Source organism: Leptosomus discolor, chromosome 14, assembly GCF_034619465.1.
Source record: "Leptosomus discolor isolate bLepDis1 chromosome 14, bLepDis1.hap2, whole genome shotgun sequence".
Lineage (NCBI taxonomy): Eukaryota > Metazoa > Chordata > Aves > Leptosomiformes > Leptosomidae > Leptosomus > Leptosomus discolor.
The window spans coordinates 18339710-18483888 of NC_141404.1; the positions used below are offsets into that span (position 1 = coordinate 18339710).

Sequence of the window (144179 nt, forward strand, 5' to 3'; positions counted from 1 at the left end):
ATTTTCCCTATACATTTCTGCCCCCAGCAAACCCTCAATATAAAATTATTTTCTGAACTGTTTCCAGCCTGCTCCCGATGTTGCTCTCAGAATGATCTGAAGACAGATAATACAGCTGTCATTTCTCAAGGCTCCCCTGCCATGCTTTGATAAAACCGAAATCGTGGTTTTGATGGTGCCAGATTTTACAAGCCTATTAAACTGTCTCTGCCAAGTGATGGCTTTCCCTTTATAAGCTCTGGGCTGACACAGGTTTGCCATGCTCTCCGCAACGTTTAACATCCCCTCTCCACTCAACTGCCTGCCATTTTAAAATATTTTTTATTATTATTATTTTTAATCTGACTGCCATTGTAGCATCAGATTCAAATGAGGAAACCAGCACAGCCACAAGGAGCAATCACCTTATTTGTCCTCAAGCAGAGTGTCAAGGAGAAATATATGTGTTTAAACAGAAAAACATAAAACTCTGTAAAAAAAAGACACCCTGCCTTCTGGTTCAGATTTCTGTAGTAGTTTTTTTTCTGACAAAAGCTCTCCATTCACCAAAGTCTTTAACACAGTCTATCCTAAACCTGAGAAATTAGAAACTAAGCACATGCCCAAGCACTGCACTGAAATCCCAGCAGCTTTAGTGAGCATCAGACACTGCAGACGGTAGAGACGTAGAACAGGTGGGAAGAACAAGACCTGTTATTCATTCCAGCATTTGTTCATTACTGTCAGACATTTACTTATTCTGATGTGCAAACTGGGTCTCACAGGCAATAACTGACCTTCTCTGGTCCTCACAGATTTTGTTCATGTGGGCTACACAGCACAGGGGGGGCAGACACATTAATTTAACCTTTAATTGAACACTGACTCCTTGTAACATTACCCACTTTCTGAGAGTTTTCAAGGGGTTAGCCAACTCCTGGAGTTCATAGTTTTCACCATTTGCTTTCGAAAATACCCATCGTAAACACAGATGGCTCTTCTGGACAGCAGCACAGCCTGCCCCCAGCAGATGGTTGCTTTGAATCACGTTCAGTAGCTCTTCTCTGCAACTACCTATAAAGCTCATACACCTAAAACAAGCCATCTCGGTGGTACCCTAATGCCTTCATGGTGGGTATCACTCCCAGCTTTCCCTCCACATTCCCTTCTCCACCTGTACCTTGATAGACAGCAAAACCCCAACAGAAAGAGTGAGAGCAGTTCCTGTTTCCCCACTCTGCTGAAACCTAGCCAAGCCTGAAGAAATTTTCTAGCTGGAAAATTTCTAATATTGACAAACATCAATTAAGTTGCAAAGAAAATTGTTGTGAAATGGAGGTGATAGGGGGAACTTCTCCCTTTCCACGAGTGCTGGTATCATGCAGATGATGGACTTGGTAGAAAACAGCAACCCGGTAGGCTGTGCCAATACCCACAAGTCCCATGTAGCCCCAGATCCCAACCAGACCTGCTGTGCTGCCTGCAGAGCTGAGCACGGGGTTTGTTGGATTACTGCTGCAGAATACAACACAAGCCTGTAGATTTGGGAACCCAGAAAGTAATACTGTGTTTACAAGACAGACAACAAGGATTCAGAAAAGAAGGTAATGATCTCTGCAGTGCTGATGCCATTCTTGCATGACTGAAAAGCCAGGTAGCATGACAGTGACCTTAACTTTGTATGTAGACCTGAGAAGTCCCTAGAAGAACTGCATCCAGACCAAAAAATCAACTTTCAGAGAATGGGAAGACACAGAAATGAGTTTAAATGAGAGGTGAAAGAAAACCAGGGCCCCGAGAACAATTCCTGCAGAGATAGACATAAGGAACTTAATGTGTCTGAATAAAATAAAGGGACAACTCAACTGATACTCACAGGTGCTTACACATGGAAGAGCTAGCCAAGAGTACACCTCACCAAAATAGGACCCAATAAGCAGAAACTGAAGTCAAACAAATTCAGTTTTGAAATAAAAGCTTATTTCTCACACCGAGAGTAATTAAGCCATTGGAATAGCTTCCCTGGGGACATGGCAGACTTCCCCACTGGGAAGTGTATCATTGCTGGGTGATATACTTTAATCTGCTTCAGCTATCCCTACTCATCCAAATGTGCCAAATGGACATATTTCAGTGATCCCATCCCACATGGCCTGCCCCAAGGCTAAGGGCCTTTGGGTTACATGTGCCCTGCTATGAAACCTAGCCAGGGCTTGGCTCTCACTCCTCTGGCAGGGTCTATGGGAATCTGGGGACCTCCAGAGCATGCCAGGCTCAGAGATCCTGAGCTCTTATATTCAGAAACAGACCCTGTTTATTTTTTTAAACTGTGGAACTTGCTGAAGAAAAAGGTGTATTCAACCACTCGTGAGTGAAGAACATAACAGTTAGTCATACAGATCGCAGATCCCTTCAGCCACTGCCACCACTCTCTCCTTTTCCCAGGAATTTCTCTCTTGTGAGGTGCACTCTCTGGAAAAGGCTGCAGTACCATAGATGCTGGGCCAAACTATCTTTTGCTCATAAAAGAGTCATCTCCCAAAAGCCATATTCTAATCAAAAGACCTCTAACATGGCAGCCCGCCACAGAGAGGTGATCTCCCCTCCCAGTAGCACGCAACTTGTGAACAGACCTCACTTCCAAGTCTGCCTGACAGGGTCCTCCTGCAATCGCAGCAAAAGCCCAGTAATCTGAACTGGCATGAGGAGAGGACAGATTGATACAATCGTCTGTGCCATCTATGGCTAGTCTGCTTATATCATCCCTGAACAGCACAGTGTGCCTGCATCATGGAACCGGCTCATTTTCCTAATCACTGTGGCAGCGTCTATCACTAGGAGCACGCTTCCCAAACGAACTGGTGTGGCACTAGTCGAGAAGTCTGTACGACGAATAGCAAGATCATAGTTGCCTTCAATGCAAGAGTCAGGCAACACAGCTCACTTTAAATTCTCCCCTCCCAAGCCTTCCAGACACCTGGAAGAGGCCAATTAAAAAGATAGATGATATTGCTTGTTCATTTGCTTTTCCACCTGTTATACATACTTCCAACCAAGAGACTTTGATCCAACTTGATAAGAAACTGAGCCACATACAGCTTGCTTCCAAATCACCGAAGTCCCAGAACCACTTTAAGATGGCAAGCACACCAAGTTAAGTGGCAGTAATTTTCCAGCATGAAGAGATGAGGTCATATCTGCCTATTCTACTTTAGATTTTCCAGTGCAAGAGTGAGCCATTTCTTTTTATGCATTGCAGGCGCCTTTCAAGCATACAGTAAGTTGTTTTCTAACGAGCTGGAACATCTTGCTTGATGAGATCTCTGTTCAAATTGTTTTTTTCCTCCAGCTGGGTCAGGGCTTTCTGGCTTTGACACGATGAGAAAAGCACACACATTTTCCATGATTTATGTATTGCAAAGACTCAAGTGTCCACTCTGGCAGGTGCAATGCTCAGGCATACACCCCTCTCTAGCAGGTTGCTTCCCCTTCCCACCCAAACTCCATCCACAGGAGGACACTCCCCTTTCTCCCCCCAACTTCAGGAAAGCAGAACCAGTCGTGGTCCTTGCACATGTCTAACGTGTAATTTTCCTGTCTGACCCACAAGATAACGTGACAGAAACAGCCTGCGTTTTACACTGAGGAGGAGCAACACATACACCAAGTACACTGTACAAACATGCCTCTTAAGAGCAACCACCAGTGTGTGACACAGCGATGCAGCCAATATCGCTGCCAGATGAGTTCACCTGTCACAACTCACAGATCCTCATTAAGCACTTGGCCAACTTGTTGTTATTTGCTTTTATAATGTCTCCTGCTTGATGACAAACCTACCCGTGCTGCTGATTCAAAAGAAATGTTTCACAAATAGCCATGCAGGGTTTTTGTCTTCAAAGGAAATTCCCAATGAGGCCACTGTTTCCACTCCACTACTCTCCCTCCACTGACACCAGGTGTCCACCCTCCCCAGCACGCATGGAGCAGCAGATGTGTGGCAGACCACATTGCACAATTTGTTAGATCAAGGTTACAAAAAGCAATAATAAGCCTGCCTGAACTCATAAATAAACAGACCAGTTTAATTATGGGTATGCTTTGACAGAAAGAATTTCCCATTCAAGCCTTTCACAGTACTCTCCCAAAAATAGATTAGGGCCCCAAGAATATCAACAAACGTGTCCTCACATCACCCCTGCAGGGTGAAGCAAAATCCATTTTATAGAGAAGAACCTGAAATGGAAGGTTTTAACATTTTGCCTACAGAAATCTATGGCACTTGGTATCTACCAGCCCCAATGATGTGACAACAAAGGAGTCCCGTGTTGGAAAGTGAGGCTTTCCATCATGGGTAGGCAGTATACTTCATCCATGTACAATGTTCTACCTAAAATGTTACAGTGCTCTATTAAGTTTTGTCCTGTGGTGCTTGTTTTATCAGCAGAAAAACATAATAGAGGTGATTCCTGCCTTCTTTCCATCCTCCTGGCCTGCCCTCAGATTATTCAGTAACTTGACTGTGGAATGCAAAAGCCATCCTGTCTTTCCGAGACATTTTCCTTAGAGCCACCCCTGAATGTTTGTTCCCATTTCTCAGACGTTTCACGTCTACATGCATGCACGGTTCTTGCTTTACACTGTTTACACCCAAGACAGAAAACAGCCATCAGGTGACGATAAAGACGTGTCTATCTGCCTCTGGTTTGGTTCTTGAACTGGCCAAACCCACAGAGCCCACCATGATGTAAATGACCTTTCCTTTATAGCAGGTAGGTTTGTGTGCAGGCCAGCTCCTCCAAGCAAGGAAGGCAAATTTCCCAGGAACAGTGAGGCAATTCAGGCACACCATAAAGGCCTACCAGGACTTCTGGGCTTCTTGTGCTGTTGCAAATTCCTGTAGACATGCAGGACCAAGATTAACAGATGTATCCCTTGGTTTATTACAAGGCCTCAAGGTCAGTCATCTCTGAAAGGCTGTCCCACCAAACTGCAGGAAAACTTCTCTGCCCCTTCGGACACAGAGCTTTGAGAAGGCAGTTGAGCCATCATCACTCAAGTGATTTAGCTTTTATTCACGCTGAAATTCCCGCTGTCCATCCCAGGTAGCCCAAGCACAAAAAAGCAAAACGTCAGCCAAAAATTTAATACCTAGGAAAAGAAACAGAACTACCATTACACAAAACACCCAGATAATCCTGCAAGGAAGGTGCAGCCTGAATAGGAGCAAGCCCTCCAGAGGCAGTAAGTCTCTGTAAGTGTGCAGAGTAAAGCAATGCAGTTCTTCAAGAATTCAGTCATCTCTCACTCTGACTTTACTGACATGCTCAAACAACATGGGAATGGAGAAACGGGAATTTGAGTCTACCTGAAAATCAAAGGACAACTGTAAACTAGAGCAGTGCTTTGGCTGGCATTTAGGGGCTGGACTGTGCTCTCACACTTACATTAGAGAGCAAAGAGCTGGACAAATGCACTGCCTGGACCTTGTACTTCTGGCCAGATGTTACTTGGTGGTCACTGCCACCTCGTGGTACTGTCACTCACGGAGGGGCCCAGAGACAAAGTAAGGACTCCTTCACCCCCATCACTCAGCCACGAACAGGACAACTTAAAACAAAGGAGCTGTCTGGACTGCACAGCAGCATAGAAACAAGAAAAGACCAGACTGTGTGGTTTTCCCCACCTGGAACACCCTTGCAAAACATCCTCTGCCTAATTCCAGGCCAGTTAACTCAGCCCGGGGCTTCAGCACTCATCCCTATCAACACGTTTTTGCTAGCACAACAGAACAAAGCAGGTTCTGCTGCATTCAGAGCACACTTGGAAATAAAATCTTTAACATGTGGTACAGTTGCCCTTTTAAAAAGGGAAATCTAACATTTAAGAGAAGAGTAAGGCCCGGAGAGACTTGGAAGTTTTCTGTTCTGATGGGCAGCTGAGAAAAAGCAACACACCTACCACCAAAGAATATGTTCTGGGCTTACTGGATAGTACCTCCCTGCAGGTAAGGTGTGGTCTACACTATCCCAGCCTCCCCTTGCTGTCTCAGAAGCTGGTCCAACTGAAATTTCCATCCATTACGGCTACTCACTAACAGTAACAGCCCAGGCTTAATGATTCAGATGCTCCAGGTTCAATCTGCATCCAGGGCCCCAGATGAAGGCCGACATTTAAGATCTCCAAACTGTTGTTATGCCCTGACTGTTTTCAAACAAAGCCAAGAACGGGGTCTGCCCATGCTATCATACAAGGACCCTACCGTGACACTACATTACTTTCATTGATACAAGCCCTGCTTCTCCCTGCAGACTGACACCGCTCATCTGTCTTCAAGGCAGTACAACTTCTTGTCTGTTGAGGGTGACCTACCACCACAGCTGACTCTTCCAGGATGACTTGATCACCAGCCACTGTTACAATATAAACTTCTCCTGAGGACTGCCTTTAATGGCAGCTCTTAAATCTCAAGGCTTAGCGCCATTTGTGCTTGCTTTTTATCTTTTTTTTTTCTTTAGTATCTCTGAGCAGAGAGAAGCCTAAATCAATGCAGACAATTGAACTACAGATGAAATTACAAGAAATGGCTCCTTGAAAGACAAGTTCCTCCTTTTAGGGGAGAGAGAACAGCTAGGGTTACATTCCCAACTATCCTGAGCTTCCCTTTGCCATTGCCAGAAGATCATTTGATATGTATCTGGTAGAAGCTGATGCAAAGCCACTGTTTCCATTGTCTGCACACAGTCCTTTGGGCAAGGGTCACCATGGGTTAATGCAGGCAGCAAAACAGCAGAAACCATTTCCTCTCAAGGACAGTAAAGCCTTCTCCAAAATTCCCCTCCACTACCCCAAAACATAGCAAAGTTGTTATAAAAATGTGGATGAAACATGCAAGTTATATCCCAGAAGATACACTCACTTTCAGATGCCTGCAGAAGACAGTCAGACCTTTTTTTTTTTTTTTTCCCCCACCAGTTTACCTTAGAAGCAGGTCTGGGAGCATACCAAGAGAGCAGGCACCCCTGCATGAGTGCACCTGTAACTATAACTTCAAACCTCCTTGCCCCAACTCTCCTGTGGAAGTGTTAGCAGGAACCATCCCTCTCACTGCTGTGTGACCTCTGCCTATTGTCTGTAGCAATATTTACAGTCATCATGGTCTACCTTGCTCTGTAGGCTGGCTCCCAAAATCTTTTCATATTTGGAATGTGTCAAGTAAATGGAAACACGGACAGGGAGCATAATTTAAGCATCTAGGAACCAAACTACTACTAAAACACTAGCACACACACACACGGGAACACATACTAATATCCTCAGGAACAACAGCCAATCTGAAAAACAATAGATAATTTTCTTCTGTCTCCTGCTCTTTTTACAGAATACTACCTGTCATAAGTAGCTACTAAAGAGCCTATACTGCAGCATGGAAGAGAGGAGGAGGAAACCCAAAATACACCACAAAACATTCTCCCTTAAATTCTGCCCATCAAAGGGAATTTAATCTCCAGCTGGTTACCATTTAAGAAATATCAAGTAAAATGGTGAGAATAGACTGCAAAATGCCTTTTTTTTGCCATTATACTCACTACTGAGGGAAAACATTTTTGATGGGGTGACCTTTGCATCGAGCTGTGTTCATACTGAAATGCATTTTGCAGACCATGAAAAAAGCAGCTCCTTTTGACAGCTGAACTCAATATGTAAGAACTATTTAAGAGAAGCTGCTTTACAAACAGTGGGTGGCAGATGACAATTAGTTTTATTCTTCTATTATGGTACTGACGGGGGGGGGGGGGGGGGGAAATTATCACCATTACTCACAGTGTGCTTGATATAACAACAAAGAGGGACAAGGCTCTCCTTGTCTTCTTTCCTATGTTTTATTTTCCCTGTGTATCTGCATCGCCTTTATTCCTTCATACACTCATGCACACACTTGTTCTTCGGTCTGTTCCAAATTTTGTCTCCCTTTGCTTTAATTCAGACCTAAATATGTTAAATATTTAAATACGTTAAATGCAAATCTGGGCATCTTCCTGAGCTGTGGAAGCGTTCTGCGTTGGTCCTTGAAGCTCAGGATAAAAAGTTGAATCCGAGAAAAACAAGGATTAAAGAGGAGGAGGAGGGGAAGGGACTGGGCTGAAGAGACACACAAGGGACCGAGACACCACTGGCCTGGTGATGAAAGCTGAAAAGCAAGAGGAGACAGTACCTGCAAAGCAACAGGAGCTCCAGACAGCTGAAGACCCCAGCAGCCGCCCTCCATGTCGGCTTTCTCGGGAGAGGCTGGGGCCCAACCAGGCACAGCTGCGGGCCTGCACCAGCTGGGGCAGGGCTGGCAGCCATGAGGGGTGGTCCCAGCCTGTGGGGAAACAGGGCCGTGGTGGCCAGCAGCCCTGCCTGGCCAGGCTCTGGCGAAAGGGGGGATCCCCAGCAGCGTCCCCCCACAGTGCTCCCTCCCCAGAGCAGACCCATCTCTGGTAGTGGCCCCACGCACCAGGTGCTGGCACAGGTAGTGGCCGTGAGGCTTTTAAAAGGCTCGGTGGGCCAGGAGCCAAGCCGGGTCGGCAGCCCAACCTCTGTCAGGAGACACAAGATACTGAACCTCGGGATGCAACAGTGATCACTGAGCTGGAAGAGGGGGAAATCGGGCAGTGGGGCACTTTTGGAAACAGGGTGACAACAGTGTAAGGCATCAACATGATGCTTGCTGGCGCTTGTGCCGGATGTACCACAGGAGGCCATTCCCTTCCCACGTGCATTGTTTCACACAAAAACACAGCCAACTGCTTTTGAAAGGGGACCAAGGGATGAGCAGGGCCTCCACCCATGTCCCAGTGCCCCTCGGGGAAGCACGCCTGTGCCTGATCCATCTCTGAGACCATGGGCTAGGACAGGGCACCAGGAGAGGATCCTGAGAAGGTGAGAGATTCCAAAATGCCCAGGAGGGCAGCCCAGTGTCCCCCAGCCTGATCCCTCTGCACCAGGCCAAGATGGCCCAGGAAGGCAGTAGCCCTTGCCTTCAGGACCAGCAAACCCAGGCATTGCTTTGCCACCGAAAGGCCTGCCATTGGAAGTACCAGTTTCTACATGGGGATCCCCAAAACCCCACCTACCTCTGCAGAGAGATGACCCCGGCCTGCCCCAGCTGACAGCCCTCGTCCGCTGTGCGAGCAGCACCCTGGGTCTAGAAACACCAGCGAAGCCCAGCGGGGCCTTCCCGTCTCGTCCCCTTCATTCCCAATGAACCCCAGCAGCAAGGACCCTGCCCCGAGCCAGTGTCCTCACCAGCACCCAGTAAACCAGGAAAAGCTATGGCCCTTCTTGTGTTCCTTGTTCGTATAAGTACAAGGTGAGTTTATTCTGCGAGGGACTGAATTTGAAAATGTCTTCAATATCAGACAATGGGCTGTGCTAAGTACATGGCATCTTTTTACTAACAAAAGGACTAATTTCACCACAGGATCTGCAGAAAAGTGACTGCTTTCCTCAGCTGAGCAGACACCACATAAGACTGATGGGGCAGAGGCCATGAGGGCTGCAGACCCACATTCAGTGTAGGCCCAAGGATGCTGTGTGAGACACCAGACAGTGACCCATGAAGAGAGACACAGACGTTTGCTGAGCACATTCCCATCCAGGCAAGCAAGTAAACAAAAGGGCAAGCAAAACTAATAAAAACAAAATCTATATAGAAGTTATTTGGCCATAAATGAACACCATGGTGGCAGCACCAGATATGATGGTTCCCAGATATTTTTTTTCCCCCTGAAGGTCAGGGAGCCCTCTGACTAATGAAATTTGGGAACCACAGCTGTAAAGTCTGTTCATGCCTCTGTTCTCTGCCTGCAGAGAGAATGTATGTGCATGAGTCTGTACTTCAGATAGCTGGAGCCAGGGATAACTCAAAAGATCCTCAAAAAGGATAAAAACATCCTTTGTTGCACAGCAGCTCCCAAACCACGATTTTAATAGAAAATAGGTGCAGTCATATGAAAAGCTACACACAGCATACAAAAGGCAACAAACAAAAGTATGTGAATTCAGGCAGTGACTGAATCATTTTAGTATCAGCTGAAGCTTTGAAAATGTGATTAGCATATAGTTAGGAGACACTTCTCCTTTGCATCTAAAAATACCAGCTCTGGAAGACAGCAGCCACCAGCAGAGCAGGAGAGTTGCATAAGCCTCTGTGTGCCATTGTCTACAGAGAGCAAAAGGGCCCCAGGTGCTTCTTGGTGTTGTGGGAAATAGCGGGTAGTTTATTGAGCAGTTTGATTTTTCTGACACTTGGCGTAACAAATCCATCAAGGTGAACCTGAAATAGTCACAAGACATAGGTATTCACACCACACATTGGCATCCTTTGATAAAAGGCTGTGCATCTCCTGTAGCATTTAAAAAGTGATACTTGTTTTTAAATTAAGGTCTCCAAATGATCGTTTAAAACCTGAAGTGTGAAACATTTAAAGCCCAGTTTTGTGGCTCTGATTTGCATGGGGCAGCGCTCTTGCATAGCAGGGACAATAACAAACTCTATGGGCTGCTCCCAACTCAGTTCAGCTGGCAACACTACCTCTCTGAGCCATCACAGCCTGGTGGGGTTTGGATCTGTGCCAGCTGAAATCTTCCCTTCAATTGTTCGAGCTTTGGATGAGGACTGACTTGCACAGACCTTTAAATGTGAGCTTCAGTGAGATTCACTGAGGAAGGCCGGTTCAGCACATCCATTAAAGGTCAGCAGTCTGCAGATGAAGTTCATCAGGCAGGAGCAGGCACTGGCCAGGATCAGCCCTGTCCTTCAGACAGACCATAAATTACTTTATCCTTCACACTGGGTGCTAAAAGCAAGGACTTGAATGACTCCTAAACTACAAGGGACACCTGAACTCCGGGTCTTTCTCAAGTCTAGGTACAGGCTTCTTTCCCCCCCTTTCTTCATGGCTGAGCACTGGCACGGCACCAGCCCCGCTGCAGCCTCATGCTTAGCTCAGTTCCCCACACCTCCATGTGCTTCCCATATAATCTCAGTTGTTGTTCTAGGCAGACAGCTCTGTTTTTACTTAAGGCAATTCTATGCCTTTCATTGTGTTTTTAATTTTCATTTCACCAAGATTCACTCCCACGACTGTGCTTTCTGGCTTCTTCCAGCTTTTGTCCTTTATTTTTACTGCTGGAGTCAGAGATGATTATCTCTAAGAAAGAGACTTCAGCTGCATTATGTTGATGGTAAGTGCTGTTTTTTCTGCCCTGTCTGATTTTCCATGCAAGATGCTTTTCATATAGCTTTAAGTGTTTTATTATTTGCAAATTGGTTGCCACGTCTTCAAGTTTCCCTTTTCCTGCTGAGGAAAGCGCCAGCATTGCTGTAAGGAGGGGCCTCTGGCAGGCCTGAAGAAGCAATCAGTTGAACCTTGGAGAGGACCACAGAAACCTGCCACAAATGCAGGCTGGTCTGAGGTACCATGACCTCCACTGGTGGTACCACGATGTCTTCAAGCACCTCTGTCTGCATGCCCCAGGCAGCAGGGACCTTCCTGTGCCAGGGCACGGCTCACTGAGAGACAGCAACAGGATCACATCTTCCTAGCAGCCAGCACATTTGGATGCTGGTACACAAGCTGTGACACCTCCATCCTTGACAGCACGTTTTCCAGCATAACACAGGGATCTTTAAACCATCACTTCAGCTGCCAGCACTGGGAGATGCCCAGGCAGCAGGGAAGAACCACTGATGTCCAGGACTAAAGACAGAACCTGATGCCACCCAAAGCTGGTAGGAGCTAGACCTGGCCAAGACTGTCCTTCTAGAGCATCATCTTCTCCATGGTAGGAGGCTTCTGAAGATGCCACATGAATCTCTAACCATGACTAAGGTCTACAGAGAACCACCTTCCTCCTCCTTTCAAGCAGAAGAGAGGGGCCCTGCCCAGCCTCTCCAGCAGCGCTCTGCATTAGCCTTCCCCACATTTCCTTCCCAGCGCCGTTGCTACCTGCTCATGCTTTGGATCACCAGTTCTCTGCTGCTTCTTCAGCCACCTTTCACAGGTCCACAGTGGCCTCCCTGGCCCTATGCACATATTACATGGGGCCTGACAATGCCACGAGCTCTCTCACATCACTTATTTCACTAGCGCTCAAAGCTAGAGGAGCAGACAGCCCTGTGAGAGAAGACAAGAGCATTATAACGGTGTCCCCACATTGTCACAGGTCACCAGCAGCCACAAAAGGTCCAACAAGGTCCTTGTCCCCTCAGCTGGCCATGCTGCCCATGCCCTACTGGGGACACTTGTCTGACTTCAGTTAAGTCAGTGCTGTAACCTCAGCATCTGAGTTTTGTACTCCTTGCCTACTTGTCAGGTTCCTCTATTGACATAAATTACCTGCTCATCTCTCAGCTCTGCAACACTTCCCAGCATGCTGAAAACCAGCCCGTACAAGACCCTCATACCATGCAACATCCCATAGGCTTGTGAAATAATTCAGTCAGGGCAATACAACAGAGCAAGCACCACCGAAAGCCACTGCTGGCTCAGCATTTTTATTCAATCAAAGCAGTATGGTGGGGTTTTTTTAATAGTTTTTCCCCCTTTGGCATTTTCATTTGAAGACCAACAGGAAAAATAAAACCCTCAACAATCTCTGAGTGCAAGTTATAAGCAGCCTGACACCTGGTAATGAGATATTTCAAGCTATGGCCTGGCACTTTTACGGTATTTATAAACTAAGCACTCAATCAATAAAACTTAGAAAGAATGGAAAGTTTGTTACTCCCAGGCATGTGTCTTAAGGTTCTCCATCTAACATTTCAGCGATGGAAGAATACAGTACAAATAAGGCAGGCAAATACCTGGCAAGTAAATACTTTTGCCACAGTATAATTATTCCCCTCAACAAAAAGGCTTCCAAGACAGCTCCTGAGACACTACTCGGCATTCACAGCCGACCTGAGAAGCTCTTGGCTCCTCATTTGAAAGGCCTCATGATTTTTCTTAAGGAAACTGAGCTCAGACAGTCCCTTTGTCTGTCCAGCCTGTTGTCTTCCCTTCCTCAAGGAGCTCTGCAATCCACCACCCAGTTTCACTCAAAGTTTAAACAGCACAGTAAAGGTCCATGCTGGTCCATTTCCACATATTCTTACACTAAAATGTAAGCAGAAGAGATGAGAAGTCTCACTGCTGTTGCAAAGGACAACTCAAAGATGGCGCCCGCTGAACCTCTCGAATACCAAGAGATTTGTCTGGAAGCTGTTGCAAGGGGGCCCTTTGCCCCATGCTGGCTGGCAGCTGGTGTCTGCCCAACACACGGACCTCAGCAAAGCTTTCACTTTCTCCCTCACTCCAGAAACTTGGGGAAGAAATGGCAATCACAGCAGGAAGCCCTCATTGAACTGGTCAATGCTTTTAAAATTACTGCAGGCTCTTGCTCTCTAAGGGTGAGAAACCCCAAACCCCATGGAACGAGAAGGGGCAGGGAAGCAGCAGGGCTGCCAGACCCTACCATAGCCAGCACGACCGAGCAGGCCATGGGCAAGTGAGCAACAAGCACCTCCCTGCAGAGCCTCCAACACCACTCCCAGCTAAGAGCGTGAGCTATGGGGGCACCTGAAAGCACCCAGCACAGAAAAGCAAGACAAGAGCAAGATGAGCAGGTTCCCATCAGCAGAAAAGCAGGAAACCTGCACATTCAAGCAACCAACCTTATCTCCATCACCAATCTCCACTTGGAGCACCCAACTCCTTCAGAAGACAATAGAGCTTTCAGCTGGCCACCCACACATCTGCAATTAAATTCGTGTGAGATAATTGGGATGTTTCCACTCCCCTCTCACTCCAGCCACTGCTCAAGCTAAGGCTGTTGGCTGCAGCCAGGCTGCCAGGAGCCCCAGGAGGGCTGGTGAGGGGTCTCACCCTTGTAGGAGCTCTGCAGCACCCAAAAGCAGAGCAGAGCCACTGTGGGCAGGCAACTGCCTGGCTTAGAGATGAGGGAGAAGAGATGGCCTCTTGTGCTGTTGTCTCGCTTGTCTCGTTTGACACAACGGAAGGTTTTCTCAAAGCACAGCCGTGCTTAGGCCACTCGCTCATCTCCCAACAAGAAGTGATGGCACCCAAACATCAGTGCTAATTGCAGAGACAGGAAAATCATCTGTACTCTGCCCACAACAATCCATTGTTATTTTTACGTGTGCACACACAGACATGAGTAAAGAACCCTTCTCATATCACGCTGTGCTATTATGCTAACTACAGAGAAATAAATATGCCACACTGTAGCTAATAAGTGCCATTCACATCAGTATTTATTCCAAACATGTTTCCCCCATCACGTCTGCTCTGCCTGGAACTGCTCATCACTAAAGAGGAGACCTTTATTTCTAGTGATTTAAGCAGACAGGAGAGAGTTAGTAATTAAAGCACACTTTTGTACAAGTTTAATTCTTTTTATTTCAGCTATCAGGGAGTGTTACCTGCTATCACTGTATCTTTCTGTTTCTGGAGCCACCGCCTACCAGCACTTGGTTCGTATTTTGCCAGTTTGCAAGATGAATTCTCCCACCTGAGCATGGGAACAGGGCTGGCTCCTCATGTGCATTGGACTTGTGGTTCTCAGCCCTGCGCCCTGCACCATAGGACTGGGTCTTTATCAGGAAAATGGGCTCAGAAACGTTTTTACTCAAGCTCTGAAACATTCCTGCACTGCTGACTCCAGCTCCCTGCCACTCTGTGTGGTGCCTGCCGTTAGGTGATGCCTGCTGCTCCCAGAGCTGCCCCAGCATTCCCACAGCCATGCTGGGAGCTGCCAGCAGCTGAGCACAATCCAGGCATCTTCGCTTGTTCCCTTGAGGGATTATTTCTCTGCTCATCAAAGGCTGGCAAGGACTGAATGTCATTGAAGAAAAGTATTTCAGAGCTAAAAATAGCCTCCTGACTTTTGTTTCCCTCCCAGAGCAAATGTCTGCCTGGCAGGTAGCAGACTAATTTAGTGGTCCTACCACGCACACCTCATCTTTCACATGGCGATGCCCCACAAACACAGTAAGCACAGCATCACACCAAACTCAGAAACTCCCACTACCTTGGCTGAACTACAGTTATTTCTCATATTAAACCAAAAATAGAACAGAGCCAGAAATCCTCCACCAGTCATGGAAACCAAATAAGGCTTCGACTTCTGCCCAACAGGGACAGATCCACCTGCCCATCCACACCAGAGCAAACACAAGTCTCCACACAAACATGAGCAATGTCTGCAGTCGTCTCCGGGACCACAGCTTGCACAAGTGAGGCAAAAGTGGTTTCAAATCTGAGAAGCACAGATGCTTAACTAAGGGGCTAATGTTGCTGCCCTAAGGAATGAATCCCAAAGACTGAACAAGGGCCAGTGCTAATTATCAGCCCACGCAGACTTGTGGATTATATGTCGAGGATCCTGTTATTCAAGAATACAGCTGGGCATGTTTTTGCAAGCGAGGAGACAAGCATCCATGTGAATTGCAGAGGTGTAGGGAGAAAAGCAAAAAAAACCACTTTCATTTTCCCCACAACTTTTTTCATTCTTATGGTTAAAGGCCTGATTTGTAGAGATAATAAAAGCCTAATCAATGCTCCTGGACTTTGTTCGTTATAACAAAATTACACTGCACAAAACAATGGGCCAAATATCAGTTGGGTTCCATCTGTAGAGCTAATGAGAGTCGGAAAGTACACCAGAGGTGCGCTTCAGCAGCAGCGTTTCTTTTAACCTCACTTGTCACCTGCTTTTCTCCTCCTGCTCCCCGATATAATCCTTGCTCCTTCCTGCTAACAGCCTGGTCCAGCTGAAAGCACAATTTACTTGCATCAGTGGAATACAACAAGAAAGGTTATGCCACGTTTCTCCCCCACAATACAAGGGGCAAATCCCACTCTAATCTAGCTGGGGAAGTATAGACAGAGGGGCGTTGCACATACACGTTTCTATTCAAGATCACATATCAAGTGTTCTGCTGCTCCTGCATTTTTCATATTATTGTATTAGGGCAAGAGAGACATCTAGAGATCACAGGCAGGGGATTGCAAGCTTCTGGAAAAACAGTTTTCTGTAGAACAGGTAGCGCGATGTGTTTACAGAGTAGGAACAATAAATAAAATTAATGAAATATGAAACAAATCAACTCCTGGTTATAAGTGATGAAGACCCAAGAAAGAATAGAAATGAATTATAGAGTAGCAGGAACAGTCTCCATCTCCATTGCCTGCCCTCACATGACACTACTCCCAAATCGTGAAGAAAAGCACCTCCTTAGCAGACAGAAAGTTTGGGGTGGGTCACATACCCTGCTACCTGTCCAAAAGCACCCTGTCCAAAAGCAGACAATTCTACAGGAATGTATATGCAATGATTAAGTGCAGCACAAGCAGATAAAGCCCCCAATAAAATGTAATTAAGCTAGACTTGGAACTTGAATCCTCCCCTTTTAATCTCAAGTAAAGGCTTATGTCCATCCCACCAGCACAATTTCACCAACAGCATCACTTCCGTCAACTCAGTCACAAGACTGATGGGATGAGGATCAGAATTACAGCCCAGAACAGGCAGAACAACCTACCTGTTTCATTAAAATATGCACCTGACCCATTTGCTTTTATAGGCCATTTGGCATTCAGTTTAACAGTGTTTTATGTCCCTATAAAAAGTGTAAGTGGTGGCTGCTGGATGTTTTCAGCTGGCTGACCTCAAGCATCCTGCTGCATTATGCTGTTGCATGGCACTAAAATTTGATCAACTACAACTGCGTAATGACTATTGCCCTGATGCCAACCCAAGAACAGAATACACATCCCCAGAGGTTTTGCTTAAGCCATTGGGTGTCACACCCAGCCTATGAAGGAGGGAGAACAGGGCTGTAGGACACGTAAGGCAGTTGTAGCAGTTGGCTACATTCGTTCTATTAAAGAAAGCAGATGTGAATTTGATTACCATGTTAGACTGAGGCTTGTCACCTGCACATTAGATTTTGCAAAAGGGGTTTTAACTTGCTTGATGCTTGGTGGGAGTAATCATCGCAGCTTTGCTCTGCTTGTAAAGGCAGCTTCACCACTAGTATACCCTCCTGTTCTCGTTTGCTCCCTCGCACCCAGAAATAAACAAATGGGGTGAAATTCAACACAAACGAGGTCAGGGAGGATAACCGAGTGTCTCTTCTGGACTTAATTCCCAACTCAGATTTTAGAAGGTGGAACAATTGTCTTAGTGACACAAGTATTATTTCCCCCACTTTTACTTTGCATGTACTGTTTGGCCTGCGGTTCTCCCTCCCCGACCTTCAGCCAGTAAACTCCAGCTGGAACATGCATCAAGTGACTGAGGACACCCATTTCTCTGCTTGAGGAAACCAGCTCACCAAGGAGAGTCAGCACACTGACGTATCAGCACCCAGCTGAAACCTGTGTCACACAGACCAATCATAACTAAAATACTGTCATATTACAAGTATCACATTTGACCAGGTTGTAACTTAGTTAATCAAATATCTGCCCACCCTTTCATTCTGGGTACTCCATGAGAAAAGATCCAATCAGTACAGCCTGTCCTTTGGAGACGGTGAAATTCCCAGCGGCTGCCACCTCTGCTGGGCTGTGCCCAAGCTGCTCCCGCAATGCGATGCACTTGCCCTGTGCATCACAGCGCCCCAATAGTACATTTTAACTTGTGCTCCCTATATAACTATACACAGGTTCAAGTTGGCAGCCACACACTGAGCACTAAACCCAGGGCATCAGATCCAGAATGCCAGGACAGCTTTCAAAACGATGGGTAACCACTAGGTGATGGTGGATACCAGACTACCTGATTACATTAAGAGTGGTTCTAGCAAAGGTCAAAACTCTCATTACCTTCACCAGAACCACAATATTTCTTTGTACATGTTCTCCTCTGTTTCTAGTGCTTTTATGAGATGATTTTTATGTATCTCATATAACAAACCAGACTGGATCAACATAAAACTAAGTGGAAAGTTTTATGCATTCAGACACCCTCATTTGCTTCGTTGAGAAGAACAAAAGGTCAATGGCATTTTTTTTTCCCCAGCAGAAGACGCACCTTTGCATATCAAGCAATAAAGTTTACCCAGTTATTCTTGCACTTGCTACGTCCACACTTCTCTCTTTACGAAAGTATTTGTAAACAAAACCAAATTAACCCAGGTCACAAGCTGGTAGTTAAACTACAATGTACCAGAGCAAGGAGATCGTGAACAGCACGAGAGTTAAGAGAAAAATAGATAGTTCTCTTTTACAATGGAACTGCATGAGTAAAATGGCTATATTTGAGCAGAGAAAGCATCAGAGACATGAGCAAGAACAGAGGCCACCAACTTCTGAAACTCCTCGGCTCTACTAGAATAGTCCCCTGGACTGAACTGTGGTTAAATCCATCCAGATAGTTACTGTGAGCCTGATATTTGAATTAATTGGCAGTAAGACACCGAACAATAGATAATCCTGTCTTAAATGTAAATTAACTAAATAGCATTAGACAAAAAAAAAAAAAAAAAAAAAAAAAAAAACACCACGTCATTTGAGAGCATGTGATTTTAATTAAAAACCTTAAAAAACTGCTTTGGCCATCCCAGGTGCTTTAAAAACAAATGATGTCTCCTGTCCTCTACCATCAGCCCCATCTGCACACGTTGACATGCTCATTGCTGTGCTCCCCATTCCTGCACCCTGCAGTCAGGGCCCCCACGCCAGCCACGAGTGACTTCTCATTCCTTCCCTGCTGTGGAATAACTATTTTGTGCCAAATCCACTGGGACAAGTTCCAAAGCCTCGCTCATCACTTCAACCCATTTTGTTTCCCTGCTTTCTGCTGCACCACCACACACATCCTTGTCTGTCATTGCTGGCTTTCAACTAGACCCCAGTAGGCGTGAAAGTGTCACCAAGATAACTGTTCAGACACTGGAGATCAAGGTTTAATTACCGCTTGCATTTCTGGTGCAAGTAATCAGCACATGAGTTTGAGAAACAACACATGCTCCATTCAGGGGGACTGGAGCTGATTGAATTACCTGTGGCAGAAAACAAAAGCAGGAGGAGAAAGTGCATTCCAGTGAAGCCGTTCTCACACACCAGGCTTTTTACCCTGTTGCTGTATTTTGAAGATCCATCCATACTTATTCTCCCCTCCCGTATTATCTTCAATCAGGCTCTATTTCAGACAAAAAAAAAAAAAATTATCTCTGTGGACCAGAGTACAGGAGAAGTCAGGATATTTAGCTCTGCAGAAGAGCAGTGAGACAAGCAGCAACGCCACAGCCCTCTCGGGACTCTTCTCGCACATATCGCTCCGTCTCCAGCGATTCACAGTCGGGTGCTGCCACCTGTTGACAACTTCCCACGGCAACAACAGGTAGGTATTACTCTTGATGCATGGCAGGTGGTTTGAACATGGCTTATCCTGTCGTTAAACAACGGCATAAGCAGCAATGTCAATCGGCATCTGGAAATACTGATCGTGTATCTGACAGCAGAAGTGAGACCAGGCTGTAGCCCGCAGATGGGTCACTAACCCTCTCCCACCTACTTCCAGCCTAATAAGTGATTTTTGCAACTCAGATTAAGTTCTGACCCCATTTTATCACCTGTGACTACTGCTTACCTGCTTGTGACCAACTGAGCAGGTAAGAAGGGACTATAGGCAGTACAGCATCACCATACGCTATCCATACCGCAGTACAACTGGCCTCTCCACAGCACAACGGGCGGGCAAGCAGCCGCGCTCACACAGACCTAGGTGTTTGGATTTGGCTTAGCAAGTAGTAGCAGACCTCCAGCCAGCAGGCCAGGACTTGTCTGTGCACCTACAAGGGTACGGAGGTGACACAATCACTTCCAGACTCGTTCAGTGTTAGACTGCAGGTGCCCAGGGCAGCACCAGGGGTAAAGCTTGGCAATCCAGTGCAGTGGTTTACAGCACAGACGCAGTTTTCCCTACGGGAAGATCAACAGCCTCTGTCCCACAGGGGACTCCTCCATCACTAATGTCGCCCTCTTCTCCACAGTTACCAAACACCTTCTCTGAACTAACACTTCACCTTGATTGATTGACAGTTGCAACCTGTACTGCACTTTCAGCTTGGTGCCGCTTTCCCTCTTGCCTCTCCCCGTTAATCCTTTTATCACCCAAAAGAAGTTAACTTTTACCTGCAAACTGCTTTCTCAAGGCACACGCCCTCAGCTCACAAAACACCACTGAGGCTCAAAAAAACCCACCCACCACTTTCACCAGATTTTAAATGTATCTGAAAACAAGAATTTCTGCAAACGCATTTAAAGTAGTTGCATGGCAGGGCATGTCAGCTCCTCAGTCCCCCTTCACAAGTTCCTTGGATCTCAGCCAGCAGCAACAGCCCACAAGTAAAGCTCTCACCAGTGAGGTGCAAGCTCAGACATCTTAGGAACTCAGATCAGTCACGTCAGCTTCCACGTGTGGTAAGCCAGTATGTAGTTACATTTGTTAGACACACTATGGAAAAGGAGCATCTGCTGCTCCATACTTCCCTCCAAGTCCTTCTTTTCACATCGCAGCTCCAATTCCCATTTAATAATTCTACGAAAGTCGTTGGGCTGGCTCATGAAATAAATTAAGTCTCTTCCCAACTGGTCCATCAACTGAGAGTATCATATCTTTATAACTACTCTTTGTAACTCAGTGTACAGATCTCTACCTTTAGCAAAGCAAGTTTGTTTCAAATCAAACTGAGAGCCATTACTGATCCATTTTAACGTTTTGATGCCATCTGCAATCCAGACTTTGTGACTTAACCGGCATGTGACTGACAAAACGGGTAAACTAGCCTTTTTTATTATTCCTCCCCTTTTTTATTATTCCTCCCCTTTTTTATTATTCCTCCCCTTTTTTATTATTCCTCTCCTTTTTTATTATTCCTCTCCTCAAGTCAAGCTGCAAGTCTGTTACGGGATGCTGGTGTACACCACCAGAACACCTATTGCAAGCACTTTCACAGCTCTGTTCCCAGCTGCTTGTTCCTCAGAGAAGAGCCACCACATCAGGCAAGACTCTGCTGCCTCTCTACAAAGAGTTAAGATCCGTTTGCTTAGCAGTTAACTATCACCTTCGCTTTTTCTCCTTTAAAAGTAACAGACTGACCTGAAACAGGTTACATTACATAAAGACTTTGTGCCTGAAGACAGTCCCTTCCAACCCAAGGCTCTCCGAAAAGCTTTGTGGCAAGTATCACCTTCAAGGCACAACACTTCTGACTCGAGCAATTGTACATATCGGGCATCAGGACTTACCACCAAGAAGGAAAATTGTTTCCAACTGTTCCTGTCAGGAGAACCACAAATTCAACAGCTGTTCTAAAGCATGCTGAAACAGGCTTGCTACATTTCAACAGGCTCCTTGGTAATGAAGACTCCCAACAAAGCGAAATAAGGCAAGGGATTTCCAACTGCTGTTCAAGGACAACGCAATCAGCCCAGAAGCTTCCTTCCCGTTCTCTGCCATCTGCAAGTAACCTCAGCTGTAGTCACCTGCTCCCTGTACTGCTTGGAAAGTCACTTGGTTTTTCAGTATCAAGTACATTATGCTGTGATGCACCAGACGCCTGAAACAAGACCAACTCATTCAACGCTAAATATTCACTACCTCTAAGTTCAGATATCCTTATTTCCTCGCTCAAAAAACTTAAAATCCCAGTTATATTTTCATGGCAACATGCAAAGCAGCTGCACAACTACCCTACCCAAACCTCTGCTGTCTCAAAGGACTTTCAAAGTAGAAACTAGGAGAAAAAAAAAATTATTCACCTACCTCAGTGACTCCTTACAGTGCAAGATTTGGAACAAGGTTGTGATCTGAAATCAAACTTCAAACATCTTAATTATTCCACAATCTCTCATCTCCTAATTTTTTAAACCATAAACAGGAAATATTTCCTGGCAAGGCATCTTCTGTTATTTAGCCAAAAGGTGGAACTACGGAGTCTCATATACGTAGCCATGGAGACACGTGTCTAACAGCTAAGAGGTGACCCCACTGCACAACAGCCGAGTCTGCAGTTTCACAGGAGATTCCCCTGCTGCAGCTATTCCATACAGCGATCTGTAACTGTCATTCAAGTGGTAACTATTAAGAGTATGTTATATCATTAACCAAAATAAAAGTTGTGACCAGGGATGGTGAGGAACCCAATCGTCATTTGAAGGAAAGCTGGAACTTAAGCACTATTGAAGAGCTGTGTTACAAGCACTATCACAGGCAGCGTTCAAAGCCATTAAAATACTGACTGGAAACACCAGAGTCCATTTGAACAATTTATTAGTATCCTCTTTTTTTACAAGTTTTAGAAAAAGAATCCCAGGATTTTGCCTCCTGTGTGTTTTCGCCTAGCCTCCTCATGGTCCATGATGCCAGCTGAGGTCGTCAGTACAATGTACCTGTGAAGAAAGAACAAATGCTCAGTTTATCGTTTGGTTCTACGCTCGTGCAGAGCCAACAGCAGCAACTTGTATCTCCATGTTACAGCAGTAAGATCCGCTTCTGTCAGGACGGGCCTAACAGAGTAAGGTTAGGTTATCAGACAGTGAAACAGAAACTCCCACAAGTGTAACTCGGCAGCACACAGGACATTTACAGGCTTCTGTCCTCCAAGTATCTGTGTAAGGCTCCGCCAGCGGTTTTCTTGCACATTCCCACTGTAAAGTCAGCTCAGCTGTTGTAGCAGCAGCAGCTCTGAGGTTTCTAGACAAAGTCTGCTTCTATTTTAAGCAGACACTTTTCTTGGGAGCAGGTAAGTTGCCATGGTGCCAGACAGCTCCTCGACTCCGAGCGCTGTCTCTCTGTTTTGAACACTGTGCACTGATGCAGATGAGGATCTGGACTGACAACTGAAGCAGCCTTCGTCATCGCTAATGCCAGCATCTGGATTATCAGCACACTTCATCCACACAGCTTCGTGTCTGAGAACCTCTTGTCCTACCGCTCTATAAATACACTTAAAAACATGACAACAGCAAGCTACAGAGGTACAGCTGCAGCAAGCGGCTTATCACTGGAGCTTTACGAACAGACCTGACAAGGAACTGTTAATCCTGCCTTTGACAGGACAGACTGGCTCAGCCCCTGAAGACTCTTCTAGCTCTGTCATCCTGGTGCACTGAGATTTATTACTCTTGAGTCAGTGAATTTTGGGAAGGAAAAATGCACAGCACAACAGCAGGATTTTCTATGTTGTGGAGGTTTGTTTAACAGAGGCTCTGATTCTCTCATCACTTAATAGCTAATCAATTTAATTTAAGCTTCTGACTGTGTACAGAGTAATACAACCTACTTCTGTTGACCTGGTAACTTACATGACTCCTCCCTATCTATAAATGACCATTTATAAAACTACAACAACTAAGAGAAAAGTCCTGTTTTCCTGGTGAACTGTAGAAATGGTGAAACCAGGATTTACCAAAGCCAAGCAAAAACAGGTCCTTGCTTAGCAGGGCCCCTTTAAAACTGGTTAAAAAGAGCATTTATACAGAAGATGGATTTTCACACTGGTATCTACCTCCAGCCTGATCAGAGGAAAGGTGTCAGGCGAGTCTAACTTGGGCAGTATGGAAGCGTAACACACACGCACCCCACCCCCATTTTTACCTACAACAACACAGATTTAACTCTTCTCCATACTTACCCAAACTGACGTGAAGGCAGTAGGTTGTTCTGCCACTTTTCCAAATCCTTCAGCTGAACATCAAATCTGGGACTGATCACACCACACTGTAAAACAGAACTCCATTACAAACTGAAGAACTTTATAAATTGGATTTGCACATTTGTCATTCCAACTCCCTGGATGAGGGAATTCAACAACTGCAATTAAAATACTTCCAGCAGGAAAAGACCAGCACGCTCCGTACCCGTAGCACAACACAGTGCTTCCTCTCAGGTAAGCCCAGACTCTCACGCAGCTATTGAGCTGCCATTTCCTTAGCGTGGCTGCCTCCTCCTCGCTTAGAGTGACCCACCCTGCTGCTGAAGCTAAACTAACAGATTAATGGCTACACCTGGGAGAGCAAAAAGCATTCCAGCAACCACTGAAGATTATTGCATCCCCTGCCATCAGAAATCCTGCGATTACTCAGGGATATTCTGCTTCTAATCACCACAGACAGTTCGCAAAAAATACCTGTAGATTTTAATCCGGAAGAAATTAACATGCATAAAATTTATCAAAGTTTTCCCATCACTTGTATTACTTACTGACCTTCACCACTACAACCACATCCAGATACCTGACTGGCTCCAATTAATAAATACCCAAAAGCAAAAGAGAAGCGCACCTTCCTACACTGATGGACAGTTTTCTGAACCAAACAACTGTTCCCTTATAGCAACTATTGAGAGAAACATTATACCCAGCTGCATCCCCAAAGAGTTCAGGAACTCCACACTCCAACCTGACATACCTTACTTTTAGCACAGACACATAACACTAGTAACCTGCGTGGTGCCAGAATTCTCTGCCTACTGCACTCAAGCAATTTCCAGCTGCAAAATTTGTTCATTGTGGAGACAGTCCCCAAGGTATTCTGGCCAAGTAGGGTTTTTTATTTCTTTAGTAAAGAGGCTTAATTGAATAGCTTAATTGGAAACAACGATGCACAGCAAGTCATTGCAGAACAAGACAGCTCAATTTTGAGACAAAACTATTTAAAGTTTCCAAAGCACAAATATACGAATACTTCAGATGCCTCAGGAACATAAGCAGAACAAATCAAGATAATACTCAACTCTCCCTCACTGCAAGCCAAGCCCATCTAGCGGCAGCAGAAAGGCTTGTCTTCTCAAGAGTTACAGGTATTAAACGTCAAATGGAAAGCAACTCGGCTCCTCTTAAGACAAGTCTTACATAGCTTAAACATCAAAGAAACTGAGAAGTCAGTAGCCAGAAAGCCTTTAAAGAGAGAAACACACAGCACCTGAGAGCAGACTTCCCTGAAAACATGTCTTACATATTCAGAGTTTAGAAGAACTGTATTTAGTCAACGATACCATTACGAAGGTAGAAAAAGTAACGAGCATCTGATAACCACTGGTAATATCCATATTACTTTCATTTACATGGACTCAATACGTACCACTTTCTTTAATTCTTTCAGAACTGGAGCAGAAAAACAACAACAACAACAAAGTCTCATTTAAACACCTTCCTAGAGAACTGAATTCAGGAAGACAAATCCTACCTTGTTGAGTCTGCCTGTGAGATTGACAACAATCTTCCCAGCTCTGTGATCATCAATTATCTCAAATTCGCCAATGTAACCTACAAAAGGTTAGCAAAGACAGATCAAACACATAATACTTGGCTACATTACTACAACTCAACGAACGATGTTGTACAAAACCGGTTCGAGCATCTTGATTGACTTTTAGTCAAAAAGCACCTTAACACAACAGCATCCACCAAAACCGGGAAGGAGAAACAAGCCAACACTGTGCACTCCACACTTACCGTGCTTCATCATCACAGTTAGAAACCGGACAATTACTTTGGAGCACGGCCGAATGAGAACTTGGCGTTTCCCACGTTTCTCTGCATTGTTGATGCTTTTGAGAGCATCGGCTAGAACATTCATGCGCACCATGGTGCCTGCGGGGAAGAGGAGAGGCAGTTATGTACATCAGCTTTTCAGCACAGACATACTGAGCAACACACTGGACTGACAAAAGTTACATTAAACTTCAAAAAGCCGATCAAATCACATACCCAGGTGTGCTCAAGAGGATTCACAGCTACCATGACAAGTTAGGAAATCTGACACACTTCTTTAAACTTGGCTTTATCAACACACACACACAGATTTAAAATCCACCACATAGACAACATTTCATCAGTATAACACCTTTCCCAGGAGAATGGTTTTGGACTTAAAAACCCAGTTATGCAGTATTAGCCCTGTTCAAGAACTAGGTTGCATACGGTATTAAATATAAGAGACGCTGCTCGGCATGCTTCTCTGTAAAATACTACAGGACTCAAGCGCGACACAGCACTCTGGAAAGGGCGCTGGGCATCAACTCTCGTGTTCTCGTGATAAAGACAGGAGCACCTGGACTACCAGGAGGCACGACATGACTTGGTACTGTCACCCCACTTGCTAACAGAGCCAGTGCTCCGCCAGCACTAGACAGGGAGGTGCTCCCAACCTGGGCCACAGGGCCATTCCCGAGACAACCAGGTCCAGGGGCATATGAGGGCTTTCATCACGAAGCCAGGGACCCCCAGACGAGCAGGCCTGGCTCGTTCCTCTCCACGGGGCGAGCGCAGCCAGACCCCCCGTCCCGAGGGCCGCCTCCTCTCCCAGGGCCCAGCCCACCGCCCGCTCCCCAAGCCCTCCGCTACCTCCTGACGGGCCGCGCCGCACGATCCTCACTGCCTGAAGTCCAGAGACTCCGCGGCCCGGCTCCCCCGAGCCCTGCCCAGCCCAGCCTCCCACAGCACCGGCCCGGGCCTGGCTGCCGCACCAGCCCCCGCCCTCTGCTCCCGCCCCGCATCTTCGCGGAGAGCGGAGCCACAGGCAGGAAGGTGCTTCCCCCCACCCTCCATTCCGGAGGCTCCAGAGAGCGCTAAGGGAGACGCCGGCGGCTCAAAACGTGCCGGAACGGTCGGGCACACCCTCACGGCCCCAGCGAGGCGGGCGGAGGCGGCCGCGGGGCCCGGATGGGGCCGGGAGGCGGCGGATGGCAGCCGGGACCCAGCGGCACCCCCCACTCACCGGTGCAGCAAGATGGCGGAAAAGGAAGAGGCCCGGCTCCCGCGCGGGATTATGGGAGAGCCATGGGCGCGGGGTGGTGCGCGGCGCCCCTCCAAACCTCGCGAGATTTAGCTTCCCAGTCGGGAGGTGCCGCGCGCCCGGTTTGGTCAACCCTATTGGCCGAGAGCCGCACATCGCACTTCCGGAGCGACGCTCCTGCTCGGGTTCCTATAGCAACCAGAACGCTTCGCAACGGGCGGGGCTACGGCTACGCGGGAGGGCCAAAAAGCCTGCGGCCCCGCGGCTCCAGCCGCCGCTGCGGGTCCGACCCACGCAGCGCACCGGGGAACCACGGCAGCGGGCTCTCCGGGCGGGGAAAGCCCCACCCCACTCCCGAACTTCAGATCTCCGCGGAGGCCTACGTGGGGCCCCGCCCCGCCGGGAGGGCTGGCGGGGGAAGGCAAAGGCCCGGGGTGCCGCGGCTCCCCCCGGCTTCTGTCTGCAAGGGGACGCGGCTCCCGGGGCTGCAAGAGCCAACGGGCAGCGCCCTCCGCCGGCGCCGCCGCGGGGCAGGGGCTGCCTCCGATCCCCGCAGACAGCTCCGCGGCACCGGGCGCTCGGCGCCCAGCAAGGCCCCCCACGGCAGCCCGCGCAGCCCGGGACAGCGGCTCCGCGATCGCACCGCCGTTGGGATCCATCACCGGTTTTACCGGCTGGGTCCCATCTGCCCACAACCCATCGCTTCCATCGGTGTTAATCAGCTACAGGTGACACCACGGCCCGGCCCTCCCCTCCCTTCCGTGAGGAGCAAACCCTCCATTCCAACCCAAAGGCTCGGAGCCAGCGCACCAGCTGCCCCACGGCACCAACGCATCACCCCCAGCCCCCATTCCTGACGGGAAGCCGCGTTCACACAATTTTCTGTGCATCCAGGAAGAGCAAGTCTTGAAGAGGTTTCTCTTTAGTCTGTATTCACCTACTGACAGTTACAAGTGACACTGAAGAGTTCATTTTAAAACAGTAAACTTTTAAAATGCATTAACACAGGTTTTTGCTTTTTAAAGAAAAAAAGTTCAGTTTTAAAAAAAAGAAGGGAGAGGTCATAGAAAAGCACAAATAATTCAAACAGGCTTATTTACAGAGACAAACCTAGCATATTCAAGGTGATTTTGTATACAGACAACAACATTCATAAAACCAAACGTGCTACATGGCTCCATGACAACAGCAGGTTTTAGAACAATCAGCTGTTAAGGCAACACACACCTTAACTCATTTTCTACCATCTCAGTGCAACAAGTTGAAGTTTACACTACAGCTAAATAACTGAACTACAAATTTACATATTCCAGGAAAAATTCAATAGATAATCTGGTACATGCAGCCAAAAAAGCAAACAGGTTCAGTGAGACAATGGGATCACCTGCCCTGATTTTGGGTACGCACCCTCAGCTAAAGATCATTCTTATTCAGCTCACTGTCCTCCTTCCACGAGGATCAGTAGTAACAAGCCTCCAAGAAGTATGAGCTTTCAGAGCTGCCTTTCACACTCGCTGCAGCCACAAACTAAGGACCAGTGAATCGAACACAGTTACAGAAATGCTATCACACAGTACAATGCTGCTGTTTCGGGAGTTGGGTTATTTATTCACGGGGCCTCTTAGTTTGGTGAAGACACTTAACAAGCTGCATACATCAAAGGTCAGGATCTTTGATACAAGATCAGCTGCAGGCTGCAGAACCCTAGTCATCACAGCAAGAGACACAAACCCGCAGCAGTCGCTAGAGTGACATTTTCACTTCATCAGAGAGCCAATTAAAAAAAAAGCCAGTGAGCAATACAACTTCTACTGTCTTAATTATACATTAATTCTCAAAACTGTTCCCAAGGAAACCTTTCACAAGAGCGAACAGCAGTTAAGTCTTCATTCATTTTTCTTTTCCTTGTGCTTGAGAAGTTTGTTTATCTCCCTTTTCGCCATTCCAACATACTTTGTAATGATCCCATGCTGGTTTAGTCCAGGAAACAGCAACAAAAAACTTACTAAAGAGAAAAAAAAAGTAATTACTTAAGACCTCTTTAATGAGCTCCCATCACCTTGCAATTCCTTGCTTCCCTTAAGCCCCAGTAACTACTTGAAAACAGAAATATAACCTTGTGACAAAAAAAATAATTCACCATACTCCTATCACCAAAAATTACTTCTACCTGCCCATACCATTTCGGGCAGCTACAGAAAAGTTACTTCTGTCTTGCATGCTGCACACTTACCAATAAGATAGGTCAGAAAGAGATTGTGAACTTGCTGTCCAATCCAGGCAACAATAGCAAGAGAAAAAAGCATGGTCATGAAGTACTGAAAAAATGGAAAGGGAACAGTTATCACAATCTGTTGGGAATTCTTCCCCTTCCCTTCAGTATCCGGCAACACCTGAAAACTAACTTGAAGTTGCTGGCTCCTCCACATGCGACACCTACTGGGACTACAGAGTCTGCAATTCGCTGCTCTCCCTTATGTTCAGACCATCAGTTTGACAGGACACCAGTTCTCGTCTGTCCAGACATCCCCAGAGTCAGACAACGCCATCTCCGTGGACACAACTTCGGCCTCACACAGCACCTGGAGCCGTTCTCAGGGCGGTGAACTCAGCAGCTCATGTACCTAAGCTGCCCCATTGCTGCGGTCTAGTTTTTTGGACGGTTCATCTACACTGGAAGCAAGCTGCGTTTCCAAAACCTGACCCAGCCAAAGAAACCCCATTCAGCTTTATCTCGGTATCAAGGGTACGCTCCCGGCTGCACTGCGGGTTTAACGTCCTGCCTCCTGCCACTCCAGGTCTGAACAAGGTGTGTGACTGGCACTAAGTCACAGCCAAATCGGCTGGTTCAGGGTTTGACACACCAGTTTGTTCACACATGTGCCTTGCTGAAATACTTATGACAAAACAAAATCTTAAGACTATAGAGATGAACTCTTAGAACTCAATACCATTTTAGGCTTCTCCTCCTTCAGCGTAAAGAGACGTTTCCACCAGCCAACAATCCGGCGACGAGATTTTACCAAATTGCTGCAAATCTCATGAAATCTTTGCTGCTGCTCCGTTGTCCTTTTATTAGAGAAAAAAAAAAAAAGAAATAAGAATTCAAGATTTTATCTTAAATTGAAGGAATCTCCCATGGTATTTTTCCAGCAGTAAAAATTTATCCAGTACTTATCCTGGCATTTGCCTCACTCAGTTTTGTACTTTATCTTCACTGAGCACTGGAATGCAACTGCCCATGTAATTTTTCCATACACTGACTCTCTTGACTCCCAAAGAGCAACCACATTCAAACCAGAAGACCATTGATTTTAATCCGATACCAGTGCGATACGCACAAGTAATACACACCTGACACCAGCATGTAGTATTACTTTGGCTTTTATGTTGGTTCATTATTAGACAAGAACATTTACCCACTAATCATCTTAAAACAGTTACACTACAACCCACTTTTAACTCAAAATTTAGTTGAAATAACGTTCTTCTCCAGCTGTTTTTATATAAGCCTTGCCCTTCTTCAAATCTGTTTCAATCACTTACGACCATATTTCTACTCCGCGCTACTCCCTTCATTGTATTTACTACTGCTACTCTCTCCAAATTTATAATCCAATACCCTTCTTCATAATTTTAGTTCTCAGTATCTATTATCCACTAATTAACAAAAACTAGTTTAGCAGAACTAACTGCCATCCTTAACGGAGAGCAAACAAAGTGTCTACTCCTTCAAAAAAAAAAAATCTTAGTTTTCTAGAAAAGAACAAACAAGAAAGATATATTGTGGTTCCCTTTCAGAAAAAGAATGAAAGACATCTTACTAGTGTCCTCACCTCATATATTACAGAGATTGCACATTTCTTACTACAATGACTCTATAAAGTAATCGCTCAATATCTGCAAGTCAGATACCTGTTTGGATAAAGTTCATAGTTTATTTCCACTCAAAAAACTGTTTAATTCAAGCTTTTCTCACCATTTATTAGAGCCAAAGATTCTAGGTGCAAGAGCGGGAACAAGATAGTCAGCCAAACAGAGGAACATAACAAAACAGGAGACGCCTGAAAGAACTGATGGGTCCAAGTAGTAGATCATCCTGCAGAAAAGATAACAGAAATGATTTCTGGATGCTCAGACTGCTAGATACTAGATATATTTAGTCATCTCTTCAGATTGGCTCAGGACTTCTAATAGTAGACCTACCCTCTTGCCCAACCTCAAAAAAAATTTAAAATGTGCTCCTATTACTAAGGAAAAGAGGTTTAAGTACTTCAATGCTATTACAAAGAAACACAGATAAAAAATACAATTTTCTTAATGTACTAGATGAGAACACGCTACAATACAACAAGCACAGTATGAAGCTCAGTAGAAGTAAAAATTCATCATTATTGCTCTCTCAGAAGTGGTCAGTGTTAAGTTCACTAGATGACTGGAGGATAAGGACGAGTGAGTGGACACATGAAATAACGAGGCAGAGTGAAAGCTCTGATCTTGTCGGTTCTAAGTCACAGAACTCAGACGCACTGCAGGCTGCCATCTGCCCTGTCTCAGCTGGGAGAGCTAACCAAACCTGTTCTGGACAAGGAGCCACAAGCCTCCAATTAGGGCACTGTTGTGCCTTTACATACTCAGGGTGCCATCACTCACACAGCAGTACGGGTACAGGACAAGAACTAGCTCATCTCCCAAGCATCTGTTAATGCTCTGCTGTGCCTCATGCTACTTATTTGCACTTAACAGAACTTCCTGAACACTGAAGTAACAAAAGTGACACAGTCCATCAAGGGCCAGTCTTCCCATACACCTGGCACGGCACTACTGTGCTCAGTGTTCACATTCATTTTTGATGAAGTACCAATTCAGAATCCGAAGTAGTTCTATTTCCTCAAATTATCATTCAACACAAGATCTTCCCTGCTGTAATCACAGAATTTGTTATAGAACACCCTGAAGTTCATGCAATTACTTCTTTTAAAAGTTACTTTTCAGTTTCATTTGATTTCCCTCCTCCTCACTTCCCTTGAAGACCATAAAATTTATATTAGCCAGAAGATGAATTATCCCTGCCTCACACGGTTCAACATTTATTTTTGTAACTCTTCTCCTTACTCCAAAAACACATGCAACTGGCAAACTCCACAGCTGGCACAGACACTGACGGGCACAAGGCGGGCTGCGGTCACTTTAACTACTACCATGTTACATAAAACCATGTATGAGTGCCTCCAGCAAGCCAGTTCTGTATCTCCAACCCAGAGACAGGCAACACCCTCCCATCCTGTTGGCTGAAAGTCACCTTCAGTCTTTCCTTTACCTCCTTTCTCAAAGGTCAGGACAGAGAATATAAAAAGCAAGTTGTGCAAAAGCAATTGAATTCATCCTAAACACCACGCCAAAGATGCAGAATAGGAAAGGTTGCCCTACAGAAATGATTTTCCATAATGATATTGCTGTTGGTTTGAGGAAAAAAGCCAAAGTAGATAACCAGATCTGACTAAGAAGCAGGATACAAGGGATGAGGGAAGAATATGAACACACCAATGAAGAACATAGAGCTGAGCATGGTAAAAAACCACAGCAACCACTGCTGGCCAACAGCTTTTGCAGAAAGCACTGCCCCCCTCTGAGCAGGACGTGACTCGCATTACTTCCTGTTCCCAATACTTAAGGTTTTTCTTTTCAACACAGTTCACAGGAATTCAGAAACAGAACCTGGAGTAAGAGCCTTCCCACTGGATTTTTAAAGATGTCTTACTAATTTACCTAACAGATTTGCTACCGGCCACAAAAGCGCAATGGTGTTCTAGGCTCCCTCCACAAGCTACTTACAGGAAAGAAAAGGAAACAACGCTCATCAGCGCCAGAGGAAACCAGGCTCTCTCCCAGCGAAGAACTTTATCCGTCATCAAAATCACTTCCCCCCATCCTTGCAACTGCTCTTCCAAGCTAGCAGTTTCTGAAGCCTGCACAAAAAGAGAAGAAAATTCTTTTATTACTAACCAGAGAATCAAATTAATTCCCACACTCAGAAGTAGCTAAAAGCGTCATAACTAAAGACCCCAGTCACAAACTTTTCCAAGTAATTAAATTACTAATAATGTAAGTTTTGTACTAAGTTATGACACTGTAGCAGTGGTACTTTAAAATAGCTAAGATCCTAACAAAATAGCAGCATATGTTACTAGATCAAATGATACCTCCGCCCAGGTTTTACCAAGATGTTTTCCTCCACCTCGCACTTTCACACCCCCCCCTCCAGGTTAGTATAAAGTCAAGTTTTAAAGTCTAGCTAAAACCTGTCAAGTTTTCAGTGTCAGCATCTGGAAAACTGCAACATGAGAACTATCTAAACTATATGTATTTTCAAAGATAATGCTACCACATTAAACTGAAGCTTTCTAATTGCTGTCCAACACCAATATTTTATGATGATGGGTAAAAACTCGGAATCCATGACAGAGGAGTTACCCAACTGATTACATTTGGGCTGCAAAGAAAGTTTTTCCACAGGTTGACCAAGACAGTGATCAGGAAGCCTTTAAACTCCTCTTCCTATACTACCCCTCATTCCTCCCTATACATCTTCTGCGAGGAGGCCCCATCTGCTCTGGCACCAGCTTCCTAAAGAGTTCACCTGAGGTGTCCTATATTCAACACAGCCTTTAAGAGTTTCCCCTTAGTGGGTCAAGGTATCTCAGAAATTACAAAACTTGAGTAATCACGAACAGAGCCGACCACTGCCCAAGTCATAACAGGTGACAAGTCATCAAGACCTGCACACATGCTGTGCAGAGACAGCAGAGCAGGTTTCATTCTCAACTGTGTGCTACACAACTCAAATGAGAGAGATGCCCAACACCACTAGAGTAACGAGGACAGCTGAGTGCAGCTGTCAGGGTAAAGCACCCTTTTCTTGTGTGATACCATTGGAAACTATTTGAAAACCACAGTTCAGGACAAAACAAAAAAAACCACACTATCTGACACACTGCTGCACACCTTCCAGTTATCATACCTATTTCATGTTATACACACAAACTGTCACCTGAAGGGGAAAAAAAAAAAAAGCTGCATTTCTCCAGAACACTTTTTATGTCAAAGTTTGCTTTATTACCTCTGGCTGTCTGCATTTAACATCACAACAAAGAGAAAATTTAATGGGAATCAGACTAGAATATAACAGGGTTATTAACAGCAGCCTGCCTCTGTCAGCCTAGAAGACAACTATTGTAAGTTGTTTTCCCACTGGGCCAGGTACAAAAAACTTAAGTCAGCTTTTGTCAACACCAGCTTCATTCCAGAGCCCATTCATTAAAAGCGTTTTTTCATTATCAAACACACAGTTTCCATAAGTATGAACTTCTGCTCTAAGAGGGGCAGCCCACCCACACATCACACGTATTTTTGGCAATATAATTCTGTGCACTGTAATTCGAATCTCCCTTCCACCTTTGTGCTACTGACAGTTTCTCTCCCTGTCTCCCAGGCCGTACAGCTCCTGCTCGAAGGAACAGCACTGATCAATAATGCACTCAAAAGCTTCCCTTCATCACCCTCTTCAGATGCTTTTACAGTGATTACACTTCCCATGGCAGCCATTTACCATCACACATAAAGATGCATATCCTTGTTTTTAAGTATTTAAGCCCACCCTCGGCATATTTAAGTCAAGCTGATGATCCAGCTCCTGCCACTCTCCTGCATTGCTGAAGCACTCGCTAACACAGCCGAAGGATGCCGAGACAAAACGACAGGAACACTGACCGCAGCCCCGCACCCTGGGCCAGGCCAGGCATCGTTACGAGCTCCGGCCTGCGGGCAGCACAACAGCCCAACCCGCTCCCAGGGACGGCGGCAGAGCAGCCGCCTCCAGCCCAGCCCCGCCAGGCCTGAAGGCACAAGCCGATCCCCGCACGGGAACCTTTCGGAAGCACCAGGGAGCGCAGGGAAGCGATTCTCCCGCGCTTCACGAGCTCGGGGGCCGAGGCGGCCCTCGCCAGCCGCGGGCAGGCCCGGCTCCCCCAGCGCCAGCAGGGCCGAGCGGCCCCCAGCCCTTCCCCGGCCACCAGGAGGCAGAGCACCCCCAGGCCCCCCGACGCCAGCCCCCGAGGGGGAGACTCGCCCCAGCGCCGCTCGCCCTCACCAGCTGGTAGACGCTGTTGTTGTCGCCCTCCGCCATCTTACACAGCCCTCAGACCGCCACCCCCCACCGCGCCGGGCCGCCGCCTTTTATAGACTCCGCGGCCCTTCTCGGCACTGATTGGCCTTCTCGGAACTCAGCGCGGACCAATCCCAGAGCTTCTGTCGCGCCCCATCGACAGCCGGTTGGCTGGTGGGATTTGAATAGCAACAGCCGCCCAATCAGCGTGGGGTCTCCGCGCCTCCTCCCCTCCCTCCGTCGCAATGCGACTGTGACCGGAGCGGACGCTGGGGGCGCGGCTGCGGCCGGCGGGGCGGGGGCCGGCCCTGCCGGAGCGGGGCGGGGGGCGGCAGGGGGCTGTGGGCCCGGCGGGGCAGCCGCGGGCGGGGCGGGGGGCGGCAGGGGGCAGCGGGCCCGGCGGGGCAGCCGCGGGCGGGGCGGGGGGCGGCAGGGGGCTGTGGGCCCGGCGGGGCAGCCGCGGGCGGGGCGGGGGGCGGCAGGGGGCAGCGGGCCCGGCGGGGCAGCCGCGGGCGGGGCGGGGGGCGGCAGGGGGCAGCGGGCCCGGCGGGGCAGCCGCGGGGGGAGCGGCGGGGCGTGCTCGCGGCGAGCGCTGGTGGAGGGGCGGTGCCGGCCCCTGCCGTGAGGAGGCCCGCCAGCCGCCTCGGCCGAGGCAGCGAGCCGGCCGTCGGCAGCGGCGCGATGATAGTCCCCTCCCAGCAGGACTTTCCAGGATGTTTTTATTTCAAAAACCATATGAATCACATGACCTGACCGTGTGCTTGTTCGGCGGTAACCAGTCCACGATGATGTGCTGTCTGAAAACACGTTGCCTTTGCTTGGCATACACCGTGTTTGTACGTGCCCTATGAACGAGACGGAACCTTCTGACCCAGAACCTTTCAAGACTAATAAACAGCCGTTACTGCTGAAATAACACAGCACTGGAGGCTTTGACTGAGCAGTTTTGCTGTTTTTTCCAGCACAGGTGTTTATTTATTGCACGTGACGGAGGTGAAGCAGCCAGGACACCAGCTGCCCACACCAGAACTCGCGGGTTCTGGTGTGGGCAGCACAGGAAACCAATGAAACAACTCAACTTCACAAGAAGGGTCTCCAGCTCTGAACAGCACCGCTACCTGGCCCACCTGTCATCCTTGCCCTCTGTCCAACAACTTGGTTTTTTTCAGAAGCTGCAGCAGCATGGGAATAGATACAGGAGAAAATATTTTTTCTGACTCGGCTTTGTAAATGTTTCAGTCACATCTGTGAATAAGCTTAATCACAATCCCTAGGATGTAATGCAATTCTGAAACAAGGGCAAAGAAAACAATTTCCAGCACCAAAAGTATACTACTTTCCCAACCCAGCTCACCAGCTTGATGGAGAGGAAAAAGACAAGGACTCAGGATGACACTATAGAAGCAAAAACATGTCTGTACTGAATTGTTTGATCTTTTTAGAGGGTGCTTTTCACACTCATTCAAGATTGTACATAAAGAATATCAAAATTCATTTACATGTTGCTAAAAGCTAAGAGTATTCGTGTGTACTATTTTGCACTTTAAAATGATGGAGGCTGCCCTCAAAATCTGTAATTTTACCACAGTAAAGCTCAAACAAAACCTAATTGCAGCAGGAAGCGATGCCAGCAATAATTCTGACTAGTCTTTTGAGGAGGTATGGACACACATAGAAGCATCAAGCATTGCTGTTCCTAGGAGCATTTGCAGCATCGTGCAGAAGCCACCTTTCCGGCTATTCAATACAATCAGCCAGCTCCTGGTTTCATCCATTTGTACAATTCTTGCCCCAAAAACAGAAGCATTGACCAGTGAAAAAGCAGGTATTTCCATCATCTCCAACCACTGTCAGATTCATTATCTTCCAGCCAGTCTTTCAAATGCCACCTCCCGAGTCAGTCTGCCGTTACAGCTTTTCTCCCATCCCAGAAGCCCCACAGCGGTGCAGCTCCCTCACATTAAGTGTTTCTCCGTAACTCGGAGGGGTAGCGGGAAAAGTGAGCATTGCAGGATGCCCAGAAACACCAGTGGAGATGGGCCATCGCATGGCAGGGAACAGGACAGGGTGGGGCCACAACACGCTACTCAACACCTTCCTCGCTGGGCAGGCAGGCCTTTTGAAGCACAACGTGAAATGAAAGGAAGACGTGTGTGTAAACATACACACGTGTACGTTTATAAATTTGGTTGTTAAAATCACAGTCCTGATGTAGAAGGCAGAGAATGGTAACAGCAATAGCTCAGAGAATGGAAAACCTATTCATCACCTCCCAGACATTACCTGAGCTACAGCAAGCCAGTTGTTTTTCTGTATGCTTCAATGTGTGACGCAGACGACGCTGGAATGTGATGCAGTCTTCCTACACTGAAATTCTCTCTCAGCAGATGCACAGAAAATTAAAATGCCCAAGCTAACTTCAAAGCACCTTTAAAAGGAGTTTAGTTGTTCTGTGCACTTACAACAGAGAAAGACACAAATTCTACGTTAAGCCTCCACCCATTCATTATACCAAATATAATAAATGCATCTCAAACTTTTTTCTTATGCTATTAACAAAAAATTAGTCTGATGGATGGCAAAATGGCTCTAATCAGCTACGCATGTAAGTACATACAGCAGTAGTTTTATGCAATATCTGTATTTTGAATGAAATTCTTTAACAAAAACATTAACGGTATACCCATGAATAACTATTTTCCACTAAAGCCAAAGTTATATATGCATGTGATAATGGGTACATCCAAAAGATGGAGGGCAGATGCCATCTTCAACTTTTTTCCTCGTACAACTCTTTAATGCATAAAAGGGTGTGTCTGCTAATTTTAGGAAAAGCTTGCAAAAAAAAAAAAAAAAAGATGAGGGGGAAAAAGCAAAGAAACCTTTGAAACACTTGAGTGTGCTAAAATAGGATGGCCAAGAGCACTAGGCACAGAACACACTGATGAATAATTGAAGCAAATTAACCTTAAGGACTACAGCACTTAGAAAAATGCAGCTTTTACAATGTCCCCCAGTATTTCTGAAGAACTATTTTTATACAGTGCTTTTCATTGAGGTATCACCAAGCAGCGAACAGGGTAAGTAGTACTTGATCAGCTTCCCAGAGGGCGGACAGCCCAATGCGGTGTCACAGGCTCACGCTGCTGCAACGCCCACAACAGAGCTGGTGCAGGGAAACGCCCTCCTTTCCCGTGCAAGGGAACCTCGCACTAGCGTGAAGTGTCACCAGTGCTTTTATAGAGGTCTCATTCATTTTTCCTTGGAAAACTAGCTCCCTCCCTCTGATTTATGTCTGATTTACATGTGAGACTTGTGTCTTTTGATATTTGAAAAGATACAGATAAAACATGTTACTGGTTAAGTACACTAATCACTGAAGGCAAAATTAATTGTTGCAAAGGAAAACCAGACCCTATTGTCAACAGTTACCAAGAAAAAAGCATCAGCACACAAAAGCTGACAGTTCCACCAACTCCTAAGCACGTGAGCTGTCTCCTCGACATCAGTTACAAATTTAAGTCTCCGTAGAATCCTGCTTTAATTAGGGATTTTTTGTATTTGTTTGTATTGGGCACTTCACTCTCCCCCATAATGTTCACAACCACAAGTAGTTTTGCATACAAGGAAATTATGAATACTTTTTTTTTAAACTTTATTAAATTACACAGTAAGAACCCATCTCCACACAAGTGTTTCATTTCTGGATAGCAGAGGTATAATAGGCGAGCCACAGGTGAGTGCATTGCCCCCCCCTTCCCCCCAGCTCCCAAGAAATAAAACAGCATGTATAATACACTCTCGTTACTATGGTACTCCAAACAGACTGTTCGTAAGGTTATTTTTAACTGGAGAAAAATAAAAAGGACGTCAAGTGTCTTGTTCTGCATATGAATGTTCTTCAATGCAACATTCTAAGACCTTCACTCTTGCAACACATGGCCCGCAGAGTGCTCAGGAAGCAATGGCAGCAGAACCCATTGGCACGGGTACCGTTAGGTACAAACCCTGTGACTTCCCTAGAGTTAATGAGGCAATCAGAATGCAAAAAAGGCCATGTGTCTGTTGAAAGTTCTTACACTTCAAAGTGCATTTCCACAAAAAATTGGCAACAGAAGAAAGTGAATTCTAAGACCTACTGAGGAGACAGAGCAATCAGGATAGTGCAAATACTGAAAATAATACAAGTTTGTCTATTACTTATGCTTGGTGTTAATTTATGTTATCTGAAAATTACTAGCCAAGCTTTCTACTCAGATGAACTGCTGCAAATCCATTCAATTAAATGAATTTTATGTCAGTAGTGGGCTTGGCTCAAATCCTTTCATACTCAGACTTTGATCGAAAAAAATGCCATCTTTAAAGTGTGGTTTTACTCTGAAGTTATTAAAATGGCATAAAGGATCTTCCCACATCTACTGTTTTTCAGCAACTGTGCATAATGAACTCACCAAGTTTACAAAAGAGAAACTCTTTATACATAGCTACACAAATTTTTCTGTGTTGAAAAGACCAGGATGCATTTTTGCTTTAGCTATCAGCACCTGTAAGATTCTGTAGTTGTAACTGGATTGTGCTCAGTTTATTTGCTCTAAGAAAAGGAAGTTGCCTTTTCTTAAAGGTGTCCCACTGTAAAAAGGAAGCAAGAAGCCTTTTAGAAAGCCAGCAGACAAGCAGGACATTGATCTAATTAAGAGGATGCCATTTTTAGAGAGACTTTTCTGACCATAGTCACACTTTGAGTGCAGAATTGAATAAAATAAACCAAAATACCTTGGTGGAAGATTCGCTATGGACACATTATTGAACAACCATCTATAGAAGTAATACGGTAAAGGAAAATGACTTTGCAGAAATCTTTCCAGATCTAGTTGAACAAAAATTGGGAGAGTCCTTCATTTCTTGGATCGAATGGATATCCTTGTGAACTAAAGCACTATCATTTACAAGCGTAAACTAAAAGTATTAGGAAAGTGAAGTAAAAAGCATATCACTCTTCCTCCACCAGAACATCACTTTATTGTTTATCTGTCATCAACAATGTAAAACTCTACTAGATACTCTATCCTGGTTTTTAAAAAGGTAAAGATTACATTGGATTAGCTACGTCGTACGAAAGAAACTACAGCAATCACAGTAGAATGAGATTGGAGGGACAATTTGAATTACAAAAAAGTGTACACTGCAAGCAGAGGGAAGTGCACATTAAATCAAATGCCTGTAGGATTCATTACTTCTAAATGCACAGTGACAATTTTGAGAAACTGTACATAATAGAATCACAGAAATGACTTTAAAATAACCAAAATTACATTTTGCATTTGACCATCCAACTCATAAGTAATCATTGATGTTCTATATTTCCAGTGCTTTTGGAAAATTTGTTTACCAAACAAAATTTAAGTTGTTAATTTGACTAAACTGTGAAGTAGGAGGATTGAAATAAGAAGTATATTGGAAGTACGCCTAACCTACAAGAATAAGCCAAGAGGGGCGTATGCAAGGAGAGGCTCGGAGGGAGGAGAGAAAGGAAAGAGGAAAGGGAGAAGAGAACAAAGGCTTTTTCTTCTATCTCAGAAGTTCTTCCAATGCAGCGTATATCTGATGTACAGCTCTTTACTTTCAGTCCATTTCTGAAGTTTACGTTTTGTAGCCTTTTTCCGTACTAACTGGTCGACTCAACCAGCACTGCTGCCACGCAACAAGAGTAACAAGAATCTGAATGCATCAAATCTTCCCTTGCTGTGATTTCTTCGTGGCCCCGTATTTTCTGTTTTTCTTTGAACAGGGTTCGGTGTTTCCTGAATTGTTCACAGGGTCAGGTGGAATGGAGTTCCAAATCACTCTGCGGTTTGTAGCATCCCGATTTCTTTCTGCAGCTAACCCCCAGACACGTTTGCAGTTCTTCCGTAGCAGAAAGACAAACCGTGTTGTTCAAGCAGTGAGCTTTCACCCTTGACCGTGGGGGTTGCAGACCATTGTGTTTAGCGTATCCCTGAGTGCAGCTATCCTGCAGGATTCACTTCCCAGTGCACCGAGATTTCCTAGGTTTCCTCAGATTAAGCCCCAGTATGCATCACCACCGACTGTGGTGCGGCTATGGATGCCTGAGCCCGAGTTGATTCTGGTGGATGTCTGACCTCGCTGAACCAGACTGATCTGCTTTCTCCCTACTCATACCCAGGCAGTCCAACCTTCATACAGCTGAGCCAAGTTATCTAGATTAGTTGCTTCCTTAATCACAAAGTCAACCTATTAAAAAGGTCAAACAAGTAGTTAAAAATAAGCTACATTCTTAAAGAGTGTATAAGTGATCTTAAAAGTTACTGTTGAATGTCACCTGCAAATACAAAATTTCAGTGAAAAAAAATCTACAGTAACTGTAAAACTTAATCATACATAACTTTGTGTAGTCCACAAAAGAAACAGGCAACTGTACTTCAGAGGCAAAAAAGATCACGCACCACCTCATTCATAGCCCCTATCTTGAAAATAGTAACAACACTCAAATTTACGTGGACAGCTGGGTCCCCTGACTCAGTTTCCCAGATAGGAGCATGGTTGTGTTACACTAGTAAATGCAGACCAATTCTGTCCTTGAGACAACTGTACAGATCTCATGTTGTCCCGGGACATCAACAGCTGTGTAATGAGTGTTAGCTTCCTAATATACAAAAGGCAATTTTATCCAAATCTACGATACAGAAAACAAAAGCATCAAAAAAAAAACCCAACAAAACCCAAAAAGGAGCAATAGAAGGCAGCAGCATACCTTGATTTGGATTGGAAAAGAAATCACACATCCCAAAAGGGACCCTCCATCCACAACAGGATTTGTCTTCAAGGCATGCTTCAGCATACCTGCACACGTGCTTACTACCAAAGATCTAAAGCAAGGACCAGCACTAGAACTTTACTATTTTCAACCCACCTGTTCAGCAACAGACATTCTCCTGTTGGGATCCACATCTCGGCCCTCTAACTTGGCTTTGACCCGCTTCCACACGCTAACTGCATATGAATTCCTTTCCTGCACGGCTAAAGGTACAAAATTAAATTAATTCAATTTTCACATTCTTACACAGAAGCCCACTAAGGTGTTTGGGCATTTTGTTTGTTTGTTGGGGGGGTTGTTTGTTTTTCAAGCCCTGTTTTTACCTTTTCCTGTTTTAGGGTCCCTGGCTGTCTTTTTGGGACTACAGGCAACACTTTTGCCAGTTCCTGGGACTGTGCTTGGAGGAGTATCTGCTGACGTGGCAAGATTTTTCTGAATTAGCTTTCTTGCATTCTGCGACATCACCTCTGGCTGAGTTTTCTGCCCTGTATTGCTACGTACAGCTGTAAAGAATGTTTAACAGTGCTTACAGTATTCAAAATAGTATATTGTAGATGCAAGAAAAAGCACAATATAATGTGTATCAAATGCAGCTATCAATACTTCAGTACAAATGCACTTTAAACTTGTATTCTAAACACTGTATTTTAAACTCTTCAATCGTTCTGTTTTCTGACTTCTTTCACTTCATAAACAAGAGCTTTTGTTCCATTGCAAAACATTTATTTACGTTAAGCAAATTTTATGGGCTATTTTAATCTCTAATTCTATTGTTTTGTATGGCAGTTATAAGATGCAATTCTTGTTCTTGATAGAAATTGGGAACCTGCACTTAGCCCAAATATTGACAGTAGAATAACCCTTTAAATAGAAGGAAACCCATGCTCACAAGAAATTGTATTCATGTTTTTAACTGTAAAGTAATGAAAATTTTGCAAACATTAATGCCTTTGTGGGGGTTCAGGACTAATTCCCAAGTCACCATAAATTTTAATACTAATGTCAGCAGAAATTACAGTTCACTTGATACACATGACAATGCGTTCCATGTATTCTGGGCTTCGTGGAGTGAATCCAGATCTCAAAGGCTATGATCAAGTGGTCTTTCAGAATTGTATGCTGAATGACTTGAATTTAAAAGGTTTTATAATCTTACAGAGATTATCCGTATTTCAAAATTTAATAAAAGTTATGATCCCCTCTCTAATATCAATTCCTGACGTTTAAATGTTTGTACTTTTCAAGTATTACCTGCAGCAAAGGTTGGCTGATATGTAGCAGCTGATGTTGGGCTTGAGCATTCATTTGATGTATCCGTGACTAAGGGTGATGCAAAACCCACTAGATTATTGTAGACACTAGGAAACATAATGGAGTTGATAAATATTCATGCAGCTATTTAACTTACTGAAAACTCAAAAAGAAACTTAAGTCAAGTTTTGCAAAAAGATTTCTGCATTCTAAGACAACCATCAAGTAGGTATCACCCACACTGTGTTTCTGCTAGATACCAATAGGTAAGCAAAATGCCTTCAACCTGAGAGAAAGTGACTTTCTTACCTCTGGCTCTGCGTTTTCAGTTCTTTCAAGGTGGGAGTTATTTCCTGCAGCATTTCAGCATGTTCCTGACTGCGGACTTGACCCATAACCTGAACTAATGTAAACAAAACTGTCTGAATATTATCTTGCCACGACTTATATTCGCCCAAGAACTGCCTAACACTGTTCTCATAGGGAACATCTTCACCATCTGCCAAAGCCGCTTCTTCATCCTGTAACAAAGATGGGCAAAAAGGTTAAACTATTTGCCATATTTTGGCTAAGAGAATAAAGGTGAACATTTCTTAGCCTTTTCAGCCCCTTGGTTTGTCATTTGACTACCAATAACCATAATTTTCAGTAGTTACATTTAAAGAAAAGAAATTTCGAAAAGATTAAATGTTTTACTGATTAAAACCCAAGGATTTGTAAACACAAAGAAAACGTTTCTATTGCCAAATGAGAGAAAAGGTTTAATTCAACCGAAACCTAATTAGCCTAACTCTAGAAAAAAGCTTAATAAATTCTTAGAGATTAAATAAATTTTATGTCTTGAATTCCATATGAATGAACACATTTCACTGTTTCTAGATACTTTAAAAAGCACATAGTTGGAAGTGTTATTTTTCTTAAACTATACTGACATGGGTTTGAGGAATAAACTTAATGAAGTTTTTGGCATACCTTTGCCATAGCTTTCAGTAGATGTTTGACATCTCCAAGTTGTCTGTTATGACCCGTGAGCACAGTTTTAATACTATCCACCAGATTCTGAATTGTTTCACAAACTGTCTCTATTTGCTGTTCTCTTTCTGTTTGTACTGTTCTCTGTGTAGATATTTCCTGGGTCAACTGCTTGTGAGCTGAGTGAAGCCATTCAGAGCTGCCAATAGGATGTTCAAGACCAGTGCCCTAAAAATAACAGAAACATTTTTGTGTATGTCTGTATCCAGAGATAAAATTTGATTACTGTGCCCATGCTACTGCCAAGAGTTTAGCAGCTGATGGAATAAATGTTGTAATCCACAGCCCATTAGAAGGTATATATATAAGCGTTAATTTAGAATGAAGGACCGAATTGAGAACTCATGATTACAGCAACTCTGTAATCTTACATATTCTGCTTTGACCTTTACTTACCACCCTCTGAAGCAGGCGAAGCTCCAGTTCAGAGACTGAGCTGTTGAACTGTGACGCAAATGAGCACATTTGTTGACAACGTTTGAGAAGTTCAAATAATGCAGCATCAAGATTTAAGGCTTCTGCTGTTCTAGTACGTAAACTTTCAAAATGAATGATATTACTGCAGAGGAAAGTGACCTGAAAAATCAAAGCAAGAGTGAGAGAAGTTATTCCATTTAAACTGTCTATTATACAAACTGCATTTGTTCCATGTCCTTAGAAGGGAGAATTTTAAATATAGCAGTAAAGCCACTCTGTTACAGTAGCAGTATCATTTCGGGGTCATCCAACCCTGCAGCAATTCTCCCAGAGATTATTCATATTGCTTTTAAAGTGGGATTCCCAGAAGTATTTGTTATCTATGTTTGCTCTTTAGATGCTGAGGAAGAAAAACATCTTCTACGTAAATCTCAAGTGGAAAATAAAGAGTGAACAAACTTATCAAGTCAATAGTACTACATTTAAGTATAGTACCTGACTTGCTCTTTGACTTTCTTTCAGTACAAGGTTTCTTCTTTCAGCAATAGTGGCATCAAAATCTTGCAAGACTGGTGCCAGTGCAGGATTAGCACCTCCTGCCCATTTTAAACGCTGCTCAATACTTGCTTCAAGTGCTGCTAGTTTCTCCTGCATAGGGGAATAAAAAAAAAATTAAAAAAAAAATCACAACAACATACCACCATAGATATAGGTAATCAATACTGATATATATAATCTTAAGCCTACCTTTAAAAAAATTATGCATATGTATATATAACACACAGACACATTCTTCTACCCATATCTATATAAGCATGTGGTATTCATGACTGACAGATGTTATCTTATGCTGTTGAAAGGCACACATTTTCAGCACACATCACAACTGGATTTGATTGTTATGGAAATAAAGTCACCTGTCTAGATTTTAACCCACCAGAAAAAAAATACAAAAGCAAGTTAATAGTAACTGCATTCCTAGACTTAAAAAAAAAAAAAAATTCCACAGTAGTCCTGAATTATTATACAAATAACCTTCACAACTAAAAAGGAAATTAAAATTCAAGAAGCTAAGCAGTATTTATTTTAAACAATTAAACATTCTGTATTACTGATACCCAAAAGTCTAAAAAGCTGAGCCAAGCCACAGCACACAGAAACCTTACCACACGAAATAACTGATTTACCCAGATCTACAAAGCAAGCTTCGGACACCTAGCTAGTAAAATGATAGTAATGATGATCTGAGTCAGAGAAACTTAAATAGGACCAGCTTTCAGAAGGAAAGGTACTTTCATATACTCATGTTTTTGCTCATGAAACAGATTTACTCATATTCCAGAAAGAATATTTTGTGTAAGACAGCAAAATCAAACAATGTAACATCAGACAGACTGAAAGAGATCAATGAAAACACCACTAAGTTTGTGCTCCAATAGGAAGAGAGATAACAATCTGGAGGTGGCAGACAATTTTGCAGCTTGTGTTACTCAGATTCCAATATGCTGCTGAACAAACCTCCCAAAAATAGAAGTACCTGGACTGTTGCAATTGAAGCTTCAATCTGACTGAGCGTGTGAAGTTTCTTTTTCATGCTAGCTAGAATTGCAGAACGAGGTGGAGGAGTAACGGAAATAGCTTGTGGGCGACTGAGGAGGAGATCTTCATGTTGCCACTTTAAGAAAATAATGGGAACATTTGATTATCAATATTGCTCAGCACAAAATACTTTGCTTCACAAACAGCAATTCTAGTACTCTGGTACACTTTGTAAGTAAGGGCATTTTAAAAGGGCTAGGTATCAGATGACACTGGCACACTTAAAAATTGTAAATTATTAGAGGATGTTAAATTATGCAAGTAGCCATAAACTATGTTTTGCTGGCTTGGATATTTACACCATTAATCAGTCATTAACTTACTAGAAATTATTTACACATATTTTCTTGATCTAAAATTCACTTGTGATGCATTAAAACCAAGCAATTTTTGCTTACCAGTCTATGAAACGGTTTAACAGCTGACAGGGAGAAAGCCTTTACCCTTAACCCACAAATCACTACAAAATGAAAATTGGTGATACTACAGTACAACTGGATACCAGCATACAAATTCAAGGTACACAATGGCATTTATCTAAAGCCTCAGAACAACATTTTCAGGATTGATATTGCTGCTATTTATATTTTTTCATGAGGCAAACAGTGGAGCAAGGAGACAGTTAATGCATTAAAACTTTGAAGGAAAAGTTCAAGATGACATTCAGCAATGCATATCCTCTGTTTTAAGCAATCTCCTCCCTTAAAGTCATAGGCTGTTTGAAAAATGGGGGAGAATGGCGCGTTGCTAGTAAGAAAGCCAATGAATGACTACTTTTCTAATAAAAGACTTAATGGCTATTGAAAAAAAATTACAGGTATTGACTCAAAAAAGAATTTACCACATTTCCATCTTACAAAGCAGTTTGTCTTCAAAAGAAGCTAGCTATAACACTTATTTTCCTTACAAATTTACAGAATAATTTAAAACCAAAATACTTTACCAAGTCCGTTAAAATGCTCTAAAGCTCATTCAACAAAATACGATTTTCTTGTTGTGCTCAGACACAGTAAGTAAAGCTCACTTTCCACAGACAATTTGGAGAGAAATAACACACACTGTGGTCTTACCTGGAACATGGCAATATGCAACTGTACTCTCTGAAGACTGGTCTTGCAAGACGAAATACTGGTTTCAAGTCTGCGCACTAGGTCGTGCTTCTTCCACGCCGTATCGTACGAGCTAGCTAACACTGTTGCCCTGTTCATGACCAGCTGCGAGAACTTGCCAATCTGGATATTGTGCTCCACTGCTTTCTTGCACAGGTCATCCACAGAAACTTTGCTTTCTGCTCCAAAGTCTTTAGCCTCTACCTGAGCAATGATATCGACACCCAAAGCGCTGATGAAACTGCACAAAGTAAGGCCCAAAGCTTGATTTGGAAGGCCAATTAAAAGCTGTCTCACAAAGTCAGCTGTAAAAGCCTTGATTGGTTTGGCCATTTGGTCTTCACTAAAACAAGAGTTTCTGTAAAGGGCCTTCACATTGACAATCTGAACAGGTCCATTTACTGCATTCTGGTCTTCAAGTGAACTGATTCCTTTTGAAGGAAAGAAATAGTATTTTTGTTATAAATAAACTATTTGATGCACCTAGAAAAATATTTTCTGACTTATAAACACAGTAAGATTACAGGAATTAATTTTAAATTTCTGCATATTTGCCATATATCAAAGGTAAGCCACGGTAAAAGTGACCGTTTTACATTCTTCTCAAAAGGACACAGGATTAGAAGTGGAGAAAATGATACCGAATATTTCATAACATGCATTTACCTGACAATGTTTTAGAAAAGGTACCACAGAGCCTGAAAAATTCTTTAATTGTTTGCAGTCTCTTCAGGAAGAAAATTTCCTCTAGAACTTGCCGATTGTTGTCATCATCAAAGAAGTTAACTTGGGTGCTGCGGGCTTCCCTAATTATGTCAATCTTACGCCAAGCAACAGGTATTTCCATCTTGTTTAGCTGAGCAATGTAAAGGAAATAAATTCATTTTGTTTTTAAAAGACTTCCATATTCCTGACTCAAAGAGTACTTTGAAAAGAACAAATCCATACCTTTTCAATCAATAAACTAAATGCAGTTTCCACTTGAGCAAACATTCCATCAAAGGCTACCAAAAGCATCTGACCAGCTGACATTTTGGGAGTTTCATCAACCGAACCATTTCTTGGCTGAATCAGCTCACCATACTGAGCATGAAGTACTCTTACAAAAAAAAAAGAAAGAAAATTTACATGGTTTTGCTTAGTCTACAAGAAATAAATAGGATTTTCTTAAACTGGTTGATCCCACAGTTACAGCAGACTGGAATGTAGTCACATCTGAACAAGGTGAAATTTTTGCAGGCTCTTCCTACCCCCCCAACTCCGCTTACTACATGAATCCTAACGCTGTTCTTGTAAGAACAGCTAAGGATACCATATAAGATGGGATTGTATTAAAGGACCAGCTACAAAACTAACTTAAGATACAGGCAGAGGACACAGACTGTACTTTGTATGAGCATGGTAAAAAAGTTATGAATAGTAAGTGATGTAAATATCACCTTTCCTTCCTTGAAAGCCAAGTACTGGGTTTATAACATACACATATATAACTGACTGAATGGAATATGGGGTAAAAACGTGGAGGATGAGGTCTTGGATTACAGCTGAGTTAGCTCAACAGCCTGATACTCCTGCTCCCCCTCCCTTATATCACTTTTGACTCTCAACTAACAGGCTGAGCAGGCTTACCAATGGGTAAACCAGGAAGAAAATTAACTTAAGAGAAAAAAAAGTAAATTTTTTTCAACTGGTATAGCAGCCTTCATTGTATCACTGATGGAGCCACCATAACTGGCTCAAGGCATGGAGTAAGATCACTTCTACTCAGCAGGAAGCTTTTGAATTAGCCCAGTTATCTACCAAGCACTTTAGCAGAAAGGTTCTGTAGTCTTGTAGTCCCACACGACAAGATGCACAAGTCTTTTTGTTTGGTTGGGGTTTGGTTTGTTTGTGGTTTGTGTTTTTTTGTTTTGTTTTGTTTTGTTTTTTAATCAAGTCACTGATTCATTATGCAAAAGCTGCTCACCAAATGTCCTGACAAGAGGAGTGTCAGGGTTACAAGCTCTCCCTTTCACAGGTTCCTCCCACAAACTGATGGACCAGTTCCTATTTTCAGCATCCCTTAACTTCCAACATAAAATCACAACTACGTGTTTTGGAAAAAGTTGACTACAAAAGCCAACTGTAAGCAGATTTAAACGTAAATTGCCATAGCTCTGTATTTCTATGTACGCAGGCGTACCAACGCACAAACACACAGAGAGGAAATGTGCACGCTTTAGACACTCTGCTTAAGGGTATTCTTGGGCAAGAAAAGCCTGTACATCAAACAAATAAAATTTAGACAAACTAGTGTTCTGCAATCTTCATTCTGTCATACTTGAACTAAACCAAAAGTGATTTACCGTGCAACATCAATGTAATGAGTATGTGTTTCTTCCTCCAGTCCCATAGCGGCGTTTCGTAGGTAGGCTTGAAGAGATTCAACCAACGTTTGCAAAGGGACTCCATCAGTTGTTTGTTCAATAAGATTATCTAATTCATGGAGCATACTTTCTAAAGTATACTCTCCTTTCATCAAGCACCTAAGTGCTTCAGGAAAAATGATCTGTCGGAAGTTTGAATTCAATTCCTGTTGGGAATTAAGTATGAAAACATAAGAATTTTTCTCTTCTCAAAGTATCATATGCAATATTTTTCTCATTTTAGTATTACACCAGCCTGTGGTACACATTGTCTAAAAGATACCATGATGATAGTTGGCCAAGGGTCAAAATCTACTCTTTTTTTTAATTTAAAGAAATCAGGAATACATTAAACCCTGTACAAACACAAAGGTTTGACATTTGCACAATGTAGCAACAACTACCTCAATAGCATCAGCAGCAGTACCTTACAGCAATCCTCAGCAGAGGATTAGCGGTACAGAGATCACACTTTGCAAATCAACTTCCATCAAATTACATACCTTTTCTATTCCTTTATATAACTATGAGTTAAATTACTTACTGAATTTATGATTTGCTAAACTGATTGCACTAGGCAAAGGAAAATAATTAAAAACTCGCCAGATGGTGATTATTTGGTAGAGTTCTGCTCATGCCACAGAACCAATGCAGGTAAGAAAAGTAGTACCTTAAGTGGCATAAAGCAATTTTCTCCAAGCAGAATGCATCAGGGGGCTAAAGACAGCTACAGAAAACCAACCAAAGTGCTCTGTCTCCAAAATGAGACAAGACACACCAAAAAGATCAGTTATCTTGACTGCTCAGTGAGCTACACATCTTACCTAAGAGCTCACAGGGAGGACAATGTGTGGGTGAAAGATCTCAGCTGCAATACAATGAAATTGCATGCATGTTTCTGAAAAAATTCTGAACTGTTAATACTTTGAAGAGCAAAGAAAGTGACAAAATCTCAATGCACTTACACAGGTTGGTAGGAAAATATTTTTCAAATACAATACAGTGGAACAAAAAGCCTCAAAAAGTTACTTACAGCAGCAACAATTTATAAACCATCTAAGTCTTCAGCAGATATTTTACTCAAGCTGCCGCTTATTTTTTTTGTTTTGTTTGCTTTTTTAAAGCGGAAACATTTCTAAAACACAAAATCATAAATTCATTTTTCTCCTTCCCAGTCTTGGAGATATGGGCCTTTATGACATGTTTTCAGAATTTGTTTCAAACTACTTGTTTCAGGTGAATATAAGTAAGGCTTAGCAGGAGCAGAAAACAGAAAGTGCACAGATTAAACGATGTGGAAGTTGTTCTGGACTGCCAGCAACAGAATAAAAGAACAAAAGCAAGATATCAAGATGCTGTGTCTGTAAATCTGATACTTTTTTCTCATGGTTACTTACTTGACAGCAGTTTTTACAACTTGTCATGTACAGATCAAAATGGTTCCTTTCAACCAATAAAAATGTAAATGGCAGTGGCAAATGCCTGCTCAGCTCAGCCAAATACAGAAATCAAGATTAAGGACCCCCACAAAAAAATCTCAGCAGCATCATAAACAAACATTTAGCTGTTTAAGGAAGAAGCTATTAAGAATGGCTTAGCTGAAGCCTTAGAATGTTGGGGATGAGGAAACAAAAAGTAACATAAAAGTATCACCTGAAGTGAGATATATACTCCATTCGCTAAGTGAACAGCTTCAGATGCTTCAATTGGGTTAGGAATATCTAAGTCCTGGGGTACAAGATGACACTGCTTCAGCAACTGCACAAGGCACGTAACATTGCCACTCATGCTGCAAAGCTCCTCCAAGAACCAGGCTCCATCTCTTGAAGTCAAATCAACCAGTTGCTCTCCAGCACTAGATGCTGCACCTTCCATCATCAGATTTCGCCTAGATGAATTACGGCACTTAGTTAGTCAACCTGCCTGCTATTGCATTCTCCACAGTTATGTCACTTGAATATTCCTTTTGCGTGGTCTCAAACCTGAATGGACTCAGACAATTTCACAAGAGTCAACTCACCTCTTCAGCGTACAAAGAGCAGAGATGATAACGCTTGCTAAGCTCAGTGAGCCCTCTTCTCCATTTTCATGAAGGAAAACTTTTATGCAACGTTCAATTTCTTTCAGCTGCTCTTCACAAACAGGTACAGTAACTGCCTCCTGTTTCAAACGCTCCACCTGCCCAATAAGTCTGTTATTTATATCTGCTGCATAGCGCTGTAGAGTCATTTCTGTAGCAGTTATGAACTGGCACATACTTGGAGGTGGTTGAGGAGCATATTGCATTTCATACCTGTAAAGCAAAAGCACAAAGACAAAATCCTCCTTTCTCAAGCGCTAGCAAGTTGCATTCTGCTCTGTGGGCAGGAAGAGTACTCCACATTTGAACAGTTCCCACATCACCTACTCCGTATCAACTCTACATACCACAGCAGTTGATGGCTATCCTAATGACACTTTCATGAAGTCCTAGAATGCACCATATTTCACAACTATTTGCAAGGACAGAAGACAATCAGTAGTCCTTGAGGCAAAGAATGAATAGAAGATAAGAAATAGGAAAGAAACAGGTTTCAGTATAAATGCTTGAATATAATCTAGATCTTGTATGCCAAACAGTAATAATGCTGAAGTGGCCTGACTTCAGAAGAAAAAGAAAAAAATTGCTTGAAAAATCTGCTTTAATAGAAAAAAATCTTTAGTCGACTTAAGTGATTTTTAAATACTAGAAGTTTCTAAAAGCCCTAAATATCACTACCCTAAAGCCACAAAAATGGCTCTTCATTTGTTCATTACACGGCAACATCACTTAGGTTTCTTTTTGCAGTACACAGATTAAACCCTGAAACAGTATTTTTAAAGCATTTTCTCATCTTTTTCTCCAAGCTTCTGGAATTACAACTGAATCTTGCCTTGGTGTATAATTAGATCGGTCCTCGCAAAAGCATTCATTTTATTTAGAAAATTAAAATCCTGAAGTAGCTTGAAAATTAAGTTCTTCAAACAATCCATTATTCTGTCCACTTACTTCCTAAAGATATCCTGACAACGCTCTATTGTCATGTTACAGATGAGTTCTTCCATCCAGGTTTTCCACTGCTCTATTCGGTGCTTCTGAAACACAGCTTTTGGATACTGAAGAGCTACTGTTGCATAGTTGTGCAGTTGTTCAAGACAACCACGTAACACAGATCTTCTCTGCTGAAGAAGAGCACCAACTTCTCCTTCCAGTTGTTCACACTGACTGATTAGATGTGCCTGGCCTGCGTTTTGCAGAAACGCTGTTGCTGGCACGTAACTTGGAGGACCTTTTAAGAAAGATGTTTAAAAATGAAGATGCATCTCTGAAGCACACCTATTTTATAGCATACAAATACTGAGCATATTCTTTTACTTGTGATAAAGGAGGCATGGAGAATTCATACTGAGAATTCTGAGCACAAGGTAAGAGAGTAATCTCATGCCTGGCTAGAGTAAGACAGACAAGTTCCTTCAGACAGTTTGGCAAAGAAACCTTGAAGTGCTCTAAATCACCCTTTGAAGAACCCCCTTTCTTTTCATTTATTATATACAGGTCCTTGCCTTTACATTAGACAATACTCATAATGTCTCCTGATATTAAATTCTAGTTATTTTCAAACCATTTAAAAAACCCACAAATACTATTTTATACCTAGGTCCATTTGTGTGCTAATTTCTTGAAGAAGACTTGCAAGTTGAGTTGCCTCTAAATTACTGAAAGCAGTCTGGTAATGTGTTTTCCACTGCTCAAACTCATTCAGCTTCACCTGGATTGCTTCCTGGACAGCTCTTTGTTGAGACTGCAACTGTGTGTGCTCAGAATACCTGAATTATTGAAGCCACAGAATCAAGTAAGTACCACAAGAAAAAAATACTTAACTATATTGAATACAAAACTATATTGAACAGTACAACTACCTTGTTGACCAGAAAATGAACATATTCTCACCAATTACATAAAACTTTAATAACGTTGTGTTAATAATTAATTCTGTTTCCCTACAAAATAATGAATGCATGTGCATATTCATGCAATTCCGAAATCTTTGATCAATTTCAAATAAACTTAAAAAATAAAGAATTAAAAACTTAGTTGAAAAGACGTTTGTGCTATTTATCAATAGCTGCATTACGTGGATTAATTTGAATTAACGTTCAGCACATTCTGTCTCTCGCCTTGAGCGTCAAGTGCAGACACAGACTACCACAGGTTACATTGATGGAGAATGAGGTGTAGGTCATAAGATTATTCCATAAGAAAATGGTTTCAATAGTTGTTCTGTACTTCTTGCTTACTTAAGAATCATTTTTACCTAGCTAACATTTAACTCATAAGTACATTACTAAACCACCAACTGTATTGAACTGTGAGATTCCTAACAGAATTCCTGGCTCCTCTGTACCTGTGCTGAAGCGTGTGTGAGGGATGATCCACTCCTTCTGCACCTTCCAGAAATTCTATCTCCTCCAGCAGTTTTCCTTGCAACTTTTCTACATCTGTCAACTGCTCTTGCAGGTTCAGATACTCTTCTAAACTACTGTCCAATTTTGGCAGCACAGCAAGCATTTCATCTCTGTTCTTAAACCAGTTAACCTATAACCAAGACACAGATGTCATAGAACAGGTAAGAGAAAATAATATATGGCAGCACTTAACCCTTCAATAATGATGTTCATCTAGGACTACCTCCAGTGCTACAAATGCTAAAGCTTAACAGACATTCTTTATTTAGACTTCTCTCTAAACATCTGGTTTTATTCCTCTAGCCCAGATTCAGGCAAAACATTAAAACGTGTTTTAGAATTAAGTACACAGAAAGTGAAAACTAAACACCTGCAAGTTCCATATAAGCACCTCCCCTCAATAAGAACTCAATTTTGCTCAATAAAATTTGTGAATTTCTAATAAATGACCACCTCTTCCACCACTCCCAAAATGCAAAAAAAGAAGTAAAAGCATAGGCGCTACTTTGAAAATCATTGTAATACACTAACCTTTATCTCAGCTACTCTTGAAGAGAAGAGACTACGTGTAATATCTCTTTCCATTTCTCTTTTGCTTTGTTTGTTTTCAGCCTGCTGGCCACCACCACCATAGACAGCTCCAGCAAATCCTGCTTCGCCTCCTGCTGTCCAGTCCACCAGAGGATCATAAACAAAAGCTTCAAGCAATGTAAGCAAAGTCTCTCTCCCACGCCGCATAATATGAAGGACCTGCATCATATATTAAACAGATTCATTCTGATCCCGCATTATCCTTGTAGAACAGTGGAATTTTAAATGCAAAATACTGTACTTGAGTAGGCAGAGAAATCCGTAACCTATCCCTAAAGCACTAAAAGTACAGGAAGAATACCACAGTATGTACAAATGCAGCTAGCCTATAGTAACAACACTAAACCTAAAGACTGCATTCTAGCCTTCCACTCGAACTCTGTACCCAGCAACAGACAGTTGAGGAAGAAAGTTCTCCTTTCTTTTTAAAAACATATTTGTCATGTTTATAAAGGATGAGTCCTGAAAGAGGGTAAGCAAAACTTCACAAAATAAGCTTCAGAAAAAATGTGACTTTTACATCTAGAGCTACAAGTCCCCCTTTCCCCCTGAATTGTAGTTGTACCACTACTTGCATACGTATTTATCCGAGAAATAATCTCGTATTTCTCAAACACCTACTATAGGCTGTATCTGAAATAAGTGCAATTAAAAATCACAGCACAAATGTGAAGGCTTTATACATCAACAGTAGATTATTTAATAGATGAGTTTGAGACAGTATTTGGCATGTGACAGCCCTCCGTTTTCTGCAAGTTTCCTAACTTACCTGTTCACAAGAAAGCCTGAAAACCCCTTCTACTCCTGTCACTCCAAGTGCTGTTTCAATATTGTGCGTCATCCGGAACGGAACCTTCTCTGGTACCCTAAGGCTTTTCCCTTTAAGATAAAAATTTAAGTTGTTTCTTTTAATTACTAAGAAGGGAAACCTTTTATTTGAATAACATATAGCATTTTTTAAATTACCTTTTTCAAAGCAAACATTATAATCTATGTGGACAACTTCTCCTGTAGTCATATCTATAAGAACATTATCCAGATGTCTGTCTCCAAGACCAATGATGTAGCCAACCATGGACATAACTGCAGTGGATCTTGCATATGACTTTAAAGAGAGTTTCAGGAAAAAATTATTTGTGGGAATCCTCTGCCAACACATTGGACTGACTACCATCTTAAAACATCATTTTAAGTGTAAGATAAATCAAAACCAACTTATTCTAAGCTGTTTTCTATTTGTTGTCTGGTGATATCTTACAAGAATTTTCATGTCTTAGGCTGATAATTCTAGTATAATAATGCAGAGCTATTGGGTGTATACCCATTTTTCTATTCCAAATGGTACAACTGCCAACATTTCCTGTTACAGGAAGCTTCAGCAGTGCTAGCTCACCTAACTCACAAGTATCCTTGCTTGATCACATCCCAGGCATTTGTTTCCCCTCACCCCATTAAAAACACAGCCTTTCAAAGGGAAAATATATTTGTTGTAACTCACCTGTGTAACTCTCCACCATTCATCCGGCGTAGTACATGATGACCAGAGCTCCTTAGCTAGGAGATTCGGGGGAGTCGCTTCCATCAGTTCTTCCAGAACAGCCCTCATGACATTCAAGGGCCAGTCACGACGTGACACATCAAGACTAAGCCCAACCGCCTTTAAAGCGGGTCCAATTTTACTGTAATAAAGTTCACTGGGTCTAGGCACTATTCCAGGATTCTGAGGAGTCTGGTAAGAGTCCTGAGCCTAGAAGAGGTAGAAATGGTTGTTTATGTATCACTTTTCTGTTGTAATGAGTTGTATCCCAAATTCAGTTTTGGAGAGAATGAAATATGAATCAGCTCCTCTACTGAGGATGACTTTTACAGCTCAGAGAATTCTTTCAAAATTCAATAGTTAAAAAAGCCTAAATAAACCAAAAACATTATTTTGGCATAACTCTACTCTTACCAAGGTACATTTCAAAAATATAACTGTAAAAACTATATTTAAAATTAAATGAGAATGACAGAATGAAATGTGGAACTAAAATAATTCTAACCAAGGTTAACTGTTCAGAAACATTTCTCCTTGAGTTATCATGCTAGAGCAGCATATTTCTATTACATACTGTTATATATACATACGTATATGCAATTTCATTGACATCTGGTGAAATCCCAATAGGTATGAATACACAGAACCATTTGCTAATTATTATGAACAAAACACAATCCTTTTAAGACTACGTTATTTAAAATTGCAAAGTAAATCAGAATAAATGTTTCCCTTCTAAATTGTTCTAGCTGGCATAAAAGAGAGTTGTTACCTTTTGTGCTTGTAAAGCCGCTTCTCGCTGTTGCCACCGCTTGTAAAGACCAAACAAAGGAGTAGCTCCATCAACCCACTGGATCAAGCCTGATCTTGTTCCCAGAGGTGTCACAGAGTAGTGCCTCGCGTGGAACCTCGGTGTCTCTTGACGGTTAATACTAGCAAACATCGTGTTCACAATTGATAAGAATTGCATGATTCTTTCATCTAGATGCAAGTCTTCCAAACCTGCGATAAATTGGTTTTGATTAAACTTTAGTTGCTAGATTAAAAAAAAAAATCTTCTCTTAAAGCCCAAAATTTAGCATTTTTTGAAAACCTACTTCATTTCAGACTATGAATAGCTTTATAAATTATGCAGATTAAGGATGAATTGTTCAGCCCAAACCTAAATGTTTACACAGCATTTACCTACTTGAATCGCCTGTTCACAACAGCACTCTCTGTGAGCAGTACACACAACAGTTACTAACATAATGAATTGGTCTTTCCTTTTCAGGGAAGGCACGAAGCCTCTGAAGTTCTCTTCTGGGTACTACCATAAGCCTCTAGGAAAGTGCATCCGGCTAATCCTACCAGTATGCAAGCAGAATACTGTTTCTGATGCAACCCTTATAAAGAAGGGATCTGAAACACCCCTGACTTACAGCTTTGCACAGTAAAATTTCTTGAAAACGTATGGTGAAGTGGGAGGTGGGGAACAGAGGTAGCAGGTGCTGCAAACAACCTTCTCCACACCACGCAGGCAGATAAAATAAAAGTTGCAACCATGCATCTTCCTAACTTTAATACAGTCTAATTTATAACAAGAGAAAGTAACTTGTATGAGAAAACTTCTATTTCTTACCTTTGAACAGGTAGGGATAGTTCTTCCCATCTGAACCCAGGAAAAGCAGCTTTTTAGGTTTGGTTTTGGTAGGCAGGATTGTGATGGTGCTGCCCACACTATGAATTGTGACTGTGTCTCTGGTAGATACTTCTCCAGGAAGTGCTATTTCAGTGTTCATCATGGCAGCCAACCAAGGACTGATTTCTTCAAGTCGTAGAAGGTAACTAGCTCGTTTCTGTGCTCTTTGCTGCAAACTTAGCATAACCTATTCCACAGAAATTTTTTGCTTTAGGTTGAGGCTCACCTTAACAGCTAGCATTAAACCAAAAAAAACCCAAAAACCACACCAAACCAAAACCACCACCAAAACAGACTTAATGGTAGTCACCTTCCAGAAACCATGGAGATTTTTCTTAAACTACCTTTCATCCTTGTGACCCTATTAATTCATTTACAGCTTCGGATGAAGATGACAAAAAAACTAAAACACATCCTTTACACAGCAAATATACCATGCCTGGTGATAAGCACCAAAGTCACAACAAATCAAACTCAAGAGGTTTGCTCCTGCATTTACAAATATTTGAGCTGCGGTCAAAGGCAGCAGCATTCAGCAACCTCTTGTTTACTTATCTGCATGCTTGCTTGCTCTGCAAAGCAGAAGGGGAACTATAAAAAAAAAAAAGCCTATTTGTGTGTAAAATCTAGGTTCTGTCTAGCAAGACTTTTAAAAGCCACCAGGCTGGCTGTGGATATCCACGTGAATACGTATTTTGTTCCTCCTCAGATCCAAAAAAAACTAAGACAAGATCACATTACTGAAAAACAAAGTATCTTTGGGAAGGGCTGATCATTTGAAGGTTGCTTCACAGCCCAAAGACCACGCTTAGATAACCAGAGTACCAACTTGTTAACATTTTAATCCGCTACACTCAAATGGCATAGAGTATCAGAAAGACAGTATTTAAAAAAAGAAAAAAGCCCTCTGCCTCCAAAACTGACAGCATCCCAGAGAGCAGAAGATGCAAGATTTGCAAAACAAAAAATTTCATTGTGTAGAAATGCAATAATGCAGACAGTCAGTAGAACTTGTTACAGCAAAAATTACCGTGCTTTATTGTTTAGCACACCTGTGGTGATGGCAGAGAGGACAAAGTTTCAGGCTGCAATTTGGATATGGCAGGAGAATTACAAGAGAATACTAAGGAGAAAGAGGGTCAAGCACATGGTACAGCAAGAGTGTCAAGAGTCAACACATGGTACTCCTAGTCTGTTCATATAATACCTCTTTAAATGGGAGCCAGCTGCTTCCAGGTTTAGCAGGATTCAAAGGATTCTTAAGTTTCTCTAGTGCATTTTCAATTGCATCTCCATAGGTATCCTGAAACCATTTCTCATGAGGAGTTTCTGCAGGAGCTGCAGTGATGCTCCGTACATGTTCCAGAGCAAATACAATGGGCTTCATTAGAGCTGTATGCTTTTCACGCATGATTGCTATTTTCTCCTCTCTATATTAAAAAAAACAAACAAACAAAAAACCCAACAAAATTTCCTCTGAACTCCATAAAACGAAGTTACTTCATATGCAGAGCATTAAAATAAGACTGAAATGAGACAATCTAAGAATTCATGAAAAGTCTCTAAAATGAGGTCTTCAAGAATGACTATATTAAAAGGAAGAGTATTTCATTCCACATTGAATGCACCTTCCTCTGAACCACGCTTTTTTTTTTTTTTTTTAAACTGAAATGTTTGAACTGGGTTCTTTCCTACTGGACACCCTGAGGAGAAGCTCAGAGCTCAACCACTGTAAGCAACTGATTTCCTTTAATAAAAGAGCACTTTACTACTACTCCATGAGGATGTACCACACTATAAAGAAAGGGAAGAGAGAGAGTCAGAGTACGCTGTTCTCCCACTCCATGTCAGCCCTAATAGGCTACACCTTTCAACATGCTTGGCTTCATTTCAGCTGACTTTAAGAAACACCTTGGAAATGAAGAGCTACAGGATCTCATAATCCCCAACTTAATATGCGTTGGGTTCCACCACATTATTAGTAAGGAAATCCCAACATGGATTCACAGGCAGACTGTTGTTGTTTCTCAATCTATTAGAGTACTAGCTGTGGCATCAAAATGTTATCAAAATAAGGTCACTCGCTTACAAAGAACAGTTAGGATAGCATGAATTCAGGAGCAACACCACTGTTGATTGGTTTGACTGCATGCTTCCCCAAGAGCAAATATTTGTTATGATTACCACTTGAATCATTCAAAAAAGACATACTTCCGTAAAGTGTTGTTGTTCTGGACCCTCTTCACTTCATCTTCCAGTTGTTGAATCCTTCTGAGGACGTACATGTGCTGCTGCAGTAAAACTCCCAACCAAAGTTCATCCCAAAGAACTGTAACTCTGCGCAGCTCAGCCACTAGCATCTGAACCTGCATAAAATAAGTTGATTCACTTACTTTTAAGAATACTAGTATTAAGACTTATTTTTGTAGATGAACAGCTTGAAAAAACATGACAGTTTAACAGCAAAGATGCAACAAACTTTCAGTAGGTCTACCCACAAGATACACAAATTACATATTTTGTGGTTCAAGTAAGAGCATAAGTAGCATACATTTGGATTATTTACCTGCAATACCATTGTTGGATTTGCAGCAGAGAGTTTCTCCACAATTTTGCTGTAACAATCTTGCATCATTGCTTGATCTTCATTTAATCCAACTTTTGTGTCATCTTTACTACTTTCTTGAGAAGCTGGGGGGCTCCCTCCATCACATTCACCACCTAACAGTTCTTCTCCTTGAATATTACCTAGCAAAGTAGGGATGGCAGAAGGCAGCTTGTTTCCTAAATTAAAAACAGATGTTAAAATATTAACTACACTATTCTGGCATTGAAAGATACATCACTCAACACTTCATTTAGCATCAGGTCCCCGTATTACATTAAGTACTGGCAAAGTACATGACAGTAACATGGAAAAAACTAAGTTATTTGCCAAACCCGTAAATCAAATCGAAAGTATCAGTAAGGTCCCAAAATATTCTTAAGACAGAAAGTATCAGTTACCGGAAAAAACCACCTCAGTATCATTTTGTCCAGTATATAAAAATGTAATAGTTAAACTGTATTTAAAATTTTTTTTTTCTTTGTACCTGAAGCCTGGGATTCACTGCTAAGTGAAATGGTACCCACTATTGCAGGATATAGTATGAGATGAGGAGAATCTTGAGCCACTCGACAAAGTAAGTTGCAAATACTCTGACGAACATACACTTCTGGGTGATTCAGGCGGGAAAAAAGCTGAGGTATAATACCTTCATAAACAGGAAAAGAAAGTGTGCCGATTCATCTATTTTCATTTCAAATGATGTAGAATTTTATTTTATTTTGAAAAACATGTAAATGTCTAGTTTCCCACTAAAAACTTCTTTTCAATAACCGTCTTTCACAGTACAGGCAACAGCTTATTTTCTTCTACTATTCAAATACAGATAACATCAGATGTAATATAAAATCCTTTAGTCAAGCACTAGGAATTGAGTTTTGAACATTGTATTTGTTGTATCATTTTTCAAAAATAAGGAGAGTCATGGTAATAGTTCCTGACATTAGCATAACTGGACGTAATTTTGCAATAGTTGGCCTTCTCTTCCTAAAGTGCCTTCCACACTTTAACGCAATAACCTTTTGTGGGAAAGTCCCTGAGGAACTGGAACCAGAACCAGTAGTGTAGTGACAAACAGCTACTTCTGAGATACCTGGCTTCAGCCACATCTTTCTCTGAACTGCATTTCAAACTGTGCCTAGGAAAAAAACAACTCACCCCACTTTTTTTAAGGTGGTAATATAACGCAATACTTCACAAACTACACAAACTACACCTCCTTTCTGCTTTCAGTGTCTTAAGGCAGGGGAGGAAGGGGATCAGGATCTCTGCTACTTATCTATGCTAAGATCAGAGTACATGGTAGACTTGAATGCCTTTAATGAAATTTAGTAGAAGACAAGCTGTCTTTCCAGCATACTTAAAAATTTTATGAAAGTGCAATGAATACCTTTCTGCTTTTATTTAAAGAAAACACATCAAAATAAATTTTAACAACTAGATAACATCTTATTTACCTCTCCAAGGAGCAGTAGGTGTAGTTTCTAGTCCATGCTCTAGATACTGTCTAAGTTCTCCAGCATGTTTCACAAGCAATCGTAACAGTCTTAGGGTTGCCATCACAATAACATCATCAGTGCTTTGCTCAGAAGTATTTCTTAAGTGCAGCCTGGGATCATCTTCATCAAGTGGAACCTTGAAAGAAAGAAATACTCCCCTGATACTCCTTCTATCATTTAGAAGAGTTTGTAACTGGATTTCCTCATCAGCACAAACACTAACCTGACCAGCATTGAGTTTGAGGAAAGTAAAGTATGCACTGCAGGAGAGCTTATAGAGACTGAAGATTCTGTCTACAACTTTCCTCCACACTTTGATTAATCCTTCTGTTGCATTTTCATCAAGATCTGAAAGCCAGGGACAACTTGTTAATAATTGACGCCATATAACATCCACCATATCATCTTCTTCATTGTCTTCATTTTCAGTGATTTGTAGAGTCATATCTTCATCCTAAATGCAAATAAAAAGAAAACATACTTGATTAAGTCCTCCAACCATTTCTACAAACAATATTAGTTTCTAGTCCAGTTTTCGTCTAGGCAACTCACGCAACTGCATTACTTGATCACACTACCATAGTCCACAGAACAGACACATCACCACTTCGCTAACAGATGCTTTCTTAGAGAACTCTTGTATTGTCTGAATTTTAACTTTAAAACATTTACAAGATTTAACATGAATCACAATTAAAGGAAAAATAAGGTTCACACCGAAGTTGAACATTTCTTTAAGCAAGCAAATTTACACTCACTTGAATTCCAGCTGGACGACACACTGCCTGTCCAAGAATTCCATAGATTTTCTCTTTATCATCCTCTGCAATGTTGTCTGGGAGCAAGTTCTGAACCTCAGATTTTTCCCGGGGCAGCAGACGAACACCTTCTCCCTGACTGTAACATTTAATGAATTATTGATCCCCAATATATTAGCATTCATAGAGCTACTGAACCCATTAAGAACTTATACACAAAACTTCTTGAAGGAAGAAATCTTCAACCTTATCTCAGAATTAAACTCACTTCTTTTTACAGAAGGCAAGTAATCAAGAGAACATTCAGTTCTCTGCTCACATGTGACTTCAGACTTCAGATCAGTAATCATAAATAAAAAGCTAGCATCTACCTTAAGAAACCTAATTGTGCCATATAAATTTAAACATTAGGATGAATTTACCTGGCATTATCAACTACTTTCCGGCCCCATCTATAAGCCCAACTAGCCAGGGCTGCCCAAGACTTGGCTACTTCAGGTGCCTGTACCGAAGACAAGTGATACAGCTGTCCCAAGATGAAGTCAGGCTCCCCAACTCCAATATTTACTGTCATGGGAGAAATAAAGCAATGCACGTTACGACGTAAAACCTACTTCTAATTTCCTTAACATAGAAAAAACCACCAAAACATTACAAGTAATATTTTTTCAGTCAAGTTAGTACCCAAGAGTATAAAATTATCCAAAATGCAATTATTTTTCCAGTTCTGACACTGTCTGCAAAACAAAGACCAGTTTCTTATTTGCTAACAACCACTGCTTATACGCTACAATTACTTTCTCCTTCACAGAAAGATGGAATTGAGGTAAGAAACTCATGATCTCCAAAACAGCTAGATGCCTCCGAGAGCAGACTTTTATGAAGTACCTAGGGCAGTGTGTTTGTGTTTATTGGTGTATATAATTATTTTCTTCACTATCAAGTCAGAAAGCACCTACTAAACATTAGTGTTGCCAGCAGGAGTAGGGAGGTGATCGCGCTCCTGTACTCGGCACTGATGAGGCCGCACCTCAAGCACTGCGTGCAGTTTTGGGCCATCCACTACAAGATAGACATTGAGGTACTGGAGCGTGTCCAGAGAAGGGCAACGCAGCTGGCGAAGGGTCTGGAGAACAGCTCTTATGAGGAGCGACTGAGGGCACTGGGGCTGTTCAGCCTGGAGAAGAGGAGGCTGAGGGGAGACCTTATCACTCTCTACAACTACCTGAGAGGAGGCCGTAGTGAGGTGGGGGTCAGTCTCTTCTCCCAGGTAACAAGCAACAGGACAACAGAAAACAGCCTCTAAGTTGCACCAGGGGGAGGTTTAGATTGAACATTAGGAAAAAATTTCTTCACATAAAGGGTTGTCAAACACTGGAACAGGCTGCCCAGGGAAGTGGTTGAGTCACCATCCCTGGAGCTATTTAAAAGACATGTAGATGTGGTGCTTAAGGACATGGTTTAGTGGTGGAGTTGGCAGTGCTAGGTTAACAGTTGGACTCTATGATCTTAAAGGTCTTTTTCAACCTAAACAATTCTATGATCCATTAACAGCTCTAAAATAATTCTGACTGCAAGAAAGGAACTAAGTTAGTTATGAAACCCATGTTTAAGCAAAGAAAGAACCTTATCTTGACATCTGAATAAAAGTCTGCCCGAAACTGGCAATTAGAGTATATTTTGTGGCAATAAGAGAAATGTTCAAATTAAGTATAGATTAAAGATCATGAGAAAACCTAAAGTAACTGCTTTTCACAATTATCAGGGCCTTCAAAATATAAATCCTGTTGATGCTTAATCTGAAAGATCTCATTCAAACATTAGCAATTACAGGAGCTGAAAGCTGAAAATTTTATACCCTCTTCATATAAAATAAACGCATTCCAGTTTCTTCTTCAGGCCACCACCACTTGAATGACAAAAATGAGGAAGAAATATGAAGTATCAATATTAAGGTGTTTGGTCTTTTAACTGTGTATCATTACCTATTGCACAAAACACACACTGTTTATACATGAACTAGGAAAACAAATACATGAGTGATGAAGCACTTAGTCTTTATCAATGTAACTGGCACTATCCCTCCGTGGAATCATCAGTAACTAATTTCACCAAAAAAAAAAAAAATTTAAAAAAGGAGAACAAATCTACCTGTAGATTCACTTTCGATCCTAGGATAGTCTTCTTCTAGTGAATTAACAGCTGGGAGATCAATCAAATTATATATGTTTTTAGACAAGGTAGAGAGGCCAGTGTGATTCTGCTGCTGTCGAGCTCTATATACTTGTTTCAACTGTCCTGAAATCTCTTTCCATTCTGCTTGAATCCATTTAGCCAGTGTGAGAATAGATTTAGCAACTGCATATTCAGCCTTGGCAGATTTGCAAAAGGATATGGCACAAGAACTCAGCATTTCCATGGCATGTGTTGACTGACCTGCATATCATGAAAAGCATGTTCAGTAATCAACTTTATTCAAAACACTTCTGAAATTCAGCATATTCAGATACAGCTTGTAACAATTATTTTTATTCTCTTTTGAAGTTAAAAGTGACAAGTAAGAAAAGACTTATGAAAACACCTCCAGACTGAGACAACAGTTAATAGGATGAAATCAGTTCCTAGTGATAATGTCCTATCAAGATTTCTTCAAGGTCAGGGGAATTAGCCTTGTTATAAGGACAAGAAGCTCAAGAATCTACAACATAATTAGCGAATACTCACCTGCTGTGTATAACAATTTTGTTTTCTCAATATCAAGTTCAGGACCCCACTTCTCATCTATCTGACCTAGTGCAGACAATTTTTTAAAGTGCTGGACTAACTCTTGTGCAGTGGTGGTTTTCCCTAGCTGAACTTCGCTGCACTGGGCAAGCAGTCGTGTAGCTAGGGCAATATTTCCTCGCTTCCGTGCAAATTTTGCTGCTGTTAAGCCCAGCTCCATTAGATGGCTTTTAATTGGGACTGTTGGTTCTGAAGAAGCAAGCAAGACATTGTAAACAGAATTATTAAACAAAGTAATAGTAATTGATACAGATAATTTCTGCCAAAGGTACTCTGTACATGGTCATTAGTGAAAGAATTGCTCAGTTCTTTTGCATTTCCTAACACCTCCTTCAGAAATTTAGAGGACTTCATTTCTGCCTAGAATATTTGTGTATCCTATCTGAAACGAAAAAGTGTATCCATAGATCATCTGCTTGGCAAAAATAGTAGTTTTTTCCACTATAAGCATTCTTAACTAAGAAATCTACTCGTCCCTGATAGAACTTTTTTCTCCCACTACCTCTTACCACACTGTGCATTTAAATGGCTTTCATGACTGTTTTTAAAGACCCATTATCGATAGTGTTGAAGTGTTCAAAAGTGAAAGCATTTAAAGTATGAAAAGATGAGCAAATAAAGTGCAGTTAAAAAGAGTATAAAACTGCTAAGCACTTCAGAATATTTTTTTTTTCTTTTTAACACTATCTACAGTAGTAATTGAGACCCCTAGCTGTAAAGCAAGACACCTAAATACCAAAACTTGGCTTTTAAGAAGTAATCCATCTAAATAACAGAAAAAGACACATCTGCTGCTTTCAGCAGAAGATTTAAATTCAAATCCTGAATTTACCTTTCATAACATTAAAATGAGAGCTTATATACCTTTAAGTTTTTCCATCAATTGATTCTGGTACACTGTGTACCTCAGCGCATGCATCCATGGCCTTACATCATGCTGTTTGCATGACCTCAAAGCATCATTGAAGAGAGGTATAAGACAGTCCTGAAAGAAGCATAGAAGTTGCATAGTTGTCATGAGAAATGCCTTCACTAAAATGTATTTTCATTTATTAAAATCAAAGACCATTTTAGTGCAGAATAAACAGTCTTACTTGTATTAGTAGCCACTCGATCGGTAACCAATGAAAAAGTTAATGTTTTATGCAACTCGATAAATACATGCTTGATTTTGAGAGGTAAACACTAAGAATAGCTCAAAATCAAGCAGAATTGTTTTCTGAACAACATAATTAGAAATTAGAACTAAATCATCCATACTGGCTGAAGTTTGACATTGAGTTTTTAATTGCTGAAGTGATTATTTTTTGACAAATATTTTGAAGTTACTTTTAAAGTAAATCACATGTCTGTATTGTAGGAATAAGCATTGCAATGTATTTAGAGAAGAAATCTCAGAAGACATTACTCCAATTTGGGTTTTAAACACACAGACATACCTCTGATGTCAGCCTGTTGGATACAGTGTTTTCCAAAGCAGAAGAACAATACAACTGAAGAGTGCTCAACACTGGTAAAGACTGAGACACAGTGAGTGTAGAAAGTCTTAAAGGTCCAATAGCAATTCGTGATGTTTGCTTTAAGTACTTAATAACATTTCTGAAATAAAAGAATCAGAACAGTTATTTTTGTTAGCTAGACTTTAAAAGTAAACAGTCATATCAAAATTACTGAAGAAAAAGCAAAAGCAAATTCAACATCTTCAAACAGATGAGAAAATCTTGCAATATCATGCACAAGTTACAGTATGATACTTCACTATTAAACTGACAAGAAGTAGTACTTTTATCAACTTAAAGAACTACATAATCTCCAAGTTAATCATCTTATTTTTCCTCAGTAGGCTTATAACTCACAACAGCTAAAACTGGCAGCATACTACCATAGGTGCTGAAGTACAAAGTAGCACATGCTTTTCACAGAGTTAAACTAGAACAGCTTTTCACAGGATATGACGCCATTCATTGCACTTTTCAACTTACTCAGAAATTGACTGCCACTTTTGCTCCTGTTCTACGTGGTTCACAGCTGTTGCCAGACATACTGAACTTCTCAAAAGCTGTACTTCAACCGCTTTTTGAAGTTCTCTTGGATCAGGACTTAGCATGTTAGGAAGGAGCTTCTTCATGTCTACATGGAGATTAAAAAATTGAAACTAACTAGAACTGCCAAATTTTACCAAGTGTCACCATCTGAGAATGCATTTTGGACAGCAAGGAAGTTTGGGAAAAAACCTTTATAATAACATATATATTTAATATTTATACATGTATGTATTTATTCATATTATAAATTGATGACAGATTAAATAAACAAACATATTAACTCCAGAAAACACACTTGTATCAACATTTAGAATGACCACTGAATCATTTTGAAGCTCGATTCATAAAGGTTATGGTCAGCCCACCCAGCAAAACTGCATTCAGAGATCTCAGTCTGTCATTTATAGAGACAGATACATGAAGAAATATTTACTTTTGTATTTGAAGTAATATTAACTTATGCATTTATACCTATTTTTTCTTTGGATCCCCCTGCAAGCAGGTTGATATTTTCTCCTGGCAATAATTCTAGTTGTTCAGTGCATTCAGTAAGTTGTCCAGACTCAAAGCTGCTCAAAGATCTGCAATTCAATGTTTATAGTTTTATTTTCACATTTCTTACTTCATTCCAGCTGCTAAATCTTATACAGTAACAAAGAAAGACTCAAGCCTAACTCAAAATCCTACAGAGCACTTACAATTAATTCCAAGTAAAAATGCCACTTTTCACATAGATCAATAAAGGGCAATAGTACTGCACCAAATGGATAAATTCAGTATCAGAGAGAGGAAAACACACCACTCCAGGTATGAAGCTCATATCACCACACTATATACAATATTCTTCCACAGTTGTTTTCTCTCTCCCTTACTGTCTCTCCCCTCTCCCTTTTGGGGAGGGAGAGGGGTCAATAGATCACATCTGTCATTCATTATTGGCTGGCCCAGCCCTAACCTGCAACAAGTAGTCAGGAAGAAAAAGGTTGACTTTGGAAGAGTTTAAAAACAAACAAAGAAAACACCAAAACTCCCCCCCCCCTCCCATGCACAGGAAAAGTTTTGGGGCAGAATTTCATGAGGCCATAGTTTCAACTCTTTAGTTTACATGAAACAAAAATTCCAGAAATACTGGAATGTTGTGCAGGTCATAGATTATACACATTTATATTGCTTAACAGTCTGAAGCAGAAAATTTAATTTTTTTTTTTTCCATTGTTCTACATTAGGAAATAATTTGGGCATTACAGACTTTTACAGAACTACACAAAAAAAGGCACTGAAAGGTTAAGAGGCTTGATGGCTCAGAATACAGAAGACTCAAAGGTTCAATATTCTTGTTACTATCCACTGAAGAAGGAATTATCTAAGTATCTGCATTGGAAAAGAAAAAAAATCAGCATGGGAAACTCCCTTTTCTGCTGAATTATTTTGATCCTCATTACTGCAGAGAGTCTCTTCTCAACCTGTTCAGGTGCAGAAGAGTCAGAGTCCTGTGCATCCTCAGGAGCTCTTTACAGGATTTTTCTGATAATATAGTATCTTACTTCCAGTAATTATCTGGATGAAAAACTAACTTAAACCAGTCAAAACAATCAGACCTCTGCAACAGTACAGCAAGCACTTGTGACATGTATCAGAAGTACAGTGGGTTTAGTTTACAAAAAGATGAACATTCAGAAATGACACTTTTTCACATCCATGACCAGCTCTGACTCTCCTAACGGATTAACTGCACACCACTGAGTTACTGCAGTAAGAAATAGGATCACCCCTTTCTCTGACAGAAGTAATCACCTTTTCAGACCTGCAAGACTTTGTTTCAAAGCTTCCTTCTATGCTTTTATTTTCATGTCAAGAAGTTTCAGCCAGAAGGATTTTACGATGTTTACCACAATAGTACAGGGATGGAAAAGCAAGCAAGTTGTCAAATGAAATGGAAAGGACATTTAAACCTTGAAGGACTATTTCAATGTCATAAATATTTTTTCATGAACCAGACAAGTTTCAAGGGTTAGGAAATAAATGCACAAATTACAATTCTAAATTCCATTAAAAAAAAAATTTAAGCAGCCAAGACCACCTCCTTAACACACTTTTTACATTACATTAATGAATTAAGTATTTTTAAGAACTGCACCACTGACAGGCATTTTATTTTTTACTATTAAGTTGTGTGAAAGGATGCATCTTCTGCTAGTAGCAGTAGAATAAACTTGATAACTTTTACTTTCAATTAAAAGATGTCTTTCTTGAATATGAAGAAACATCAGCAGTCAGAAAGCCACAGCAACTATTCAGAATGATGTTACCTCTTCACTCATCTGTATGGCTAGTAAATATCACGGCCAAGTTTTGTCCCTCCCAAGAACACAACTTTCTCCTTATCACATCTCTATTTCAATGACATTCAGTTTCTAAAATCCATAAAACCTCTAATATTTCAGTTCTGGGATATCAAACTCCAAGGTACTGTTGAATAAATTAATTATTCCCTTACTTTATGTAGTTAAAATCTGCCTTCAGATTGATTGAGGTATTACTATTGCTTTTCTTCAAGTCATGGACCATATTTTGCCACTCCTGAACAGCAGACCAGTCAGCAATGGAAATGTAACATTCACATGCTTTGTTACCCAAGTAGTTTATAACTTCAGGTGAAGAGTCACTTGGCTTAGTCAGTACGGTTTTTCTAGTTTCTCCTGTGAAACAAAAAAATTTTACAAGTATATATTTATGCTTACATATTTTTGAATAGCAATTCTATTACTCAAATGTAATTTCTGTCTCTCTTGTCAAGAAAAAAACACTTAATTTTAAAAAAATCAAACAATTACACATTTACAGTATTTTTCTTCCACTTATACTTTATCTTAAAAAAAAAAAAAACCAAAAACCTCTTCAAAGGAGGTTTTGGACAAATTTAGTCCACATCTGTAAAGAAGCACCAAAACAGGAAAACAGAAGAACTAAATTAGGAACAAAGAACGTCCCTTTTCAAAGATGAAAAGGAATTCTGCAACAAAGTCTCAGTAGTTAAAAAAAAACCTAACTAGTGCATTTATGATACAATGTCATAAATATTGAGTCTTAAGTTACAATGATCTGAAATAACTTAGAATTAAATTAGTAAATTACAAAATATTTTACCTATTTTTTTGTAGTTTAAATCAGCTAGACCTCGGTACTGTAAACCCTCATATCTACACATAATATTGGTTTCAAAGGCATTAAGCAGTTCAGCTTAATCAGACAGAAACAGGTTTTCAGATTTAAGAATTAGAAACTATCATTACCATGGCTATATCATTGAATGTTCTAATTTTATATACATAGTTACAAAACTATTTCTCTTGGGGAAAAAAAAACCCCACACACCACGAAAGCCATAAATACTGACCATTCAAGGAATGCTTTGGGCTGGCATTATTCACACTGTTTGAATTGGCCAACTTCAGAACAGTTTTGTCAAAGCCTGTTATGCAGCAGTCGACTCCTGTCATGGAGCACAGGTGCTCCTGGTATTCCGCAGTTGCTTTTTCAAACCTTAAATGGTTTAATATTTTTGTTAGCATTTTACAGAACCAGTTTTCTTTTTGGTAAATAGACTATATTTTAAACATTTCTTTACCACAATACTCAAAAATATCACGTGTCACCTTCAGCAAAAGAAAGGGATTAATATAGAACACAATTTTACCGGCTGAATTTCCAGGTTATAGCACAGCATAAAAGCTTTTCCATTCAGGTTTTAATGCCAACTTCAAACCAAGTACAGACTGAAGGAGATAAATGAGTTTTATATTTGACTGATACTTTTTTACCTGAATGAGTAAAGCTGAATACTGATTAACTACATATCATTTAATAGAGGATTGTAAAACCGGGTCTAGGGCAACAATTCATGCCTTAAACTTGACATATCTGAGACATTTCTCACATATTATGAAGCTGCACATTATTGTAAGGAATCTTACAAAAACGGGAAATAAATAATTATAAATATAAAACCTTGTTTTATTGTTTTGTTTGGGGATTTTTACATGGCAGGTAGATAATGAAAGGCGTCCCTTTTTCATTTCATAGAGAAGAAAGGATGCATTCCTTCAAGGAGATGAAAACACCAAAATGAAGGCATACCCTATCTGGAACATTGACCCACTTATTTGTATCTGCAGCCAAAGATTCTACTTCAATAGACGTAGAAGCCATTTTTCAAAGCTGAACTAAAACTGCAAAGCATCTCCCTCGGAGTCCCTCTCTTGGCAAACCGTGGCAGGTAATCAGATCACGTCGTTGGTCAGAAACTTCATCAGAAAATATTTAAATTAATAATATTTTGCAATGAAAAATTAAATACAGTATGAAAATAGTATTGCTGTGTAATGAAAAACTAAGAAAAAAACAGCTTAGGAACACCATTTATATTCAGATCCTGGTAATTTAGTTAAAACTACGAGTTAAAATATCTAAAAATGCTGTATGCATTGGGTATCTCTGAAAGACACAATGACTGATTGACATGGAAATTAGATCAGGAGCCTTGATTCATGCCACAATTTAAAAGATTCAGAAGTAAAGCTATGCATAAGAAGGAAAAAATGTCCAAGTTTACAATATCCAGTTATCTGAGAAAACTTACCGCCCTTCTGCTTGTTGAGCTACAGAATTGATCCAGGCAAGACTCTTCCCAACTACAGCAGAAGACCAGACGGCGATACCCTGAATAGCTTCAGGACAGTGAAGCTCACATAATGCTTCTACCAGCATCATAATTGTCACTTCCAATTCATTTCCCTAAAACCAAACCAAAAGCTTTACTTAACAAATCTCATATAAAATAAGAGCTATATACACGGTTAAATACTTGGAAACGGTAATGTAGTACTTCATTATATGCATCTACAAAGTGAAATGCTCTGCATATCCACCCATTACACCGCTTTTGGAAAAGCAGGGCAACTAAGGGAAGAGTATATGCTATGAATCCACAGCCTGAATGTGAACGGTTAGCAATCACTATGTGATGGTCTATACCTACTAAGTGTGAGAATTCATAAAGAAGCAGGAAGTAAAATCTATCAAACCTCCTTTGTTAAAACATTTAAGCAAATCAAGTCAGGTACTGAAGAAACTATTCAACCTTTTTAAGCAGGCTTAACCACTTTATCCACTCATCCCATCCCTGCACTTATCTGCTAGTTACTTAGAGGAAGGATACCCTCATGATACATCCCCCTCCTGCTCGTACCCACAGGTAACCAAAGACACTACACTACCACAAGCTGGAGATGTTAATACATGCTAATACAACAGAAGTTTCATAAGGTTTAAGCAGAACCGTCTGCTTAGAAAGAAATTGCCCAATTCAAACTGTGAACAAATTGTAGCATCCATTTATGTACAGTGTTTGACCACATGTATATAGTGTATCCTAATCTCCAACCCACAGTATCACTTAACCACAAAAGTCTGTCAATACAGAAGTATGAGTTTAAAATATGGCTTTAAATACACAATCTTTTACAGACTAGTTGGTTTAGTAACTACTGATTGCCTTAGTTCAGTTCTTTCAGAATATCATGGGAATATTTTTGCAACAGTCTACAGAGTCTAGAAAGAGAGTACCTGAGAGATATTATTATTAGTTTTCATTTCTGTGAGTAAATCAAAACCATGCCTGACTGTCACAGCAGGCTGTCCAGCCAGCAATCCAACTCTCATGATGGAAAGTCTAATCCGTGTTAGCCAATCCTGGCATGTCTGACGATTAGTATAAAAGAATGTCCTGATAACCTTTAAAGACAGAAAAGATAAGTTTTACAATTCCATTCCTCCATATGAAGCAAAATAGTTACATTAAGTACCTAATACTTATCACACTCAAAGTCAGGAGAGGTTTCTTTTCTCCAGTTGAGTTTACAATTGAGAGATGATGAAACAGGTAAAAACCTGCATCTTTAATTTTGTTAATGCAGATGGTCTCAAATTATCCATAGCATGCAATAGGCATACTGGTAAGCTAAAAATCTTGAAGTGAACTGACTCTAAATTATATGTTACTGTCATGTCAAAGTCTAGTAATTAAACAGCTTATTTCAACAGTGAAGAACTTTTGCGGTTCGAACTACACAGAAGGGTATGTTGTTTATAAATAATTATTATATTCCTCAAAAAGCAATTTAAAGCCTTAACTTTACAATAGGACTGCTGACAATCTACAAATAAGTGACTGCTACAAATTGGTAGACTACAGACTTGCTTCATTTGTACCACTACACAGAAATAAAGCCTGTTTCCACATGTTCCCTAGGAATAAGCTGAAGTCAAAGCCGGACAAATTAAGAGTCTCAAACTTTGTTTGAGAAGCTCGTCTGAAGTTCCATGGTTAAGACTTGAACAACCCTGTAAACACTGTTCATTCAATAGACCGTTTCAAGTAACATCAGCACTCTAAGACAGACAAACCTTGGGTGGAGAGGTAAGGGCATTGGCACATCCTTCATAAGCATTGTACATCAATTTTTCCAAGTTCTCCAGATACTGTAGAAGGAGAACAAGCCTAAGCTGGTTGCTACTGTGTCCTTCGTCGTTGTCTGCAGTAGTCCACTGGCTGACATCTTGGTCAGGGTTTAATGTATGGGCTGCAAGACTCCTAATAATACCTACACATTTCACCAAAACATGCAAAAGAAAAAATTACCAGACATTTTATTTAAATGTGCCAAGGTGTAGCAATGCTAAAGCAAAATCTCTCAAAAGTTAATAGTAATTATGGAACCACTCTTCTGCCATTGCATTTCTTGAGGTGTTAAAAACATGCTAAAATCTATAACCACTGAAAAATAAGGCCATTGTGCTTCTTGCCTTGGACATGAAGCTCTTAGCTGCACAATCTTACCAAAAAAATCTCATTAAAATAAACTATATTTTTTACGTTACCTTCAATTGTTTGAAATGTATCTTGGGCTCTACCCAGAGGAGTTCGTAACTTCGAAAGAACAGTAAACTGAGCTGCTTCCCAAACAGCCCATTGCCAAAGAACAGCATCAGTCTTCAACAGATTACGAGGGATGGTTGGTTGATCTCTCTTATCTAGTCTTTGACAGCTATAGAATAATCTTTCTAACCAATTATCCTTCCTACAAAAAAAAACATAAGTTCATGCGGTAACAAGTTTATATTGCACACACTTCAGCTCCCTATTGCTCTCAGACAAATCTCCCACAGGACTATTTCCAAGCAGCAGTGCACATAGGCAACTATGCAAAAAGGCGTATATCTGAAGATATTTATAAATACTTAGAGAGAAGTGTAAAAAAAATGACTGAAGGTAAAGCATTGTAATTTGTAAAGATAATTACACATTTTAAACTAAATATAGCTTGGAATTGTTTGCTATAAATTCAACATCCATGTATTTCAGTTTTAAAAGAAATTCTTACCCAGTTCGGTGAGAGTTTCCATACAAAATAAAACTAATGACATCAGAGAAATCCTGCGGGTGGAATGTATTACTTGGAGCTTTGCTCATATGACTTCTTATAGCCAAAGAAATTTCTTGTATTTCTGTGTGGGTACGGTTACTGCAGGAAGAGGGGGGGGGGGGGTGCGAGGAATAACCCATGATACAATGTACTTGAATAAATTAAAAAAAAGTTGTGCAAAACAGTTACACACACACACATACATACATATATATATGCAATGACTGGAAACAAGTACAGTCTTTGGTATTTAAGACAAAGTGCTTTACGAGTTCAGGTCCTCGAGACAATTTGCAGGACATAATATTGCTGAAGCTCTGGATAACACGGACCTTACAAGCATTCATATTTCCTGCAAGAAGTGCTGCATAGTTTATCAAATTTATTAATTACTTTGTGTACTACCTACTGTTCTTAAACCTGTAACAAAGTAGAAGGAGATAGTAAGACACTTCACACTTTTTGATTTTAAATTAAGACAGTATGGTAACATTTGACTGGCATTATTTTTCAGATAAAAGTCATTGAAGAAAGAAACTAAATCATTCTCTATATTGAATTTAATCTGAACAATTTACCTCAACACGACATCTAAAGGAATTGACTTCAGAAGTTTTCCAAAAGTTTGTCTTACACGAGCACCACTATGTACTAGTTGAACACGACACACATCAACACACCTGCATCAACAAAAAGGAAAAAAGGTGATAACATTTCCATTAACAGCGTAATTCAAATAACATACAGAACTCCGCGCAAGTACCTTTGTAAAAGGTCATCTGGGAGGGAGGAAGACAGGGCATGGAGGCTACTACATGCTTGAAGGCAAATGTTCATATCTTCCAGTAGGGCTGAATTAAGGAGTTGAAAGAAAAAAAAAGTTATTCTTGCTAGAATTAGATAACTTACGCACTACTCTGGTTGTAGAGAACATCTAAAGACATCTTTACAGCTTGGCTGGTAGAAGGAGACACAGGCTTTAAGCAGTACTTTTCTTCTGATTTCATTGACTTGTTTTACTATAACAACTACATGCTTAGTAACAAGTCACTTGTGCTACATGTTACTTATGGGCCTTTTCTGATAGCTGACAGATTAATCCTTCTGTGGTCTCCATACATTAGCATTACACACAATATATTTTAGTGAGAAAAAGCTAAGGTAAAGTCAGTAACTCCTGGCCTTGAGAAGTTAATGCTCTTGCTAGTATTACGCTACTAAAAGCATTTGTACTAAAAGCATTTGTCCCCATATTTCTATTTCTAGGTTTTTAAATCCAAAACAATATATCACATTATGGAATGGTTCCACTGCTTTTGATATAAAAAAAAAAATCACCATCATAGAATCATCACAGAATGGTTTGGGCTGGAAGGGACCTCAGGGATCATCTGGTTCCAACCCTCCTGCCATGGCAGGGGCACCTCCCACTAGACCAGGTTGCTCAAGGCTCCAGCCAACCTGGTCTTGAACACTTCCAGGGATGGAGCATCGACAGCTTCCTTAGACAACCTGTTCCAAGTGTCTCACCACCCTCAGGGTGAAGAACTTCTTCCGTCTATCTAGTCTAAACCTGCCCTCTCCCAGCTTCCAACCATTACCCTTTGCCCTGTTGCTGCAGGCCCTTGTAAAAATCCCTCCCCAGCCTTCTTGTAGGCCACCTCCAGGTACTGGAAGACTGCTGTAAGGATTTGGCATATCACTGACATTTTTGGTAGATCAATTTCACAATCACTAATTAAGAAAGTTAATTGTTTGCATAATAGGTAGGGATCCATTTCAGAAAAATTGCAGGAGGAGAAAGCAATACAAACTGGAAGCATCCCTGAAAGTAAATGAAACACGTACAGTTATAGTTACCAGTGGTATATGACAAGGTCACTTAGGTACTTAATTTTGCCATTTAAAAGACAGTTAAGTAAAAATATGTGATATCTTACTGTTTGCTAAGAGTCCTTTACAAAACTTATGAAAAGATGGGAGAGAAAATAAAGGTGCATATGTTTCTGATTTTTTCATCAGAACAGCCACTTCCAAAGCCCAGGTCATAAGTAGTCTCCTTCAAAAAAACAAAAGTATTAGTCACTCTATACAGTTATGGAAAAATACCCTTCAATATCACAAACTACCTCATGTTACAGATGTTATACCATAAATTGTATTTTTTTAAAACAAAAGGTTTTGTAACAAAAAAAGGTCCCTAGCTTTCACAGCATTCTGGTAATACAGGATTGTAAAAGGGTACTTTCAGTGAGCAAAAACTTTTTTTCAGTGAAGTTTGATAGCTCTGCTTTTACTGTATAGATTTTATGATGGTTTCAATTTTTCTAGTTTTCATGCATAAAAATGAGCAGCTACTTCTTCCGCAGGTATTTTATTATTAATGTTTGAAAAACCCAAATACTTGACTGGTTAAGTTTACCCCAAGTTTTAGATGAAAATTATCCCGGTTTCCAAATTAAGACATTCTACTGGAAACAAAATAAAGTCTCCTGATTAATAAGAAAGTGTTAGTTACCTGGTATCTTGAGTAAGGTTATCCTTCTTAAGCAGCAGCCCCAAAAGGTTTAGTATGATTGAGAAATGTTTTTTTGTTGCTGTGGTTACAGTACTTATAACTGCTCCATCAAATAGAGAGGGAGATGAAGAACTGAGGCTACTGGATATGAAATGGTCGTGCCTGAAAAGGCAAGGAAAAACTTAAAATATAAAACCACTCCAAGATTAGGGATACTTCCTTAAAGTATACAGGAGGGGTGGGAAAAAACCCACAAAAAACCCCCAGACCAAACAACCCAGCAGCAAAAGTTAATGTACACCCACACAATAATCACATTATGTCAAAACCCAAGTATTTTGATCCCTGGCCTAAAAGAACAAAGCTGCAATTCTACATCAGTCCGTGCAGCTCAGTAACCTGGTTTCAACTGTAGCTAGTATCAAATGCTTAGTGAAAAATCACCAAAACCAAGAAATGTACAGAGTAAGAGTTAAACTAGCACATTCTCTTACTTCAACAACATTTTCCAGTAATAAGGTCTAAAATGTGTTTAAATCTGTTGTTTACATTTCATTACCTCTCCTAGATCTCACAGTATGCAAAACAGTAAATAATCTTCCCTTATTTACTTTCAGTAGGGTTCTCCCTCAGTTATCTCTATTCAAACACAAGACTTCTAATCTGCCTTTGAATAAAATGCCAAATTTTAAGCCAGGATATGCTTTCTTGGCTGAGATAGACTCCCTGCAATTAATGAAAGTAAAAACTGATTAGGGAAGTTTGGCCAAAAGCTTAATTGTAATAGACTATTTAAATTCATCCCTCCAACAATATATTCTATTCAGATCAGTCCATCCTAGTGCTCTTAAAATACTGGTGAATTATTAACCTTCATACCTGGAACAGTGTGAATATAATGTATAGAGTACTGCATACTGGACAGCAGGAAAATGAACTGCTATGTCACCATGAACAATCATCAGATTTTTACTCAGTAGTGCAAACACAGTTGGTGAAAGGGCCCACATCTATAAAACAATTGCAACAAAAGCAAAGAAACATAATAAATAGGATCTATTTTTAAGTCTCATTTCCATACCATTAATTATTGTTTTACTTCTTCTTAAGGGAAATAATTTAACTTTATTATAATTTTCTGACCTTAATGGTAACTATTTTCTTTCCACTTTTTACGCAAGCTGTTAAAAGAGCTCACATTTTTATTTAGAAAGATCTGGATCAAGTGTTTTCACACAGCTGACATACTACCAGAGGACACACTAAAGCTGCTTTTATCTGTCTATTTACAAAAAGAATTACTATGACAATCTTAGAATCAATCCATGAATAACCCTGATAAGATGCTCTTCCCTAGAAATTGCTTTTCATTATGCACCAATTGAAGATAAAATCCACTCATTCTATTTCCCCTAAATTTTAATACTGGAAGTTTTTGTATAATATAAGTTAGGAAACAAATATGATCATTCAAATTATACATATGTGAAATACTGGTGAAATACATTATGTTTTATTTTAAGTAAAAAAGTGTTTTTACACTTATTGCACAAACTTTACCTGTAGAGTTTTAACTCACCCCAATTAATGAGTTTTTAGCATTTCCAATAGTACTTAGAGCACTCAGGTCAAATATAACAACAAACTTCGCATTATCCACATTGAATATACGCTTCTTGAAAGAGTCATGCTGGATTTCAGAACAGGCTTCAGGAAGATGTAAACTATAGAGAAGACTATTTAGAGCACAGGTCATTTCTCCCAGAATCAATCTGTAAGCAGTCTCCAAAACAGGAATGTTCTTCAGGCTCAGTACGGCTTGGTATACAGCAAGGGCTGCTGCAACAACCTTGAGAATATAAAAGAATTACAGTAATAATTGATCAGCACAAAATCACAAGATATATTAATCACCAACACAGAATTTAAAATTATGCTTCTCCATCTATGAATATCCTAGTCTAACACACATACCTATCACCAGTTTTCTGTAGTTAAGCACTACTTCATTACAGAATCTATTAATTACTTTCTGGATCATCCACATAACACGTCGAGTATGAAAGCCACATCAACTAAGGACTTCTCTATCTGGTATGACAGCCAACTTACCAATTCCTTATCAAATCTAAATGATAGCTACAGAACTAGCTACACCTGCCTTTTCAGAAGTTCCATAGATATATAGTTAGATAAAAAAATACATTTAAGATTAACAAAGTTTTACAGCTTAATAAATATATTCTAGGAAATGCACGAAGACTGTTGTAGCATACCTGTACAGAAATCACTTACTCTTACCTCTTTCTCCTTATGATAACGAAGAACAAGTAGTTTAGACTCTGGTATAAATAATTTCTCTACAAATGACGACGGTAGTTTTGTATTTATTTGTTCAATAATCTGGTGATAAAAAACAAAATTATAAATATGTTTAACTACATAAATTAATTTTTATTAGAATAATTATTAATGACTAATTAAAATACTGGTTTTCTAGCTTGTATGCACTATATCTAGAAAAAACAGCTTCCCAGCAATGCAAGTACTTTGTACCTGCTTTCCCAAATTCACATTCAGAGAATTAGTTATTTTCAGGTTTTAACAGCACAGCTGAGAGTTGTGTGATTAATTTAGATTGATGTGGCTTGAAGAGTTTATGGCCTACACATTAAGAGCTATGTTTTGAAGTCTGATTTCCCAGCTCATGGCATAAGTAGATAAATAGAACATACTAAGCACTAAAATTCGGAAATTCATCAGGTGGTGTTATCAACTGCAGAGGCCAGAGAATGGCACTGTCCAACAGTCAAGCTAGACAGGGAAGCAAAAAAAAAAAAAACCCCACACCAAAACCACCAAAACAGGAACACTCAGGCTAAAACTAAACACCACTCTATCAACAAGCCAAATGCATAAACAAGCTACCAGCGTAAGCTTTACAGCAAAGAATACGTGCATTTAGAAGAGGAATTTCTTGCTTGTGATCAGGAAGTGTTTTAAATATTTATCTAATACACACACACACAAAAGCAAGGTTGCTTAAAAAATAATATTTACTAATGGGAAAACTGCAATAATAAAAATATGTACAAACCAGTGTCAATAGATTCAGGACTGAAATGATATAATCAGTGCCACAAGTCTGACAATTTTCCATTTGATCTAATCCATATGTGATGACCATGTCACAGTGTATGGTCATACTTGGATCTAGGCTGCCAAGTAAAACACCAACACACTCATTGGCAGCTGTAAGTACAGCTTCAGAAAAGAATACTTGGTTTGCTGCAGTCACACATCTCATTACTCTGTACAGAACCTGGAAAAATCAAAAACACACCTAAATTAAACTCCATTAAAGAGAGACAAGGATTGCAAGCTATTTAATTATATCCACATGCATTTGATATCTTGTCCCATCACCTACTCTGTAGCTTGGTAAATCTTGTCAATAGAATATTCTGAATAATGTACATCATTGCATTATACTTCAGAAGTATAAGAAAAAAACCCACCAAAACTTCAATTGCCTGGTTTCCTACCCAGTTAAAGACCCGCAAAGACCTAGAAAAGCTGAATTCATTATTCAGAATTCTGTTCAGTTCCAACTGATGTCAACAGAATTCCTCTTGTAAAAGAAAGACTAGTTTTCTTTTCTTGAGCTTTTGTCACAAGAATCCTCTGCAGATTAAGACACAAGTTACATAACTGTTTTAGCTTTAATTGGGAAATCCATACACTTATTTACCCGAGAAGTTTTGTCCCTCACAGAACTCCACAAGGGCAAAAATTCCAGTTGAGTAGCTCATGCAGCAACAACAAGATTTTGACTGCAGGTTTTTTTATCTTATATATATATTTTTTTAATCATTTACACCCTCTACAGTTACTGTTATAGACGTATAGCAGCTACATAGTATATTATATAATACTTACTATGAGTTTACATCATCCCATATTATACTTCAGAACAACAGGACTTTTGTATCAGATTTCATAGATACACTTTCAGCATGGTTGAAACTCCCACATCTTATAAAACTGAACTTGCAATTTGAATTTTGATTTTTACAGCATCATAGCAATCCGAATAAATGGTAACATTATGGTTAAAAGATAACATAAGCATAAACCCAGCTGCATGAAGCTGAAATGCCCGAAAAAAGGTTAGTGTCTGCTGTACATGACTCCCATGTGCCACTATCACAATCTATACTTTAATAAAATTCTTGTAGCATATTTCTTCAAGAAAATACATTTGCTCAAAGCTAAGCTTATACACATGCATGTAAAATTCACAAAACCTAAATAAACTCAACAGTGAATAGCATCATTAGATGGTGATAAATCATGTCAGCAACAAAGGAAAACAAAAAGAAAAACTTGAATTCTTACATCAGTTACATATGCTTCTGTAATTGGTGGTCCTCTAATTGGGCTGAAGCGCTCCCCAATACTCCTCACCACAGTACTGAAAACCCGAAGAAGTGCAGCCAGTTTAGGCAGTGATACTGAAGGAGGAGGAATATCTTCATCTACTGATTCTCCGGAAGCCACATGGCTGAGGTCCTAGAGCGCAGAAGTTTTATATATCAGTACACATCATTACAGTTATATGTATAAAAGACCAAAATATGGGACTGAAAATATTTCATCTATTTTCCAAACATATTATAGATACTATGCAATTATATATTTATCCAATATCTCTAACTTCCCATACATACAAAGATGAGATAGAGGCATACAATGACGATGAGTAAGTCACAGAGCAGTAATGAGATGCTGCTCCTTAGTTTAGCCACTGAAACAGAGTACTCGGACTGTATGTTGTAAATTAAAACAGGGCTTATGATGTTCCTGGCCCCTGGAACACGATCATCCATATTGCTGCACTGTTACAACAGTTCTCTGCAAGCTTTTACTACACTCTCAAATAATTTCCATCCACAAATTGTAGTCAGGATGTTTCAGTGGCCATTCCCATCACACTGTTTACGTGCAGCTACCTTGATGTGAAGACCATGAGGTTACTAGCAGGCTACTTCGTGCCAGCTGGCATCAGTGCCTGGGAACATTCCCAGAAGTGCTGATCCCATTAGTATAGATATAGCCTTGGTCTATCCTACTGTGAGATAAAAACACACTAGCTGGAACCACCTCCTCCATGATTTAAGTTAACACATGTTATCTCAAAACTCTTCCATGACTAAGAATACACACATTGTCCAGTTCAGCAGACAAGCTGATAAGCAGCTACTTACTGCACTGACTAATCACTTTCAACCGTGTGCCTACAGTCACAGCAGCGCAGGTTTCTGTGGGCTTGACGCTGCCAAAGAGATCTGTGAATCCTAACTCTTAAAGCTGTACCATCAGAAGCCCTGTGTAGATATAAGTACACTCACAAAATCAAATTATTTATTTTGCTTTAAGTGAAACAGATTATGCTGGAAGTACAGTTTCACCTATAGGATCTGCATGTTACCATACATAATAAAAACTAGTTCTAAGCATATATACCTTAAGAAAAAGACAACAATCCCCCAAAAACCCAAAACTCTTCCTTTAATGACATGCATCAGAAACTCTACACCCTGTTAACTAAGCAAATATTACAAAGTCAAAACTAAGTACGTTAAATCAATATAGTTTTCTACCAGTTCCTGCTGCGTTATTTCCTGCACAATATAATACTTTATTTAAAAAAAGACAGATTCACCATTTTCTTAATGGAAGCATTAAGAATCCCTCTCCTCCCAATAGTCACTACTTCTGAAAAATTCTGAAGTTGGACAAATGGAGAAAATACCAAGAAAAGACCGTGAAATATCTTCTCTGCAGCTTTTTAAGAATGAAGGCATTCCTGTTTGGTTAAATTGGTTTTATTTTTATTATAACATGACATTATCAACAATGGCTGAAAGCCTGCCTATGATACTACTTAAGCAATTCATGAGGATTCACGTAGAATCGTCATGGTACATGCCTTAAGTATACTTGGCAATTTGATCCTCTTTTCCCCAGGTAAGCCATGTAATTTTACTTTGTAGAAAGTAATACATCCATAAGAATCACAGCTGTGGATGTATTAAGAAATCCACAACAGTTAACTCTGGTATATACTATAACGTCTTGTTTACCTCAGCATAAGCTTCCATATCTTCTAAAAACTGGCCCAAGAGTGTGGTAGAAAAAGTAAGATCAGCCACCCAAAAGGGCTCCAAGCTTTGCAGCCATCCTGTACAAAAACACCAGGGAAATTAAAATAGGGGAAACAAGGTAACATATACAAATTAAATTTTAGTTGTATATTGCTGAGATAAAAGTTGCTAAGGTAAGAGAAGGTCATTTGCATGAAAATTTTAGCGCAAGTTGTTTTTAAAATAAATATAAACTGGATTTCCCTCTTTTGTCCTTTTAACATATTCATTTTAAAGGTTCAGTCCTGTCCCACAGCAGTTGAACATTAATGACAGAATCTAGGACTATGACACAGGAAACATAACAGACTTGCTATGAATAACTCCAAGACAACTGCTGTAGCTATAGGAAGAAGTTTCTCAATTTCTTAAATCCCAGTACAGCAACTTTACCACAAAGATTTTCTAGAATTACACAGGAGAAAATAAACTCTTTCACAGAGAATATATTAAGATCTATAAGCTTATTAAAAATTGTTAAAAAGTTACACAAAACAAGTGATGCTTGTAGCCTGAATGAAGCATCTTATTTTCCAGACATAGCATAAAATGGCAAATACTAAAAAATTAGTAACAAAGTCTTCTGTTATGTAGCCAGAAACTCATTTCGGGTTTATGTCAACTTCCATGTCAGTCAGACCAGACTTGTGTGAGTAAACTCACATCATCTGCAAGTAAGAGCGGACTACATTAGTGACTCTTTGGCCAAACTTACCAGACACCTGTTGCGTCAATGAAGGTTTCTGAGTGTGATCTATATGCCACCCAACCAGTATGTCCACTGTGTCCTAGGAAAGCAATTTTGAAAAAAAGGTTAATTATCCAGTCTGCTGCACCAACATTTCTATGCAAGAAAGAAAATACAGAGGACAAAGTAAGCAACTTACCCTAAAATTGGTGCTGAAAATATGTGGGTAGCATCGGGACACCAAAAGGATGCACTTGACACATTTGCACAGTAACTCTGGTGTATCCACATTTTCTAGAATGGACTGCAGGCTGGTCATTACAAGCTAAAAAGTAAAGCAAAGCCACTGGATATTTCACTTCATTAAGGCAACACGTGAAAAAGGTACAATATTAGGCACACAGATTTATTCAGTGTTGAACACTTTTTAGCAAACTACTTCGATTCAAACAGAAACATTTCAATACCCTTTCTGCAGGAAGAAAAATGTAAAAAGCACCACATATACTCCATGAAAATAATAACTTCAAGTCACCATTTGCTTGAAAAATTGCAGATCCAGGTTCAAGGCTTGGGGACACTGTTTTCTTTAATTCTTTACCCACAGAACAACTACTTGTTCTAAGTTCCTGTTTCTCCTGCTGAAGCTTTTTGGCTCTATAAAGTTAATATTAAATTGGAGCAGACCTGGACATAGTTGTTCTACACCCAAAATAACAGAGTCTAAAACCTGAACCAGGGGACCAGATTTGTCTGTACACAAACTACTCCCTCTCAGATCTAATTACAATTCAAGTTAGAAATTGTAAATAGGAGGTAGCACAAAGCAATCAATAGGCTCAGTTTTGTGTACTACTCCACTCGTTCTCTTTTTGGTCTCAACAAGATTCTTCCTCTTGGATCTGCAATATATACTAAAAAGTCACATCAAAATATACGTTCATCCTACAAAGACTTGACATTCCTTTCCAGCGTAATCACAATCAAAGAATCCCATTCTGACAGAAAGTTCCCTCCCAGTTGTAATTATATTTAGTTATGTCAACATAGCCGTACTTACTGTTCATTCCAGTTTAAAAAGTTGATTCAAACATTGCACTGGAAAAATCATTAACAATCCTGGTTTAAGTTGTAGTCTTACCTGCATTAAAGATGAAAAGGCTTTCTTTTCTCCTACAGTCTCTAGTGCTTTGTAGGTTGCACACAAATAAAGAAGTTTAACTTCATCTTTTGTGGATGAGCTGAATTTGCTAAAAATCCATTTAAAGATCTTCTCAGCCTCATAGCTCAGAGAAGCACAAAGAAGGCCAAGACAGCAAGCTCCTTCCTGTCTCAGTTCCTGAAGCAATTTACTACTGTATTTTTGAGGAGGAAAAAAAATAATAAAGAAATGTGTAGTCTCCAGACATGCAAGCAGAATACAAGAAACCATGAACAAATTAAAACGTTTTCTAAAGCAGAAAAATATACGCATGAAGCTGCTTCTCACCGACTTAACGGTAGTAGTGATGAAGCTAAAATAAAAATTAATAATCTGAAAAATTCTATGAAATATTATTTCTGTGGAATAAATAAACTTGAATAAAAGTATGCAATAAATAGGCCATCCTACTTGCAACACACTATCCAAGGAAGAAAATTCTTAACATAAAGCTGACTAATTACACTGAACTAAAGACCAAAAAGCCCACACACACCTGAGCTCCCTCTAAATATGCTCTTAGTTGGATGTAAATTAATTAGATCAGGTTGTAAAAACTTAAGTTCAATTTGCTAGACAGCCATAGCAATGCACTACTACATCCAGGTCACTGAACATAGCTGGGACAGACTACATATCACCTGAAACATAAAAGACACACTTGTGCATTTGAATTCTCTCCATGTGAAGTGTACTCTAGACAGTCCAACAGTATTGTTGATAAGCCCAAGAGTGTCTTAACTCTCCCCCAGTTCCATCCTGTTACTGCAATGTCACACCTATGCAAAATTAGTGAATTCATTTCTTTCAACCCTTCCCCCCTCCACTTAATTTCTATACTGAAATCCAAACCTAATGCTGTCATTATTCTTCCTCTTTAAAGCCTTCAAACCGCTTAGCTTTTCCAGCTTACCTTTCATTGAGTACATCATGAATAGCAGTCAGGATATTATCCAGTTGTTTAACTAGTACCTACAATATAAGACAGATAAAAGATACAAGCAGAATAATGGCATGATATCTTCCGCAAACTAGAGCCTGCTTACACCCACATTAAACACACCACTGCCGATTCTGTTTGCTAACAGAATGCTATTATGCTTTCCATGGCCACTGCAGTCTAACAGGAACTATATTAAGCAATACTGCAATATAATCCTACATGTTATATTTCGTATTTATTTACAGTAGCCATGAAAATACACTGGCAGCCTGCTATCAAGGTTTGTTCCAAGTTTAGCTCTTGCCGATAATATCACATCACAAACGTAAGACTCACCATACAGCTCATCAGTAGCATCTACTGAAGACCTAGTCTCCTATACTAATAAACAATTGTATCAGCAGAATATTTAATACAATCTGAAGTACTGAAATTTCTCCTGAGGCAATCCTGACTTTCAGAGAAATGGAGTACTACTTTGGGGGATGAAACATTATTGATGAACCAGACCTCAGTAAACACAACCAGAAATACTTGTTTTCCTAATATGCACTAAAAAAACACATTAGTGAGTTGAGTTGCAAAATAACACACTAGCTCCAACTGTATAAGATATTAAAAAAAGTCTTCTTGACAAGTTAATACAAAAGTTTGTTCTCCTCAGAAAATTACTAATCTTTAACGCAGTGGATGTTATCCAGTTTTTGTGAAGTTTTGAGCAATATCACACTTTTGGAGGGGAGGGAGAAGTCCACATGCTTGGCTTCTCAGAACTCACACTGACATTTTAAAAATGTGCCTGGTATCTGCACAAAAGGCTACAAGAGAGACAGGTGAAGGCATCTATACAATTTAGAAGTTGGAGCATGATGCCATTACATGACAACGCCATCGTCTAGTGACTTCTACTACTTTACTTTGTTGAACACACATTTCAACACTGAGAATAAAAAGAACTCCGTTAAACTACACTTAATAGTCTCAAGAATTGCAGGAGCTACTGCTAGGTTAAACACTGTCCCTTATAAGGTTTTAGGCTTGTCATCATGGATATCAGTTGACATCTGATCTTGTTCTCATTAGCGAGCTGGGAAAAGTTTAAAGAAAAGTTTCTCAGTGACAAACTTTTAACATTCCAAGCACCAACAAGTACAAAGCTTGTCACCACTGAGTTAGATATTAGAATGGCAATTCCAATATGTTCTGAGATATCAACAAACCTAAATAATATGCAGTTATAAAAACGGGAAAAAATGCATTGAGAATAATGGAAATAATTTTAAAAAGCAACCACAGAATAATTGCGGAAAGCATTTACTCCTCAAACCCTTGTATTAATGAGGATTTTTTTCCAAGGAAAGCTGAAATATTAGCTAGGTTTGCACATGGTCTGCTTATACCTAGATGCACAGAATAGAAAAGTCTCCACGTTTAATTGTTACACCTTTTGGAAAAGAGCACAATTACCACTGGTTAATTAACATATAATGAGAGAATGAACCAACTTCTTATAAATATGGACAGACACATAACCCACAACTAAAATATCACAGCACTGCCTGTAAATGAGTGGTGGGGTATTAAACAATCACTTCCTTTTCAATACTTGGACAACTCCTAAGCTCTCTAAAACAGTGGGGGAGATATGCTAGACAAAATACTCTTAATACTTCACTTCAAAATAAGTAATACTAAAAACATACACCCACAGTGGGATACTCCCCTCGATCCTCAAATCCTTAAGAAACACTTGAGGATATTAGAGAGTTCAACAACCCATTAAAAAAAACAAAGATGTAAAGAAAGCAAAGACTTTGTTTTCTTCCTGTAAAAGGGAATCCACATACAAAGGTGTTTAGCTAGAAAGCTGGTAACTTTGAGCTGTTCACAAGACAGTATAAATATCTGTATATTTTTAATTTAAAATACAGAAACAGTTCTTGAACAAAACAATACATTTTACTTCCTTTTTCCTCTCTTTCCTTATATATTGCTAAGATCAGTCAAAAGAACCCACATACATGCTCTATTTATTCCTACAGCTCATGCACTCAGTAGTTTAGTTTAAGGCAATATGTCGTAAGTAATCAAGCAATAAAAAGTTTCCTGAATGCCGGAAAAAGGACAGGCAATCCAGGAATGCATGTTCCTTTGTTGTAGAAGTAAGTTCCTTGTATACAAAAGATTCCTCACAGACACATCCCAACACTCAGGTTTTTAAAAAGACAATTTTACAAAACGAGAATAACCAGTGCTATGGAAAAGTAAAAATTACTGACCAGTTTGTTTTCTGGTTGCTGAATGAATTCTTTCAATTGCTTTACAGTAGCCAGTCTTCGGTCTCTGTCGTCTTCCCGAGTAATCCTCCGAAGAAGATTTGACAGTCGAGACTCGTCAGAATAAGACAACGATCGCTCTGAAAAAGGCAATTATTCATTTTCTCTACAGCATTTGATCAATAATATCTGTACTGTCTGAAATACATATATGGGGATTCAATAAGTCATAATACTAATTTGAAAAAAGTAAAAAAAAAATCCTGATTTGTTTTAAAGCTCATACGAGGAAAATTACATGAAAAATCTAACTTAGCTACCAAAATACTTCATTTCTTCCAGTGGACAACCCAGTACCTGGGTAGAACTCATTCAGAACTAAGCAGAACTGTTTTACTTCTACACAACAAAAACCTGACTTTAGTTCCCTTCTACATAAATGGAACTAAAAAAGGGGTGTGGTAAGGGTAAATCAGACCGAATATATAAACAAAAATCATTCAACAAATAATATTTCAAGAAAACCTTGTGGAAAATACCAAGTTGCTTCTTGAAGCAAAGAACCAGATTTAAGCTGAAGTAACTACCAAGAAACAGTATCTTCTTCTCTCTATCATTCTGGCACAAGAAGAAAGATTACGGGTAGTCCTCTGATAGCTAGCAGGGTTCTGCTTTGAAAAGGAAAACAGATCTACTTTTCCTTTATTAAGAAACAAAAGTATACAGTGTGCAAAGGTGCAGTGGTTATTGATTTAAGCGGATCATAATACAGGAGAATTACCATCTTCCTAAGAAAACATTTAAAGTTGACAGATAGCACCACTGATACCAGTGAAGGTCACAGCTCAGTTTACCTGATTTAGGTACCAATTACAACGAATTCATATGAAAAGCTCGTTTCCTTCATTTCCAAAAAGGAAACAAAGTCTCTTTTGAAAAGTTTGACATTAGATGTTTCATGGTGATTAAAATTAGAGGATTCATGGAATATGAAGAGGTTTTCTTAGTCCCCATGACTTATAAGAACACCAAGGGCAACCACAGACAGCTTTTTTCTCTGGTATGTTACACATCCGTCATCTGATGGGAGCAGCCATAAAGGCAACCTGGTTATAATGGAAAAAAAACTGACAGATGATGACCGTCTGCCACCGTGAGAGCCCAGCCTGGGAACGCGGAGCATCCTTGAAGGGCATCTGGCTACCTTAAGAACCTGAGACATCCTGATATACCCTTGACAAGCACAAAACCAAGAAACTACAACAAACTTACTGTCTGGAAAGGTGAAAAATAGACTGTAATGGTGGAAAGCATCCTGGGAACGCAGAATCAGCAACAGCTATTGGCTGCTCCAGCTGGAAAAACAGACTGGGAAAGCAACCATAGTCTGAGAAAATAGAAAACAGCATCATCTATTGGCTGTTCCAGATGAAAAGCGGCAAGTTCAAGCTACTGGTGGCTCCATGTGTTTGTGTCATACATCCCCTTATGTCACTAACAATATAAAAATAACTCCCTTTCTACCCAAAATGGAGCTTCTCTCTGAGAGCTCCCCCTGCAAAGACTTCACTACATGAGATCTCCTGGACAGGCTGGACCCTTGCTGGGGATGCCTGACTGACTCCAAACTCCATGATGCACATCATCTTTGAAGTGAGACTTTGTCTGTCAGTTGGCCACACTCCTGGGAGAAGTTTGGCGAGTGCTGTACCAGTAACACTTTGAATAGTATATATAGGTGTGCACACAAGTAATTAATCTAAGTATATACTTGCTTTACTAGTGGTAATTTGTAGTAACTTGTAATAACAAAATTAAGAAACAAAAAACCTTTGTGTCACTGTGTATTACAGAATCCTATGAACCCACCCACAGGTCAGTAACTCTTATAGAACATGACATCATCTACAGAAGACCATGTCTTCCATATTATAATCATGAAGAGTATTCTCAACCTTATTTTCATGTCTTTGTTTCTTGAATTTTAAAAGAAAGTATGAATAAAACAGGCTTTGATAATCTGTTTCTTGCCAGGCATCAGTTTAAGCAATTAATTTTTGAAGACACAAATTCTGAAGGACTAGGCAGGCTTAACAAACATTAAAATAGCAGTAAGAGTCTGAAAGCTCAAATCTACATTTTCTTCTTAGCTAGCACAACTACACATGACATGTTGAGATGTTATCTGACAGACATGAAGAGCACTTCTAAGATGTTACTGACTTTACGGAAGACTAAGGCATACATATCCATTTAGGAAGAATTAAGATTATTTTCCTTTGCTTTATCTGGAAACCACAGTCTTCAATAGTGGACGAAAAGCCACGTGTCTCATGAGAAACATACAAGGAATCATGAACAGCAAAGACACCTTCTGAAGTAGCATCTAAGGTCTTCCTGAGTGATGATGCCAGAATAATAATTACAATTCTGCTAGATGATCACTTGTATCTTCAGATCTCCTTGTATTTCTGCCCAGACTTGAGCTAGCAGATGTAGTCCAAGGCTTGCTTGCCAACGGTCAATACATAGCCAAACGTCAGAAAGACGGACCTAGTGCAGTTACCCACCCTAAAATTTCATCAGCCCTGGAGAAGGAAGACAAGGACTACCAGGAAGCATGCAGCCTGCCCAGGGCTGTACCATGGCTACAATTTTCTTTAAAATCTGGACAGTAGTAGGAGGTCACCAGACCAGGGAAAAAAGTTCAAATGGAATAGTTTGGAAACAAAACATATGCAAATAAGAATTAAAGTTCTTTTGAAGCTTGGTTACAATGGAAATTAACATGGACTACTACAAAATAAAAACTGCTATTCATGAATAATTACACATGAAAACTCTTCTGCTAGGAAGGTACTCAATGTATCTTGAAGGCTTAAGCTGAACCAAACCTACACATGCTTATTTCACTATTAGACTGTCTACATACGAGGCCTTTCAAAACAGCACTTTGAATCTGCCCTTGAATAGTTCAATGCATTGGCCACCCCATAATATAGCCCTTCCCAAGACAACAGGCATGCCTCATGAGAACGAAAAGCCTATTCCACAATATTCCTACAGCTGCACTCGACCAACACTACCTGGACCAGGAATGCCCAGAACACATCGCTTCTGGCACTTCCAGTTTGCACTGGTCTCCGCCACTCCGCAAGCACATGGGAAGCTACACCAGCTCAGCTGGGTTAGGTCACTAGATACTGCTCTTGAAGGGCGAACTAGGATGCAGTGGTTTGGAAAACACTGAAAAATATTTTTAATAACCACTTTTTATGAAGATATTTTAGATCTTTGCATGGTCCTCAAAATGTGCCCCATCCTGTCCCTAAAAATGCTGGTTGACTCTTCAGTGTCGGACGAAAAGTCAAAAGTACATATAAGCCTTGAATGAATTAAACCCACAACCTGCAACTTTTTAGTGTTGTCTTCTCTGTGTTTATCTTTTTGTTTGTAACCTCTTCACGGAAAACAAATTTATTTTGAAATATGGTTGTCCTGCTCTACATACAAAAAAAAACCCCAACCAGAACTGTATAAATAAAACTACCACCACCAAGGTTACTGGTATGAGACATATTTAAATGCTGCTAGAACAAGATATGCTGTTCAAAACTCCCTACTAAAAGCAGCTTTGTTTTTATTCAGATAATATCTGATGAACATTGGCACCGCTCCCTAAGAGACTGTTAGCTGTCTGTTGAGCCATAATCATAACCTAAAAACAGTGGAAAAAAAAAAAAGAGAATAAACTAACCAAGAGTATGACTGAAATTATACTAATCAAAGCACTAGTTAATGAACACCTGTATGACTTCCACTTTGTGAAAAATCAGCAAGGTCTCAGCCACATGCTAACTCACTCGCAGAAAACAACTATTTTAAAAATTGCTTAGTGCACACAATAACAAACAAGAAAACATAGAACTATTCAAAAAATAAGATCTTGTGGCAACATTATCCCACTGTATTTTAAAGATGAGAGGAAAAATCAAAATGACTTGCAGAAACCTACAACAGTCAGACAGCCCAGTTAAAAATGAGAAACTCTTGAAATCTCACATCTAGAGGACAAGATATGTAAACAAGCATACAAGTCACAGGCAGCAACTTCGGTCATCCAAAACTATTATTTCCTAACATTTTAAGGATTAAAGAGGTGCTCACGTACCTAGCAGAACAGTCCAAATTTTCTGCCAGTAGTAACAGTAAATTCATGCACAAGTGCGCTACCAGAACCATTATTTACAAAAAGTTTTCTATTAGACAATTCTCTATTTCCTCTGCATAGACATAATTTAAGACACTAAAATTCTTATATCAAGACACCAGAATGGGATTATAAAGTCTGATTTCAGCCCATTCCAAATATCAGGTTGCAGCAGTCCTGTCCCCACTTGCATCTCAGTTCTTCCACCCACAAAGCACACTGAACATTCTTCCTTCACCTTTTGTCTCCTCTGAAATACTAATCCCTGATGAGAAACACCATGTCCTTATATGTTTCTAACGTGCCTGGCATAAAGCAGTCACAGTTTTTGTCAGTGCCTCAACTATCACACTACCACTTATATTAAGTGATGCAATAACTGACAGCGCTTAGTCATAATGAAGTTTCTATTTTCATTCAAAAGTCCTTGGAATAACTTACTTTTGTTTAAAAAAAAAAGTATTCTTTAAACCCAAATAGTGGAAAAAGTGAAGCCTCTTGTCTTGAAAACGCATGCCCAACATTTTTGCACCCTCTTGCAACTCCAGATTTCATCTCGCTGCATCTCCCAAGACCTTGCCCACATTCTTATGATGCCTCCAGTTCCTCCCTGGCCTCTAATCCTCAGCTGAGCAAGAGGGAGCATGAATTGTGGCTGGTTCAGTACACATCTACTGTACTACTATGACTAATCAGCTGGTATGATGGGATGACTAGTTGACCTGCAGGCCAGTGAGAACAGATAACGGTTGAGCTCACCGTTGCAGGTTTTCCCACACTAGGGGCTCATTAATTAACAACTTTTTACTCAGGCATCAATTTTCTACAAATCTAAGAGCGAATTCGCCTTCTTGGAGCCCCGGATCTCTTTGCCAAATTTGGCTAACCGGAATATGGGTTTAAAATGTATTTAAAGGAAATTGAAAGATTGATAGAATAAGCCACACAGTCGAGGAGGAAGCCTGTGGAGGAAGCCTGAATGCAGGAACAGTAAATACAAGACAACAGTTTCGATCAACATCATCTAATCATTTATCACAAAAAAATTAAATCCATACAGACTGCCTAATTGTTGCGCACTTTTCATATTCTGAACAGAAGAGAGGTTGCCAAAAGAGATCCTCTTTTCCTGAAAATCTGTGGTATCCTTACCCTGTGATTTCCTCATGTCTTTTGTGGCTAAAGCACGATTCCCATGTGGAACACTGGTAAAATCAGGATTGGTCACATTGTTAACTCTCAGCTCTTGCCCCAACGACTTCCGACCATAAGTATTTTCCCCAGATCCTCCATTGACACTGTAGCCACCTGTGGAAAAAACAACATGAGATTGAAACAGGCTATCAGACCATATATTTAGTGGGGTAGTATGTTACACGGTATTCAATTGATAGGCAAATTAGCAGCCCTATCCTCTACCACCTTCCTTCTTCACTTTCGCATGCAAAAATATTTTGTTATGCCCTGTAAGTTTCCAGGTCACAAATTCAGCATTTAATCAGGGGCGGTTTTTTTGAAGTATATGAAAAAAAAACCCACTATTGAAATCAAGTTTAACATTGATTTTGTTGCATTTGGGGGTTTCTTATTATTACTTTTGACCCTGTATTTTACAAGGCCCTTCATGTAAAACCGCTAGTACACATGGCTAGATACATTCACTTATTTGCCCCTTGATTATGTACATCAAATTTCCACTCTGTTTTTGTTATAAATCTACCACACAGGCTCCATAAAATGACCCAAAAAAGCGAGAAAGCTTTTAAAAAGCCACAGATTATTTATATGGACAGAACGAACAATCTCCCTAAACATACAACAGTCAATATTTTCACTCACTAATGCCGACATTATCTTAAATTAAACTCAATCCTACATTCTCCCACTTGAGATATGTATGGTACATCTTTGGTAAGAATACAAAACAGAAATAAGTAATTTTGAGTAATTCAATTATTTTTACTCCTAGATCCACAAGAACTTACATACTCAAATATTGAAATCAAAGATTTTTTTCAGTCTGCCACATCACTTTGAGGGGCAGGTTATTCCTCTGCAGTACTGTGGAGAAGTGAAACTGTCCCCTGAGCCTGACCAATAATTCACTCAATGTGTTAGAGTTCACTTTTGAGGCAGCTGCATCTCTCTGAAGAACCTTCCCTGCCTGAGACAGGGAAGAATCAACTAACAAAATTAAATCCAGAACAACAAAATATATGCAAGACTTATCTCAAAGATAAAAGAAAGCCTGGGGAAAAGGAAAGGTGGCTCCTCTGTAAAATGAGGTAGCCTACTGAGACTACAGGATGGATAAAAAATTGGTTCAAACATCAAGGTGAATCTGGGCCTTAGTAAATGTACAGAAGGTCATCTTGAAGGCAAAGGTTTTGATAAACAGAAGCTGGAACTACTGGTAGAAGTTTGTGTATTTCTATACACACAGGACTACCCTACCATTGCAAGAAATCCTGTGCAAAGTCTCAGTTGTAATTAGTTAATTACAATCACACTAAAGATAATTACTGTATATTTGGATTTACAACATTATACTCAATTTTTAAGCATAAACTAGCACGTACGCCACCTTAACATTATTTTGTCATAACAAACCAACACTGTCCTACGAAGGAAATTATTTCTAACAGCAATAATTATATTTATGATTAAACAGAAGTGTATCACTAAAATTTGAAGCAACAAAGAAATTAGTTTAACTGAAAATGTCAGATAATCATGCACTCAGACCACAAACATCAACTATCAAAACCAGACATACAACTATACACTATTGCAGTCTTTAAAGTTATTTCATACTTTCCCTCTAGCACACAAAATACCCCAGCTTTTTTGGTTGTCTGCGAAGGCATGTAGTATTTGCTACAGTGTATTTGCCATTATCTTAAGTGAACTGAAACCTATATTCTTCCACTTGATATAAAAATGGTATCTCTTTAGTAACAATATGAAACAAATTGTCATTTAGAGTAATTAAAAAATCAGCAGGGCAATCAGGTTTTTCAGCAATAAGGCTGTAAATATTACATTATAACTCTCCAGTTATCTCCTGGTCTAAAAAGTTTTTGAAAATCCTAATATATACAAATTGTATTCACTTCCCTTTAAATGTTGAACCCGAGACCAAATAAGAACATGATCAGCTATGTCACTATCCTTAATTTTAGCATAAATATGCAGATGCCATGAAATGGGAATAGTAGTGCAGTATCTTTTTAGCAGTGAGGACTCCAAGCACATCATAGTTACAAACCGAAAGGGAGGAAAGTGCTGCAGGAAGGGAGAATATCTCATCTGTAAGTAAAAACCCAAGAGCCTTTCATTTAGTTTTAAAAACTTAAACCTTCCAACTCCCCTGTCTTGTTTTATAAAGTAATGGAGCAAAGACAAAGTGGAGAGATCTAATTGCAGTCTTCCACTAGTTAATGTGAAGGGTTATTGATTAAAAAAAAATAAAGACTAATCTTACAGATGCAGAGCAAAAGGACAGAAGTCAACAGTCACAAGTTGCAGCAAGGGAAATTCAAACTGGACATGAGAAAACAATTATTTACCAGAAGAGTGGTAAAGCACTAAACAGGCTGCTAAGGGAGGTTGCAGAACCTCCCATCCTTGGAGGTTTTCAAACCTGAACAACTCCAAAACCCAAGTTGGAAGTAATTTTTATTATCAGCACTAGAAACTGGGGGGGGGGGGGGGAACATATCTTCTCAAGGATTCTAGGTACTTATGACATACGGTTATCCAGGATAGATAAACTAAAAGTTCTTAAAATGAAAATTCCACACTGGCAGACTACAACAGATTAATTGAAAAATCTTAGTAAACAAAGAAATTATTCTGCATCTGTTAGTTTACAAATTTCTCCAAAAATAAAAATGGAGATACTTGGAATTTGGTTATGTAGTACAGAATATCCACATCATCTCTCCAAGTCACACCTGAACAAAATAGCATAGTTAAGTGCTAAGCTAACAGAGACATGCCCTGTAAGATACACTACTTGAGGGACAGATGGGCACATTTTTCTTTTCAAATGGCACTTTTCCAGCAACTTCACAAAGTACCTCACTGAATTTGCACAAAACTTTACTATTTCACTACACTGCCAGTACATTCTTTAAATACTAGCACACTTGGTAGTACAAGAAAAATCTACTATGCCAGTCTGTGTGAAACAGTAAAATTCTCCCATGTTAGCAGACACACTGACAAATATACTCTAAATAGTTTCTCTGTTAAAGTTAACCCAATCTTAAGGTTCTCAAGGTATACAGATAAACAAATACCTGTTTCATGCTCCTGCGTCCTAGTAACAGTACCTACTACTTCCAAAAAAATAAATTTGCATCAGCACACCCAGCCATAACGTCCCCTAAGATGCAGAAATTCTTTACAGATAGTTACAGGGCAGAGAAGTAGGGGGAATGTGAACGCTTTTCAGGTTCCTGAACAAAAACTCCCACGTTAATATTCCTGTGAGATTTTTTTTTTGAGTCTGGCTTGCCTGAAGATTTACAGAGTCTAAAAAGCAACCCTGTAAGTATAAAAAATCCTCCCATTTGATTCCTGTATTTGGCAATTTAAAAAAATAAAATTCAGAATAGATTTCTTTTTCATAAAGATTAAAAAGATATGATTCCAAATTTTTAGCTACGTTCTAGAGAAAGTATTCCCATTCTCAAAAAAAGAAAAAATTAGCATGAACCATACATCACGCAATTTATATGAAGCCAGACTGAGGCACACAGAAGTAGAAATTCCAATTAATGACAAAACATAGATTTGATTCCCAAAGATTCCAGTTTGCTGCAGTAAACCCTGCAATAGGTAATATATCAGATTAGTAGCCCTTTTAACCAAGCAATCCATTTTCAACACCAGAAGCACTAGACAGTATTCAGGAAGAAATTACAACTTGCACAGCAGACACACACAGAACACCATTTGTTAGAAAAAAACCTGCTTATTCTTTTCATGCATTAAGTCTTCTATTACATTCTTCTCCTAATGGAACCACATATTTTTCTCACTATTCATATCAACCACAACATTTCTTTGATCCTTGATAAATCTCTCAACACAATGGTACGGTGGCAATGAGTTGTATCTGCCTTTTTTTGGGAAAAAAACCACCAACACCCAAACAAACAAAAAATTATCCACCATTTCAAGTTTACTGCCCTTCTCTGAATGTCCCCTCACAATTTACACAGAAACACATGAGCAATCTGTATACCTTTTTCTTCATTCTGTATGTCAGTGTGGACTCTGATATCATCGTGTCTTTGTCGAGACACCACAGCTGAATTTGAGGGTTGTAATCCATAGGAGGCAGAACTGCCCCGATCTCTGGATGAAGAGTATTTTAAATTGTCCTGGTCAGCTGATGCACTGTCAGTTCTATAAAAAGAAAAATATTTTTTTTATGTCGGGGTATGACAGGAGTGGGATTCACATTCACTTATAAATGCAACATATTTAACTGACAGTCCCAAATGTATTTTCCTGTGTCAAAAAAGTTGTACGACTAACTTGCTGCTTAAAAAGTGACCTTAAATTCACATTGGGATTAGAATTGACTAATTATCATAGTAACATGCAAAGGAAATGCTTTCTAGTGTGCCAGTGCCTTTTCTCAGGACGTTCTCAAGTCTCTCTTCAGTTGGATGCCTATCTAAGGAAAAATTACTTCTCAGAAGTGAAAAATAAAATACAACTAGGTATAGGTATATACCACAGCTCAGCGATACACTGTCTACCGTTTGTGAAAGTCATTACTAATCCCCACATGAACATTTACATAATATGCTATGGGCCTTATTGAGCAATGTAAAACCACTTATTACATGGAGATGTCACTAGCATGTAACTGAATCAATATAGGAATTGCATATTAAGTTTTTGCAAAATAAGAATTGCAAAATAAGAAAACAAGGTTTACTGTGGAAAAACCAGGAATGTAAATTAAAAGCTGTTATCCTTTAGAGTAAATGTTTGCAAATAAAAAGTGAGTTAAAAAAAAATCTGCATTAAGTTTAAACCACTTTCATACCAGAAAACTATAGCCCAGAATAAACTTTTACAGAAAAAGGTGAAAATTATTAAACCAACTCTTCTCACTGGACTTACTAAATTATTTCATTTTTTAAAATACAGTAATTTTAATATATGAAAACTTGTATGCATGAGACTTCAGAACCTAAACTCAACCAATCACTTTAAATGCATTCTCACAAGCAATACCGGAAGTAAAACAATACCCATCCAAACCAAAAAGCAGCAGAATTTTCTTCATCTCAAGTATATTTGGAATTATACTACTCAAATTATTTACAGAGGTCTTTTCTCAAGCAAACTCTAAAGATCTACTATCGTTATTTTAAGTTTTGGACAGTTCATTTGATTACTTAACAAAAAGCACAACAGATCATTCCTTTTCATTCCTGTAAACTAACTACAACTTGAGTAAGGACAAACACCACGTCTTGGGAAATATCTTTCATTTTTACTTCTCAAGAGAACACTGTGATTAGAACCGGCAGACAAATTCATGGAAAAGGAGTTAAATAATACATCTCAAGGCCAAAAGGGAAAAACACAGCTAAAATTTTTGAAAAGCAGTTGTTACCTAAGCTGTTCTAAAGGCTTGCTAGTTTCAAATACAGCTTGTCCCCAGTACAACTAGAAAAGTAAAACCATGAGGGTTGATATTTGCAAAAACAACTGGAATCAAAGAAACCCCCCACATACTTTATTCTCTTGAGAATGTTAAAAGATAATATACTATCAGTTTGGAAGGGGGTTCAAAAGAAAATTGTGGTTCTGCCTGTTCTCACAGTGAAAGGTTGACACTGTGTTTGCTTGGCGGTTATTATCCCTTTTCCTCTATAAACAAATTAACCTTTAGATATACACAATAACACTCTTTTCCTCATACAGTATTCACTGCAGCATCACATCTACTGTTTTGTTGAGCACTTGCTTGCGCTATCTTATAAAACAAGCTATACGACTCAAGAGGCAAAGCCTTAGTAAAAGTCTTTGCTCATGACAGTCAACTAGGATTGGAGAAATACTTATACAGTTGGACCTTCATCATTCATCCAAGTTATGCTGAACAACAACGAAGTTCTGCACTGTACCATCAAATGGTATGAACTTTAAATGTGCCTACATCATGTGTAATTTTTAGTCTGCTACAGAGCCCCCAGATTTTCTCCCTGCCCTAAAACCTCAGGAGACTCACAGCTCACTTTAAAGAACAGCAGAGTTCATTACGGAGGGTTCAAATTCTTTTAGCCTTTCAACGAAACAGACTGACAAAGTTTCAGTTGGTAAATTTAAGTACTGATGGGTTTTTAATAGTGTATCTCCCCAAAAAGCATCACTTTTCTTAAGGCAATGTGGCGTAGACTGTACCATCTCCAATTGTCAAGCATTAAGTCTGAAGGCAAGCTGACTAAATGTACAATTTAAGACTGTTCTGCATATCCCAGTCAGCCAAAGGACTACACGTGTTCTCAGCTAACCTCACTTCCCACAGCACAGTCTTTGAACATTTTGTAAATTTCTCACTGGTAAAATACATAAGCCTATTGCTTCCCAAGGAAAAACCACACACTTGCTCCATTTTGTCTTTGGGAACAGGTTTGTGTAAGCTAACCTGTTCACACTTTATCTGCTCTTCCCTTAAGAGGCAGAGAAAAAAAAACACTTCATAGAAAGATACTGCTTCCAGAGAACTAGGTTCTGTGACCCAACTGGCTGCTACAGTCCATATTGCTTTGAAGGAGGATTTTGAACAGAAAGAAGCTTGTGATGAGGTTCACACCAGAAGCAGAGCCCACCTTCTCACAGGCCTGTGCGTTTCTAGTTGTCCAGTGATGCACACCATTTCTCAGGTGGGAAGCAAATTTAAGAATTGTACTGTAGGCAGCCTCAGCACTCCACGAGTTTGTGGCATGGACTGATCAAGACCTGGGGACGCAACCCCAGTACCTGTCACCTGCGCCTGTGCTCCCTTAGCAAGGAATCCAGGTGCCTGGGTGACACAGGACACTGCTCTGCAAACTCACAGGGAAGCACAGTCAGTGTGCACAGGAAGAGACACCTAGTTTTCAAATCTGTTTCCGAAAAATACCATTTTTCAGGTAACTTATTCATGATTTTGAAAGACAATCCCTCAGAACTCAAAACACAGCCACTCTGTGGACAGGTACTTGCCAAAGTCTTACAAATAATTACTTTTTCCACTTCCCTCCAGCCCTTTAAGGTACACCGCAGCCATTTCACCAGGTGATGGGAAGAACTGTACTCCTGGCTACCTCAAATCATGCTCGCATTTCAGAAGGGCAATTTTCCTGTTCACATGGAGGTTCTTCCACTTTAATTACATTGTGCCAAGCAAATGGTAGGTTACACTTAGCATCATATTTCAAAAGAAAGAAATAACAAATTCATCAGTTTGGCATACGTTGTCATAGACCTGAACACACTTTATATATGAATAAAATCACAACGGACAATGTTGGCAACAGATAAGCAGCAGTACAAATACAAACATGATATTAGACAAAGCTGGAACGGGAAATTGCAAGGATGAACATGACTATGACTACCTTCTACTGTAGCTTCAAAAGCATATTTGCCACTTCATGAGACACCACTCATTTCCACCAGAAAAGCTCATTGATGGAGACTAAGCAAAGTACTTCAGGAGCTCACATGACAGTTTTCATCTGTGCCTGGTTCTGGGTGGAAGAATATCGGAGTACCACCAACACCGGCACCAATTTCCTGCATACACTGTTCTAGCAGTATTGTTTATACATAAGGGATTGCATTCAGTTTTCTGCACGGTAATATTTAACCGCCTTTATCCATCAGAAAAAAAAAAATAGTTCATTCACCTAAATAAGCAGAAATGGCCGCTAGTTCTTCCTAAAAAAAAGCTACTACTTTTTTTCTCCAGAGACATACAAAGGCAAAGTTAGACTTTTCCAAAAATAAGCGTGTATCTCATTCCATCAAAAGCATCAACATGATTTGACTAGCCAGTTTGTATGACTGGAAAGAATGGCTGAGAACAACCGGCTTTAAAAAAAAAATCTTTTTATCTAGAAAAAAGAAAAACAGGTCAATCAAAAATGTATCATGTTTCTTCAGTTACATGGAAGCTTTAAGAATTTTTGTCCAAGAAATGTGTTACGGACAATCTGGTGTATACTATTCATTATCTGTAGCTCTTTCAGAACGACCCTGACATATGGATATTGTTTTGAGACAAAAATCACTTAATTATTCTATTTGATCTTTTTTCCAAGTACAGGATCTACATGGAAGATTTATTCTGAGACAACTCTACTGTATGAGTTGTTCCAGTCAGTCAATTCTACTTGCTTACTTGCTCTATTTGCCATAATGTCCTATAATGCAGTTCATTTGCTATAATGCAGATAAATTCTTCATTACTTTAAAATCTTCATCAATAAAACATTTAAAACTTTGAGTCACTGTATCCACCCAAATTAACAGCTTCCCACAAAGTTTCTGAGCCTTCTTCCACTGGCATGCAGAGCAATGACGGCCTTCTTTCGCCATGCTCTTTTATCAACACTTGGTCCGTCTTGCCAAGCCCAAGCCTGGCTGAGCCCACCCCAAAGCCTACTTTTGTTTCTACTCCTGTGTTGAGAGAGCACAACTGGAGTGTAAGTAGACCTGTCTTCTACAGTGAAATAGCAACTAATTAACTGTTTTCCTACTGCAATTCTGCCATCTCCACTGTGGGACACCTACCTGCAGCCACAGTAGCTTTTCAAATCACCTTTTGATTCTGCATCACTCCCTTCTTACCCAGTAGCTCCTTCTGTCCTGTGACGGACATTTGGAGAGAATGTCTGGGAAACATATCAGATACATGCATCCTGTTATTTTTGCATAGGCATCTTCTGATAGCCATTTCTGGATACAGGATACTATGCTAGCTAAATCACTGGTCCAATCTAGTATGGCTGTTCTTGTATGGAAGACTATCTGCTCTCCAACTTCCTTTTGCTTCCCATTGACACACTTTCATCTTCTTTCACCTTTCTCACATCTCGTTTTCCTCTGTCTTCATGTTAAAAACAAAGACTTTCACATTACAAACTTAGGCTCACCCATTTTACGGAAACAATCACCAACAACAAGATCAACAACAAAAAAACAACAAAAAAGCTCTTTGATCTCATACTTTCCCAACCTTATCAGCATATTCAACACTCAGGTGTGAAAGGAGATCAAGAATTACTCGTTGCCAGTTCAGAATTAAACCCATTCCTGTTCAGCATCTCCCACGCACAGCTGACAATCTCTTTCCAAGGTTTCCACTGACCTCTTCACAATGGCACCTCACAACTGATACTGCATCTCTAAGCTGCCTTCAATATCACAGCCTATTCTTCTCTCTCTCCCCCCCCCCCCAACCTTTGTACATATCCATCTCACTTTTTGCACCCTCCTCCCTCTCAATTATCCCCAAAGAGATGGAGAAGCCTTACCAACTTGCATCCTACATGATTCTACACCCATTCTCAGGTAATTTCAGCAACATCTTCAAACATCTCTATGTTGTCAACTTTCAGGTCTCTCAGTTACAGACCTGTCCAAACTAAGATTTCAACCTATTTCTAAACAACATTTTCTGTGTACCTTGTACATGCAAACACAGAAGAAACAGAGCCTCTGTCTCAACTTTCCTTATACATAGCACCCACTAGTATCACCATGCTTGTGACTCAATGTGCTAGGTCCAGCATTATGAGCAGACAATATTCACAACTACTGCTTGCCTTTTACAAAAGACACGCCTCTGCCTTTCACAGCCACGTAAGAAGCACTGCTTTAACCATCACTTTCTTAGCCCATTTGCTCTGATGAGTTTCTTTGCCCCCTGCCAATATCTCCCCTTCTGCCTTTAATTAAACACAGGGTGCTTGTCCTCAGTTATAAAGTGCTAGCCAATACTGCTCTCCTGCTTAGGTTATAAGCTACCTGGAAGAAGAGCCATATTTTACCGTCTTATCTCATTGTGCCTAGATTATGGTCCACAAGGACCTAAGCAGTAACCTGCCTTTGGCAGGCACCGTGTTAACAGAAATTAGTAATCTGTAACACTGACTTACATTGCATGAGAAGGATGCATTTCATTTTCAAGAATGAATTTCAGTACTGAACCTAATAAGACACTTCTGGAACTTCTCAGATGTGAAAGATGTTCTTCTTCTCTTTTCCATATACTCCCCTGCTAACTTACATTTATGATAGGAGAGACAAAGATGTCATGTTAATTAAAATCTTATCTTCCTTTTTTCACTTTTGCCTAAGAATAAGCAAGCCATGGTGCCCCCTGCATTTGCTAACCTGCCACCCTGCACTCACACTCCTGCTTTGTACCACCATAAGCTTATGAAACTTGCTTTGCCATCCAGAGCTTTTCCTATCAAAGGGAAGCATTGCTTGTTTCGGTACGTAACTAGCCTTTAGTACTCCATCAGAATAACTCTGCTCACATGCAAGACCTGCACACTGACATGATTTTATTTTTTCCCCCAGAAGTCGTATCAAGGAAAATGCATGAGACCTGCCAAATAAAAAAGGAAATAATAAAAAAAAGAAGTAAAGGTCTAGAAAGCTATAAAGATTAGAAGAAGAGGGAACAAGATCTTAACAAGCCTTCTCAAAAAAACTCCTCCCTGTTCTGTCACATATATCCAACATTCATCTTATAACTTTTTGTGTTTCTACTAATTTAGAGTCTGGTACATCTCAATGCACAAACTAATGTGCCCATATATATCAGGATAACTTCTTCCTCTGGAATACACAGCTCTATCAATACACACACTGTAGGAAAACCAGTCCATGTGCATCTGACAGATATGACTGCATTCATGCAGGCACAAAACTAAAATCCAATTCTAATTAAAAACTACTCTCCCTTAAAGAAGGATGTGGGCTCCAACTTTCAGTTTCACACTGTTTTCACCCCAAGCCCCATTGCTGATTAACATTATGAAAAATTAAGAGGAATCTGGACCTAGTAATGAGAATCGATCTAGTAATTTTTACACACACAAAAATGCGTGTTTGAAAATGCAACCCATCTGATAATACACCTGTGCACTAGCAGTTCCTTTCTTTCCCCTTTAGGAACTCGAAACAACTACAATCACTGCAGTTTTCATTACTTTGCCTGTGTGCATGTGACACAAGAAAGCATTTACCAGCAACACCACCTAAGCTAAACGAAACTAACAGTCAACAGAAAAGAAAGGGGAAGGAAAGAATACGTGGGTATATTTTGTGTTGCGGGGTTTGTCCAAGAGCATATTTGAAACAATCAACAAAAACGAAACACTCATTACCAGTTTTATATAACAGATCTCCTTTCAACCGTGCATGTGAATCACTTTTAAAAATTAGTTAACGCCAAAACTACAAAGACTGATTTAATCTCTGCATCGTTCTTTAGGCTCTTAGTGTTGGCTCACAGGTTCCATATCACCAAAGCTATCTTTTTGAGATTTAAAATCTTGAGCATAACAGAGAAAAACGTGCTCTGTGTTTGTGACTGTGTGAACATTTCTGATTACTGGGCTCTCTCACTAGATTAAAAAAAAAAAAAATTAAAAGACAGGATAACCTTAAATTCTTACAAGTGATACAGCACCAGTGAAAGAGGTGTTACCTGTTTCTTAGCAGGAGTTCTAATCACACAATTTCTGTGATGGAAACAGAACTAGGCCCTATCCATGCTATGAAGCTCCCCTAGTTTACCACACTTTCTCTAATGCTTCCAGATTTCTGTTTCTGCTGTGGCTTTTGGGATAATTATTTTGTCATTCCAGTTTACAGCTAAGGAGGCACTAAACTACAGCATGCAGAATGGACCAGTCAAGCACTGAGGTAACTTCTTAAGCCAGACTTACTATCAGGCAAGGCATTTCTGCAGCTACACTCTTACTTTCACCCCTAAGACACAACCAAACCTATTGCAGACAATGCAATATTGGGAAAAGTCAGCTTGTAAGCTGCATTTTTTAGGCTAAAAGACAGAACTTGTGACAAACTAATATACCCAACCCGAAAGCATTTATGGAAGCCATCCACTGCAGAGACACGACATGCACACCCAATTTCTTCCAGGTAGGAAGGTTAAGAGTTACGGTCCAGAATTCCAGACTGCAGCTCAGAAATCTGAAGCAAGGTAGTAGTTAAGGAATAACAGAGAGACCAGTCTTCTTAATTCCCCCCAAAATATCTAGATGCTATAAGAAGATGTAACCCCCAACTTGTTGGCAAGTTTTTAAGTGAGGAAAAAAATATTTATTTGACAAAGTAGTTCAATAACAGAAGAGATTAGAACTGAAATAACCATTCCCCACACACCATTAAGAATTGAATGGCCCCTAGCGTTAGCCCTAGAGGCTGCACTCCTAGCTGTTCAAGCAAGAGGAAAGCTTCCTTCACAGTAAATACTGAAGTTACATCTGTGTTTCACAAGATCTACCTTCACATCCACCCAATTTTCCTAGTCCAAGTCACACGTGACTGGGACTGTCATCTGTAAATACATTCCCAAGCATGTGCCACTCCATTCTTTGCTGAAAGTTTAAAAGTAGGATCCCATATTGTGTTAAACTTTCAAAAACACTAAAAAAGCCCCAAAACTTCCACGTTAAAAAAGGTAAGAAACACCAAATTTATTTACAGTTTCTACATGACAATTTTGACACTTAAAATAGCAAAGCTGAGCAGCACAGCAAATATATTGGCATCAGATATATCAGAAGTAACCAAGACCTGAAATACACTCTCTATACTTGACCAAAGAAACTAACTGACTTTGAATTTGACTTACTAAGAAGTACCAGGTATAAATACACCTTAAAACCTAACACAGCGTAAGCTCTCACCCCAGCCTACTTATAGCACTACTAACTTCCTCGGATAAGAAAAAAGATAATAATAGTCCTGTACTATTTTATTAACCCTCAAAAGACCACGAGCACTTCTGCAGCCTCTGTTCTTCTCCGATTAACTGCCAGGTGAAACCCAGACTGAAAACATACAGGTATCAAGCCCACTCCGCAGTTCTCCACCCCAACGCTTCACCTTTCCAGTGAAGCGTCTCCCACTGCGAAGCGCAGGCAGAGGGAAGGCGCTGCCCGCAGACTCACACCAGGTATCAGCCAGACACGTTACAGCCACTCCGAGCCGCGAGAGACCGAGGGGAGGAGGGGAACACCCGGGAGAAGCGGGGGGAGGAAGGAGCGCTCTCACCCGCCAGCTCAGAGCCCAGACCGGGGTCCCACCGAGCCCTGCGCTGTGACAGACCCGTCCCTGTCCCGTCTCCAGCCGCCGGCAGACATCGATCCGGAAATCCCCTCCGCGCTTCTGCCCGGCTCCCGCCAGGGCACGGCGGCGGCCGGTCCCTTCCCCGCCACCTAGGCCCGGCGGCCGGCCCGCCGCCACCCGCCCCGCGCTAGGCCCGACAGCCAGGAAGTGGCTCCGCCGCCGCTCCGAGCCGCCGCGGCCCGCGCCGCCCCGCTCCCCCAGGCCCGGCGGCGGGGCCGGGCCGAGCCGCCAGCCGCGGCGCCCCGCTGCCCCGGCCCCCCGCGCCCCGCAGGCGGCCAGGCCGCGCCCCCTGCCCCAGCCCTGCCTACCTGGGTTGCCAGTCATTCCAACCCCGCGGGTGGTAGTGCTGCCTGCTGCCGGTGCCGCTCAGCCGAGACCCCGGGGCTCTGCGGCTCATTACCTTGCCCGAGACGGCATGGCCGGCCGGGCAGCGGCGCGGGACAGGGGCGGAGGAGGAGGAGGAGGAAGGGGAGGAGGCGCGGGCGGCAGCTCCTCACTGGCGCTCCGCAGGCGGCTGCTGTCTCACACCGGAGGGAGGGGACGCGGCCGCCGCGGCTGCTCCGGCTGCTGCCCGGCCGCGCGGGGCATGCCGGGATCGCGGGCATTGGCCGCCCGCCCCCTCCGCGGGGCACGCTGGGAGGGCGGGGGACGGGGCGCGGGGGCGGCGGCGCTCCGCCCCCGGCAGCCACCGGACGGGCTTCCCCGCCTGCGCGGAGGGTGTCCCCGCCGGTGCTCGGGCCGCGGTCTGCACTGGGAATGGGCGGTCGTGGTCGCCACCCCGCCCCGGGGCGTGAGAGGAGCGGGGGATGCCAGCCCCCGGGTCCAGAGGGGAGCCTGAGGCCTCTGGGCTGCCGGGGTCGGTGACAGCCGGCAGGCTCCCAGCCCCTCAGCTGTGAGAGGAACCTGGGCCCCCTGGGCGTGAGAGCAGCCAGGGGATCCCAGCCTGAGCAGCGTGAAGGGATTTGGGGTATCCCGGGCCCTGAGGGGATCCTGCCACCCCTGCACCCTGAGGGGACCCGAGGTCCCCGGAGCATAAGGGGAGGCAGGAGCTCCCTGTCCCCCAGCTGTGAGGGGAGCCAGAAGATCCCAGACCCCGGGCCCTAAGGGGAGCCTGGCCCCCCTGGGCACTGAGGGGACCAAGGTCGCCAGGGCATGAGGGGAGCCTGGGGCCCTTGAGCCCCGAGAGGAGCCAGGGCTCCCAGGCCCTGAGCAGCGGTGCAGGACCCCTGCCCTGCTCCCATCTCCCCTTGTCAAGAGGATTCAGCCATGCCCCCTTCTTCCCTCGGCAGGGCTGTATGCTGCTCCAAGCCTTGCTGGAGTGTCTGTGGGGAGCTGCATCCCTCTGAATAGATCAGGTACCCCTCGCCACACTTCTCTGCATTAGGACATATCATGCATATATGACTGCCAGGGAGAAGTCTGATGTTTGGCAATGGCCAGCAAAAAGCTGACTAATCCCACACTAAACACTAAATAAACCTCTAAGGTTTCTCCTTCTTCCTTCCTTTTTTCCTCACAGCTGCTAAAATGTACTTCAAAAACAGACTAGTGAAATAGTGTCTTTCTAAGCCCAGGTGGCTTTTCTGTGTGAAGCAGTTGCCACATTTGCTAGAAGAGCATTTGATGCCCATTGTGGGAAAAGCCTATCTGTAGACAGGAGAGCGGGAAAATCTGAGGGGAGAAAAAAATCTCTTCAGTTTGGTAGATAATTAGACTACATTTCCCAAAAAAGATGTGAAGACTATCTCAGGCGTATTTTTATTTCTCCTGCAAGACCTGGAAACTTACGTTATCTGATTTGATAAACCGAATTCCTGACTGCAGAATATTTCCTTAGTTACGAAACATTATAATAGTTTAGTCAGCAAAGAGACCTGGGTAGATCAAACTCTTTTTTAGATTACAATATCCTAGATTTGAGACCACTGAAAGACCTGAGAAGACTTTCAAAATTCCCCTGTGCCTATTACACCACAGTTCTGCTGGTGACTTAGCTAAGCCAGGTGGCATCCTGCCACCTCCCTTGGATTCTGCTGTGCAGCCATCATCCTGCTGATACAGTCTTGTTGGCTTACAGTCCATGAGCATTGTGTGCAAGACATGTACAGATTTCAAAATCAGTTTCAGGACAAAAAAAAAAAAAAAAGAGTAAAAATTGTATCACAAGGCTTCATTGCAAAATAATGCCCTTTTGATGCAGTATGACCCAGTGCCCATCAGACTGCATTTCAACTGACATATGCTTAGTATCTTAAATGAATCAGTTTTGCAAAAACAATCAATTACATGAGAGTGATAGATCTTTTTTTCCCCTTCTTTATAATTGAGATGGACATCCAGCATTACACAACATGTGACAAAATTAGGTTTTTATAAGTATAGCAACAATACCTGCTGCAAATTTACTCACTCTTTCCAACAAAGTCTAGCAGATCCTCTGCCCCTGGTGATGCAGCTTTTTATTTCATGACTGCGTAGTATCCCAACATGATTCATTTGAGGTGCAAGGTTAATACTAGGAATGTATTTTTAACTACCTTTCAAATTAATTTAGCAAGGGGAGGCAAGAAAGCAAGCTGGTGTACTATGACCAACAACTGCCTGCGTATAGCAAGAGTTTAAGAACCACTGATTTAGTGTTTGGTACAGTAAATTTTGTATCAGAAATCCTGTATCCTAGTGGCGAATTTGCTGCAGTCTGTGTGGTCTAATGCAGATGCCTCTTCTGAGCACAGTTGTCTCCATTTGTAAAATGGATCGGTGATGTTTAGCTTTCTAAACTGCTGTTGTGCACAGCCTTAAAACTGTAAAATGTTATATAGTTGCCAAATGAAAAGACATACTTGATCTGTTTCTACGAGGATGATTATATTGTGAAATTTGAATAGTGTTATAGATAATAGTTAAAATGCTCATCAAGATTTGTGAGATAGAGCAATAGTTATTTGTATAGCATTTTCTCAGTTGCGGATTTCAGTCAGCCACTTTTCAAAGATGGATAAGGCCATTCAAACACCACTCTCTGAATGAAGCAGCCCAGGAAAGCTGAGCTCAGGATTTTCAAAACTGCCTTTTAATTTTCTCTCCTCAAGTTTGGGACTTCAATTTTGGATACTTAATGGCCGGCACTGACATCAGTTGGAGCTCTAGGTTCTTGAGTTTTGTTAAAAAATAAGTAAATAAGGTCTCTAAATCTGGACCCTCTCCAAACAAAAATATATGGACTTAAAAGACCTGTCTTAAATCCCAGAATGAGTCAATGACACTTGCAAAGATATGTGTCGTGTCTCACCCCTGGGTGTATGCTCAATCCACTCCGTCAAACGGTCCGCATCCATCCTAGTGCAGAACTTTGGAGTGACAGACACTGCAAACCACACTTTTCCTCCTTTATAATTCATGGTAATGATTTCTCTATTTCATATATAAAAGAAAGCTGTATTAATCTGAGTGTTATTTTTACTTGGAATAAAGTGCAGATTGTATATATTTAATGTGCTGAAATAGGGCCATAAGCACCATATTGCATCTTTTACCTCTTACTAGTTTATTTCCTTACTAAGCAGTATGTCTAGAAAAAACAGCATGTGCTGAGGGTTACAAGTCACTTTTGGCCCTTGGCTCCCTTTGATCCATAACAAAGCTACAGATTGAGAGAAAAACAACCACCAACCACAAGTGGGAAAGAGATGCTATTTCCTCTTCTGGAAATAGGACAGAAGCCAAGGAGCAAAACAGTATTTAACTAAAGCAGAGAAGCACCAGACGCCAAGATCCTGTAGCCTGTATATTGCAGATGGATGCCTCTTAAAAATTATAAAGGATTCCTAGAGTAGTTATACCCTATACCTGCCAATTCTACTTCTTTAATGGCAGAATACTGCTTTTATCAGTAACCTACCAGATTTTCAGTTGAATGGCCCCATACACTATTTTCTGGACATAGCAGACTCAAAGCACATGTGATGCCAATCTGCACAGGCATAGAGAGCGCAGGGTGTCCAGAACATATTGTACTTGTGGCGCAGGCACAGCCCGTCAGCGCATGCATAGTAGGTCCCTCAGGACACCTACTGTTTTCTTCATTAAAAATGTCTGCAGGTATAATGGTCTATGGAGATTGTACTCCAGAGCAAAGGTACTGTCTCTCCTGAGCCAATGGTGCGGTTCGTACTGGGGCTTAGTTTTTTTCATTCCAAACTGGAATTTTTCCTTATCCTATGGTGTGTATCAATACAGAAATCCAACGTCCAAAGAGTCCTAAGAGCAAGGCATATTGAACCATTCTAGAGTTTTGTGTTGAAAACCTTTTTAATGCCACAAAAGTCAGTCTTTTATGTAAAGCAAAGAAAGTAAAAGATCATTTTTGTTAGTATTCAAATCACAGCATATTTGTTATGGAATTCTAAAGTGTAAGATTAAGAAAAATATTATTTTACTTTTTCTGAGTATTTATAAAAGCACTTTGATTTTAAGTGGGATAGCACATGGAACCATCTGCTCCATTTCCTCAAGGTCTTTTAGAGGATAACTTTTAACGAACAGTATTCCTCTACATCATTTACATATTACCAGCAACAGTCATATATGATATATAAACTGAGCACTTCCGCTTAAGTCACTGGTTCTTAAACAAGTAGTCATTTGAGTTACTTTGACCTGACAAATACATAGACTAAAACAGTTGCAGGTTTTTAAATATTTAGGTCTTGAAATGTCCAAGGAAAAATGGTAGAAAAGTAAATTTTCTTGTCAATACAATCAGCCATATTACATCTCTTATATTTCAGCCAGGGTAAAAACGGTGAGACAGCCCAATGCAGTAGTTTCCGTGCTGGTCTTCAGGAGAGTAAAAACTGCAGCAACCCTTTTACAAGGTTTGGAAGCCACACAGAATGCATTAAAGTCATAGTCTGCATGCAGTGTGTCACGTAGTTAAATTGACAGCATCATAGCAACTCGGTTAAAAAAAATTCTCGACATCTCTGAAAATCAAACTTTGTGGAACAGTTGCACGTCTGATTGGCAGACAGCGCTGGCCAAGAATCGAGTATGCTTTTACTCATACTGAATAAAATGTGTGCCACAAGCAGCAGTTCCCTCTCTTCTGTTCAACGAGACAGTGCCGTACCCTGGGTCCTGCCCAAGGTGTTCAGTTATCTGCAAGCCAAGCGGCGTGGCTGCAGATTAGTTCATGTTGCTGCAAGAGTGGCTGTTATGACTGGCAGCTGTTGGGAAATCTGTGCTGCTTGCATTAGTTCTGGAGAGCCTGGGCAGAAGCTTAATGAGAAACGCTGCATCCTGCAAGAGCGAAAAGCTGAATCAAGACTTACGAGCAACTGCATATTATGAAATGCTGCACAATGCTGGAACGGAGCTGGCATTCACTGTTCTGCACTGCAGAAAAAGGCAAAGTTGGAGCAAGAAGCAGTTATCTTTTACCGTGGATGGCGATAGTATAAGACTATTATACTGTGAAGTCTTTTTGAAAAATTTATAGTGTACTTGATGCTTAACTTTTCTGGTGAATCTGAGAATTTCCATCGGTTAAAATAACTGCTCTCTCGCATAAATTTTCCTGCTCTACAGAAGACTCCAGTTTATGTCATGTTTGTTTGATGGGGTAATTTGAAAGAGGCTGCCAGGAAAGTATCAAGACCTTAAAGCATTATAAGCCCAGGGATATTTGTTTGGATGGTGTAATGAATCCAACTTGTCAATTTAGCTTATTTTGGTGCTTATTGCTGATAGTGTACTATGAAAATTAAAAGAAAAATAAGTCTAAGAGGTGCAGTACAATTACAAGTGAACCATACAGTAAACTCCCCCAAGGTATTTATCCTTTTCTCTAATTTTAACTGCTTTTTCTAGGCTTATTTTCCTACCTGCTTTTTAATGTGTCCCACGTCTCAGTATTACCAAGTCCTTATCTCTCCATCTTTCCTTGAAATCTCTGGAAAAGGCTTTGCTGATATCACTAGACATGTCACTTGGGTCATAATTCGAGTGACAGCTCGACAACCATTCTTTATGAGGAAAAACGTAGTGTCAGAGCATGAAAGGGAGGAGCCATGGGGCCAGACCCAGAGAGAGATTTAAGCAACAGGTCTTTATCCACCAGAGTTCACTGCTGTGACCCAGGCAGTCTTCCATGGGACTGACTTTTTACGTGAAGTACAACCACGTTATCTGTCAATTCTGCACACATTTCTCAAGTCCCACTCGGGTTTTCTTAAAGTCCTTCTGAAGGGTATTTTTGTGGAAACTCACAAGTTGAGGTGTTTGATCTCAGAGCTGGCAATGGGACCAAAAGTTATTACTTGAGAACCCATGGCCCACCTGCTGGTCAAAGGACCACATAGCCTCTGCTTCCATAAGAAACCAGCTAAAAAGACAAAGGCTTTCACGCCTCTGGTGGTTTGCATGATAAGATGCTACCAGGAAAAACACTCATCAGCAGAAAACAAATGGAGTTGGACTCCTTCACTTGTGATGTGTGGTTAAAGCTGGGGTAAACTCAGGGTCAGCAGCAGCAGCAGTTGCTCTGCTCCAGCTCAACTGTGGCTCTTCTGCCTGACACTGCAGAGGATGGGCATGTGGCTGCAGTCAGCTGGCCCTATCTAGAGCAAACCCAGAAGGGTTCAAAGTCTTCACAGGGGGAATTGAGGCCCCAGGCACTACTTGGTTGAAATTTCATCTGCATAATTGTTATTGCATGTTATTTTTGTGAGAAAGGCTGTGTCCGTGTCTAAATAATGACCCAATTCAAGCTGAATCAAATGAGAATAAATTGACTTTTTACTGCCAGATACATTCAGTGCAAAACTTGGTATTAATTTGAGCCTGTGAAAAGCTTGGTGTGGGAGAGCTGTCTAGCATTATGTAAAAGAGAATCTGATTTCCCAAATAACATACATGCATTGTAACCACTAAATCATCTTCCTGTAGTGCCCTATCTAAATCACTACAATTTCCAGCTTCTTTAACAACAGACTTACAAACCACAGCTTCCTTCAACATGCAGCTTTGACTCCTCTCCAGGCCAGGATGAATAAAGAGTATGCGTTCCTGTGCATAAAAAGCATACATTATTCCTAGTCAATCTGAACTCTGACTTTTTCCCTTTTGCTTTTGCAGCCTTCATAAAGTTCTCTTAATTCAGTCTTTGCATGTTTACAGAGAAAACTAAGGATTTAATCAGAAATAAACAGAAGGCAGCAGATCTCCTCATGCAGTATTGACATAACTTTTTTTTTTTTTGTGATTTGCACATAATTGATAGTCTTTACTCTTACTTACACAGATACTTGTGATTTCTCCTGTAAAAACCACATTATTCTATAAAACTTGGTATATTGTAAAGTTTTCTAGGCAGAAATGACATCTTTCCTTATATTTAGCACAGTAAGACCTTGATCTAGTTGCGGTCTTGGAGCACAACATAATGTTAGGTCTAATAATTCTGCTATAGAATTGTCCAAGAGCCTGAAGTCAGTAGGAGCTTCATCATTTGAAGCAGAATGAGCCTTTAAGCAGAGTACATCTCTCACCTTCTCTCTCTTTCATTGTTTTTCCAGACTATAGTTTACACTACACTTTTGCCCAGTGCCTTGTAGCACAGGTCCTCAGACCACAGCTCATGCAGCTGATGCACACAGCAGTGTTACAGATGTTTAACCCAAAGGCCTTTTAACAAACATGATCAGCATTTCATTCACCTAGAAAGTAATCAATAACTGACATAAATTTATTGTCGTCTTTCACATGAGTTCCGTTAAATTCTTATTTGAGGTATTGATTAGATTGTTCTCAGCCTATGATTTGTAATTACATAATTCTCTCAGTTCCTTGAACTTGTTGTTCCTTCATCTTGCGGCTATGGAGATCATTCCAAATGAATAAAATTAACCTTGAAATAATCAGTAATGCACAAGGATAGTGCTTCATCATGGTACTTTTTCTTGTTATTCCTGTTCACTGAATATGAAAACAGTCAATGTTTTGCTCTCAGCTCATTCATTCAGATGTTTTTGTAAAACACTGACACTAGAAGCTGCCCTGCATTTATTCCATGTCTGACGTGCCCATTAGTTAAACACCTACTCTCCAGATAAATGGAATTCAGCTCCGAGCGTGCAGACCCGGTCCACCAATTCCATAATGACGTGTTCGCAAATCCATAAATCCTGGCTGTATGCTTTCACCAGCACACAGCTAAAGAAGCTAAGCATTTAAACACTGAGAAGAAAAACCATGATGAGACAAAAAAAAATGACACAGAAATGTTGCAGTACTAACCAGAGCTGCACAGGCAATTTCTGTTTGGGTGTAGGTACCCCTCTGAAGTGCATTTGCGTGTATGGTGTATACGTACATACACAGACATTTCCATAGACACTAGCTGGATCGACATAGTTGATTTCCTTTAAATCTGGAATCCAAGTTGAAAAAAAGAACACCAAAGTTTGAATGAAATATATCCTTTAAATTTTGAAGTTCATAAGATTAAAAATTACACTGGTGCAAACTACAGAGCAACCCATCACTTGTAAGACATACTGAAATCAGTTGCTCAGGGTAGATTTTTAATGCATTTCCCTCCTCTTCATCCTCCGCTGCCTGCAAGTGTGTCGGCTACAGTGTGCTGGCTCCCTAACGGGGAGGGTGCTATCGGGGCATGCCTCCTATACGGGCACAGCTCTGCGCTGTGCTGAGCCGGCTACAGTCCAATACACATCAGGGAGATGCACATCAGCGTCTTAAAGCAGCTTCACATTTAACTGAATTTTTTAAATCAGTGAATAGAGAGTGATTTGCATAAGTGATGGGGTATATGTGATTCCTTCTGGTTTCCCAAACCCTACTTCATTACAAATCATGTGCCTTAGTAAAATATGTAAATTTGATGCACATTTTTGTAAAATGCCTGAATTGATTAATTACTTAATTTTATTTATATATTTAGATTCTTTTAGCTGACTTCAGCCGTTCTTAGTACCTGCTGAATATTTATGGCTCTGTGTTGCACTAAGGTGGTGATTTGGACTATCTGGCCACTTGCAGATTTTTGTGTATGGGTGGGCTGTAATTACACAGCGAGGGTAATAGACTTACTGACCCCATCTCAGAGCCCTTCTATGGCCCTCTAGACCCAGTAGCCAAATGACAGTATATCTGTTCCTGAGTCACTGCAGGGCCTAGACCAACATATTAATGCAAAATGGAATTGAGGATTATGCTAATATGTTAGACTGTGCACTGAAGTGGGGAAATAGGGCAGGGAGCTGGGAACTGCAGCCTCAGCTGCCATCTCAGCGTGAACCACAGAGCTCATGAGAGGGGCTATAATTCCCACCTTAAATGTGTAACTTTATTATTTTATAGGCTGCCCTATTTATTTCTAAATTTTGCCTGCTCACTTGCATCCACTTTGAGAGAGGTCTTCCCATGGTACTGAGTCCCTGTTGGACCTGGTTGCAAGGATTATTCTCCCTCCTGTCTCAGAAGGAAGATAATCTGGTGTGCTCAAATGCACTGCTTTCTGGTCCTTCAGCCTAGCAGTGACCGCTTTCCTGTCTACCAGCTGTGGTAAACCCCAAATAATAACTTCTCTTATGTCTTGGTTTTCTTAGTAAAGCCTCCACTTCTGTACTGGCCAAAGTGGTTTGAGTGCACAGTGCCAGCACACAGTTAGGTTCCTTCAGCCTGCTGTTACCACTTCTATTGCTGGGATGCTGCTGTTCCTAGCACAACTGCCCCACCGCTTTCTGAGAGTCAAAGTGCCACTGCTTGACTGACACAAACTAAGGTGCTGCCCTGAGGGGGACGCAGCCTTCATCTGCAGCGTCAGGATGCTGACAGTCTTGGGAGCTCATCAAACCAAGCTGCAGATCCTCCCTCTCACTGCATACCTCCACGCTGCTAGCCCCGCCGCGTGGTTCCCTCTCTCCTGCCCTGCAATGGTAGCCAAGAAAGTTGTTACGTTTCCCTCCTTTTACACTATTATAGTTAGGCATTTTGCTTGGTTTCATCTGATTTGCTTTATGTAGTATACGTGAATGACTGCCATACTTGTGTTCTCTGCCCCGATCCTCAAGTTTGTGAGCTACTTCTACTCTTGTCCCAGAAAGTTCGGTCCCCCTTGGAAACTTGTCTCTTAATAGTCTTTCCTGTGATTGTCTCCTCAAAACAAATTATTAGGAAATCCTTAAGGTCTCCAGAGCTACATTTCACCTACAGCATGCAAACACTTACTCCTTGATCTGAAATGGGCTCTTTACCAGAGATAGCAATGGCATGAGAACTCAGCAGAACGCAAGCTGAAGACCTGAAGAATAAAAGGACTTTGGACTTGAAGAGTTATCCCAAGTAGCCAGGGCAAGCCTTCAGCTACCTCTCACATGCAAGGTTTGCCTCAGCTTCAGAACTGTCCCCGTTGAAGACAGGTTTTTATAGCCCTGCCCTTAGAGCTGTGCTGTGTCAGTTCAGAAAGTCTCAGCACAGACAGTCCCTGGCATAGCCAGGCTGGACAATGCAGGTGAGAGGCCAAAAAATTAAACAGCTCCTTGTTCTAAGCAGAGAGTTATGAAATACACATTCCTTGTGGGGCACTGAGAATTGCTAAATGAGTTTCTGATAGTCTCCATAGCAATGGAAAAGCATACTAAAAGAAACCACAGAGAAGATATATGCCAGAGATATGTCTCCTTGACAACAACTGAAGCATGGGACTGAATGCTGCTTGGAGAAGCTAAAGCTGGATCCTCATGTCGTCCTCTTCTGAAGTGACTCAGGATGTCAGAAGGGGCTACTCTAAAGAAAAGCAACAAGCATCAAGATGAGAAAAAATGGAACCACTATGACTGGGAATGAAACTACAACTGATTTACATGAATTTGAAATATAAGTCTGGGTGTATCAGTTCCTTTGCCTACCTATATGAATTATGTATGAGTTTTATATATGCACATGCTGCAAAGTCAAGTATTCAAAAATTATCACGCATACTATAGGCCAAGCAGCTGTCTCCAGTCCTCCTGTTCCTTTGCCTTATGAGGTATTCCTAAATAACATAATCAAGGGAGATTTTTCTTATAGGACCCCTGCTTTGTTCAGCACACTAGGCAGATGATGCTTACTGAATTGGTGAGTCAATATTTTGTCTTTTCCTTGTTGTTCAATAGCTTGCCTCAGGCCTTCTTTATTTCGTGCTGTACAAATGTATTCACAAAAACCAAATAAATTCCCTCATGACAATTTCTGCAGCAGTTATTATAGCAGCAAGGTTAAATGCTACCAAACTGCAATAATGCTAAAAATACTAGCAAAAAATTGAGCTGCAACTACAAAGGCAAAAAAGCAGGAAGCAGCAAGCCAAAACTGTTCTATGACTGCTCTACTCACCAGCTCGCCTGCAGTGCTCCAGCAGCCAATTAATCCAGCTGTTACTTTTGCTCTTGTTTCCCTTTCTGTTTATCCAGATTTCAGTAGGTTTTTCCAGCCCAGGAGTACCCAAAGGCCTCCCTCACATCCCCCTCGCTGAGCCCTCAGCCCCTCCAGGGACAGAACAAGTTAACCATGCGCTCTATAAAGGAACAAACATACTTGGGGGGGTGGGGTGTCTAAAAAAGTATAATTGATAAGTAATACCAAAACAAACACAGCATCATTCAACTTAGTGCCAGATCCTCCCAGTGAACTTTGGCACTGAGAGCAGATACTGCTGTACAGACTTGGGATTATAATTGAGAAACAAAGTGTAGGGCCACAGTTTATTTTTTCAGTCAGGTGCTGAGTATTAAGCAAAGTCCATACCATGGTTTATCGTGTCAATGGTAAAGATAGAACACAGTATTTTCAGGCAGAGTATCGCAAAGTGGAAAATTCTCTCACTTTTGTATTAAATAAAAATCATAGCTGAGTTGGTTGAGATTCTACTGAAATTAAATCTTATTGTTGCCTCGATCTTGATTGTAATTAAAGGAAGTAATGGCTCTTTGATTGTTTAGGTGATTTAAAATTAATTCCATTGTTATACCCTACTTTAGATATTGGCTGAAGGATGCAAATCTCACAAGACAGTTGAATAGCTCCTGCCATGTTCCTCCTCTCTCCCTCCCTCCCAGCTGACTCTTCCCTGCCTTGGAGTTTTCGATATTTCCTGGAAACCGGGAGGAATTTATGAATCTTCCTGCAGCAGTGTCAGCAAAGAGGGCCTTTACTATTTGCTACCAACAGTCAGCTTAAAAAAAAAAAATAAAGAAAGAAAAAGAAGAAAAAGGGAAATGATGGTCAGAACCTGAGGTCCAACAGGCTCTAGTCTGGAAGTGATGGGTTCCCAAGTCAGGAGGCTTGCTGAGGCGCCCTGCCTTCCTTCAGGCAGCTGCTGCTGAATCCTGACAGGTCATTCTGGACCACAGTTTGCCCCTCTAAGAGGAAAAGGACCACTAAGGCGTGAGGATGAATTCACTGAGAGCTGGGGCTCATCCTACAGATGTAATTGCTGGTACGGTGTAAAGTACAATCACATTGACTTTGGGCTCATCCCACACATACTCCACTAGTAGTCAACATTATTATTCTCTTTTGTATTTCTGAGCATATTTTTCATTTTCTACACAAAAAAGTGGATTTGTTTTGTGGTTAGCCCAAAGTTGCACATACTGCCCCTGCTCCCCAAGGAAGTTTTTATTCCAGAGACTGTGATGTCATCAGTGACTTGGGCCTGGCTATTCTGGATGCTACGTACAGACACTTGTGTGCCAAATGAAAAAGAACAATGGCAAAATATTTCACTGACTGCCAACAAGACAGACTGTGTCGCACGAGGTGCCTGCCTGTGAGGCCAATTAAATACACAGCACTTGAAGAGAGCTTCAAAATGCGGTCAGCATGAGAGCACAAACCTGGCAAATGGGCGAGTCCTAGAAAAGACAACACGTCAAAAATACAGATTTCCTTAATGTCTTTTATCCGCGTGTGCAAAGCTGACAGTCTTCATAAGCCCTGGGATAGATCTTGTTGTGTGAGTAATACCGTTTGTCTTGTGGTGAGAAATTACTTCGGTTTAACCTCGCAGCTCTCTGCCCTGGGGTTTCTTTCACTGTTGCTGCAATGCAGCCACCTCTAGAGCAGGGACCAATGGCCTGAAATACAGCTCAGCAATTCCCCACAGGAAACGCACAGAGGACACCTTTACCACTCCAGGCTGTGGGGGCTGCTCAGGCTCTTCAGAGGTCAAATATTCTCCTTGAAGTTAGGGCAATCTCTACATAAAGATGAATATGTCCCAGCCTGATACAGCAATAGGGGTTGCATGTCAATTTGACTTCAGTTGAGCTACAGGTAAGAAGGATCAAGAGGGTGTAGGTTGGGAACGCTAATGTGAGCCCACAGAGGCTGTCTTTTCTCCTCCCTTTCTTTTTCAGAGTTGTTTTTTCTTTAATTGAAACAGAAGATGTGAAAGGGGAACACTAAACAAATCAACAATGAACTCAGCATAAAAGAAAGTTTTCATAAATATCCCAGCTTCCAGCTTGGTAAGGGATGGATATTCATTCTGTACCAGGTGTGGCAAGTATAACAGTAGCTACTCAGGATATTATTATACTATCAAATAAGAGGAAATTGGAATGTAATTGCTATGAATGCTGTTAGACCACAAACAGATCTCAGACACATGTGGAAAGATTTTCACTTACGATTAAGACTGTGGTAAGAGAGAGAGAAAGCACAAAGCTTTTCACTTAGCAGGCTGAAGGAATTACACAAGATTTTTGGCCAAAGAAGTACCCCACCCCTGGAAGCCAGGCTCTTCCCTGTAGGGTGCCCTAGCAGGGAATTTGTCTCCATATGTCTAACATAAGTACCTCGCTCTTCTGTATGATGCCTCCACCAATTCTATCAGGTTTATTGTTTACTCTAAGCTGAAACAAATACATAGCACTGCAGCAAAATAGCTACAATGCTGTACTTGAGCTCCCTAATACAGTCTTGGCTGCATTCATTTGAAAGCACAGCTGCATCTAAATTTTGCAAATTGTTGAGGTCTTTATAAAAAGCCAAGCTCTAAGCATTGGAGCAGGTATTTCTTGTCCAAAATGCGCAGTTTCTTTTAAGGTTGTGCCTTGTCACAGAAAGAGCAAAACTTGAACAGTGTCACGGTTTGACCTCTGGTTTTGATTTTCTGTTCCACTTCCTCATGTTCTCTCCTGGTCACACAGGTAAAGCCACAGGGTGGCCCATGGTGTGTGCCCACTATATCCTCTGTCTTGAGCAGAGGAACGCTTACATCTAATAGCTGAGATACTAGTCCATACAGGTGGGGAGTAGGACATAACCTCTCTGAATTGTTGGAACTCCTGTGACAATTTCTCCACAGCCAAGACACAGGCCCATAGGGAGTAAGAGAGACTTTCTTCAAGTTACTGGAGTTGGCCAGCCAATTCATCGCTGTTTGTTCCTCTCTGTCTTTCCAGGTCATTACTGTCAGTGAGTTGGCATACAACGGTGGTGCGCTCCATACAAACTTCTGCCACATGGGTTGTGTACACCTGACTTCATCTGGATCTTTGCATAACTGCTGGTTGTCCAGGTCCTCATAAATCACCTCCAGTACAGCTAATTCCCTCAGCTACTGGATACCTCTCTCCATTGAGTGTCCACTTGCCTGGGTGACATGTAATATCATCCTTGAAAGGATACCTTTCCTTCATGCCTGACAAGAGCAACTTCCAGAGGCTGAGGGCTTGTGCCCCTTTTCCAACCACTTTGTCAATGCCCCCTTCCCTAGAAAGGGATCCCAGCTGCTTGGCTTCCCCAGTCTCTAATTCCATGCTACTGGCCCTGTTCTCCCAGCATCAGAGCAGCCAGGTGACAATATGCTCACCTGGATGACACTCAAAATCTTTTTGCATATCTCGCAGCTCACTCAGGAGTCAGGATCGGGTGGTTACTGCCTTGTTAATGAGTTCTGCCTCTTCCTCCTCCTCTTCTCATGGTGCCCTGCTTTAGAGTAGCCTGTCTGGTCCGCTTCTTCATCTTTCTCCTTCTTAGTAGGAGTTTCTTCCCTTACTAAACAAGCTGAATTTCACATCCCATATTTCTTCTCATGTGTACGGATGACTAATACCAGCACAGGTTGGTTCTCTAGTTCAGCTGCAGTGCCTGTCACCAAGGTTGGAGTGGCTGCAGGGCCTGTCATTTTTGTTGTTAGATCCAGAGACATTCTCTTCCCCTTGAGGGTACTGTATAGTGTTGAACAAGGCTCAGTAGGCATGGGCCAGGCCCCAGCATGTTGCAGTGATTTGTGTCTCTCTGGACTTGTCAGGGTGACAGCTTACCTTTTCCAAATATTTTACTAGTTTTTCAGGATTCTGCACTTGTTCAGGGGTGAAGTTCCAAAATGTTAGAGGTGTTCACTGTCCTAGCTACTTGCCCGCACACCCTGCCACTTGTAACTATTCAGCTTCAGAGCAGATCTCTGGGTGGTATTCTTAAATAGTTGTTTAATCTTAAACAACTATGTTCAGGAGACATAGCAATAGGAACATGCTCATTTGAACATCCCAAGGATAATCAAAATTCTAAAGAGCTATTGTAGCTCACCTGGAGGATAAGGGGAAGGTGAAGGAGTGGGGCAACATGTGCCCCCTTGCCTCCCCCATAGACCAGTTCTCAGAGGAGAAAAGGTAAAGAGTGTAATTATTAATAGTTTCCGAGAGATGGTTCCCAAAGTACTGCAATGACAGCAATGCTGAGTACAAATACCAGATTAGTCTCAAGAACAGTAATTTTATCATATCATAAGCCAGTGTTACACAGTGCAGCAAAATGATAACCTTAACGCAGCCCCCAGAGATGATAAACAGCACAACAGGGAACATAGCGAGCAAGTAAGCTGTTACGTGACACAACTGTGAGAACAACAACTCTGACAGCAAATAAATCAACATTGTGACCAGCGACTATTAAACTAACACAATGAATGCTTATAACAAATTTGTTTCAACGTGCTCTGGTCATAGCTTCCATTATCTCAACCCTTTGTGCTCCATGTTGGTCGCCAAAACAGACTGTTGTGGTTTAACCCCGCAGGCAGTGAGCACCACACAGCCGCTTGCTTGCTCCCTGCCAGTGGGATGGGGGAGAGAACTGGAAAAAAGTTAAAACTTGTGGTTTGAGATAAAGTCAGTTTAATAGGACAGAAGAGGAAGGGAAAAATAATAGTAACAATAAAAGAATATACAAAAGAAGTGAGGCACAGTGCAATTGCTCACCACGCACTGACCAATGACCAGCCAGTCCCTGAGAAGCGAGCTGCAAACACCCGGCCAATTCCCCCTGGTTTTATTGTTCAGCATGACATCATCTGGTATGGAATATCCCTTTGGTCAGTAGGGGTCAGCTGTCCTGGCTGTGTTCCCTCCCAGCTTCTTGCTCACCCCCAGCCTACGCACTGACAGGGCAGCATGAAAAGCTGAAAAGTCCTTGACTTAGTGTAAGCGCTGCTCAGCAACAACTAAAACATCAGTGTGTTATCAACATTATTCTCATCCTAAATCCAAAACACAGCACTGTACCAGCTACTAGAAAGAAAATTAACTCTATCCCAGCCGAAACCATGACAAATAGCTTCTGATGAGACATTGAGAAATGTGAAATGAAAAACTAAGTTGGAAAACAAATTAGTAGAATGGAGTCCATACACTGCCTGTGAAAATTTTAGCACCAGGTGCCTCCTAGGTGACACAGTCGGGGCACCCATGTCCCTGTGTCCACCCTGGCCAGGGCCACTGCATCGCTGGTCTGGGCCAGCACACAAAATGGGGTGGCCGGTCTCAGAGAGGAAAAGGAAAACAAAACCAGTGATGAAATCTTTAACCAATTTTTTTCCATTCTGAAATGGAGTAGAGGCAAAGTTAGACTGTATCTCTGCTGTCACAGGCTCACGTGCCTGCCGTCACCTCAGCACACAGAATGTTTGCCCCAGCTGCTCCATCCAGACTGACTCCAGTTCAGGAGTGTAACACCTGAACCCGCTATTTTCCCCAATCTGTGGGGAAAGACAGCAGGCTGGCAAGTCACTGAAACACCCCTACTGCCCATCAGGCACACCAAGCTGAGAATATGTGAGACACAAATACTGGTGCTGGCAGGGCTTGGACAGGAGCAGAAAAGTCCTGCACCCTCCCTTCTTGCCCCTGCCCCACAGCCTGTGTAGACAGAGGGGGAGCACAGGGGACTTCGAGGGCATGTTGCTGTATCATGAGCTGGACAGCAGATCCTAACTTCTCTCTTCTGAGAAGGGCTCATCACTTCTACCACTCCTCGCCTTTCTCCTTTTCTTATCTCCACATCATCTCTCTTCAGCTTTTCCATGCTCCCTCAACCTCCATCTCCTTCACACAGCCTCGACCACTCAAACCAAGACCTTCCCACCTTCTTTTTCTTTCGACCTTTTCCACTCCGTGTTTTTCTCATCTCCCCTTCTTTCTTCTCGCACCTCTCCTTTTCCTCCCTCACCCAGATGTTGTGCCCTGGTTTTGTTCCTGGGTGCAGTCCATGACCCATATAGGTTACAGACATTAGGCAAACACATTTCTAGGAACAACTCCAGCCATTGAAAGCAACAAGTAGTCAACAGCCTGGTGAAAGCTTGCCACAGACCAGCAGGGTCATCTGCTACTTTCCCCCACAGATACTATTACAGGCCAAGGTGGTGGTCCCAAACTTGGATTTAGGTTTCTTTTGGTATCAGGAAGTCCAGACAAGGCTGTCATCCCTGTCCCACCATGTGGGGCAGATTCCGGTACCTCTGTGGGGTGCAGGGGTCCCCACGATCCCTCCTCCCGCCTGCGGCAGCACAGTCGCTGCAGCTCCTGCAGAAGCCAGCATCAAGGGGTTTCGTTCTGCCATGCCTGTGCAATTCTTTCTATCATCAGCAGATGGCCAGATATTACCACACATTCATAACATTTACATCAAAAAGGCCACATAACTGAGTAGAAAACGCCTTTCCTTGCCAGAAACATTTATTTCTAAAATGGCATATGTACATTTGGCATTTACCTTTCTATATGCAATATTACCAAATGTGTGACAAACGTCAGCACTCATTTCCTTTCCCACTCTTGACATGCTTGCCAAAGTAAAGTGCATTAAGCAAACAAGTAGTAGGATAAAACTCTGCCCTGAAACACCTAAATATTATTTCTTATTTCAAATTTATTCTACAATTAAAAAAAAAACCCAAGGTTTAGACCTGGCTGCAGAGAAGTCAGTGTTCACAGCAGCTGGCAGCAGGTGGCAGAGTGAAGGCGCTGTCACATAGAGCAAGAGGTAACCGGAATTTGAATGCAGAAAGTGTTTCATTAAAAACATGAAAGGCCCAGCGAGGGGTTGTTTTTGCAAATGCATGGTTTCATAGTTTTAGCTGTTTTGAAGAAAAGCACGCAAATCTGCTCTCATGCTGCCTCACAAGGGTGGAGGGGCTTTAACTTCACGCTTTAATATTGCATAATATCTGAAAATAATCAATATGGGTGCAAGCACTGACATGACTAATAGGAGCAAAAAGCCAAGGAATAACCTTTCCAGCATCACCTCGGGGCATGCCTGTGCAGACAGTTGGTGCACACTGGGTTGATTCAGCCAGGCCATGTGCCAGACAGTGAAAATGAGCCAGCTATAGCTGCAGAGGAACAGGAACACAGGCACAGCAGTACTTGATTCTCCACTGCCTTTTCAGGACCATGGCAGAAACATGCACCTGCGTTTTGCTGCTTCGGCCAGGACTCCCAGGCCATGGCTGCTGCTGTCTGTCAGATCCACCTTTCCCAGGACTGGTCAGGAAAAACAACTTAGTAACTGGCTCTACATCCTTTACTGTACATCAATTAAAGAGGACAAAGGCAGAGGAAACAGTTCCATCACTCAAGCATGGTTTAAGAGAACAATTTTCCTGAAATGCTGACTTTCCCGTAGCTCAGGAATTGCCATTTAATCTTTAAGTGATTAAAGATTACTCTAGAGCACCAACCATAACCAGACTGAAATGCCTCCTCTGTTGTGCAGTACTGTATTTTGCTTTCCCTCAAACTGTTGGAGCTCTGTACCAGCTTGCCAGCTATCTGGCTGGTAACACAGGCCACTAGCAAGGCTTTTGGTGTTGCAGGTCACCTGCAGGAAACACGACTGCTCCATTCCCATACTCTACTTAATTCTTGGCTGATATTTGTCAAGAGTGGTGGCCTGTAACTCTCAGTTTACATGAAAGATGTAGAATGGCTTTCTGAAAATGCGTGACCTGTGGACAAAGCTGACAAAGTAGGTTGAATTAATACTTGATTTCTGCCTTTTATGCTAAGCCAATAAGACTAGAGGTGTGCATGCAGGGCTTTCATGCTAGGAGCCAGTGCTCCCACCTCTTATCCCTGCCCACAGCCTAGGAAGGGTGTGGAGATGCTGCAAGTGAAATCCTGGGTGTAAAACACACAGCAGCATAACCTACCCTGGATTAATAGGGGGTGATATTCAGAGATCACTTCCCTTCAGTAGGACTCCGATCCTTGGTTTGGATGCTGCAGGACTCCTCCTGGCAGCTTCTGACATGCAGCAGAAACCCTGTCCTGCCAGCAGCATTCAGGCCCTGGTGCCTGACAGAGACCTTCTCTCTCACAAACAGCATCGCTCCTGAAATAGCATCTGCCCTAGAAATGACATGTCCCTTCCTGATAACCAGGCAGTGTGTTATCAAGGAGATCCCAGACCTCCATTCCCTCCCTCAGCTGACTGGATCAAGCACCTTCCTGCTCCAACATCCCTCCCCATACATCCCCATTGCCTTCGCCTTCCCAATACCTCATTTGCCTGTGCTCAGAGACCTGTGTCTCTGCATGACTGCTCTCCAGCTTGAATGCACTCCCAGACATACCCATGCATACATGATGAGGAGATGGGAGTGCAGGAACAGGAGCTACAGCATGTCCCTGAGGGTCTTGGGCAGACAGGAATAGGATATGACCCAGAAGACACACACAGTCTCAGCGTGATTTTTCAAGTTTATCAGATTATGCCAAATTTTCCACTTTGTGCAATCTCCAGTTTTGCTCAGTGTCCATGCGCAAGCTTTTGATCAATCTTGAGGAATATTATTCGCACTATCCTGGAATTTGAAAAATATTAAGGATGCTAATGAGGGGCTGATGTCCCCAGCTAGGGCCCCGCTGAGGAAGTTCTCATTCTATGACAGCTCACAAAAGAGAGCACTGAGGGCCACACCATGGTCAAGGATGGCATTAAGGTGTCCCTTTCTGCACATCCACAAAAGCCCCTGCCTTTGCCACCTAATCTCCAAAACTCTTTATGGAGGCTCATTGGGGGGGCAGGCACTTGGCTGAGCTGTGCTAGCTGTCCCTCTGCACAGCAGCCATCCCCAATAACCACCGTCCAACACCACCACTGAGCAAGGCCATCCCTGAACAGAGGCTGAAGGACAGCTTCGCTGTCTAAATAACCTCTTGTAGTAACTCCTAGGAGGAGATACAATGCTCTGACTGTTGGAAGGCTGCAGTGGTCTCCATGTGCAGACATCACTTTTCTAGTGGCTGGGATGTGCTTACAATTGTGCATCAGCTTGGGCTCCTGCCATTTTGGAAACCAGTCTCTAAAAGTCCTTTTTTTGTGTATCATATTTGTACCTAAAGTAACTCATTTCAGGTTTTCCAGCTTTAAAAGGATCCTGTCAGGGCATGGAGACTTAAAAGAATTTTTTTTTCAGCTTAATGTATTTATGGAGTTATCTGTTGCTCAGCAATCTGATTTAATCAATTTGAGCAGATATAATTTAAGTACAAAATTTTCAATTTGAGAAAATAACTCCCTTTGTCTTCTGAGAGCTGTATTATGACTGAAGGTATCACTGATTTTATGACAAACATAACTCCATTCTCAGACACCAGCAATCCTGGTAGGCAGTTTTAGAAACATGCAATTCTATATCTGTCAGAGAAAACAGATCATATGAAAGTAGAATGGCTCACCAAAGAATAAACAAAGCATCCTGCCAATCTTTTGTGCACCATGTTTTCTTGGCTGTGAGTTGGGGACTTCCAGAGAGGCCATTTTCAGCCCGAGACCCTTTTTTGATGCCTGTTCCCAAACAGAGCAAACCCAGAAATGGAGGGATCTGCTGTGCCAGAAGGGTGAGCCCAGGGCAGGGGACACAGGCAGCACCCAGGGCCAGTGAAGGCTGTCACCGATGCATGCCGGGGAGATCAGCAGAAAACCCCCATCCCTATCCCCACACACCTGAGAGCTGCTAGGTTTTTGGGGAGCGACTGGGTGGAAACCACAAGGTAATCTCCGCACGTGTGCATTAATAACCGCCCGCTCCCATCCTAATCACACGAGGCAGCTGCTAAGCAACTAAACCCCGGCGAGGAGGCACTTCCGAGATAATGCTAAAAATAGTCCCCAGCAGGCGAGACAGAGCGAGCAGCCATAGCAGGTGACGTCAAGTTTCTTACTGCTGCCCTCCCTGCCGTCGCTCACAGACGCCTTCAATGACCGGGCAAGTTCCTCTGGGCATCCCCGGGGACCAGCATCAAAGCAGAGACCAGCACTGCTGGCAGTCTCTGACATGCTGCTTCTGTGCATCCAGCCCCAGCTTGCATCCAAGACGGGTGCAGCCCCCTCCCAGCAGCATCCCTGGCCACCAACCCTTTGGGGAGGCTGCAGAGCATCAGGATGGCCTTCCTCTGTTCATACTGGATCTCTGCCTGGCAAAGAAGGAATGGAAAGGAGCCCCTAGGCAAATTTAGTGTTAGAAGGAGCAATTTGGTTGAACTGGCAAAGTAATGCACACAATTGAAAATGACAAATAACATCTATGACTTCGGTATAAACAAGGGGCAGAGCATCCATGTCCCTCTGTCTTTCCAGTTCATTGTTCTCAGCAGTTGAAATCACTTTTGCAGCTAGTCTGTACCAAATTCAGTTTGCATCTGTCTTCTCACAGTGGTGGAAGAGAAAATAAGCCCAAACATAGGAATAGGCATCCATATCCTTTATGCAGAAGTGTTTGAATTTCTGGGTCCAGAAGAGAGAGAAATGGCAGGAGAGAGCCTTGGGTTTTACCTATTTGGCCCCCAGCACACTGCTTTCCTTTCAAGGGCAGAGCCTCTCCCCACTGGCTCAGTCCTGCCCAAATTGGGCCACTACACCTTTTTTTGGGACGCACAGTGCAAACCACACCAGGGAACTGATTCAGTGCAAGAATCACCTCCCTTCCGTGCTGGTTTTATAATCCTTGAATGATGACTGAAGCCACCACAGCTGCCATCTGAGACCACCTCTTTGGCAGCAAGAAATTTCTTGAGCACACCCTTCCTCTGTGAGCAGCAGCCCCTCTTCAGCCCCCTTAACCACATCAGGGAAATTATCAGGCTGAAAGAGCCCCCAACCGCCTTCCCAAGGGTTATTTCTGCTCAGGTCTGCTCACAGAGCCCCGTGCCAGCCACCCTGGATTTCAGCAGGGCTGGGGTGTGATGGAGGGTGGCCACTCCCTGCCAGAGCTGCAGGCAGTGAGAGGGGTGTTAGTCACAGGCATTGAGTAACAGCCCCCTCCACCTCCTTGCAAAACCAACTGCAGGAACAGGAAAGTCCAGGCAGGTGCTACCCCACATTTAAGGATGAATGTTACTTTAAATAATGCATCCGAGAGATGTATTTTACTCCTCAAAATACCACTTTCTTTTAAAACAGTGGCCCAAGATCACAGGGAACTGATAAACAAAGCTTCTTAAGAAGAAAATCAGCAGCAAGAGCCACCCTGTTCAAACCAGCAGAGGAGCACCCCAGCAATCAGTAGAGCCACATGCCACCAACATAGGGATGCCTGTGGAGACTGGGACAAGCTTAACTCAGTGCCTCTGGTAACCCAGGCAAGCACGTTACCAGAGCAATACTGTCTCCTACCTCATTTCTTCTTCTGGGAGAGCAGCATAAAGCCCTTGGTACCAGCCTTGCAAACCTCTGCACCAGATCTTGCAACACTTGCCTTGGAGGTATCTGTGATGGTACTTCCCCTTCTCCCCTTAAGCTGCTGTTAACGAAGCCAGGGGTGCAGCTCTCATGGCAGGTGATGTGTTTCCACCTGAAGCCCACACACATGATGTGAATCAGCTCCTTTAGTAACCCAAAATAAGCCCCAGGAGAAGGGAGAGAGGTCTGAAGAACAGCAGTTGGCTCCCAGACAGCACTGACCTGCTCACTCTTTCCAAGACTTCCCTTCCTGCACACAAAACCATACTCAAATGGAGAAAGAGCAGAGCTAGAAACCAAAGGTTCAAGTTCACGGTGGAGGAAATGGCCTCTTTGCAACTGGGGAGAGGGCCATAAATTTCCCAGTGAGCGTAAGCAGGGATGTGGGTGCACATATGTCTTCCAAATACCAATGTCATTTTCAGTGGGAGTAAAAGCTAATTGATCTTTAACATGCAGCACTTAATTTCAATGTCTTTTGTACATTAACACTACTAGTGAAACAAATACCAGATTTTACTAAAATTAGTATGTGTCAACATATTGATGACTCACATGCCCGGTTGAAAAGGGAGACTGAATTACTCAGAAGGATTCTGCTTCAGCGCTTTTTATCCAGCAATGATAGAAATATCTGGGCTGGAAATCCTGGTGTGTCCTGATTCTTTTTTTGCTCTTGCCCTGAAGCTGAGGTCTCAGCACATTTGGAAAGAGGTTTCCAAGTGAGAAATACTGTACGTGTCAGCTGCACACATGAAGTATTAAAAACCTCAAGACAGCAGCCGCCACTAAACCTTTCTACAAACCCAAATGGGGAGGGCTCAGCCAAAATAGGATGCCTGTAAACATTTCACAGCAGGCTTTTCATTCCCGTTCCTGGGCCATTCCTGCTACTGAAGCATGCCTGTGGTGTGACAGCATGACACACACTGGGAAAGCAGAGCTGCCTGGAGCCCGCAGATGCCCAGCCTGTGATTGCAGACTGCCACAGCTCCACATATAATTGCTGCTCTTCTTTATGGCTTACTTTGACCGAATTATTATTAAAAAGCTGAGAGTTTGATACCTCACAGCTGCGAAGTATAAAGCATATATAAAGATATTTAGAGATATCTTGCACCATAAATCTTGACTGCGCTGGTCTATATCTAGGTGATAAATGAAGCCAAGGACACTTGAAAGAGCTTCTTAATCTTTGAAAAGCAAACCAAAGCAAATAATCCTTTGTAGTTTTACTATACCACCCATCCAATTTCTTTTACTCTACTTCCAAAAGCATTTCTGGCAGATGGGCAGTCTCCAGCTTCCAGCCTGGCGGGGTTTGCTGGTGGGGTTTGTTGCACAGCGCTGCAGACAGAGGCACCAGCACTACTGAGAAGGACCAGGGTGAGGAGGAGTTGCCCTGGAGAAAAAGGGATGTGGAGGAACAGCCTCAGAATCAGCGAGGCATGCCCAGACCCTCGAGGCATCTCCCTTCATAACTGTGGTCACCTGCTGCTGCAAAGACTCTCGCAGACACCACAGCTAGCAACAGAATTTGGTTTCTCCTGTAGGAGCACAAATGCTCTTTTCCAAGCCATATTATGACATCCCGAGCCACCTCTGAACTGTCTCAGCACCAGTAACTCTCTGCAAAACCTGTAGCATTTCTGGATTTTCTGGCTTCTGTTCCAAAACACCTTTCCTTCCCATGGCCCTGAAAATCCCAGGCAGCCAAAGGACTTCTTCCGGTCTAGTATCCCATCAGTGCTTCAAGGAATACAGGAAGAGATTTAAACTCTCCACTAGTAGGCTGTTTTTAAAAAAATAGCTCAATGGAGCAGTGCGTTGGCCAAATCCAGCCTTTTACCTCTGTCCTTTGGACCAGAACATTTTTACCCTTTGGCCATTGGGGCATGTTCAGGTCCCCCATGGGTGAAAGGGAAGGGAATGCACCTAGGACCAGTACTCTGCCTGTTTGCTAGCAAAAGGCATTAGGAGGCAACTAGATATAAGCTTGCAGTTGAAAAGGGCCAGTCTGAGGATCTCAACTGTTCAGGAGCTGCAGCTCAACTCAGCAGGGACCTCTGCATCCCCGCTGAGTTATCCCCACCACGCCGCCTTCAGACCTCACCAGGTTTTCAAGCCTTCTTCCTCAAGGCCAATTCTGACAAAACCTCAGATCTAAACCAGGAAATTCAGTTTGACTTTAAACTTCTACTAGATACAGCTCCACAGGCAGTCTCTCCTCTCCTGGGAAATCTCCTTGCAGAGTTTTGGTGACTCTCGCAAGTCCCAGGCATCCACCCCAGCCTGCAGCCACCCACAGCTCTCTGTGGACCCAAATTCATCTGACGAAAACAACCTACCACCACCACAACCCCACAGTGGGGTGGGAGAATGCTACAAACCCAAGAGCCTGTTGCTGTGCTTTATTTTTCCCCTAAGCTCCACCATGAAGTCTCTTCAATAATGTTTTTATGGCTCCATCAATCTTATTTAAACTTCAGTACAAATAAATTGCAGCACATTCACAGTCCCATCACAGTGCTCTGACTCACCCAGTCCCAGCAGACATCGTATATTAAATTAATTTTGGAACGTATTCCAAAGAAACTACTTTAGTTCCTTCAGCTAAGAACTCCCCATGCTGTATGTTAGGGCAAAGCAGAGCAGGATACCTAATAGGAGGCCTTTAATTAGCTGGTGATTAGCCTTATGAGGACTCAGCTCATATATAATGTAAATTACCCCCTCATTCCCCTCTCCCTTGACTTGGGGGAGGTGGGGGAAGATAACTCTTATACTGGTAGGGGAACATGCAGCATTGATCTCAGATTTCCTTCTCCTGCCCAGGACATGGATCCCTTGTCAGGTGCAGGGACGAATTCTGTAGTTTGTTACAACTGGAGTAACACTGATAAATTAAATTAATGTCAGATTTACTTTGGCATCACTCAGAGCAAGGTTAAGCCCACAAACTGAAATGTTTACCAACTAGGTGGAAAAAAATGCCTTATCCAGATATTAATTTCTGCCCCATCCAGTGCACACAGCTTTGAGTGCTCATGTGAGAAGTGGACAAGACTGAGGAAATTAGGGCCTGGGGTAACCAGGGCACCTGCTCAAGACAATAGTTTCTGTACTGCTCAGACATGTGTCTTTTATGAAAAACATTCTGGATATTATTCTCTGGCTAGCTCTGGCCCTTCTGGGCCCCTACCCCATATAGCAGGCTGAAAGCTCCTCTTTGCTCTGGCTTTGTCTTTTGGCTCCATCCTTGAGATTTAATTCAGGGTCCTGTGGGATGCAAAAAACAAAACCTAGTGTTTTATCCTGCTTTGCTTTCCTGCAGCAGTGAGCGAAGCTGCATGCAGTGTCACCCTGGAGACTGTGGGTGGTTGTGCGCCCACTTTCCCACAGAGCACGGGGGATTAATGAGATTAATGACCTGCAGCCTGTGCAGACAGCGCACAGAGATGCCAAAGTGCCCAACATGCTTCCAAATAGCAAAAAATAAAAAGTGTTCTTAAACTATTCTATTACTATTTGACTTACTGGCTGACAAGATAATTAGTTGTCCTACACAGCTAATCAGCAAATTCCTGAGGCTGTAGTAACCATCAGACCAGGGGCATACCCATCTCCTTGCTAATCCAGCCTTGCTGCATGTCTTCTCTGCCTCATTTTGTTATGCGTCCTTATCTCCTTTGAGCAAGGCTTGTGCACAAATAGGAAACACCTTCCTATTTAACTGCCTGTACTCTGGAGTGGTTTCCAATCAGTAGACATGGGCATCAGCTTTGGATGCAGAAATCTGGCTGGCTGATTAATATCTGTGAGGTTGGTGTTCAAGGACAGACTGGGCTGACGGTGTTAACAGTGACAATTATGCAGGCTCATGCTTTCCCCGTCCCATTGCTTTGTGTGCAGGGAGCCACCTGGGCAGCAGAGCAGCTTGTGTTCTCCTCAAAGCCTGAGCTGAGCAGCCAGGACTTTCACAGGGCAAAGCCTAGGCTGTGCCAAAGCAGCAGCTTTCAGCTCTGCTTCAACCACATTTCCATTCCCAAGAAAGAAGCTGTGGCAACAAGGACTTCCAAGGCTTAAAAGCATCTCTATTGACCTTGGAAAGCCACTGAAATACTTCCCTCTGTAGCAAACTGAACTCAGTCTTCCCAGGTCCTGCCAGCGTATTTCATCATTTGCTATTTTTGCTGATACTGTGGATATGTACCTGCACACCCAAGGACTGTTGGTCAGCTCCAGCGACAGACTGACCTTTTGCTAGGCTGAGCTGGTCAAGCCTGGAAAATGACGACAAGTTCTGAGGCTTTCCTGCTTCCTAAATCACATTAGGCTGCTCAGCAAAAGCTGCTCAGTGATATCCACATCCTGCAGCTTTCCTGGAGAAATCCAGGTATTCCCCAGTCCCTGGCTATGTGCACATGCAGGCCTGGAAGGGAGGGCTTGCATGGCCCGTGCAGCCCTGGCACTGCCCCAGGATGCCTGCTCTGCCCTGCCAAGTACCATGCTGGCCCTCCTGGAGTCACCAGCCAGGAGGGTTTGGGGTTGGCAGCAGTGGATTTCGCAAAGCAGGTGCTGAGCAGTGCCTCCTACCTGCAGGGCCACAGCAAGCCCCAGGCACTGATCACAGAATCATAGAATCCTTTAGGTTAGAAAAGACCCTTAAGATCAGAGTCCAGCTGTTAACTAGCACTGTCAACTCCACCACTAAACCATGTCCCTAAGCACCACGTCTTCTAAATAGCTCCAGGGATAGTGACTCCACCACTTTCCTGGGCAGCCTGTTCCAGTGCTTGACAACCCTTTACATGAAGAATTTTTTCCCAATATCCAGTCCTCCAATCTAAACCTCCCCTGGCATAACTTGAGGCCATTTACTCTTGTTCTGTCACTTGTTACTTGGGAGAACAGACCGACCCCCACCTCACTACAACTTCCTCTCAGGTAGTTGTAGAGAGCAGTAAGGTCTCCCCTCAGCCTCTTTTTCTCCAGTTCCCTCAGCCGCTCCTCGTAAGACTTGTGCTCCAGACCCTTCACGAGCTTCGTTGTCCTTCTCTGGACACGCTCCAGCACCTCAGCGTCTTTCTTGTAGTGAGGGGCCCAAAACTGCGCACAGTGTTCAAGGTATGGCCTCACCAGTGCTGAGTACAGGGGGATGATCCCTTCCCCAGTCCTGCTGGCCACAGTATTTCTGATACAGGCCAGGATGCTGTTGGCCTTCCACATGGGGAAAGAGTTGGACCCCACTTGCCTTGCACCAGCTCTGTGCAAGTGGGTGCACACAGGGAGCCCCAGTCACGGGTCTGGGGACATGCCCTGGAGGTATCTTGAATTCATACTGGGCCAGGACACCAAGGTGCCAAACTCCCTTCTCCCCACCTAATATCCTGGTCTCCATACAACAGGCACCCAGCTGCACGGACCAAAAGGGTGCTGCAGCATAGCCCAGCTGGCCCTGGCTCCCCTTCACTTTAATCTTTGCTGAGCCAGGGTAGGGTAGGGGAAACACTGGCTCTCCATCCATGGGGATGCTCTGGCAGCAGCTGTGGTGACGTAGGGGTGGCCAAAGTGCAGGTGGGGCGGGGGGGAAGGCTAAAACAAGATCTTTGCTTCACTACCTTTTGCAGAGTTCCCATATCACTATCGCAGTGGTACAGCAACATTCGGACCCTCAGGGGGCTGCGTCTGTGGGATTTGCCAGGCAGGAGCACTGAGCCACTAGTCTCACAGCTCCTCTTCCCCAGCACCCACTTGACTGGACTCTGCCCAGTCTTTTGGAGTCTCCCAACCCGGCACAGGAGCAGGGCACTGCTTCTTTTGGTACTGAAAATAAAACGTAGTGTCTCTGGCTCCTGAAACCACATTTTTGTTCAGCAATCACTGTTTTGGTGCTGAGGATGGCTGGGATCAGAGTCCCGCTCCTGTCAGCATCAGAGGAAAACAGCGGGATTCGGCAGCCTGCGCTATGAACCGCTGCGAACACCATGGCAGCTGATACCGTCTGCCGTGATGACTCACCGCTGTTGATTTGGACAGAGGCAAGAAAAACAACCTGAAATGCGCCAGTTCAACATTCATATTCTAAGCAATGGGCTGTTAGCTCAGAGCAGGTCCCCATTCCCACCCCTCACCTTCTTTCAGGGCGGCATCACTGAAATTTATTTTTCTATATCAGAAGAGTGATATATTGACAGCCTTATATTTGGGAAAGCAGTTTATGTCACAGCCGGAGATGTCATATTCAAATGGATCACATCTGCATCAACAAAATACCTGGCGCAGTTTGACCTTCTAATCTCCCCGGGCAATTTTTCTTTCCTTTTTCATGGCTGCTCAAATATTTGGTTTATCGCCACATGAAGGATAGCAGTGACTTATAGAGCAAATGCTCACGATAGCTTTTCAGCCCTATTTTTGCAGCGCTGTTCTCCCAAAAGAGATGTTTAAATCAGGGTGAGCCCCTGGGGAGGTATTTCAGCCCAGCAGCATGCAGCTGCAACCAAACCATCAGGCAGGACTGCATCCACAATGGAGCCGAACCAAGTGCCAATAGGCAGTGCTTCCTGGCCAGGGAAGGGCTCACATAGCACAAAGCAACCTCAGTGGGGTTCAAAACATGCCACTGCAGCGTGGGTGGCAGCTTGGCTCCAGCCTAGCTTGGGAAGCGAGCTGTCAGGTCACGTTTCCCACATCCAGACTTGGCAGCCACAAGCATTCACTTATATTTTTCCAATAATTTCAATTTTCTCTTCCTTTTCGAAGGCAAAGGATGACAGATTAGCTATTTGGACCCACACAAATGAAAAAGAAAGGCTGCCATACCAACAGATAACCTCTACAGATGTTGGTGCCCTGCAGCTGTCAAAGCATGACCCATCTGCTTTGAGAGAAATCACACTGGTGGATTTTGTGGTGATGGATGGATGGCTAGATGGAGTGAGTCATGCTTAGCTTTGGATGGTGCTCACCAGAGAGGGACCAGATATCCTATTTTCTGAAGCTCATTTCTGAAACCTGCTGTGCTTAGTAGCAGTAGTTACCATTCAATCCTGGGCAACACACACAGAGTAAATGCTGTATATAAAATAGAGTGCTCACTTGCTTGCTGACTGTAAACTCCATTTTTAAACCCAGGAAAGTGCTAATTACATGGCTCCAGATATTGCAGTGCGCCACTGAAGCAAATAGATAAGCCTGAGACTTTCCGTCATTCAATAATTAGTTCTCAAATTTACAGAAAATCTTTGTCTATGTTGGGATGAAACACTAAAAATAGATACTTGATCAAGCATTTTGTGTGGAAGAAAGGGATGCTGGTATCCCACAACACAGTACACTTGCTTAGATGCTCAGCTTGGGCTGTCAGGAGCCACCACGGTGTCCCCTCGGCCAGGACTGAGCACAGGTCAGGGCTCTCCCCTTGCACCCGGGGTCACTTCACATGGTAAAAGGAAAATACATAGTAATGGGACTAATGGTAAAATCACACAGAACAGAGAAAAGTAATGCATAAGCAACATTTTCCTAGCCAACGCAAGTTGCCATAGGACCCCTCTAGACCTCCTCTATACCTCTCCTGATTTGCATAGCCAAAAGATGGCAGCACTCTCTCACATATGTGCCGCTGCAAAAGCTCCCTCTCTCCCTACAAAGGCGTACAAACGCGTGTAACTTTAACGCAGCGGCGATGCACATCGGAGGGACATTTTCCTGCCTCGTCTGCTGTCGCACTCAGCCAGACCAACTGCCGTGGGGCTGCAGCGGCAGCCAGGCAGGCGCTGGGCAGGGACGATGCTGCTGCCTGTGGGCAGCGCCTGGCACAGCGGCACCGGCCTTGCCCCTGCCGAGCATCGCCGCCACGGCAGGAACAGCAGTAACCGTTTCACGGGCGCCTGGCCATCCCCATCAGCACTCAGCGGATGCTGGGCTGTCCATCCAGGCGTTTGCTAGGTGTCAGGGAAAGCGCTTGCTCTTCCTCTCCTGAGTGTTGTTTGGGAAAGAAAAGGAAAAAAAAAAAAAAAAAAAAAAAAAAAAGTTAATAGGATCATTTGCCAAATTTTGCATCTGGAATGGCTCTTCCTTTCCCTGCTGCCCCACATAGTGCAGCGCTCAGCTGCCCCCGGTGCATACCCTCTTCTAGTTGGTGATCTTGGACTTGATGATCTTAAAGGTCTTTTCCAACCTAATGATTCTATGGTGCTGGTTCAAGTGCACCAGCAGAGCTCGAGCAGAGAAACTCAGAGAAAACAGTCTTGATTTTCGCCTTTCCCAAGGTGATAAATCCACCATGTGATTCCAACCACTTGCTCTTTTTTTCTGACCCCACACCTTTTCCTTGTCTGGCTTTGCTCAGCTCTTTTGTGTGCACCCTCAGGAGCCTGCTGTGCATGGCCCTGCTGGCCTCTGCAAAGGCTCCCTTCCCGTGGGATCCCGCCAGGCTGTTGCTGCAGCCCGGGATTGCAGCCATCCCTCCTTCGTTCCTGGTGCTTCGCAAACAAGGAGGTTGCTTTCAATAGGTCTGGTGCAAAGATTTGCTTTATAATCCCCATGAAAACAGAAGGAACTAAGAGAAGTGGAGAGCTGCAGGGAAATTCAGATTTGCAGAGAAGATCATGGCATTTGCATGCAGAGGAAAGGCTAGAGGTGGCAGTCCCTTCCCACCATGGGTGACGTAAGTGCCTGCACCCAGAGGAAGCCACTTTATATCGAGAAGCCCATCGGCAACAGGGCATAATGGCACGACAGAAGCTGTGCTGCATTAGGATAATCACATCTTTGGTGCATTAAGGTCAAAGTCAGGGCTGAGCATTTCCAACCCCCCAGGGCCCATCTGGCAGATCCGCAAAGCCCACAGCTGGGAAGCTACCCCAGCTTGACAGGTCGGCTTGTGCCAAGTTAAGGAGAAAACCCCCTTCATTTCTCTGGGCATGACGAGCCCAACATGCAATGTTGCATGCAGGGCAGGCAGAAACTGGGGGGGAACCGCTGCGGCTGCTCAGCGCTGCTGGCTCCGATGGAGGCACCCGCTGCAGCATTGTGCCCAGCTCGCTGCTGGGTTTCTCCTTCCCATGGGGCGCTGGCCGGTGTTTGCTCTGCCATCAAGTGAGGCAGCTGGGGGGTGGGGGGTCCAACCTGACCTGATCCAGGCATTTCCAACCAAATCCTTCATGGTTCCCAGCCACAACGTTGCCCCAGTTCTCAGTGTTTTGGTTAAGACATCACTTGGATTTTAACTTACAGGCATAAACCCTCATACAGAATGCTTCTGGGACTCCCACCTTTGGGGACTCCTGGCCTCAGGCAGTGGTCTCCTGGGAGTTGCACAGCAAGGCAGTGTTTTTGGTCTCTGCTTTTGGAGAGGGACTATCCCTGCTCACCATTGACCATGACCACAGGCAGATTTAGTGTGAACCATGAGTGTGACCTGAGCCCTAGCTGCTTAATGCTATCATGTCAGAAGCAGTAACAGTGATAGTTGTCAATCTGAGAGCTGGTGAGGCAATATACATTCTAATTGTGAAAGATTTTTACAAAGAAGAGTCTCTGAGGTGAGCCATGTCTGCTCAGGTGGTACCACCAACCAGAGATGCTCCTTTGCATTGGGTTTCGGGAAAAGCTGCAGGTCCGCTCCATCACCCCAGGGATCCTCTGGCTTGGGTTTCCACAGCGGACAGTCCACTACCACCAATATGGGAAATTCAGGTGGAGAAGCACCTGAGACAAAAATTAATTAGTGACAGCATTTATTAGGGGCAGCAAGGTGGTCTCACCTGCAAATGCCGCAGCCTCTTTCCTTGTCACAGGAGGAAGACCCAAGCTGGCAGCTTCTTCCCACAGGTCACTCACCTCCTCTGGCAGCCTGCCGGAGCCAGCTTTGATGGGAAACATTTCCTCAGGGCTCTGCATAAAGAAAATGCATCAAATGTTTTTCTTAGCATGGAAAACTTGCCGTATGCCATCTGCTCATTAAACCAAACTACTTTCTGTCCTCTGCTCTGTGAGGGCATTACTGCTCCAGCTGCTGCTCTCCGGCACAAGTACTTGGAGCAAGGCGTGCTAAAAGCCTAGATCCAGTCTTTAGAAAACAAGGAATCAGGGATTTGGACCAACTATACATAAAAACTGATAGAAAACACACTGAGCATGCTTGGTTTAGTGTTTTCTCTTTGATTTCCTGCAGATCTGATGAGTTTACTTCACAGTGCTCCCCAGACCACAGGGGCAGATGCAGTGTCTGCAACTCCCATGCAGTCACATCCTTTTCCCTCCTTTTTCTCGGTATTTTCTGTGCTGTCTGAGCAGCTCCTGGGGCTGGACACTGCCCAGGGTCCAGCATCTGTGCACTGTCCCTGAAGGTGCTGCTGTCCCCCTCGGGGGGAGCAGAGCTGATGCTCCCCTTTCAGCTTGTGCAGTTGGGTCATCCTAGTGCCAGCTGGGCAAGCCTCATCATGGGGTAACCTTGGGCTTACCCTGGGGTGGGTAACCCTGGTGCACCATGGAGTACCCACCAGCCTGGGAAGAAAGGCGTCTCCAGCAGTGGGGCAGCCTCTGTGACACATGGAAGCTGCTTTTGGCAGTGTGTGAATATCTCAGACCCACCGATTTTTGGGCTTCCTTTAGAGTTCCTGCACTGGTCCAGCACTGACAGGAGTGATAAGGATGTGGCAGGTACTGCCTTACCCTCTGCAAAGCCAAGGAGAGCCCAGTGCTTCCACCCAGGCTGAATTTCACCTGCAGCCCCACTGTGACCTCCGCAGCATCGCTAGGGGATGAGCAGCAACAAACATTACAGCGACCTGCCATGGAAATGGGATCTTTATCCTCTCTTGCAAAACACAGAGCATAATGTCTCCTAGATTTGCTTAGGCTGGCAGGCATTTCATTTGGTCTCTGGCGGTACTCAAGGATGCCTTGTCTGGGTTAATGGAAAAGCCAAACACCCAGAGCCGTTTGGAAATTACATGTTCAAAATGAGCATAATAGAAAAACAAGAGTGCAATATTGGTTGTGTATTTGCAGTTGTGCTGCGAGGAGCAGAATTCTCAGAGTACCCATCCATAACTCATCCTACAGGCTCCTCTGATGCCCAGCTTGTGCTGAAGCGTTCAAACAGAGCAGAGAGCTGAGCTGCTTTCCTAAGAAACAGGACCAACAGATCTGATCTCCACAGGATGTATATAAGCAATGGTAACTGCCTCCCTCAGGTCACAGAGCAGCATTGCTGCAACTCCAGGTGTCGAGCAGCATTTCAGGCTTTACAGAGCAGCTCTCTGCAGGGAGGCAAGTGGCACCAGGCGAACCGGCCATTGCAGGAGCTGACACGTCCTTCCCAGGACATCTCACACTTCATCCTGGCCACCTCAGCAAGCACCATGCCCTGGGTATAATGCTGCCACAGACAAATAGGGGTTCCCTGGGAACTCAGCTGCCTGGGGAGAAAGAGAGCAGGAAAAATTGTTATCCACTGTAGCAATCAATAACCTTCAAGTACAGGCAGAGGCCAGTGGCAGTCATGGCTTAATAACAGTGATTTTAGACTTTTTTTTTTTTTTAAACTGCTTATTTAGCATCATAGAAGGCATTTTATGATGAAAACAGGCATCTTTCTCAGTCTGGCATATGGGGGCTGTGCTCTTTTACACCCTGGGCATTGCCAGGGAAGTCAATGAAGGGGCATGGAGTAAATCAGTGCAGAATTTGGCTCCATGAAAAATCCATCATTAGCAGAGAATCCAGTTCCCCAAATCAGCTAGCAGGGACGAACCATTTAACTAAAATAAACTGATGCATAGGCAATTCAGAGAACTAGAGAGGAAACTGCTTTTGTTCTTCGGTCACCAATTCCACACTGACAATCCTACTGCATCCTTCTGGGCTTGCTCACCAGTACTCCCTGTCTCATAGGGATTTTTCACTCTGGACATTTTCCCGTGCAGAATGCCCAGTTCTTTTTATTTTTCATGTACTTAACCCTCTCTTCTGGAAAGATCCCAATCAGGTTTAATTTTTAGGTTTGGTTTCCCCGAAACTCCTGGGTTTGCTGTAACTCTGGCTGCAAGCATCTTATCCAAACCTCTCCTATTCATTTTACTCCAGCCAGAAAACTAGTCTCTCACCAGCAACTAATTCTTGTATGAAAGGAAGAAAATACTAATAAATGGTGATCCATTACCATTCCCACCACTCAGGAAGTCCTTGCTGTAAAGCAGCTTTCTGCACCCTCGCTGCTAAGACAGTGCTGCACAGTCTGGCAAGTGTGGGGCAGGTACCTGCAACATCCCTGCCTGCATCTCCTCTTTGAAGCATCCAGCTGTAGCATCTTATTTCATCTTAGAGCCTTCACTTAGCAAAAAGATGCCACTGGGCCAAATTCAGGTCGTATAACAGTTTGGATGATGGCAAAGGAATTGGCAAATAGATCAGCCCTGTCTTTTGTCCTGGCCATGCAAGGCTGGTTGGTTGGGATAATAGGGGGAAAAAAACCAACCAACCAAACAAACAAAAAAACAGTCAACTGACCCTTTACTTTAATCACACACATAAAAAAAAAAAGAAACACATCAAGTTTGTGGTGAAATTCAGGGACAGCTGTAGCACCTACTGCCACTCCCCCAGACCTCCACGCTTGGTTTCTCAGACCCATGAAGAGCAGGGAAGGTATGCAGTTTTCATCAAAACTGCCATAATCCACAAGGATTAGTGCATTTCAGAGTCAGTTCTGCTTCGAAAAGCTTGATGAAGTTTTTGAAAGCTGAGGCTTGTATAGAGGTGAATTTGCTGCCCAAGTGAGATTTTCTCTCTCAAACTAAAAAAACCCCATGAAATAGGGGCAGTAGCTGGATTTCCACCCAGCTGAGGGACATCTCCAGTCCCGTGGTCTGGCTCAAACCCCAGCAAAGCCCATGAGATTTCGACTGCAGTTGGACCAGACCTTGTGCAGGACCAGAGAAGCTCTTAGTCCTACCCTGCTCTTTCAGATTTGGCCTTCCCAGCCTGACCCAACCCAGTGGCACCAGTCCAACCACCACATCATCACCCTAAGTGGTTGTATATTATTGACAACAACAAGATCCAAGCTGGAGGTGGCCTCATTTCAGCAGTGGGAGCCATGATTCATCCCCTATGGCCTATAGCTCGAACAACATATGGCAATGCTTTTTTAGAAATCCAGGATGGAGAGAGGGAGACACAGCATGTGCCAGACCAGGGAGTGTGGCAAGATGTCCATCTGGTAACAAAGTCAGCACATGGCTGCAGATTGCCTCCTGCATCCCTCTGTGCCTGGAGGAGACACACAGACCCCAGGGAAGCCACCATGGCTGCTCTCCATCCTGGCATCCCACCCTCCTGCTATCTCACGTGAGCTGCACTACTAACACTCATTCTGCTTGTCTTTTTAATGGGGAATCCAAATCAGATGATACCCACAGCAAACCATGTATCTTCTAGTAAATTAGAACAGATCAGATTCCACCTTGCAAAAAGTATTTCAGTAGCTCCCTCTCCTGTCCTGGATGGTCTCACTTCTCCTAAGATGCTGGCAGGCAGATTTAGACCAAACTACAGACAGATTGTAGTTTCAACCATACAAACGAAAATCTAGAAGCAATTCCACTGC

General features: G+C 42.1%; 3 protein-coding genes across 3 annotated transcripts; all 3 read right to left on the minus strand.

Moving 5' to 3' along the window:
- Positions 1-22294: 22294 nt before the first annotated feature.
- RPS15A (ribosomal protein S15a) lies at positions 22295-26809 on the minus strand. Its single transcript, XM_086473032.1, has 5 exons — positions 26760-26809; positions 25496-25633; positions 25227-25306; positions 23675-23760; positions 22295-22430 (listed from the first exon to the last, which is right to left on the minus strand). The coding sequence occupies exons 2-5, from the start codon at positions 25626-25628 to the stop codon at positions 22337-22339; spliced, it is 393 nt and encodes a 130-aa protein (XP_086329158.1). The 5' UTR covers positions 25629-25633; positions 26760-26809; the 3' UTR covers positions 22295-22336.
- Positions 26810-28359: 1550 nt separating this feature from the next.
- On the minus strand, positions 28360-34971 carry ARL6IP1 (ARL6 interacting reticulophagy regulator 1). Its single transcript, XM_086473009.1, has 6 exons — positions 34927-34971; positions 32613-32746; positions 30757-30876; positions 29729-29846; positions 29011-29095; positions 28360-28782 (listed from the first exon to the last, which is right to left on the minus strand). The coding sequence occupies exons 1-6, from the start codon at positions 34960-34962 to the stop codon at positions 28664-28666; spliced, it is 612 nt and encodes a 203-aa protein (XP_086329135.1). The 5' UTR covers positions 34963-34971; the 3' UTR covers positions 28360-28663.
- Positions 34972-38579: 3608 nt separating this feature from the next.
- On the minus strand, positions 38580-107912 carry SMG1 (SMG1 nonsense mediated mRNA decay associated PI3K related kinase). The gene is made up of 63 exons (XM_086473197.1): positions 107824-107912; positions 98355-98518; positions 94253-94408; positions 88894-89030; positions 86585-86643; positions 85612-85825; positions 84670-84795; positions 84498-84570; positions 83723-83820; positions 81975-82148; positions 80674-80898; positions 79878-79979; positions 79156-79425; positions 78456-78586; positions 77577-77738; positions 76999-77117; positions 75822-75909; positions 75637-75738; positions 75017-75157; positions 74514-74713; positions 74040-74236; positions 73200-73367; positions 72214-72368; positions 70972-71117; positions 70072-70273; positions 68046-68155; positions 67512-67659; positions 66969-67128; positions 66394-66514; positions 65470-65718; positions 64897-65181; positions 63168-63312; positions 62746-62884; positions 62211-62441; positions 61946-62123; positions 60976-61137; positions 60450-60667; positions 60095-60249; positions 59091-59313; positions 57824-58070; positions 56975-57204; positions 56164-56412; positions 55632-55770; positions 55435-55544; positions 54606-54824; positions 54014-54204; positions 53263-53435; positions 52618-52897; positions 51610-51882; positions 51243-51477; positions 49530-49756; positions 48133-48283; positions 47851-48040; positions 47146-47615; positions 46014-46151; positions 44972-45124; positions 44456-44635; positions 44000-44227; positions 43337-43548; positions 43028-43134; positions 42100-42279; positions 41873-41979; positions 38580-41193 (listed from the first exon to the last, which is right to left on the minus strand). The coding sequence occupies exons 1-63, from the start codon at positions 107910-107912 to the stop codon at positions 41116-41118; spliced, it is 10989 nt and encodes a 3662-aa protein (XP_086329323.1). The 3' UTR covers positions 38580-41115.
- Between the last annotated feature and the right edge of the window lie 36267 nt (positions 107913-144179).

What these genes read in the sequence shown, in the direction of transcription:
- RPS15A (XM_086473032.1), bottom strand. Translation starts at nt 25,628, where the DNA reads ATGGTGCGCATGAATGTTCTAGCCGATGCTCTCAAAAGCATCAACAAT. An exon ending in AACTGTGATGATGAAGCACG is followed by an intron (nt 25,307 to 25,495) that starts GTAAGTGTGGAG and finishes AACCTTTTGTAG; the next exon opens with GTTACATTGGCGAATTTGAG. An exon ending in TCACAGGCAGACTCAACAAG is followed by an intron (nt 23,761 to 25,226) that starts GTAGGATTTGTC and finishes TCTGTTTTACAG; the next exon opens with TGTGGTGTGATCAGTCCCAG.
- ARL6IP1 (XM_086473009.1), bottom strand. Translation starts at nt 34,962, where the DNA reads ATGGCGGAGGGCGACAACAACAGCGTCTACCAGCTG. An exon ending in ATCTTTGGCTCTAATAAATG is followed by an intron (nt 29,847 to 30,756) that starts GTGAGAAAAGCT and finishes CTCTAATAAAAG; the next exon opens with GACAACGGAGCAGCAGCAAA. An exon ending in AGGAGGAGAAGCCTAAAATG is followed by an intron (nt 29,096 to 29,728) that starts GTATTGAGTTCT and finishes CCATTTTTTCAG; the next exon opens with TACTTCATGACCATGCTTTT.
- SMG1 (XM_086473197.1), bottom strand. Translation starts at nt 107,912, where the DNA reads ATGAGCCGCAGAGCCCCGGGGTCTCGGCTGAGCGGCACCGGCAGCAGG. An exon ending in CAGTGAATCCCAGGCTTCAG is followed by an intron (nt 60,668 to 60,975) that starts GTACAAAGAAAA and finishes TTTTTAATTTAG; the next exon opens with GAAACAAGCTGCCTTCTGCC. An exon ending in TAATGTTTGCTTTGAAAAAG is followed by an intron (nt 55,545 to 55,631) that starts GTAATTTAAAAA and finishes TTTATCTTAAAG; the next exon opens with GGAAAAGCCTTAGGGTACCA.